We start from the raw sequence: 144,179 nt of genomic DNA on the forward strand, positions 1-144,179 counted from the left end.
GGTGGCACTGGTAGGTGGCACTGAATGAGTCCCTTATTTCGTTTAATGTCTCAGATCTTGTAGATAGCAGCTGAATTGCAGTAGCAGTGCTGATCCTCGCCATATCTCACAATGTGGGGACGGTGTAAAAGAAACCCCTGAACTTCCCCTCTAGTTGGAGAAAAGAGCTTTTTCTGACCTCCTTCTCACTACACCGGGAGCCTTACAATGCTGTCCAGGTGGTACCACCCATGGTAATCCAGGCAGCAGGTTAGAAAAGCTTACCATCTTCTGTAAAGTAAGAGAAGTTTGTTTTATAATATGGTACTTCTATAATAGTGCCTCGACGTCATACTCGCATGTTTATAGCCACCAAACAAAACACAATTGTATTCAGCTGTATAGATAACATCAAGCTGGCATCTATAGCACAGTCACAAAAGAAAGAAGACATCTCAATTTGCTGTTGCTTTTGATCAAAAATTGCCTAGGTCTTTTATTCCATTGCTTTTTCTAATGACACCCTGGAACTCAGATACACCTCAAATACTTCAGTGGAAGCTTCTCCATCAAGTGAGTTTCTTCATTGCTTTGTTGTGTGCTTGGCTTTCCCCGTGAAGTGTTCATCCTATAATCGCTTATGTCAGTCTGAATAGCTCAACCTATAGGCCTGAAGTGTTTTCTTCTGCAATTCGTTGTGCTGCGAATCTTTTGTGAAACATCAATGGCAGTGCTTCATTGTTCTCCCCTGCTCTTTATCTAATTCCAATCACCCTTTCCTGTCTCTCGAAATACTTTCCGAGTTCCATACTGCTCGAGAAAGTCATGACTTTCTAGTAATATCAAGTGCATTCGTCACAAAAGCGCAAGCCCCCTACAACTTGTGCGTTTCGAACAGGAAACATGAAAGTTCAATACATCTGCATCACTACCCTTCGGAAAATTATTGTGAAGCTATTATGAAATATAATAGGTCATCAGACATCGTGTCAGTGAGATTCTGTTAAATTCTATCGATTAGTAACAATTTAGAGTCTAATGCAATATCTGTTCATCTGCTTTGTTTATTTACCTGTTTCCAAACTTACATAGACGTTTTTAACAGGGCATATGTTGTTTCACTTTCTTAAACGAAAAGGTTCACCATTATTATGCTCCTATTATAAGATACTAATCAGTGTTCTGATAATTATGTCAAGTAGACAGTGGGATGAAACCCTCATACATAAAAGTAGGCCTATGTCCTCATTCAAAGTGCTCAACAAATTTACATTTGGGAGAATCCTAATTGTAAGTGGGCCTGGGCAAAATTGTAATTGCGCTGGCGTAATTTTGGCAATTTTTGCGTAATGAAACTGCTGGGTAATTACAAAGATTATGCCTTTGCTCCGGATCATGGTGAAATCGTAACCCATGTTCCACTGATACAACGCAATCAGACAAACACGAACTGCATCTTCCCAGTGGCAGCGACGCGTTCTTTGACGCAGGCAGCCAATTTAAGGTCGATTTTTTACCTGGGTAGACCGTAATTTTTGAGTGCGAAACTACAAATCAGAACATACGAGTCAGTTCTAATGCAAGAGACTGAAAAATCAACTCAAAATTACATTTTCAAGTTGAATTTTTATCTGAATGGACAGCACTGAGTATAAAACACATTTTTTTTTATTAGCAGGAAGAAATACTATAGAGACTGGGAGGCTACTATACATACAGTAGCATCACCCTCTTCCTGAAGACTCCCCCCTCTGCTTTGTTCAGCCCTTGGGTATTTTGGATTTGGCTTGGGGGGGGGGGGGGGACTTCACCCGCTTTTTCTCAGCAATCTCTGCTGCTTCCACACTCTTAGAATTTTTACTTCTGGGGAAAAATCAGGTAAGTTCAATGCAGTACTTTACAAAATGTTTGTTGTTTGAGGCTAGGCAAGCACCACTAATTTCATATTTTTTTTATTTTTTCTTCTTTTTGTTTGTTGTAGGAGGATCTGGAGTTAAGAGTAAGGCGCCCTTGTGGAATTATATTATTTAAGGAAAAATGTGTGCACATTTTTGGGATGGTAGAAGCCTGGGGTTATTCAATGCAATTTCTTCATTTAATTGTAGTTTTTGTGTGAATGTTGTACAGTTTTGTTAAACATTTCATTGTGTTGTTGATTTACTATTTGGGACAGGCAACCCTGTAATATTACTTGGGTGTGTTTTCAATGTATTTTTCACATTCTCACTGCTGCTGTGATATATTTTTTTAAATCAATATAGGGGCCTGTGTATGGCCTTGTGTTAAATGCTAAATGTACGTTATTTTTTGTCTGCGTGTGCTTGTTGGTGGCTAGGGTCAGGGAGGCTCCAGGAGTCCAGACCAAGTAGCCAGACATGTTCCTTACCTTCTTCCAATGCTCATCATGTTGTATGTGTGACATGATTGATATTATGTTTTACTTTTGTCTGAAACTTTTGAACCTATGCACAATGCTATTTCAGATGTCATCAGTGATGTTATCTATGATGTCATAAAACAAATCATATATGATGCCTTAAATGACATTTTCAACTAACTAATATGTAACTATAACCTTTGTTTTTTCAGTGATTTTTTAAAATGTAAGTAGGATGTGCATCACCATGTGCCCAACTCTCGCCGCAAATGGCCCGAAGCTCCTGCCGGCTCTCCAGCCAGCACCCATTGTGATGCCGGCAGGAGATGCCCATTGCATTTTTCCCTGGGTGCCCAGAGCCAACCTGGGGCACCCACACATGTTTTTTAAGTTAGGGCTGTGGGAGGAGGCCCAATGCCTCTACAGCCCCTGCCGGCCCCCAAGCTAGCAACTGTAGAGGCTGCCAGTGGGAGCCAGCAATTTTTTTAAGCTGGTGCCCCGTGCCCATCCAGAGCACCCAATATAGCCCAAATCGTTGGGGGACTCAGCGGGAGCCTCAATGCCCCCATGGCCCGAGCCAGGTCCCCACCCAGTAGCCAGAGTGGGTGCCAGCGTGAGTCGACTCTGTTTCTATGCCCCATCCCAGGCAGGGAAAAAGGTTTGTTTCTTGCCTGGGAGAGTGCACACAGAAAATAACGTTTATTTTCCCTTCCTGCACTCTCACAGTCATGGAACGCAACAGTGTCCCAGGGGATGGGGTGCCCAGGAAACAGCACTTATCGGAATCTCGGTAATGGGGTACTCTGCGCTGATCTAAGTCCTAGGTGATGGGGTTCTGGGACCTCTATGAAGCTAAGGGAGAGGGCTGGAAGCCCCCCTCCCCTAAAAAAAAGCAATCAGCCATGGAGGATGGGGATCCCAGGGCCTAAATAAGGCTCAGGGAGGGCCTTATGCTGTACTTCACGCATAGCTACTATTAATTCCCTCAAAAATAATAATAAGTGAATGTGATACTAAACAATGGTTAAAAACAGATATGAGGATGCTGCCTAACTTTTCTTGTTTCATTAAGGTACCCTCCCATGCTTACAAATGTGTAATCAAGTCTTAGAAACATCCCCAAGAAGCATTACAAAAAAATAATTTCGGCAGAATTCCCATTGGGGTCGCGAATCCCACCGAAATGATTAAAAAAAATGAAGCGCGGGCTTCTGCGCTTCATTTAAATGGGGCCCCTGGGTGGGCCAAGTCCAGGGGGCATTGCCCAATTAATAATAGCGGGGGTCCATGGGGCCCCCCGCAGCCCCAGGGACCGCCACCTCCCGGGGCTATGCTGATTGTTTACGGGGCACACGGACCCCGCAGCCAATTACAAATGGTTTCCATATTCAATATGTTAGGTATTTGGACAGCATCGCGCTTAACACATAAATGGTGGCTCTTTGTGCAGATGGTACTAAGTGTGGCAAGAACAGAAGGGACGCAGCTCCGTATTACAGATGAGGACACGCGGAAAAGGGATGTTGTCACAGTAGCACACATGACCCCCTTACAAAGATTGGAAACTAATGAAGCCATCTGCCCCCCGCATCCCGGCACGTAAGAGCGTGTCTGAAGATCCCAGGAAGGGTGGGGGGTAGGGGGCATCCAGGGGCGGCCTTAGGCATGTGCAAGCTGTGCTCCTGCACAGGGCCACCAAACCCCAGGGGCTACCATGCCAAAATATATCCTTAATATAATAATCCACTGAGGATGGGTACATATTTGCGTGGCGGCCCCTGGCAGGGATTTGGTGGCCCCCGGGTCGGTTCCACTTCCAAACACCCTGGACCCCCTCTTCACTGGCCTCGGTGCTCCGCCCCGCCCAGACCCCCTCTTCCGGGGCCCCCTACCTACGCTCCCTGCCCAGGGCCACCATGAGCCTAGAGCCACCCCTGGGGCATTTGAGAGTGCCCAACCACTTCAGAGCCTTCAAACCTCCTATAAATCACAGGCTATCCTGTGCTGCGTGCCCACCCTGATGGGGCGGAGTAAACTCACTGGTCTGTGACAATGGACACATATTCGCAGTATACTTTTTCACAACAAGGCTCAAGATGGCATTTTGTGTATGGCATATAAACAACAAAAAAGTGAAGCTAGAAAGTCAAGGGCTTTCAGCAGGAGTCACTCATGTTTTTATAAAAAGAGCTCTCACTCACCAACCTAGTTGGTGACATGCTTCATCATTGTGCCCCCACCAGAGAGACTGAGTGCCTCTCCGGTGTGCACCAACGCCTAATTACAGCGGAGCAGGGTTTTTTCGGTGGCAAGTGCAGGTGCTGGTGCATGAAGTTAAGATAAAATGGGGCATACTACTTCCTAACTACATTTTATTAGGTGGAGAGTAATGCCAGGTTGAAAATATGTGATGGATTTTATGGCTGAGTAGATTAATCAGTCACATCCAAGGTTAAAATGCCGGGTCGACAGGTTTCAGCCTCTCATTGCTATTTGCAAGGCATTCGTCAGGACCAGGGACCATGGCGGTATGCACATGCTAAGGTGCACCCAAACCTATGGTCTCAGAAAGGGACTGGATTACTCATGGTTCCAAGTCTTATAGCTTCAGGATTACTGAACGCATAGTATGAATATTCATGTATCCATGCTCCTGCACATGAATCCAGTTGAAACCATTTCCAACTGGTCAACTGGAATTTCTACCAGAGGAAAACACTGGGATTACCTCTACATTCCCTGTGAGGGAGGTGGTGTGTTTTTTTAAGGTAGATGGGCGATATGTTGCCTCCAGACTCTTAGATGTTTTTTGTGTGCCGGGGCGGTGTCACTCTCAGACGTTATTGAACAGTAGTTGCATTTGTAGGCGGGCTCTTTTAGGATTAGTGAAGAAGGTGCACTGCCAAGGGGTTTTGTTCTAGATTGTCTAGGTAAGGATGTAGGGTCAATGTAAAGCATGTGCTTCTCGCGTGCCAGCAGGTACCGGTGCTGGAAGTGGATTATTCTCTGATTTGTGGAAGGGTGGGTGTGCACATGCATGCTGAGCCTAAGGTGGGACATTCCCTGCATTTCTGACTCAGAGACAAATCCCATCCCTGCAGTCCCTGATAGTGGCACTCTGCTCACCTGTTTGTGTGGGCGGGGTTTACTGAACATTCTAATACAATGCCATGATTCGGAGTTGTGGGTTCAGGCCAGCGCATGGCATCGCTTACTTCCACTCATTTTTCTGTTCTGGATGTGGAAATTTGTGACGTGCGGGGCTCCAGGGGGATATTATTGGGAATGCACTGATGTTTTCCCATCCCATTATTCCATGTAGCTCCTGGGCCATGGAGGCCACTGGTCGCAGACCAGCTGGGTATTGCAGTATGTCCACACTGTGCATTGTGCACCGCAAGATGTCAGACATTGTCGGGTGAGCCAACACACACGGCGGCGTGTCACGGAAGCAGACCTGTCGGGCTAGGATAGGATGCCACACCACGTGCCCATTCATAAAAATCCCAATCTGAGTCATACCTTTCACAGTGCAGGGATCCCATATAATGGTGTGACGTCTTTCGCGGGGAACGAGGCCTGATGGGTCCTTCTCTGATGTATCCTGTGGTCTGGCGCACTTCCCGCGCGCGGCCCTGAGATCTGGGCCTGGTAAACAAGAAGGCAGGTGACAATGGTCCAGACTAAGGCAATGAGCACTCGTTGTTTGCCCAGCCTTTTCGAGAGATTGCGGCCCCTGCTCCGTGCTGTCAATGCAGTCAACTTCCCGGCGCTAATGATGAGATTCCTAGCACCTAAAGGGAGCTGTCCTCACTAATTAGGGGCTCAACGGAGGGGGAACTGCAGTGCCGACCATGTGGGGCTAGTGGGGCTACCCGCTGGAGTCTGTACCCAAAGACAGATTACTCCGCTGGTCCTTTACCCTACATTCCTTAAATAACCCCCTCTGTTTATTTTTACATTTTATGCATTTATGCTTTCTTCATGCTTCTATTCCTGCTTCAAAGCGCTAGATTTCAATCATGTCACTCCGTTTGCTATTTCCCCTTGGTTCAGGTTTCCAGCCTTCGTTCTCGTGCAGGCTCTTCCTTTGTGGTGTTTAATCGTAGTTGGCGGTCCTGGTGAGTTCTAAAGTAGGTTGGACCTTTCAGAAATCTTGCATCTCGACCCCAAGGATGTCTTCCTATCCTAACCAGCACAACAGGGGCAGTGTCAAGAAAAAGCATTGGCAACGCAGCAGAGGCAGGTGGAGCCCCCCTGCACAGAGGCACCTCTTGTGATTGGCCTCTGCCCTGTCTTTTTTAACAGGTCCGGCAAGGGCATGTGGATGCTTTGCCTGTGGCTGGTGGTGGGCAGGCCTGTGCTCATGTTGTGGGTGACCTTGCAGGACCCCAGGAAGGCATCTACAAAGAGTTCCTCAGAATCGGGGGTCATTTCTGAGGCCATCCAGATGCTGCATGAGGTGTTCTCCATAGGAAACGTGCCCCCCAACACCATACCTCATCAGAAGCCCCTTCAGTGTATGTTGGATCTCTTCAACACGATGTCGGACCTAGACGGCATCACCAAAGGCCACGGACTGCAGCAGGGCAACATGGTGAAGCGCTTCGAGGATAAAGGTAAAGGCCGGGCCCTGGTGTAAGGTACGAATGGGCGGGTGTCACCTGCCGGCCTCATTTCTCAGTCCGCAATCAAGGGAGCCTCAGGTTATTGTTATTATGTTGCACATGTGTGTGTATATGTATGTGTGTTTGCATATGTATATTCACTGAAACAGGTTTCAGGGAGGTTATAGTTAGAAAATAGCATTTAAAGAACCTTGAAAATTCACAGGTTTCAGGGACGTTATAGTTAGTTGGACATTTCACTCACACAAAACCGAGGAATTCTGCAGTTAAAGTTAGTTCAGCTAACTATAACTTGCGCCCCCAATGCACTGCTGATGATGTCACATATTACATCATTCATGATATGGTCAGTGACATCACTGATGACATCTCAGATGACATCGCTGATGACATCACTGATAACATCATCCAGTGACTGTGTGTTTCTGTAAAGTTTAAATGTTTTATATATATATATATATATATATATATATATATATATATATATATATATGTTATATGTTATAGTTAGCTACACATTTCACTCGTATAGAACCATTGAAATTCCCCCGATATAGTTAGTTGTACTAACTATAACTCGCACACCCACAATCCACTGCTAATGATGTCACATATTGCATCATTCATGACTTGGTCAGTGACATCACTGATGACATCTCAAATGACGTCACTGATGACACCACTGATGACATCATCCAGTGAAAGTGGTTTAGTTCATTATTTAAATATGTATTATATATATATATATATAGCAATCTGACTTGAAGACTGAGTGGATGTATACGTGTGTGAATGGAGCATTTAGTACCAATGTGATTGACTGTCTAAGTGAGGAATTTTAAGTGTCTCACTAAATTTATGGGATAGTCATTAAACTGAAAGAATACCTGTATCACTCTATCTCTTGTTGTGTAAACTACTACATAGGTTGGCTACTACCTATGTGAAAGTCTACATTAGTTAGTAATTATTTAAATTAGTATTTGTATGGAATAGTGTATGAATGTGTGTGTGGTTGGGTGGGACGTGTGTGACTGTGGAAAGATGTGTAAATAGTTGATTTAGTAAGTGTATGAGGTTAAGACTATGCGGAACCAGTTGTTTGGGTGAGTGAAGCTCTTTATTTGTGTGATGAGTAATGATATTTCTCAATGATATATGTCCAACAAACTAAAAATATAAAAGGCAGTGTGTGTGACAGTTATTGTATATAAATAAGTATACATAATACTCAGTGATTGTATGATTGATGTATGGGTAACTGTATACTTGTAATACTGATTTTATAACACGCTAAGTATGAGTTACTATCTATATGAATAAAGAAAGTGGTGTTTGTGTAAGTGAGTAGTTTAGTAAATATAAGTATGATCAATTGTTTGAATAAGTGAGTAGGGTGTCTGCATAAAGGAAAAGGATATGTAGGTATATAAGTATATTTAATAGTGTTCTATTGATCTTTGTTAGCATGTATGAGTGAATCTATAGGTAAGTGTTTAGATGTGTGTGTAGATGTAGGAATCACTGAGTGGGTTTTTAGAAACTTGTACTGGTGTGTCAATGGTTTCAAATATGGTACTTCTTATTTTATAATGAGTGTTAAAAGAATATGCTACTGTATGATCAGGTGTATCGGCTTGTCACATGAATGATATCAACAGTGATGTCATCAGTGATGTCATTTAAGATGTCATCAGTGATGTCATGAGTGATGTCACTGACCATGTCATGAATGATGTAATATGTGAAATCATCAGCAGTGGATTGAGGGTGCGAGAGTTATAGTTAGTACAACTAACTATAAAGGGGGAATTTCAATGGTTTTCTACAAGTGAAATGTGTAGCTAACTATAACACCCATAAAAACCTATGTTTTTTTCAGTGAATTTCTAAGGTTTTTTAAATGCTAATTCCTAACTATAACTTATATGAAACCTATGGTTTTTTCAGTGAATTTCAAAGGTTTTTGAAATGCAAATTTCTAAGTATAACATGTCTGAAACCTATAGTTTTTTTCAGAGAATTTGAAAGGTTTTTTAATTGCTAATTCCAACTATAACATGTCTGAAACCTATGGGTTTTTCAGTGAATTTCAAAGATTTTTTTACATACATTTTTTTTCATTATTTTATATTGTTCATAATATATTTAAATTATTTTTATTATTTTGTTCTTTTTTTTGCAGTTGCGTACCTTACGAACACCCGCCTCATTTACTGCGTGAAACGTGTCTGCCATTTTAGGGTCGCTGTCTAGGATCCGCGAAGGGTGTGCAATGGGTACAACTTTTCCCACATGGTTGCTATGCGACTTGTGCGCGACGCTTTACGCATATGCGAGATGTACATATAACGCAACGTGACGGACGCACGGTAGCGCGTGACGTTATATACATATCAGCCGTGGTGTGTGCGCGACTTCCACGATTTTTTCAATGTTGAAAAACTTATTTTGATATATTTAATGTAAATATGAATACAAGACATTATCTGAGGTTATTATTTTAATAATTTTCTTTAATTTTCTTAAAAAGTACATCACTGTTATCCTATGGAAATTCACTTAGCAGGTAAATAGTATTATCGTTACCTTTTCTTACTCAGTGGAGGATCCTGGATCCAGGACTGCTGCATCTCCTCTAAACAGTTAAAAGAATGCAAATTGCCAGAGACGCACCGAAGCCCACGTGTTTTTTTTTAAAATATCGCTAGAATGCGCGGATCATATGCGCAACTCGCAATTTTTCCCCAAAAAAGACAAGAAAATAGGGGCCCTGGAAGACCTTGTGGGAACCCCTGAGGAGACCTAGAGGATCAGGGTGTGTCTTCCCTCCCCCTTTTCACGTCTTAAACACACATTTCACATGCTTATTCAGCCTCCCTTGTACCAACACATAAAATAGCTGCCGGCAGTTTCTAGTTTTGAATGTTGACAACCACTTGACAACCAATTAGCCTTCAGTGCATGATCGGAAGGGTGCGCTTATGGTACGATGACAATAAGCGGAGTATACGTATTCCATTTTTTTCTGGGAAGTGTGCCGTGTGGCCCCCCTCCCGTTCCCAATTCCGGGCATCGGGGTCCCCAGCCCCCGGTGCATGGCTAATTATATATTATTATTTTATGGAGGAGGGCTGCAAAGTCCCCCTCCTTAAGCCTCTTCAAGACCACGTATTTCATTTTATTTGCTCATGCTCAATTACAACGTGCCCAATCACAGCTCTCACACCCAGTGACATCATGCAGAAACAATTATCCTTCTGCAAAGCATTTATAAGCTGCCAACCTTCTTGAACTTTTCCTATTCCGCAGTCACAGCCATTGAGAGTGTTCGTATCCACTTCTTTGTAGGTGAGCACTTTTTTTAAGAGTAATTAAATTAATTAATCTGAACAATCTTTAAATACTGCGTAATGCAATTTATGTTCGATTTGACAATGTTGTTTTTAAGCACGCTTTCCTACTTTTTTATATCGTTAAAGATGGCTTCGTAACTTTTGTTTCTGGGCAAATCACTTAATCCTGGTGCATTTGTTTAATTTGCCAAGCACCACATGGCCGCTCCTACAGCAGTGTGCTACGTGCTGTTCAAGTGAATGCGATGTCGTTTTTCTCGTGTAAATTGTGCGTCATTTTATAAGTAATGTTTTCGGCAATAATGTATTTTAGCACGATTTCCAGCTCTTATACCTCAAATATTTTGCCTTAGTAGGCGATGTTTCTGGGCAAATCACTTAATTCTGCCGCCTTTCATTATTTAAGTAGTGCGCCACGTGCTGCTTCCTCCCCATACTCTGCAAATATAATCGATTGGTCAAAGTTGTATTTTAGCACGATCTCCATATTTTTTTAATAAGGTTAAACTTGATTTGCTATCCTTTGTTCTGTGCAAATCACTTAATCCTGCTGCGTTTGTTTAATTTACCAAGTGCCACGTGTCCGCTCCCGCAGCAGTGTGCCACGTGCTGTTCAAGTTAATGCGATGTAGTTTTTCTCGTGTAAGTAGTGCGTCACATGCCCGATGCATTGCAAAGTAATGTTTTTGGCAAAAGTGTATTTTAGCGCGGTTTCCAGCTCTTATAACTTAAATATTTTGCCTTGGTAAGCGATGTTTCTGGGCAAATCACTTAATCCTGCTGCATATAATTTTTTAAATAGTGCGTCACGTGCTGCTTCCTTCCCATGCACTGCACATGTAATCGATTGGTCAATGTTGTATTTTAGCACACTCTCCATGTTTTTTAATAACCTTAAACTTAATTTGCCCCCTGTTCTATCTCATTATACAGATATCTCAATCATGAGACGTGCTGGTCGCCACAAGCTGTCCTGCCCATACACTATACCACGTGGAGGTGAACAACTCAGCACACCAGATCCACTGACTGCTCTCCATATGTTATCAGCTAAAAATTGCAATGGACCTAATGGAGTTATCAGGTTTGTCTTCAACATTTCATGATCGAAAACCCTTCTGAGATAAGCATTTGTGTATTTCATGTGTTTGCAGACATATAACTGTGTTATTGTCATGTTTTACTAGAATTCTTAGGCATTCTGAAATCAACCAAACGTACAAAAAGCATGTCCTCCCGATTTTATTGCCCAAATATGTGATTTAAAATTGAACAATGTATAAGTTATAATTTTTTCTTGCTTCTATAAATATTTTTATAAAATATTATCTGCATTGTGATAGTCTTATAGACGTTTCTTTCTGAAACCCATTTCTCATTTAAATGCTCATTACACGTTTTCAGCCTGTACTTCAGATGCAAAGTAACAATTAAAAAAAAAAAAAAAAAATTAAACTTGTCTTTTAATTTAAGTCCAAAAAGGGTTCTATTAGATCAAGCCCAAGAGTTTAGCGCGGTTTCCAGCTCTTATAACTTAAATATTTTGCCTCGGTAGGCGATGTTTCTGGGCAAATTACTTAATCCTGCCGCATATAATTTTTTAAATAGTGCGTCACGTGCTGCTTCCTCCCCATGCACTGCACATGTAATCGATTGGTCAAGGTTGTATTTTAGCACACTCTCCATGTTTTTTAATAACCTTAAACTTTATTTGCCCCCTGTTCTATCTCATTATACAGATATCTCAATCATGAGACGTACTGGTCGCCACAAGCTGTCCTGCCCATACACTATACCACGTGGTGGTGAACAACTCAGCACACCAGATCCACTGACTGCTCTCCATATGTTATCAGCTAAAAATTACAATGGACCTAATGGAGTTATCAGGTTTGTCTTCAACATTTCATGATCGAAAACCCTTCTGAGATAAGCATTTGTATATTTCATGTGTTTGCAGACGTATAACTGTGTTATTGTCATGTTTTACTAGAATTCGTAGGCATTCTGAAATCAACCAAACGTACAAAAAGCATGTCCTCCCGATTTTATTGCCCAAATATGTGATTTAAAATTGAACAATGTATAAGTTATAATTTTTTCTTGCTTCTATAAATATTTTTATAAAATATTATCTGCATTGTGATAGTCTTATAGACGTTTCTTTCTGAAACCCATTTCTCATTTAAATGCTCATTACACGTTTTCAGCCTGTACTTCAGATGCAAAGTAACAATTAAAAATAAAAAAAAAATTTAAACTTGTCTTTTAATTTTCCTTGCTATCTATTTCTGAATTTTTAGATCATGGAAGTCCAAAAAGGGTTCTATTAGATCAAGCCCAGGAGTTTAGCGCGGTTTCCAGCTCTTATAACTTAAATATTTTGCCTTGGTAGGCGATGTTTCTGGGCAAATCACTTAATCCTGCCGCATATCATTTTTTAAATAGTGCGTCACGTGCTGCTTCCTCCCCATGCACTGCACATGTAATCGATTGGTCAAGGTTGTATTTTAGCACACTCTCCATGTTTTTTAATAACCTTAAACTTCATTTGCCCCCTGTTCTATCTCATTATACAGATATCTCAATCATGAGACGTACTGGTCGCCACAAGCTGTCCTGCCCATACACTATACCACGTGGTGGTGAACAACTCAGCACACCAGATCCACTGACTGCTCTCCATATGTTATCAGCTAAAAATTGCAATGGACCTAATGGAGTTATCAGGTTTGTCTTCAACATTTCATGATCGAAAACCCTTCTGAGATAAGCATTTGTATATTTCATGTGTTTGCAGACGTATAACTGTGTTATTGTCATGTTTTACTAGAATTCGTAGGCATTCTGAAATCAACCAAACGTACAAAAAGCATGTCCTCCCGATTTTATTGCCCAAATATGTGATTTAAAATTGAACAATGTATAAGTTATAATTTTTTCTTGCTTCTATAAATATTTTTATAAAATATTATCTGCATTGTGATAGTCTTATAGACGTTTCTTTCTGAAACCCATTTCTCATTTAAATGCTCATTACACGTTTTCAGCCTGTACTTCAGATGCAAAGTAACAATAAAAATAAAAAAATGTAAACTTGTCTTTTAATTTTCCTTGCTATTTATTTCTGAATTTTTAGATCATGGAAGTCCAAAAAGGGTTCTATTAGATCAAGCCCAGGAGTTTGTGAATGGAGTGAGTGACCAATCTCGGCCTAACATTTGTTTAATGCAATACTATTTCCTATTTTGCTGTCCAAATATAACCTCTGATGATTACTTTTCATCCCCAATCCTATTGAGAACAATTGTTTTTATGAACATTAAAATTAAGCTTGGACATATGTACAACATATACATTTTTAACTCTTTTTTCAGTTACCACAATGTTACATAAGTCAGCAGCAAGTTACCAACATTGAAGAAAGTATATTCTCCTGTTCCAGTTTATTTCACCAATGTTTCAAATATGGCATGAACTAGTTGTATGAAGCCAGAGAGATTCACAAATTTTTAACGGACAACTTTAAGGTAATATCACAATACGAATACTAGACGAAGTTAAAAAATAACGGATATAAGTACTTGAGGGGTTTTCGGTGGCAGATAATCTCAATTTCACACTTGTACGGATGGGTCTGTTACATAGTAGATCTCTGTATAAGTAAAGGATGATTAGGTATTAGGATGGCATACAGAGCTCCCAACCTTCTTACTTTTTTTCTTAAAGGGTTCCAAATTGGGGACGAATATTAGGCAGTGCAGTAGAGGTTGACGGTGTTACTCCACTGGTACTTGGGCCTCCTCATGAAGCAGGAGGAGCCTCTCTCAATCTCCTTAACTCTTCCCTTGCAAAGTTGACCAGATTCTTAGTCTGCAAGTGCTTCCACATACTTGAAGTTCTACACCAGTCCTCTTTATTGGGGTCTCCTCTTGAAAGCAGTCTTGCATATGCGGCAAGTAACTATTCTTGCATTCACCTTTTTTAAGACTTGTGAAAATTAATTTCAAAACATTCAATAAATACGGGGTCAATATGCATTGTGTCAAATGCTTTATTAAAAATATGCAGAAAATATTCCCTTTAATTGTTGTTAAGGTCTTTACAAGACAAGTTGAAAGGAGAAAGTAGGAGATGAATAACAGAGGTAGGACGTTATATCTAAAACTGCAAAAAATTGATAAAAAGGGTGAACCAAAGTCTGCATGTAAAATGCCAGTGGAAGCGTTTCAGGGACACTGCAAACATTTAAAAAAATATAAATATCGTCAAGTGTTACTTTGACTTGTAATGTTTGACCTCATTTAGTCACATCAATCTAATTTTAAACACTAATTTTCTTTTTTGTTTTGCAGATTAACTACAGCACTTCTTTTGGAGTCCATATTATATGTTGTTTATTATATTGTTTTGTTAGTTATAGTTCTAGTTACTTATTGTATTGTTATCTTTTAGTTATAGTTCCAGTTATTGTTTTTTAATAAACATTAATTTAAAAAGTACATACGTCTGTTTTTTTGTGGGGCTAGCAGTCATCAACAGAAATGATATTTATAATTTGAAGTATAATTCTGAGGCTAACTCATTAGCAACATAGTGTGGTGAACTTTTAACCTCTGTGCTCACGTAAGTGTTCCATGAACTGTTACTATTGTAACAGGCAGAAAGCTGTTTAGGGGTAGGGTTAAAAGTTACGGGCTGTACAAAAACCTTTATATTGACCCAGTATCTTCTACATCACAGAAAGGAAAGCAAAGTGAAACAAAACACTGTGTACCATATATACAACCCCCTTGCGCCACTTTCGGGTCCAAACCACCCCCCAACCTTACAAGTATGCGGGCATCAACGACCCCCCTCAAGTCCCGAGAACCACCCCCCCCCCTGAAATTTGTGTATTACGGGAGACAAACTGCCTATGTTTATATTTATTCACATGCTACCTTGCGTGATGCACCAGTAGGATGCAGGAGGCCTTCAGCCCCAGCAGCCCCAGCGTCAACCTGACCGAGACCTGGGATAAAAGCTGCAAGATCAGAATCAGAGCCTAAATATCCCGAACCTGCTGTTTGGAGTGAAACACCCGAAACTGCACCGAGTCCAGAACCGTTCCGATGAAGAGGAGCTTCTGAGAGGGGCACAGGTGTGACTTCAGCACGTTGATAGACAACCCCAGCAGCTGCAAGAGGTCGACCGTAGTCTGGAAGTGGGAGACGACTGTCTGGGGCGAGCACGCCTTCAACAACCAGTCGTCGAGATAGGGGAGACTGGAACATCAGATCTGCGCACATAAGTGAATAAACATGTGAATAAATCTTTCTACTTTTCTATGAGACTATAGAATATTGTCCATATACCACAACAATCTGCTTTTCAATATGCATGGCATCTATTAAAGAGATAGTGTACATATTACAGATGAAGGAAACAGAGTCTTCCTCATGAACTTTAGACTCTGCATCAGTACTTACTTATAATTACTAAAATCTCTCAATAAACAGAAGGGCTCTTTGTAGAACCACCCAACATCTATAAACATAAGCTTGATATATATCTAAAAAATAGTTGCCCGCTATCTGCCTCAATCAAAATGTCAATCCATCAGGGTGAGAGGCATGCCGGCACCATTGCCTTTGATGCGTGACATCCTTTAAGGGCAACCTTGTGGAACGATGTTATGCAGCAGGTCCGGCCGCGTGGATGTCCTGATGCTGGCAAAGCATTCCCTGGCGTTTGTACTTCAAGCGCCGTCGGGGACCGAGGGGGCCTTGGACTTCAGAAAGACTGGGTAGCACTGACAAGGGTGCCAGCATGCCTCTCACCCTGATGGATTGACATTTTAATTGAGGCAGATAGCGGGCAGCCACTTGGCGAAAGAACTATTGAAGTCTTTTTCCGGCAATATTGGGACCACAGTAACCATCATGCCTGTGATGACGCCCATTAGGGCGGGACTTTACAATCTATTAAAACCATGTTCTGCTAAGCCCGCATCCTGCCTCATTTCTTGCCAGTGATCAAGAGCTGTAAGAGCTCGAAATGCGTATGGCTTTGTGATTGCGTATGGCATGCTGTTGGTGTTGCCGTCTGAGGTACAGTGTGTGGATACCCTTTGGTGCATGACATCCTTTAAGGGCAACCTTGTGGAACGATGTTATGCGGCTGGTCCGGCCGCGTCGATGTCCTGACGCTGGCAAGGCATTCCCTGGCGTTCGTACTTCAAGCGCCGTCGGGACCGAGGGGGCCCTGGACTTCAGAAAGATTGGGCAGCACTGACAAGGGTTCCGGCATGCCTCTCACCCTGATGGATTGACATTTTAATTGAGGCAGATAGCGGGCAGCCACTTGGCGAGAGAACTATGAAGTCTTTTTCCGGCAATATTGGGACAACAGTAACCATCATGCCTGTGATGACGCCCATTAGGGCGGGACTTTACAATCTATTAAAACCATGTTCTGCTAAGACCGCATCCTGCCTCATTTCCTGCCAGTGCTCAAGAGCTGTAAGAGCTCGAAACGCGTATGGCTTTGTGATTGCGTATGGCATGCTGTTGGTGTTGCCGTCTGAGGTACAGTGTGCGTATACCCTTTGGTGCTTGACATCCTTTAAGGGCAACCTTGTGGAACGATGTTATGCGGTTGGTCCGGCCGCGTGGATGTCCTGGCGCTGGCAAGGCGTTCCCTGGCGTTTGTACTTCAAGCGCCGTCGGGGACCTAGGGGGTCAGTGACATCACTCATGACATCACTGATGACAACTCCTTGCACCAAACAATCAGTCCTCCCATCTTCATCACAATGGTGCGAGGAGCTGTCCTCCTTTTTTATGGAAAAAATACAGACTATTCAAGACAGCCTGGGGACGGGTTCCTGGGAGCCAAGGGATTTTTCTTCTCTGCTCCCCTTAGTCCCCACCCCTTCAGTATCTCCCCTTGCAAAGTTTATGCCCATAGCTGGGTCTGATGCTTTGGCCATTCTTTGATCTCTCAAGTCGGGATCCCCAACTGATCCTTGCCCAGCTAGAGTTTTGGCTGGGGTGGCTGAGGTGGTCTTTCCAGAGGTTACTACGATTATTAATCTATCTCTACAGACTGCCACTGTACCCCTGACTTGGAAACAGGCTAAGCTTTTGCCACTTTTAAAGAACCCTCCTTGGATCCGCTTAAACCTATCAGTTATCGCCCCATCTCCCTCCTCCCGGCACTGTCTAAGGTTTGCGAAAAGGTGGTTTTTCGACAGCTTGAGGCATATGTGGAAGCATCCAGTGTTTTACACCCGGCGCAATCTGGCTTTAGGGCATCATATAGTACGGAGACTGATCTGGTGGAAATGGCTGAGGCGATAAGGGAATGTCTGGACGCAGGCGGCAGAGCAGCTTTAATGCTACTCGATCTCTCTGCCGCCTTCGATACGGTGCCCCACTGACTAATTCTCACTTGGCTCTCAGACATTGGCATCATGGGCCCTGCCTGGGATTGGCTGAAATCCTTTCTGGAAGAACGCACCCAGCAGGTCGGAATGCCACCTTTTTCATTGGTTGCCAGGAAAGTATCTATGGGAGTTCCACAGGGTTCCACTTTGAGCCCTTTGCTCTTTAATATTTACCTGACTCCGTTGATTTTTCTGGCGGAGGAGCTGGGAGCAAAACTAATAGCTTATGCTGATGATACCCAGCTGCTTTTTACCTGGAAAGACTCTGACCTGTCGACCAAAGGGGCCCAGAAATGTCTTGCATCGGTGTTTCAGTGGTTTCCACTTGCTCAATTGAAGTGCAATGAGGACAAGTCAGAGGTCCTTTTGTATGGTCAGTTCCCTCCTGCCTTTAGAGAATCTTTGTGGCCTCTGGACTTCCCCCAACCAAATTCTGTGGGCACTCCAGCCAAGAATTTGGGGGTATGATTTGGAGAAGACCTTTGTTTCTCGACGCAAATTAAGAAACTTACCGGAGTGTGCTTTGGCACTCTTAAATCCCTAAGACGATTCTTCCCTCTGCTTCCCAGGCCAGCTAAGGAAATGGTAGCTCTGGCTCTTATCCTTTCTCGCATTGACTACGCCAATGCTCTGTACATCGGCATTCCAGGCTATCTGTTAAAAAAACTGCAGACCATACAGAATGCCGTGGCTAGACTTCTGTTTAACATCTCCAGAAGATCAAGCATAAGACAGCACTTGCGAGATCGACTCTGGCTTCCTGTGGCACATAGAGTGCAATTCAAAGCTCTCACTCTGGCTCACGTGTACGTTTCCCCAGTTAGGCGTCTTATGATTCAGCTGATTTGCCTAAGGTTGACGTTCACCAGGACCACCACGTTACATTCACAGCCTTGGCTCAAAATCCCGCGGTCCAATGGCACTCTCTCCACCGGTGCTGGGACTACAAAGCAGAGCCCCGCTTTTTCATATTCCACAGATCCATCAATTGACAGAAGAAGTCCGCACTCACAAAAGAGTTACTTTCCCAAGTCTCATATTTTATTTGTCAGAAATCCAGCATTTAAAGTTACAACACCAACGCGTGGGCACATTCATATTGTGCATACATATAAATATATGTTTCTTTGATTGTTTCCTTTAGGGAAGCTATGGATGAGATCATATGTATGCACAATATGAATGTGCCCACCAGAGGGCTTCAATCTCGGGGAACCTAATCATGAGATCACATATATGCATAATATGAATGTGCCCACCAGAGGGCTTCAATTTTGTTTTTCGAATGATCTGAGGGTCGCGTACCATTTAGAAACAATGAGGCGAATGATACATAATCTGTAAAAAAATGTATAATATTTACCACTGAATTTACGAAATATATGAATTAATATATTTGTCTATGACCGTATAATTATTTGTAAAAGTCGCTGTTCTTCAAACAGTGTAACACATGAAAAATGACTAAAAACTACAATTCCCATCTAACTTCCTGTCTATGTGCAGGAAGTGAGATCAGCAAGGAAAAGTTTGTGGCGGGTTTTGTGAAAATATAGGCAGAGTTTGCGAACTTCTGTTTACCGTGAACAAGCAACTGTGGGTTGCGAAACGCGTTGGTGTTGTAACTTTAAATGCTGGATTTCTGCCAAATAAAATCTGAGACTTGGGAAAGTAACTCTTTTGTGAGTGCGGACTTCTTCCGTCAATTGATGGATCTGTGGAATATGAAAAAGCGGGGCTCTGCTTTGTAGTCCCAGCACCAGTGGAGAGAGCGCCATTGGACCGCGGGATTTTGAGCCAAGGCAGTGAATATATATATATTACCTACTGGCGATAGCCAGTAGGTATATATAGTTCGGATTTTTTTCCTATGGGACTTTTGAAAATTCTATGTCTAATAACTTTGGCGTTTGTGGACGGAATCGGCTGAAATTTTCAGGAAAATGGCACATTTTGTTTCTGAGCAGCCCTTGAGAATTTGGGGGGGTTTCGTCAAGGGGGGGCCGAGAAAAAAGGGGGGTCCCAAAACACGTTTTTCCCATGTTAATTTTCATAGGGCGTTTGGCCTCACTTTTAGCTTGAACGGCTGAATGGATTTGCACGAAACTTGGCAAAATTGTAGGGACTGTTAGCCCGATGTGCCTTTGCTGGGTCTCAATATATGTGCTCCAGTGGATTTTGAGAAATTAACGTTTTAAAAAATTTATATATCTGTGACAGCGTCCTGGATAGCGCACCAGTTCGCGTACTTTTCGCGTAACGGAGCTTTGCGAAGCGAAGCTGATTGGCTCTCCGGTGTCTGTCAACATTCTAAACAGTCCGTAGCGGCCGCCATTTTGTCTCTCGGTAGGATCGAGAGACAAGAGGAGGCCAAAACGAAGGGGGAAATGAAGGAAAGGGGGCAAGGTAGACCCCTTCTGACCCCCTAGGATTGATGAGGGGGATATTAAAGTGCCCCGCTGGGCAAAAAAAAAAAAAAAAAAAATTGCGATTTTTCGCCGTAGAGGCGCGTCCCGGTACGCGAACCGGGCAGCTAACTGGGCAGCTAACCGGCAGCGTAACGGGAGTCTGAGGAGAAGCTGATTGGCTGTCAACATTGTAAACAGTCCAGAGCGGCCGCCATCTTGTCTCTCGGTAGGATCGAGAGACAAGAGGAGGCCAAAACGAAGGGGGAAATGAAGGAAAGGGGGCAAGGTAGACCCCTTCTGACCCCCTAGGATTGATGAGGGGGATATTAAAGTGCCCCGCGGGGCAAAAAAAAAAAATTTGCGATTTTTCGCCGTAGAGGCGCATCCCGGTACGCGAACCGGGCAGCTAACTGGGCAGCTAACCGGCAGCGTAACGGGAGTCTGAGGAGAAGCTGATTGGCTGTCAACATTGTAAACAGTCCGGAGCGGCCGCCATCTTGTCTCTCGGTAGGATCGAGAGACAAGAGGTGGTGAAAAACGAAGGGGGAAATGAAGGAAAGGGAGCAAGGTAGACCCCTCCTGACCCCCTAGGATTGATGAGGGGGATATTAAAGTGCCCCGCGGGGCAAAAGAAAAAAAAATTGCGATTTTTCGCCGTAGAGGCGCATCCCGGTACGCGAACCGGGCAGCTAACTGGGCAGCTAACCGGCAGCGTAACGGGAGTCTGAGGAGAAGCTGATTGGCTGTCAACATTGTAAACAGTCCGGAGCGGCCGCCATCTTGTCTCTCGGTAGGATCGAGAGACAAGAGGTGGTGAAAAACGAAGGGGGAAATGAAGGAAAGGGAGCAAGGTAGACCCCTCCTGACCCCCTAGGATTGATGAGGGGGATATTAAAGTGCCCCGCGGGGCAAAAGAAAAAAAAATTGCAATTTTTCGCGGTAGAGGCGCTTCCCGGTACGCCAACCGGGCAGCTAACCGGCAGCGTAACGGGAGTCCGACATCTTGTGTTTTTGGAGCGTCCGGTTTGCGTACCGGGTAGCGTTCCAGTAAGCGTAACAAGGGGAAAACCAAGAGAAACAGTAAAATAAAATTTAAAGGAATAGATTTCCACCAAACTTGGCAAAATTGTAGGGACTGTTTGTTTGATGTGCCTTTGCAAGGCCTCAAGATATGTGCACGTGTGGATTTTGTCTAATTAAGGTTAAAAAAATATATATATATCTGTAAGCGTGCTCTGGCGCGCTTATGTTACGGGTTTTGTTTGCACTGCAGAGACGATACGTCACGTTTATGCGACGTGTCATGAGGCGTCTCACGTGGCTACGTGATACGTCACGTAATAAAGAATATATTTTACAGCTATAGATATTAGCTTTTAAAAAACCAATGAAATTCACTGAAAAAACCATAGGTTATAGACCATATATAGTTAGGAATTAGCATTTACAAAACCTTGAAAATTCACTGAAAAAACCATAGGTTATAGACCATATATAGTTAGGGATTAGCATTTACAAAACCTTATTTTACTCGCATAAAACCATTGAAATTCGCATATATAGTTAGTTGCGCTAACTATATATCGCGCACCCGCAATCCACTGCTGATGATGTCACATATTACATCATTCATGACATGGTCAGTGACATCACTGATGACATCACTGATGACATCTCAAATGACATCACTGATGACATCACTGATGACAACATCCAGTGACTGTATGTTTCTGTAAAGTTAAAATATGTGTTACATATTGAAGAATGAGTGGATGTATAAGTGTCTGGATGAAGGATTTAGTAGGTGCATTACTGACTGTATGAGAGAGTGATTAGATGTGTCTCACTGAGTGCATGGGTTAGTGACTAAACTGCCTTAATTTGTGCATCATTATGTCTGTTGTTCTGTAAACTGCTGCATGTGTTGATCAGTAGCTATATGAGTAACTATATGGGTTATTGATTGGTTGCCCAAGTATTTGTATGGGAGACTGAGTGTGTGTGTGGGTGGCTGGGAGGTGTATGACTTTGTGCATAGATGTGTGAGCAGTTGATTCACTAGATGTATGGGTTCAAAAGTGCATGTGGAAACAGCTGTATGGGCGGTTAACTGTGTGCATGAGTGTATTGGTGAGTGAATGGATATCTCAGTGCTACCATGTCAAAGTAAGTACATATGTAAAACACAGTACATGTGAGAGTTGACATATATAAATAACTGTGCATAAGAGCCAGTGAATGTGTGAGTGGCTGTGTGGATCATTGTGAACTTGTATCAGGGATTGTATAAGAGAGTAAATATGTGTTAGTATATGTATGAATAAGTAAGGTGTGTATAACTGTATAGTTGAGGAAATGGAGGTGTGATTGATTCTTTGCATGACTGACTAGGTGTGTGAGTAACTCCATGGATGAGTGACAGTCTGTGAGTGTCTGTTTACACTGAGTGTATCTAAGGTTATATCAGAGTCTGAAGAGGTTCATCGTATACTCACATGAATGATGTCATCAGTGATGTGATCAGTAATGTCAAATGAGATGTCATCAGTGATGTCATCAGTGATGTCATGTAAGATGTCATCATTGATGTCATCAGTGATGTAATTTCAGATGTCAACAGTGATGTCATCAGTGATGTCATTTGAGATGTCATCAGTGATGTCATCAGTGATGTCACTGACCATGTCATGAATGATGTAATATGTGACATCATCAGCAGTGGATTGCGGGTGCGCGATATATAGTTAGCGCAACTAACTATATATGCGAATTTCAATGGTTTTATGCGAGTAAAATAAGGTTTTGTAAATGCTAATCCCTAACTATATATGGTCTATAACCTATGGTTTTTTCAGTGAATTTTCAAGGTTTTGTAAATGCTAATTCCTAACTATATATGGTCTATAACCTATGGTTTTTTCAGTGAATATATATATATATATATATATATATATATAACGGTGGCCAGTAGGTAGTTATAGTTAGGATTGTTTACCATAGGAAATCCGCAACATTCTATTGGGAATAACTTTGGCGCCGGTTGAGGAATCTGCCTGTATTTTTCCTTAAATTTGCCTCGCTGCGCTCCGCTCCTTCCCTGAAAGTTTGGGGGGGGTTGGTCAAGCGGGGGCCGAGATAAAAGGGGGGTCCCAAAACGTGTTTTCCCCATGTTAATTTCCATAGGGCGGTTGGACTTACTTTTAGCCGAACGGCTGAATGGATTTCCACAAAACTTGGCAAAATTGTAGGGACTGGTAGCCCGATGTGCCTTCGCTATGTCTCAAGATATGTGCTCCAGTGGATTTTGAGTAATTTAGGTTCCAAAAAATATATATATCTATAAGTGCGCCCCGGTACGCCCACCAGGGCGCGCTCCAGCACGCTACGCGAGTTCGCGAGCGAAAAGCTGATTGGATCTTGGGTGTCTGTCAACATTCCAAACAGTCCGGAGCAGCCACCATCTTGTGTCTCGGTAGGATCGAGACACAAGAGGTGGCAAAAACAAAGGGGGAAATGACCAAAAGGGGGCAGGGTAGACCCCCCTGACCCCCTAGGTTTGATGTGGGGGCCATAAAAGGGCCCCGCTGGGCAAAAAATAATTTTTTTTTTATTTGCGTGGGGGGAGCGCCCAGTACGCGCACCGCGGAGCGTACCCGGGAGCGTACCATGGGGAAAAAAGAATGACAGAGTTTTTAAAAAATGTAGCATTTTTTTATAAATTGGAGGTAGTTCTAAAAAGAACTGTTTTTTTATTCTTTTTGTTTTATTCTTTTTTATTGTTTTTTAGAACATTTTTTACTTTTTTTGGCTTTTATGAACAATTTTATATTTTTTTTATAATTTTTATGGGGAAAAACAAACGTAAACGGCTCAACTGGAGCAAAAAAAACAGGAAAAAATTAAGGTTTGTTTTTGCACTTGTGGTTGTCTCCAGCACGGTTAATCAGTTTAATACTTTGCTCTCCATAGCAAATTGTAGTCCCGCAAAATTTACAAACTATTTTAAAATCTCCAAACTGGGGTTGGATATTTGGGACCATCTCCCTTGTCTCTGGAACCGATGGAGTGGGTTGTTTACTTTGGGAGGTGCTGGGAGAAGATTGGGGAGGGTTTCTGGTCAGTTCTCTGACCTCTGCCGCAGCATAGTTGTTTGGGTGCCGCCGTTGCATGTGGCGAATCATAGTATTGTTGCAAAAAAGAATACTTTTTGGCAGGGTTCCCCCTGGAAAGTACAGTGCCACAGATCAGACATGTAACTTTTGGAGCATTAACTTTCTTTAGGCCCCTTGGGATTTTAAAAAACTCCCGGACAATGTGCTCCTTTGCCTATACTGAGCACTTTCTGGATAGTCAAATGCATGTTGGAAATCAACCAGACAGGAGTGGGAACCCGGTGCTGCAGAGGATCTTATCCATCTGAACAACTTTCCATGGAAAACCCTCTCCATCCAGAAACCCAATACTCAGTAGGGCGCCAAGACCGTAATATGCACAGTCTTTGTCCTGAACTGAATCCTTCATGGAAAGACGACCTCTTGTGGCAATCAACCATACATAGGTGCGAAAGTATCTATTGCAAACAGCATTTGCCCTATGCAGAACCACTTCATGGAGAGCTGTAGGAAAGTGTCTCTTTTGACATTGTTAGCCCCAAATGTTTGCCAGGAGTATGATGTGATTTTGAATTGAAAGTACACTGGGTCCCTGCCAACCAGGTTTCCAGTGCCAGATCTATTTCCTAAGACTGTAACCCGATTGGCACAACTTCAGCCACTCTTGTAAGCCCCTGGTAAATGTTACCCCTGGTACCTAGGGCACTGGTACTGAAGAGGGTCCTCTGGTTCTGCAGCACCAATTGTACAACCCCAGAGACCCCTCACCAAGACCATGCAACTTGCCATTGCAGGCTACGTGTCTTGGTGCAGAGATAACCAAAGCCCTGTGTGCATTGCCACCATACACTGCATGAGGTATAGGTAAGTAACCCCTGCTGCAGGCTTTACAGTTCTAAGACAGGGCATACTATATCTAATATGTGGATATATCTGCATGAGCAGATGTGACCCTGCAATATTAAGTCCATTCTTGGATTTTTTAAGTGAACAGGGAAGCAATACAGAGTGCATGGATGGATACTTGTCATTATAAGCCTAAAAGCTCCATGATGGCTTCACCGTACCCTAAGATGTTTGGTAGAAAACGTCTCATCTTAATAAATCCTTACTGATGCCAGTGTTAGATTTATCAGTAAAGAAACAGAGGAGACCCTTAACAGGGTCTCCTGAAAGCCAACCCAGTACTGGTGTGGTCTCTGACTAATCTCAGCCAGTCTGCCACCACCCGACAGGTTTCGGACCTCATGGAGTGAGAGCCAGTGCTCTCAGAGGCTAGGAATAAACCCTGCTCTGGGCAGAGGTGCTTTACATCACCCCCAGGCTAAGATGGTCTTCCAAGGCGGGAAGCTTAAAAGGCGTTGCCTTCTTTGAAATGCAACTCAAGCAGCTCCAAATAGTGGATTTTGCCAACCCCCCTTTCCTGCTCCACATTTGGCGGGAGGATAGATAGGGAAATTTGATTAATTAGGAGGTGGGTGGGGACCCCAAAGGTCCCCACCCACCTACCCCTAAAGTGGGTCAGGGTAGTGCCCCTTCCCACAGGAAGTGGACACTTAGAAGGTATAGACACACTGAAGGTAGGTAGCCCATTGGCTAAGATCTGTCACCCCCTTTACCGCAACTAGATTTAGTATTTAGGTGGCACCCCTGCACCCTGACCTTAGATTTGATCTTAGGACTGAAGTCCTGCTTCAGAAAATTGGTGCCAAACCCCACCTGTTGCCACAAGGACTCAACAGTTGTGGTCTGCTGTCTAGTCCTGCAACTTTGAGGCCTCCAAGAGCCCCAGAGCTCCTCCAGCCTTCTACAAATCACCAAAGAACCCACTTGTAGTGAAGGTACCACACCCCTGTAGTCCCCAGGCACCAATCCGGTTTTACCTTCTTGCTGCTCCCCGCGACGTCAATGCAGCACTCAAACAAAAGTGGCACTCCAGCGGACAGATCAGTCTACCCATCCATATTGGAGACACTAGGGCCTACTGGAGCCGTGCCACACCAATACCCAGGGCACTGGAGCCTCTGCAACATTCACTGAGATGAAGAGTCCAATCTAGACTCCAACTACCAAGGAAGCAAGCATCCAGCCCACCCAGCCAGTGCTCCGACAAACCAGTAGTGCTCCCATGTTTTGAGGCCCTTGCAACCTGCTCCCTCAAGTGGGATCCTTCAGACTTGCCTTTAAGTCACTTGTGCAATGTGTTTTCAAGTGGCCCCCTTCTTTGTAGCCCACCAGATACCAATGGCCTCAGCACCCTGATCTCAGCCAAATCCAGAAGGTTCCCGATAATCTGCTGGTGGAACATTAGGCCTGGTCTTGCTAATTACCTAAATCCTGAAGTTGAACCTTGAGATCTAACTGGTGGATATATGCATTTTCTTATTTTTTCTCATTGATATCAATGGTGCATAACTGAGCAAAAACTTTAAACATTCATATCCTAAATGTACTTACTGTAGAATGAAGTTCTTGATCTGAAAAATTACGTAAAAAGTGGTGTTGTTTATATAAATTGGTCTCTGATTTATTCTTGAGTGTGTGTCTCATTTATTGCCTCTGCAAGTACAACACATGCTTAGGACGACCCTCTCATAAGCCTAACTGCGCGCCAACACTACCACAAATAGAGTGCTAGTATTATCTACTTTTACTTCTGTGTACCAATCTGTGTCTCACTGGACTCTGCACAGTGCACTTCATTTTAGTACACTAGATAGAGAGCCAGCTTCCTACATTGGTGGCAGAGGTGGGATCTACAACTTTGCCTTTGCTGATGCCAATCTGTTAATAAGTGACCATACAAATACATCCAAAAATTGTCTTTAGCCAGTTGTATTTTTTAATTGGTCCACCTTTCAAAAATGTTAAACTAACTGTTAGGGCCATGGTTTGTGGTATTATTACTAGCTGATGGTGAATACCCCCACCCTATCCCCACCTGCTAATAATCCCCTTTTCTACAGTCACCTATAATACGGTTCAAAGGAGACAGTGCAGTCATGGCTTGCTTTGTCCTCAGTGCATAGTTTCAATGTGGCAAAGTTATTCTGGTCAGATTCAATAAAAACCTTGTTTCCTATGAGTTTGTGGTGGTAGCCACAGAAAATTATTTCAAGGGATTTTTCATGTTCTAATCAATACTGGTGTTCTTTGGCAGGAGGAATACAGCTAAAGGTTGGAGCTGTTTGATCTTCCATTATGTATCTATACAAACCTGAAGAGCAAGGATCTAGAAAAATAAAATAGTCAGGGCATACATTTCATCTTCACACACTTTATTCTCCCAATGCAATACATTTCAAAATTGACCGATCTATACCAGTCTTTAAATAGTCTTTCTTGCAGGGGCAGGACACTGCTGTTGAACATTTCTTGTATGGTGGTAGGAAGTACTACATCTAGATCATCTACTCCTGTTGAGGCCCATTCAAATCCATTGAGCTTATCTGCTTCTGTCTATATCTCTTCCCAACCACATTCCTTTTGATTTTGATCATTTGAACCCTGACACAGCTTCAATTTGTTTTATTACATCTAGTAACGGTGGGAGTGAAGAGTCTGGATATGTCAGAAAACATAGTACATCATCTACAAATAGTGGCATTTTAATATATCATATTTTGAGGGTAATCACTGAACATTTTGTTTTTCCATTACTTCCAGGACAAATGGCCCAATGGTTGCAGCGAACATTGTGGGTAACAGGAAACCTCATTCTCGCATTTCTAATGACAAAGTAACAGCATTGTACAGACGTGATCTGACTTTCAATTTGGTCCATGGCTGATGGAATTTAGTTACAATAAATGAATGATGACAGTCTAGTGCAAAGGTCCGTTTTGGCCAGAGTTTTCTTCAGGTAGTCTTGGTTGACCTTATCAAACACTTTCTTTGCTTTTAGCAAGAAAATAAATACCTTGAAGTTTTCTTTAGTGGCTTTATCTATAACACGGAACAACTAAAGAATGTCCCACATCTAAAGCTTTGCTCGTGGAATATAAACGGCCTAGGATCAAAAACTACGAACGCAGACATATAAATCTACTTGCAGGAGTTCGACTTAATCTTACTCCAGGAAACATGGCTAGCAGAGCCTTTCCATTTACAGGGGTATAAGTTGTACCATCTTCCAGCCAGCAGAAGCTCGAAGTTCGGTCACCTGAAAGGAGGACTCACTATTTATGCATCAATAAAATCGGTTACCACAGCGAAATAACTATTAAAGAATAACTCTTCTAACAAAGGAATTAATGTAATACAGATGGAGATAGCTGGGCCCAGACAAAACAAACAGCAGCTAATTCTGGTTAACACCTATCTACATCCGAGTGGAAAAAAAGTCAGGTGCAAAATTTCTAGTGTCGGAACTAACGATGCTCATTACTGAAGAGGAGACAGGGAAATACCTGGACAAACTTGTGGATTGAGCAGCAGCATCAGCAGCACAGGGGGCCACGATTTGGTGGTGAACCACGACTCCCCCATTCCTCAGTGCACCATGGCATTGCTTCTTGCGTTTCCTGCTTTGCAGGAAACGCTCGCAGCTGGGGGCTTTCGACACCAGTGTGGAGAGAGAACTACAGCACCCACAAGCCATCTGGGCATAGAAACACCCTCCTGCCACGCCCACCACAGGTGAACAAAATCTGCCGCCTCATCCCGCATCGCGGGACGAGCCGGGCGAAGCCCGGGACAAGGGGTGGACCGTCTGTGGCCGTCAGGGGCCAGACGAGGCCGGGGCGGGGCCCCCCTCTTGGATTTGGAATTTGAACACTGGACATGAAGTAAGACTCCTTTTGTATATCCAGTTTGTGTCATTGGTGAAAAAGTCCTTTATCTTTTTCCCTGCAAGGACTGTTTTGCTAGCTGGGCAGGTTACGTGACACAGACTCACAGAAAAGATGACTACACGGACAATTAAAGCCAGGAACTCGTTGGGGGAGGGTCAAACAGAGGGACGCTGGATCACTTCTTAACCAAGGCGGCTTCAAAAATAGAACGGGAGATAGCGATCACCGAACGCCGTCTGTCTCTAGAACTTGCGAATAGAAATTCATCTTTGGGTTGCCTTATCACAGTAATCTCCCCCCCGCACAAATCACAGAAGCAAATCCTATAAGCGATTCCAGCATTCCATTACTCTTGCAGGATCATACAGCATCCCCGAAATCACACAGGGGGGCACAAGTTAACAGCGACACTTTGGATACCTCTCTGGAATTATCTTTGGAAGAGCCCCTAAGGACCCCAGAGAATAATTCAAAACCCAGGAATAGAAATCAGAAGACACGACACAAAGGGCAGAATGTTACGCTAAAGAGAAAATGGGGGGGGGGGGGGGCTGCAATCAGGGCAGATGTGCAAAAACAGCCAAAATCCACATCAGCTCCACAAAGGCTAAAGGTACGTCAATAAAAAAGCCATCGCATACAGATACCAATGATTTAATGGAAAGCATTCAACATCTAGTAAAATCCTTACTCTTACCCCTTACGGAAAGAGTAGAGAGGATGTCTGAACAACTGGGCAGTATTGCGGAAGCAACCGCCTACAATGGTAAATTGTTAAAAGAACTGACAACACATAAACAAGTTACCGTCCTTTGTGGGAGGAAACCGGCGGTTGCATACAAAACAATGGATACCTTACCTTTGCTGAAAGAGTCTAAACCAGTCCCCATTGGGAAAGATAGTGTTCCTACGATTAATAGAGAAGTAAATAAGGCAGGACTAGTAAAAGGCTCAGAAGGCTTAAATGTTATTACAGTTAGGGAAATCCTACCGTATAAGAATACTAAAATAAAGGGCCTGCATATAGACCTGCCACCAGAGGAAGCCCCTTATGTTATAGTTCTTACTGGCGTCCCAGAACTGGCAGTAGGGAAAAAGGAAGGCTATTTAGAATTAAAGAATAAAGAGGTCCATTGGTTAAGGAACAACAGACCACTGCCACTTAACATAAACGGTGAAATTATATTTGTAAGAAGATTAGCATGGGTGGGGCACAAGCCAAAGGATATAGAGGGTGACTTTTTGATCATCAATTTTAGGGACCGAAGAGTAGTCACCCACATTGTGGATTGGTATGTGGAGAGAGGAGGTGGCGGAATATCAACTCGCGACCTGAGCTACTTTTATCCCCAATCCAAGTAACACTTGGTACATCTAGATCCTTCTGTGAGACTGGGCAGAATTTTAGTCGCATCCCACTAGTTCAAACTCCTCTGACTGACAGTTGGCAGGGGGCCTTCCACCTATTACCATCTCATGCAGATAGACCTCGCTTATATCAAAATGGGAAAACACAGAGACCTGTTTACACCCAGCTTTGTCCGATCCTCCTAGATAATCGATACAAGGCACTAACAGGCCTGGACGATCTTGATTGACACATGAGGAAAAACAGGGCGCAGAAAATAATAGTGAACGTCCCTCCACCATTATTGGACGTAATCAATCACACAACGGAGAGTATCCCCAGGCAGGGAGTTGCTTGAAAACAGGAAGGAAGAAAATAGGGATGAAGGGACCACACATTGTTTGGATGTGCATAAAGCTTACAATCCCCCTAAGGACCACAGGGATAAACTGGTATATGATACAGAGACAGTCTCTCTCTTACGAAGGGCTAATACCATCAGTAACATCGTCGATGGTACCCCCCTTCAGACGCCAAGACCCACTTACAATATTGTATCCTGGAATGTTGCAGGTCTAGCTAACAAAATCTCTCATCAACCTTGGCTAGATACAGTCCAACATTATAACATAATCTGCCTTCAAGAAACTTGGGCTGCGGACGAATTGCACATAATTGGCTTTCAGACTCTGCCTACACCTGCAAGTATAACCACCCAAGGAAGAAATAAAGGGGGATTGTGCATATATGTTTCCACGGCAGCGGGAATTAAAATCCTAAAGTTTATCAGGTTCTGAATATTAGGTGGGGCCATGTTAAGAGCATGACCATAGTAAATTTTTACAATAACGTGCCAAAAAACAACATGGAAAATGTAATTAATAAATTAAAGAGTAGCTTATCTACTATACAGGATCAGCAACAAGGGGAGATGGTTCTGATCTGGGTGGGTGATTTTAACTGCACTATCTGTCCGCATGGTTTGACTGGCATGTGCGGCCTAGCCGAACAGAGAGGACACCCCCACTCACTTCATTCATTCCAAACTCGGTAATATCCTGAATACCATGATATTTTATTTTAATTTGTCTTTTATAAATGAATTATGCACCCCAATCATCCCGTTCCAGCCGACTTTCAACGGCAGGGGATGTAATTCAACGATTGATTTTACATTTCTATCAACCTTTCATGCGGGTTTGGTATCCTCGTGGCAAACCCTACCGCTTGCTTTTAGTGACCACTATCCAATTTCTTTTAACTTAAAAATCAGAGGGCATAAACAGACTTTAGATGAGAAATCTCTATACAAACCGGAAATCAAATTGGCAACCAGAAACGGATATACTATTAAATGGGATAAGATGGAGCCAGTGGGTTTCTTAAAAAATTTAGAATCGGTCTTCCGCGAAGACCTATTTATTTGTCTATCTTATAAAGAGGAGCCATCAAAAGTAGTGACCTCATTCATAAAAATACAAAACGAGATGAAGAAGCTATTAACTAAGGAATACCGATCAAACTCTAATAAATCGCATGGCTGGTTTGACAAAAGCTGCACCAAATCACACATAATCCTGAAAAGGGCATTGCATGCATCACCTAGATCCCCACTGGAGATCTGGCAAGCCAGAAAGCATTATCAAGCGGCCATTAAGATTAGGAAAAACCTATTGAAGAAAGAGGCCTGGTCTGCCTTGTGCGATGCTTCCAATCGAAGCGCAAACACCGCATTTTGGAAAGCTGTAAATACCCCGTATTTACAGAATAGAGAGAGAGACATCATAGACCAAGCCGTTGACGGGGAATCATGGGTGTATCACTTTACGCACCTCTATGATAAAGTGAACCCCCCAGATCATGTAAATTTTGGGACGGAGATGTTGGACACTTATTCTGATACTGTTCCATCTAGTGTATTCCCGATAGGCATAATTTTCAACTGTGAGGAGATCATAAAGGCCATCAGCGAAAGTCCCTCAGGTAAAGCTCCGGGCCCCGATGGAGTCCCAATAGACGTTTATAAAAACAAAATTGACCTGTGGGCTCCACTGCTAACAAATGTCTTAAATAAAGTAAACCAACAGGGGTTCATACCATCTTGGACGGAAGCTATAGTGGTCCCAATTTTTTAAAAAAATAATAGAAATTATCCCACCTGCTACCAGCCAATTTCACTGCTTGATGCATTAATGAAGATAGCAGGTGGGATAGTTTTAAACAGGATTCAATCATGGGCAGAGGAGAATGACATTATATCAAATTTACAATACGGATTCAGAACGGGGAAAGGAACAATAGAGCAGGGATTAAACCTTGCTTTAGTAATATCAAAATATACTCAGGCCAAGAAGGGAAACCTGTTTATCACCTTTGTTGACCTGAGTTCCGCCTTCGATTGTGTTAACCATGAGTTACTATGGGCAACACTAAGAGACATGGGTCTGGACAGCCATATTCTCCAGTTTAATAAAGAACTCTACAGGGGAGCAGGCACCAGTGTACGTTATGGTAGACAGGGTGAGTGCTCAGATAAGTTCCCTATTAAGAGGGGTGTGAGACAGGGGTGCAACTTAGTACCCCTTCTCTTCACCCTATACATTAATTCCATCGGTCAACATCTCAGGGAGTCCCAGCACGATCATCCAACTATAATGGGAACATCAGTGCCAATACTTTTACATGCTGACGACGCCCCCTATCATGTCCCGAACCAGGGTTGGGCTGTTCTGAAATTTGCTAATTACATGACAGATAGAGGCCTAAAAGTCAATATCTCAAAAACATATACCATGTCATGTGGCCCGGGGTCTAAGAGGACACCTTGTCCCATCTTTCTCGATGGCAGGAGAATCGAGTCTACAGAAAGATTCTCTTACCTGGGCATAAACTTTGACAGGAAAGGCAGCTGGCAGCCTGCAGTGACTGCTAGACAGCTAGACTTTTCTAGGATCATAGGCGCCCTGAACAATTTCGAGGCAAAAATTAGAGGGTAGACCAGTGAGAGAGCTGATCCACATCTACAATGCAAAATGCGTTTCTACAGCTGTATATGGCTCAGGTATCTGGGGGACGGAAAACGCACAAGCGATCCAAGACTAAGCGAATCAGTTTATTCTTCACCGACTGGCCGTACCAAAATCAACACCTACTTATGCTGCACATATTGAATTGGGTCTGCCTTATATCTCTGATATCATAAAAACTGCGCCCATACTATTATGGCACAAAGTTTGGGTTACCCCTGAGACCTCAGTAAATAGAGACTTAATCAACGATTGTCTTAAACTTGACAGGGTAGGTAACATTAAATGGTTAACCTACGTGAAGAATATGATGACTGAGATCGGGCACTTGGAATTTTATACAAGCCATTGAGTATGGAATTGGTGTCCAGAAAATTAATAAAAAAGATGGTCTTGGACCACCTAAGTAACAAGAGGTGGGACTTGGAAAAAAACCAAGTCCACAGTTATCAGGTATCAACAAATCACGACTTGTGAAGGGCTCCAATGGTACCTTATGTCTGATCCATGTTGTTATGCCCGAATGTTACTTTACCGTTTCAGGTTTGGCACCTTTTTTCGTTTGATTACTTTCCCACACTGTATTAATTGGTCAATGGAAAATTTAACATGTCCATGTGACGACATATCCCTTTAGTTAAACATCCATTGTGCGTTCTTTTGTAAATTTTATCAGACACCATGGAGGGCCTTCCTGAAACCTATCTTAAAGCAGTGGGGTATTCGCACTTGTAAATTAGCATTTATTAGACTGCAACAGCTAGAAAGTGATTCTGTAATTCCTGAAGTATCTAGCTTTTTAAAACTTGCCATAAGATTTCGGACCTCAATGAAATAACCATGATGATAAATTCTATTATAGATTGTTCTTAACTGAAACATTATGTTTATTTGAGCAGATAATTAGACCAGTATAACAATAACTGTTTTTATCTTTGTGAATCTTAAAATGTGTACAATCAATTCAAAGTTTATGACACTCTATAATGTAATGCATGCTTTTATGATTTTCTTTTCAAAAATCAAATAAAGCTTTATTGAACTGAACTGACATCAAATTATATTGTCTCAGGAGACTTTAATATGCCACTCTCGGGGACAGCATGGAACTACATGCAGACCGAAGATAATTCTCTCGATTTGGGGATTCCAGCCCAAGATGGGTGTAAATGGGGTAAACAAACCAAGGCATCTAAAGATCTATTGGCAGAGCAAACTAGTGTAGGCCTGATAGCATCAAACAGCAGATTCCCTGGAGATCGACCACAATCAGTCACTTATCACAACTCAAGGGCAAGTACAGACAAAAGATTACACCTTCTTATCATGTTCACTTTTCAAGTTAGTTATCAATTTTAAGATCGGGACGCGAGAGTGCAGTGATCATATGCCATAGGAGCTTACACTTAAGGCTCATGGAACTGCACTAACATCCCCAACTGAATCTCAAAGCGTAATAGTAACATCAATTTTCAAGAGGATCAAATGCAAAACAGCAGACCTCGAAAAACTCCTAGAAGAAGCAAAAATCTGCTGGGAAGCTCATAAACATCAGAAAGGAGACGGAATTAATAACTGAGAGAACTTTTTAAAAAATCTATGCTTAGCTAGCTCAAATTCAAGACCAACACAAGCAAAGCCAATCAACAAAAATGGAGAACACAAATCATGTAGGCACACAAATGATCAAAGATTAAATCTTTCAATAAACCAAAGCTACAAATTAATGAAAATGAAAAAGGAAATTAATAGAAAGATCCGCAAATTGCATCAGTCGGGCCCGTACGTCGGCATACAGACAGAGCTGTGGGAGCTAAAGTGCCGAAAAAATAAGTACATCTGGCAAATTAAACAGGAATCCGCAGAGAAGACATGGGCCAAACTTTTATATGATGTAAAATCCAAAAATAGTGCCAGATTTTGGCACACAGTTAAAAACTTAGATAATCCATGGGCTCATAAAGTTAACTCGTATATAACAGAAGAATCCTGGGTAAACTACTTGCAGCCTCATTGCAACAAAGAAACAGGTGGAATCACTCAAGATACCAAAATATCAACTATAGACCACAAGCCGAAAAATATGAGGATGTGGGAGCCTTTCTTTCGTGCACAACCAAACAAATAAAGAATTGAATCATGAAAGGCAGGAAAGAGGGGGCCCCTGGGCCCAACGGAGTACCTCCAATTTTATATAAACAGGACCCAAATTACTGGTCAGTACAACTAAGTATCCTTTTTACGAACATCTTAAAAGTAGGAAAGATCCCAGACTCCTGGAAGGGATCAATCATTTCCCCTATCTATAAAAAAGGCCGCCAAAATCACGCAAAGAACTACAGGCTTATAGCATTAATTGATATGGATGCCAAATATTTTGCAGGTCTTCTGCTGGAGGAACTAACTGAATGGGCATCAAAGAAAGGCGTAATTCCTATTAATCAGTCTTGCTTTCAAAAAAACTCAGGGACAATGACTAATATTCTTGCTCTTTCACTGTTATTAGACACCACAATAAAAATTAGACAGCCACTATTTGTTTGTTTTATCGACTATTCGTCAGCCTTTGACAGCATAGATAGGGGAAAATTATGGGCCAAACTATCTGGCTGGGATATCGATCCGAAACTTCTGAACCAACTGATCGCACTTCATTCAGAGACATGGTTGCAAATAAAATTAGGATCAGGCAACTGTTTATCAAGGAAAATAAGGACCACAAAGGGGGTGAAGCAGGGATGCGTTCTTGCCCCTACTTTGTTCAACCTCTTTCTCTCCAACCTTTCGTCAGAGCTTAACACCTGTAAGCATCATGCCCCAAACCTGGGAGGTTTATCTCTACCAAACCTATTGTATGCGGACGACCTAATACTGATAAGCAGAACCTCAGTTGGGTTGCAACATCTTATAAGCACTATGTGCAGTTTCTCAGACAAGAAGGCTTAACAATTCAAATCAAAAGTGATGATACTCAATGGGAAGGACAATAAACACTATCCTAAATGGGAACTGCAAGGTCAACAGTTGGAGGTGATCAAAGAGTATAAATATCTGGGAATAATGTTCGATAGAAGGGGATCGTTCGGACAACAAAAAGCACTGATTAAAACAAGAGGAATCGCAATAGCATTAAAAAATCTCAAGCAAACACTAGCAGGACCGAGTCTAACACCTTTACTAGAAGTGCTCCGAGCAAAACTGCTACCAACCTTCACTTATGGCAGCGAAAGTATGAGAGGGAGAGATGAGTTGATCTTGGACCAAGTGAGGTCAAAAACAATCCGAATAATATTTAACCTTCCCCAGCACACTTCGCCAGCACAATTAAGGCTGGAGTTTTGCCCCCAAAAACAGCAATTAGCTCAAAAAGGAGCATATACCAAATGCTGGCACAAGATAAAAGGAGCAGAGGAAGGCTCTCTGAACTCATTCTTATGGAAGGAGCTAGAAAGAAAAAAAGACAGTCCTGCAAAGAACTACCTCCAAACAGCAATAAGAACTCTTGCTTTACAAGATCTCTGGGAACTCAATGGGCCTCACAAAATCTTTAAGAAGTTAGTAAATAAAACAGTTAAGTTACAATCTGTGGAGGAAGATAAGGTCACACAGAAAAAGAGGGCCCACGGGTGGTGTGTTATTCAAAGTTATACAAAGTCTCTGCCACAAGCTTATTTAAGAACAGGGTTCTCAAGAAAAACGAAGGAGCCTTATTTGAAATTGAGGATGGGCATTCTGCCCATGAACCAGCACCTGCCAACTTGAGAACCTTCAGAAGCAAACATAAAAGGCCGAACCTGTGGAGATTTTGAAGAGGACATTCTGCATTAAAGAATGAGCGAAGACTTCTACTAAAACCACTGTGGAACCAAAGAGGAATATGAACACGCAGGCAAGCACTAATAGCCAGCTTTGATGGAAATTACACTCAGCTAGCATGTAGGCTATTTCGATTTATGAATACTGCAAAATCTAGGTTAAATTTAACTACGAATTGACAATCCGATCGGTTAGGCTATTATTTGAAGTTCGATTAAGCTGCATAATCGAGAATTCTGAAACTATGACTTAAAACTTGTAAGCAGACTATTGTATTGATAGAGCAAACCATCTGTATGCTTCAAGGTAGGGCGAGCGGATTTCGACAGCAGCTAATCTGGAATGACTGGTTTGTTTACTGTATTTTTAACTTTGCCCAGAAATGGAATGTCATATATATTTTTAGCGATTGTATAACCTGTCTAATTGTATTCATGATTAATTTTAATATAGACTAACTTGAATGAGTTTCCGATTGCAAAGATTTTAACTAATCACGCAATAAAGAATTTTTGTACCTTTTTCTACTAGTTGTGGCATGCTTTGTCCTCAGTGCATAGTTTCCATGTGTCAAAGTTATTTTGACACAGAGCATATGTTGTCCCCCATCCATCTGTCTTCTATAAAACTGGTTTGAAGTGGTAAAGTCAAGGTCAGATGTTTTTGATCCTAGTTGTGAGAATTTTCATAAAAATGCTCACACTGCTATTCAGGAGGGATATTGGCAAATAGGATCTACAATACTCTGGATCTTTATTTGGTTTTATTAGCAGGGCGAGGTTGGACTTCACCATAGTTGGGAATTTTCATAACTGAGGTAAACACTTTAATTAGTGGGGGGCTACTAAGCCAATTAAAACTTAGTAGAATGAGCTGAGAAAACCATCTGGGCCTGGGGTTTAGTCATTAGGTAGTGTTTTAATAGCTTGTCTTCTCGCCTCTTCAGAGGTTGGTTCTTCTAAATCACTTAGAACTTCTTGGAGGATGATAGGAAATTGGGTATGATTGAAATATACATCTTGTGATGTATGATGGATTGGTTCTGCACCATAGACGTTGATGTAAAATGGAAACAAACTGCATGATCTCTTGATCTGTCATAAGAACTGTCCAATCAATTCTTCTGATTGTTCCAATTTTTGGCTAGTGTCATTGTATACACCAATAATCTGTCACCTTTGCCACATTTCTCATAGTAGGTTTATCTCACATCTATCTATCATTTCTGAGCCACATATTTGGTCAAAAGGATTTCCAGCTCTCCACTAGCCTTCTTAGCTCTCTATACGATGGTCTTGAACAATTGTTCTAGCTCGAGCCAGGGAATATTTGTTTCTAAGTGTTGTTCATGTGTCTCAGCGAGAGTTATTTGAAAGCAGTGGTTTTGGCCATTAGTTCATTCCTTGTCTATGCTGCATCCCAGATTGTGGACCATGGATTCCTTCAGTCTTGTTTTATTCTAAATAGTTATGTAGGGCTTTATGGTAAGAGATATAAGGACTGGGTCTTGAAATGCTATTTGGTTAATTTTCCTTATATATCTATGGTAGATCTCTGATGTAGTGATGCTGACTCCAAACTACCAGAACATGGTCTGAATAAATCTGACAGTCTATTTCTGTTTCTACAACAGAATTGTGTAGCAGGATGAGATCAAGACGTAATCTATTAACAAATGGAATTAATAAACATTTGAAGAAAAAGGTATAGTCTCTCTCTTCTGGATTTGTTGTGTGACATATGTCTACTAAATTTACATCTTTTACACCAGCTAACAGAGGTAGAGGTGCATTTGTGTGGTGCCATAATGAGGAGGATCTGGTTTGGGGTGGATTGAATGCTATGTTAAAGTCTCATTCTGTTATGAGGACATCATTATTAAAGATAGTCATTAGAGGAAAGTTGCCAGAAGAACGCATCATTATTATTGTTGGGGCAGTAAACAGCATTTATTGTGTATATTTAATCATATTTTGTGCTTCCACTCTCTATCTTTGTGGTTAGAGTGTATTCTAAAATTGTTACTTCTACTTCTTTGGCTTGTGCAGTTCAGCGGTATTGTATAGACTAAAATCTGGATTGTAGCAAAAGTGCCCTTTTTGTATAGTCACCCCTCCGCACTTTTTGCTCCAATGCTTATACGTAAGTCTCTGAAAGTACACTGGAGATTGCTGTGCTGACCCCCATGCCAGTGCTCTTTCCCTAAAACTGATACGTGTGAATTGGTGATACCAAGTGGCAAGAATCTTAACCCCTTTATAAGTGCCAGTGATACCCAGGGCATGGGTATTAAAGAGGACAGCAGGGCCTGAAGCACTGTTTGTGCCACCCAGAGTGGTGCAAATAAACTACTGACAGCAGGCTAATCATTGCAGACTGCAGGAGCAGCACAAACTGCTCAAACTCGACTTAGCCCTCACTATTTGTGGCAAGGTAAAAACATTATATTTAATATGTGTCAGTGACCCTTAAGGTAGGGCTCCTCAGCCCAGGGGGCATTATAATAAGGGTGAGGACATATAAGTGTAAGCGTATGTGTCCCTATGGTAGCCTTTACCATTAAAGGGTACTATATGTGATAGAAGGTCAATAGGATAACATGCGCTGGCACCCGGGCAAAACTGATGTTGGTAGCTTCATTATTGTACCGCCTAAATATGACGGGCCCTATTCACAAAGGAAAACTGAGATGAAAGTCTAACCTTACGACTTTCCGTATCCACAAAGGGCATTTGTGAGTAGTAAAGTTAGACTTTGTCTTAGTTAAACTTAAGATTTGTTCTTAAGTTTAACTGATATTGTAAGTTCAGTTAAACCTCGTGTTCTCAGTTAAACTTAAGACCAAAACTTAAGTTTAACTGAGACAAAAGTCTAGCTTTACTCCAACTGAATGCTCTTTGTGAATACCAAAAGTCAAAAAATTAGACTTTCATCTCAGTTATTTTTTTGTGAATCAGGCCCGTCATGTTTGATATAAAAAAAATGCCTTCTCCCCCCTGACACGAATCTTGTGTTGCGGACAGTGTGGCATGCACCCAGGTGACTTCCTTAGAGTTTGCCCACCTGGTTGGCCCAGCCTTTCTGTGCTCTGGCTGCCAGCACACACTTGCTGCAGCCAAGACAGGATCCCGACCCCCTGCCAGGAGGTGTTAACTCTCACAGGAGTCAGAAACAAAGGCCTGTATGGGAAGTAGCTCACACGTCTATCCCTGTCAGGATGGCTAGTGAAGTGGCACATCAAGGCGGAGAGCTTCAAAACTTTCATCATCTCTGATATGCCTCTAAGCTGCCTCCCAAAGGAAGAAACAGCTGTCCCCCTTCCGAAAGGAACATTTGCACCCAGGCAGACAGGAACATTATGTAATCACACATAGAGAAGTAGGAGTAGACTAAAACTTGCTTATAGAGACTTATGGAAAAGTTAATATGTTTGAAAAACTGCCCTCACCCACAAAATTGTACTTCTCTTTGTGTGATTGGATAGTTTTAGAGGAGGTCGAAGTAGAAGTTCTCCCTCCTCCCCCCTTGTTTTGTGTGGTACAGGAAAGCTATGTAGTCAAGAGATGTACACCCTTAAAAGGCTAGCCACACCTCTAGGCTGGACTACCTGTCCTGTATTGCTGGGGAAAACATCTGCCAATTTTAAAAGTGGTAGAACAGAGGGTTCTGGGTAGAAAAAGTGACCTAAACCCCGGATGTGGTAACTTGAGTAGCAGATTAGCGGCTGGGGATAGTAGCCCATTGGCCACCTCCATGTCCACCAACACCCCTAAATCCCCATAATCTAGGATGGCACCAGAACCTCAGTTCTGATCTGCAACAACAGTATCTGTATCAATCTGTATCAGTATCTAGGTCATGCCTGGGCGGACCAACTCTGCCTCCAGAGCGCCGATCCTGACTCAACACACCTAACTGCTGCAAGTAACCCTGAATATGATTCAGGTCACATGACATTTTATACGATTAATGCAATCTAAATGGAGGCGATGTGTCCCTCAGGTAGGTCCAGCTCTCTTACTTGCTTCCTGACCTTGCTCCCCACTTTTCCTCACTTTACTCACTATATGCGGCCATCTCAGGTTTCTGCTTAGGTTTCCACTCATTTCCTCTCTCTAATATGGCCCTTATGCTGTGGCCATCTGTTTTTTCCCTCTACTACTTATTCTCCCCTTGTGGCGGCCATTTTAGAGCTACCTGTCTCACTTTACACTGCTCATACTCATGCTCATTACTTTTCTCTCATTTCCTCTCTCTAATATGGCCCTTATGCTGTGGCCATCTTAGTTTTTCCCTCAGCCCCTCACACTGCTCGTACTATATGGCCATCCTAGAGGTTTGCTCAGATCTCTACTCCTTACTTTCCTCACATTGCTGTCTCATCTTATAGCCATCCTAGAATCTTCCTCAGCTCCTCACTGCACACACTGCAGCCTACTCTCAAATTGCAATATTCTTCCTGGCCTAATAAAGCTCAACGCTACTGTCCATGAGAGCCTGCTTCTCTCCTAAATCACCATGAAGTTCCATCATCTAAACATACCTCCTCAACCTCCTTCTGGTGTCCCACACCCACAACTTGGGTTCCTCACACAGCATAGCAATAATCATTGCTGCTGCCTTCTCAAATCCCCCTATCAATCTGGGAAACTGGTTCCTTCATAAGCCTCCTTTCACCTGTATATCCATTAATTAGACACTGCCAATGTCCACATATGCCACCAAGGACACACGCTTGACTCCCTCACCCTCTGCTATCCTGCTCCCAAGTCTCCTCAGCACAGACTTTACAACATCCTAATAAACCCTGGCCTCCTATGCACTTTGCAGTCCGGTCTCAAGTCATGAGAGGCTAGGTCAGAATAGTTACATAATCAACTACCCACTCAACCTTTTCCAAAAATGCAGCCAAAACCTTTAAACACAGACTTTTAAAATCTAACCCAGAAACCCTAATTTCTGATCCATATTTCTGCAAAAAAAGGAGCTGTCACAAACGATCTGATCTTTCACACTAAGAGAAGGGCACAGCAGAGAAATGCATTCCAATCATTACTCAACATCTCCTCCTCTGAGAAAGTCCGACATGGCCTAAGACTCTCTGTAGTCACCTCACCTGTATTCAAAGTGACGGCTACCATATCCAATTATAATAATGGGACTATCCTTATACAAACCCCAAATCTTAACCTTGAAATCTTTAACACATGTTTCTCCATCATTAAGAACTCAACAGTGACCCTCTCAAAACCCCAGGGGGCTCTAATCCCTCACCCATTCCTCGGGACCACCTTGAAGTCTACATTCTTAACCCCAAGCACCATACTACTCCACCTGAGACTTTGAACAACACTATCATGCCCATTTCCGGCATAAACAATTCCCCCACTAATAATGTCCCTCTCATATCTCCATGGGACTCTAGTCCTTCGCTGACTCCTCAGGCCCCTCAAGGAATCCCCCTACATCACCTAATGATGACTTCTCCTACTACCATGAACAGCTCACACCCCCCAAACCTAACCCCTCTGCCACCCAAGCTTCCTAACCACCCCAGAAAATCTGCCCCCCGTACCCACCTGGCCAACACCGACGGACCTCCCCCTGCAAGATCCACCATTCTCCTTACCGTCCTCTCTTGTTTTCCTCTTATACTACAACACCTGGGACTGGCCCCTCTCCCTCACCCTCCATGATCACTGATACTCAGCCCTGTGCAGCTTCTAGACTAAAAGAAATCAACTGGGAGCTTCAAAAACTCAAAATTGACATACAAAAGCTCATAATCATCACCTCAGAGCTGGCCTCGGACTTATCATTCAACATGGCTCCGCAGTTGATCCTGCAAATGCCCAACCATTTCCCTAAGACACCCACTCCTTCCTCTGTGAAGAGGAGGGTTCCTAAGCAGACATCCACCTGCTAGTCGTGAAATACTACTCCCTACCCATACGCCCCATCCAGACCCATTAGATCTAAGAACTACCTTTCTGACCCTGACATTCTCTCCTTTCTTCTAACTTACAACTCCACTCAACTCGACATCCCTGACACAGTTAGACCTTTTCAAACTACACAGCTATACCCTTGTAGAGATCCTAGACTTAAGACAGTCATTCCGGAGCCCATTCACACAATTACATTAAACCCGCATAGAACCCCCACACTTAACTCTAATGCACTAAACACTGCAAACCTCATGCAAGTTCACATTGCACAGCCTATACCCACTGACTCCAAAACCCACCTAAAATGCATCTTTCTCAACTGCAGATCCGCTGTAAAACATGTCACGTACATCGGTGGCCTCATCCTTGACCAGGAACTCGAACTAATGATTCTCACCTAAACTTGGCTTAATGTCTCCTCTGGTCCTGTCCTGGACATCCTAGTACCTCCTAGTCACAATATTATCAGACTTGACAGAACTAAGAGTACAGGTGGAGGTGTCGCCTGTATTTACGATGACAATCTCTCAGCGAAACAGTCTTCCTCCGCATCTCTCTCATCCTGTGAATACCTGAGCATCAACATTTTCAGCAAACAAAGACCCCTATGCAACCTACACATCTTCTACCATGCACGAGGAGACAACCTCATTCTGATTGAACAAACCATGGAAACCATCTCATCCAATCTAGGTCTCCATTGCCCCCAGATCTTCCTGGGAGACTTCTATCTACATTGGAATGACCCGAATGACCTGGCCATGAACAGTCTTAAAAAATTCCTACTTGACCTCAACCTGACTGAATTCTGCAACAGCCCAACACATAACTTGGGCTCAACCCTCGATCTAATCATCTCCAACCCCAACACCATACATATTGAATTGATTGCCCCTTGTGGCTGGTCAGATCAGCACTTCATCACCTTCCTCATCCTTGAACGATGGAACACCCAAAGACTTCAACCCAAGAAACTGAAACATTGGAAAAGAGTGCTGCAAAATGCAAACATGAACAACCTCATATCACGCAGCAATCTGTCTTTTTCTCCGCCCATGCTCATGGTTGATGTCCATGAACTCACGGAGCATTACAACAACCCCATTCTAAAAGTTCTGGATGCCATTGCCCTTCTTCAACTAAAAAGAAAATACAACAAAGACTCCAAAACTTGTTTCAATGAATGCTTAAACTCAGACATGCGCAACTTGAGACTAGCGGAATGAGCATGGAGGTCTTCTCCATCTACGGAACTTCTTAAACTTTTGAGATTTAGAAGGAATATGCACAATAAACACCTCAGAACTGCAAAAGCGAACTTCTTCAGAAGCCAACTGGACAAAGCCAGATACCAGTCCAAAATGTTGTTTGAGCTGATCAAGCGGCAATCCAACAACACACCCACTCAATCGCCTATCATCACTAGTCCACAACCTAATTGTGAGGACTGTGCTGCCTTCTTCCTTGAAAAATCCAACAAGGTCTGCCTTGCTCGCGTTATCATCCTTACCAATGTCCCATCTAACTCCCCAGCCCCTTATTCCTACCTACCACACCCCTAAAAACAATGCTCATTGGAGTCAATTCTCAAACCTTCAATGACACATCCATTCTCAACATTCTCAACTACTCTGCACCAAGATTGTTAATGCTTCCCTACTTCAAGGTGAGATCCCTGACTGCCTAAAGTCCGGGCTAGTTCTCCCCATTCTCAAAAAACCTACGACTGACCCTGAGGATTTGAATAACTTAAGATCAATCAATAACACCCCTACTCTGGCAAAGCTCATTGAGAAATGTGTACAGGTACAACTATGTAACCACATCAAGGAATTCCAGTCACTAGATTAATTCCAATCGGGCTTTCGTCAAGGTCACAGCACTGAAACAGCCTTCACTCATATTATTGATGACGCTCTTACACTGCACGACCACAACTAATCCTGCTCGACCTCTCATCAAGCTTCGATACGGTCAAAGATGACAATCTCCTGAACCTTCTAGAACAAAGGATGGGGCTCAGTACTAAAATGGTTTGCCTCCTTTATCCATAACAGACACAGAATTAAATCCAATCACTCCCTCTCCCATCCCAGTTCTTGCACCTTGGGGGTGCCCCAAGGCTCCTCGCTTTCACCCACACTTTTTAACCTATTCATTGAACTCTTTACTGAAATCCTCAAAGCATCTAACATCCAATAACACATGTATGCAGACGACACCCAATTGTACATGAAAATCTCCTCGCCTGATCATATGAAGACACTCAACTGAACCTTACTCAAAACCCTTAATTGGCTAACTTTCAACCATCTCAAACTGAACGCCCTCAATTATTTCCCCGCCCAAACAAGCCCACATCATTGAGGAATATATGAAAAATATTTCCGCTCTTAACTGTACACCACATATCATAGACTCTACGAACTCCCTGGGAATAGTGTTGGATAGGAACTTGAACATGCAGGATCACATCAGCGCATCTACCAAAGGAGCGGACTTCAAACTGAGCATTCTAAGGAAACTAAAACCTTTCCTTCCCCCTGATGACTTCAAGCCCACAGTACAAGCATTAGTCATCTCACGGCTGGAATATGACAGTGCAACTCTCTGCGGTCTTCCAAGGTACAGACTGCCCCCCTCAGAATCTCACTGAATGCGACCGCCAGGTTCATCAAAGGTTCCAAGAAGAGCAATCACATCTCCCCGGACTTGAAATCTCTCAATTGGTTACCATTCGAAGCCAGGATACACTAAACTTGCCTGCATGACCCACAGAGCCCTTTTCTTCAACACTCCTTTCTACCTCGCAAAAAACTTGAGCTATCGGGTGTTGCCCATACCTTCAGAAGCTCGAGCACCCTGTTACTTAAACTGAAAAAATTCATGATTCCGTCAACAGTGTCCATCAAAAAGGAAGTCAAAGCACTACTGATGAATACTTGCCTGTTCTTCAACAGGATACGGATGGGTCTTTCCTAGCCCATCGATCGACTGCTCCTCATCTACTATTATGATGACTCTTTCGCCTTATTCCACTGCCTAATTCTTTTGCCCACTTTTGTGTTGTTACATAACTATTGTTATTTTTGTCTGTTGCTATGTTTTGCCACAATTACCTCACCAATAGGTTGTCGCATCTCTCTGTAAAGCGCTCGGATGACCTCTTGGGTCATGTTCACGCTATACAAACTTTTAAAATACATCTGCACAAAGCAAAGGCTAGATATTCTGTACCTGTGGCAACCCTCCTGAAATTGCACGACTGTGACTCCTCCTAGACCAAAGCTTGATTCCTCAGACTGCATCAGACCAGGTTGAGAGTCAAAGGCATCACCAGTCTCCCCTGGACTATTGACACTAATCCCCTGCAACTACAGGCAAAAACAGCCCACAGACCAAAGAAATGCTATCCATCTAGCCCTCCGAGTGATCGCCCAGAAGTAGATGGTCCAATGCATTGTGGGAAACATAGTCCTGCCCTCCATGAAGTTTCAGGTGCCTGCAGTGTTCCCCTGAACCAAAGGCTGTCAAATACCTTTCTGCTGTGCTTACTGCAGCCAAGGCTTAGTGGTCGCTAGTCCAGCAAACTTGGCAAAACCTTCATACAACCTCAGCAGCAGCTTTGTTGTCAACATTTTGCACTCTGTTCCCGGCCAGCACTGTTAGCAGCAAAACCAGTTGCATGCGGCTCCGGCTCAGCCTTTCAGACAGCCACAACAGCTCTACATCCAGGCTTCTCAAGTCGTATAAAATCAGACTGACTTTGTGACCTTGTCCTGGGACCCACATTACAATAATCCTCCTTGGGTACCACTCAAATCGACCTGCAAGTGACCGATTGTCACTAGTGGTATTTTCCATTGACAACAATAATACAATTTTGCATTGCTATTTTGCACTGGTTTTAATTTGCTTCTAACATCTATAATGCTGGTTATATGTATTTATACTCATTTGTTTTGGTGTCTAAATTAAGATAAAAATCTGCTTTATTTTTATAAATTGGTGTTGGATTTCTTTTGAGGTGTTTCAATTACTTATCATCTATTTTGGTACTCTGAAATGGGTAACACATGTTCCTCTATTAAAGCCTGACTGCTCTTTGCCACACTTCCAGGACTGAGCTAAGGACTTATTATTGTGAATTCAAGGACCGTCTTTGAGGTTTGTGAAAGTATTGCATAGTAAAGCCTAACGAGTATCACTACATAATACTGTAATCCTGCATGGATTTCAAGCTATTTTTGTCAGTTGTTAACAGATGAGTTTTTTATAACAGGACTATATTTGTTCCTTTGTATATAGCCTTTTTGTGATCACTTGTCATTTTATTTGTGAGTTTAGGCATTGCACATTGAGTGTCAAAAAAGGTGATGTTATATAATTTGGGTTCATCACTGATGTCCTTTTCTTTCTTGATACTTCCTCCTCTTCTAGCGCGGCCCTCTCAGCTTCTCAGTTCAGGAGGGTATCCCCCCTCCACCATACCCTGCCTTGCGAATCCTACCTCTATAACTATTTGCCATCACTGACTCAGTTCCAACCGTCTCAACAATACACTTTGAACAATAAAAAGGTATATAAACTTCTAAAAGCACTTCTAGAGAGTATCGATGATCTAGCTTTATAACCTTCAAGTGTGAAGACTACGTTTAGATTAATCTTTTCACCTATTGTTGGTAGGACAACTACATGACTTCTATGGTTGTTAGGCTTATTCAGTTATAAAACTAAACAAACCCTCGGCTTCTTCAATATTCTATTGGTGAACTCTTAAGGTTATTAAATCCCTATTTCCAGTCTTAATATTCATTATTTGTTAGTTTCGGTTGTCCTCCATTTTTGTAAACAAAGGCAAATGGAAAGTGAGTTTTCCATTATCTACATATTTTAAGTCCATTACAGTCTTTGTTCACATCATTATTCCTCATTGTGGGGACTTGGGGATTATCTTTCTCTTTGGAGGTTTCTCTGTTTGGCTAATTGGTTACTGGGGTTGGTCCTGAAGTAAGTAAGGATGTTCCAGTTCTGTACTTTTTTTTTAGCACAATGAGAAATTGGGTTGTTGGTTGAAGGGGGGACCCCTATTCATGTGAAAGCCACAATCCCTGTTAGAGGAACCAAAAAAGTCCTAAATTAACATGTGCCTGGCGAGAATATCTCCTACTATGAGGAGGCAGAATCACAGCAAATGAGGTAAGAACTTACCTATTTACTGTTTTCTACTTCAGTTTCCATCTTGATCTCCTTCGTCCAGGTCCCTTCTTTACAGCTCCGACTCCACTATGATGCCAAATGACTCCGCTGTCACTGGGTTCTAAGGTAAACTACATTTACAATTGGGTTACTATGAATCGTGTGTTGACAATTGCTGTAGCCTAATGTATTTTTGCTTTGCTCTTACATACAATGGGGCTTAAAAAATGAAATTGTTATTGTGGTGCTTGGGGGTTTTGTGCTTGTGGCACTTCTAAAAATTTCACACATACATTTAAAAAACATCTACACTTATACAAAAAAGATTAGATCACAACTTTTAACATACATAGTAAAACACAGAACACTAATATAAATATCGATATTATTAACAATGATATTTTGACAAATGATATTACTGACTTCAATATAACAGAAAACGATATTTCTTATCTTCAAGTCGATATTCTGGTCACCAATATTCTTGAAGTCGATATTCTGGCATTTTGATATTTCCAACTTGATATTCTGTCACTTCAATATTCCAGACTCGATATTCTGTCGGTGCACCGTGTAGAGGCAGGTCATTCTACCCTTTTGGACCCAATTAGTAGAAGTCCATTCTCCTTGCTGTGGTGCTGCCTATGCATTGAATGTGTACGAGTCACACTGAGCAAAGGTGTCTGGAAGGTTTCTGAAATCTGAGGCGGTATTGCGGTATGCTGCACCAGTGCTGTGTAAGGCCTTGAATAAGTGTTTCAGGAGTTTGAAAAGAACAGTGGATGGGAAGTCAGTGAAGCTGTTTGAGTTGCAGGGTGTGTTTGTGTTGGTATGTTGAGGGAGGAGACTGCCTGCTGCATTCTGCATGGTTTGTAGTCACTTCCTTAGTTGAGTGAGGAAATAATTCAATATCGGGTTGAGTGTGGCACCAATGGGTTTGAAGCCGTAGGTGAAGATTAAGTGATGGCATGTGTATCTATACTACTTTGACTATCTGCCTCCTACCTATGCAATATCTTTGTGAAAGCACACCTAGCCTAATCTTTTCCTACCTGTACATGTCTCCGTCCCCATAAAAGTCCTGACTTATCCCGTCTACTTGCCAAGTTAACCCATATTAACGCCTTTGGTTGCTAACTACTTGAAGCTCATGAAAACGTGTTCTACTTCTACTTTTGATTTGAAAGACAAAAGCACACCTTTGCATTGTGTCATGCCACCACATGATCTGCAATCATGTTGGTGGCATGACGCAAAACATATTTGAGCTTTTCCCAAGTAATCCATTTACCTCTCCAGGACCATCTAGGGAACTAAGAGGTTCATTTTGCATTGTTGAGTTTGTCTAGGAGTACTCCTGTATGTGTGACCACCTTCGCTACAAAATACAAAGGTGTACATCTCTCTTGAATAATTTGTTTACCCTAACAGAACCTTCTGACTAACTATGCAGCCTGATATACATTGTAAACTTTGTCTTATAGTCCTCATCATAGAAACTTTATTTTGGTCGTATGACTATAAAAGTGCATGGTAGTCAAAACAATGAGAGAGAAAGGGCTAAAACAAGATCGCTCTTGAGCCCCAAAGATAAACTGCATCAAACAACTAAATAGCGACGGGTACATCTATGCCAAAAAATAAAACAACCTTATAACTCACAATCAATTATTTAATGATGGGGAAACCAGGACAAGGAAAACAAAAGACAGTAGTGTGAAGAACTGTGAAATGGAAAAATGAGAAATGAGAAATGAACCCTCATACACCAGACAAGTAGGTGACCAGTTACATTATTGGGTTCTTTTTCTCAAAGGTCATATCCAGTCAAGCCCGAAAGTGATAGTGTGATTAAAAGAAGACACAGCAGTTCCCTAGGCTAATTTTAATAGAGAGATAGCCATTCTTCATTAAAATATTAGTGCAAAAGCGGCCACCCTGAGGATAAGTCAATTTGAACCCTGGTGTCCTTAATAAAAAAAAGTGGTCAACATGTTTCTGCTATCATGAGCACTTTTCACTCAGCATTCTTCAGGACCAAAGCTATCCCACACAGGTGTACGCACCCTAAAGCGTACCCATACTATGGCGATAGACAAAATGTTCACAAACTCACTAAACTCCTGTCTAGAGTCTCCTTAGGTTGTGCTAAGGTTCTCGTATCTGAAACACAGATAATCATTGTGGCACAAGTATGGCATTTAAAAGACATAAATAATAATTCATTAGATGCTCGCACTTATTCCAGTGTTTTCAACAGTGTTAATAATCATCTAAGACAATTGCTTCATATGCTCATACAATCATTCTTCCAAAATGTAAATATATACACACTGTTCTCCATATAACATAACCATTACTGACCAAAAAACTCACCACACTATATTCAATGAGGTTTTTTTCTTACAAAAAACCTTGCAAAGCTAAGTTGACCCGAAATGATGAGCCTAAAAAGGCATGCAGCGTTAAATCAACTATGTTTGGCTTAAGTTTGGCGTTAGCTCCGAAATATGTTAAGTCTACATACTTCTCAATGCTCTATGCATTAAATTTATTAAGAGCACACCCAAATTATTATTTGGAAATCAAATCGTCCACCCGTTGCGTGAGCGGTAATTTGAAAATTTAAAAACCACTATAGGTACCGTACAACAACCGCACTCCGTGAAAGATCAATAAAGTTTGAATGAAAGAATGCCCACTTACGTTTGCTCAAAATTATGGTAAGCAACATGGGCTCATGGCAGGGGCAACCTTCACGCCCAGTGTTTACTGAAAACAAAAGTGAACACTTAATTAAAGTAAGGCATAAATCAGGTTCTTTGAGAGTAGCTTGTAACATTATCTCTCATTGTGGCAAATATCGACGATGTCCAAAAGTTAGATGCCGTCGAGAAAATCCTGCGCTACAGAGTTATAATAAGCACTTACTTCTACCGGGCGACTCCCCGCTTGTAACCTAAGCGTTCACATCCATGGCCCGAATGGTACTGGGGGGGAGTGACGCCGAGTGTTAACAAGCGTGTTGACGTTCGTCACGTCAGTGGAGAAGTGTGGCTCAGGGGTTAGAGGCGGCAGACCCGGAATCTGAGATCGGTCCTGGACCAGGGTTCAATTCCCCGCCCCGGCGGGTCTTGGGCTAAAAATTCCACGGACTCGATAATTCTCGTCCCGGTGTCTCCTCGACTCACGGGTTCACACTCTACGACTCTGGGCAATAGCTTGCTTAATCTCCACAACGGCCCCTCGCGGCGGGATGCCTGGCTTTCACCCTGTGGACACCCTGTCGGGGCTTCTCACAGGGGAATACCAGGACGGGTTCCCTAGGCAAGCGCCAGGATGCCCTTTGTGGTGACAGGTTGCGCTATATAAGTATACCTACATTTACATTTTACATTTACGTGACCCACGTCTGGGCATACCTGGCGCACTTAGGGTGAGAAAGCAAAAGACACACAATAGATGGAAGGAATGCTGAAAAAATCAAAACATTCACCCCCAGTCAAGAGGTCTGGGTTAAATCCATCATTCTTGAATGTATGACATTGTTCTGCATTCTGTCCATCAACTGTTGTTTTTGCATTATTCAAAATGAACAGCATGGTCTGCTATCCTGACTGCGATCTGAGGGTGCACTACACTCAAGACCGTTAAGTGCTATCGATAAAATATGATCAAGCAATCAGGTTAAAAAACGGGTTAAAGCCAGTGAACTTGTTTTTGCATTTGTCACTCAATGGGACGGGTATGCTGAGATGTGAGTCCTGTGCTCTCCTTGACACTGGAATTAAGCTATCCTGGCTGATGAGGGCTGAAAGCCCGAAACCTGTCCTAGGATGCTTGTTTCCAGTCCAGGGAGGACCTGGCTTGGCAGTTCGGGTTGGACTGTTCCCATGGGGGACAGGGTCAAAACTGATTTGCATATGACTGGGTTCAAACTGGAATGACAGGGTGAGCAAAAAAACGATGGATTTAGGCCCAGATCTCTGTAATGTATGACATTGTTCTGCATTCTGTCCATCAACTGGTGTTTTTGCATTATTCAAAATGAACAGCATGGTCTGCTATCCTGACTGCGATCTGAGGGTGCACTACACTCAAGACCGTTAAGTGCTATCGATAAAATATGATCAAGCAATCAGGTTAAAAACGGGTTAAAGCCAGTGAACTTTATCTTGAAGTATTTTTGCACATATTGCTTCTAGGATGCCTTGTACTATGTTGTATACATATTAGTTCACTGTCTGAGTCTTGCGTTGTGTTCACTCATTTTAATACATACTGAAATGTATATTGTACTGATACTAAAAATGTGAAAACAATCATCATGCAAGAAAGTTTGTTCTGTATAATTTTTAAATAACATTGATTATGATACAAGTTACTAATTGAGTTTACACACTTTCAAAGCAAGGGACACCTTCCTGCACATGACCAATCTTTCCCCCAACACTGGCACCCTTCCAGTATGGTGCAAGAGTGCCTGCATTGGCACTAGGGAACTTAATTTAGCACCAGCGCTAGTATATCTTTATAAATATGGTGCATCCCTGCGTTTTCAGAGTGGCAGAGCATGGCGTTAGCAATTTATGCTGGACGCCACACTCTGTCATTCTGTTGTACATATGCCCCGTAATTTTGTTTTTTTTCTGCCCCAAAGCGGTGATGGCCCTTTCACCATGGTGACCGACACGCCAACACTGTTTCATTGTTTTAATATTTCTTTTTACCTGCTCCCTGGGGCCTGATCACACCCCTCAGGGGAGAAAATACTTTTTAAATTAGTTTTGGCCCCCAAGGGGGATCGTATACTCATCACAAGTGCTGCCTCCCAGCCGCCAACCCACAAGGGTTAAGTAACCAGAACAGATTTACTTTAACATTTGTCCTTATTGCCAATTTCTTTGTGGCAGAATTTAAAATAACAAAAATAAGTTTAGTCTGGCTAAAGATGTTCTGTTTTATTGCTGGGGAATTCAATTTGTTGTAGCCTGGTAATGTTGTTCCTGTGGCCCAGGTCTCCTGTAGACATAGGAAAACTCTTGTGTGAAGGCAGTCAAGAGCTAAGACAGAGGCCTGTGAAAGACTAAAGATTCACACCATCCTACTACGAATAGCAAAAAGATCCACTATGCAGCATAAGTGTAAATTAAATATACAAAGCCAATAACTGCAGTGAGAGTGGTGTGATGAGCATAGAAACTGAACGAGAAGAAGCTTTAAAAAGACTTTCAAAACTACTTGTGAGTTATGCACACTTTAAATTTAGTTTGCACCCTTGTAGCATCATTTCACGTCTGCAGGTACAAGTCCACATTGGGTGTGAGAAGCCAATGGCAACATTTGTGAATGTCTACAAACATATGACTATGTAGGTGTTCAAAACATTCCCGATTGATACGCTATTGCTCCTGCCCCAGGCACACCTACTTTCACATCCAATGGTCTAAATGAGAATGAAAAATCCAACCCACCAGTATGTTTTCTACAGTTTTAGTATTCAAGAACAGAAACTCCTCTCTGAATCCCAGTGATTCAAGATTTCAGAATTCTGACCATAAAGCCGACGTGTTCTGATTGTAAATGTAACTTATTATTCCCTAATATTTTATGAGCCATTGTCTAGACTCTCTAGTTAGGACATTATTTGCTCTGTCATAGTGTCTCATTAAGCAACTAGATTTTCTAACTTGGTTGCAAAAACTATGTTTTTGTAATACAGGTCTCTTTCTATTATTTACCATTTGTATCCCAGCATCATGCATATGTAAAAGGAAAATAAATATCAAACTGTTCAATTTATTTCATAGTTGTACGATTTTATTGGAAGATAACTAAACGTGTTCAAGCCACAATGTTAATAAAAACTATTTGTTTCAGGCACAGTGGGAGCATTATTTGAAAACCTCAGAAAATTTGCAGACGTTGTCTACAAATAAAGTTCAATTGATATTTCTACTGTGGTTGAAGCACCAGTCAACACTCAAAGCAATAAAAGAAATTTGAACCTCTATTAAATCTGCCTCCATAAATCTGCCTTGGTCGTCATCTTAATTTGAAGTAGTGGGAACGCAGAGGGAGGAGGCTTGCTTCTGGCAAGTGAGAAGCGAGGAAGAGAACAGCCACGGCCGGCAGTGGGAGTACCTGCAGGGCGGTGACGTGGGGAGGGGGGTAGTAATGTTTGGATTGCGGAGTTTTACAGGTAAGCGAACATTTAAATAAATAAAATGAATTTTGTTGCGCACACTGCATCGCATTTGGGGATGCAGTGCACTCAACGAAATTCGTTTTTAATATTTAAATGTTTACTTACCCCAGAAGCACCATAATCCATACATTACTATCCCCTACCCTGCCCCTCCCCCTCCCCACGTCACCGCCCTGCATTTACTCTCACTGCCGGCCGTGGCTGGAAGAGAATGGCAGTTAAATAAACAGTTATTTTCTGCATTGCAGATTCGGGCAATAACAGAAAAAGAACTATACAATTAAATTCCAGATTGCATATACATATAATTGATTTAGTTGCTTTGGCAAAGAAGACAAACGTCTTGCTGCTAAGCAACTTTGCACTAAGGTCTTCCACCCTTCCAGTGGCGTAACAACACTTGAGGGGGGCCCCATGCAAAGTACATGGAGAGGGCCCCCCCATTATCCGTGTCAGTCAAGAGCTCTCAGGCCAGCGACCAACCATACTGCAGGGGCTCACCCCAGCCATAAAAAAGGATTCTGGTTCCTCCATTGGTCACTTCTGCCCTTTCATCGGGCGATTTACATACATCAGTAAATACTGCCGCTGCGCCCTCCAGCAAAGTTACATAACACTGCTTCCAGCGGCCCTCCAAACACATCCTCCTACTTGATGACCCACCTTCAAGCGAAGCCGGCTCAGTTATCCACCTCCAAACACAGACCACTGCCTTCATGCCTGCTACTAATGCATCCATTAACTCTACTCTCACCCCTACCAAACCAGCAGTTATGCTTTTCTGCCCGCTTTAAACCAACCATTGGATGTCACTGTGAACCCATTACTGCCACCCACTGCTCCCCTGTCTACCACCAACAGAAAGACTGATGGCCCCATCTAACCACTGCCTACCAGTAAAGGCAGAGCCTTTCAGCTGCTGCCCTCCCCAATGCAACTGTAGTAGTTTAAAACATGTTAAACAATCACGTCAACTGACCACCCCAAAACAGTTCTTCCTGCTAGCCTCTACGGCATCAAAGCCGTCCCTGTTACTTTTCATCCTCTGCATAATGCACACAATAATATTAAATGTACAAAGGGTCCGATTTTTTTTGCTCACACTCACATTAATGTACACAATGTACTACAAACACAAGAGAGAATGCGTGATTCATGCAATTAAACCTACAGCGACAACGTAGCAATTCCTCACCCACTGTCATCCCAGCAAAGTGTGGAACTGCATAGTAGCCATCAATACCGGCAACATCTAAAGCGCATTTCCACTTCCTTTCAATGGCAGCTACTGATACATATACCTATGACTTCTGGGCAGCATCTACCACAGACCACAGCATTCTTTGTCTCCCTAAGACTAACCGAATGCTGTCGGTAAACGCTTCTCTTCCCCCTTTCTTACTAACAACTAATTTGAGGATAACAAAAAAATATAGTATTTTCTTTTGCAAATAGCGTATCAAGCACTTGCTGCCCACAGTCCTCAACAGATCCACACGTATCAATATTCTGCTATCGCACCATCCTGTCAACCCTATTATCTGGAGAAGTTTTGTATCCGTTCCCTGAACTGGGAAAAGCAATACCTTGCACTAAAACAAGTCCCTCTAAAACCTTTGCTACTTATACAGGCTCGCAAACCACTTACTTGTTTTACTAACTGTCGTTTTAGAGCAAACAGGTAACTCATTCTAGGATTGGAATTATGGCTTAGAAGTGTGGAAGATAATACTGAGATGTAGGATGATTTTTTGCATGTCTGCCAGACACTCGATCTTCCCTGCATGCGCACACAATGCAACAATACAATTTAGCTTAACAAATTGTTCAGAAATGTACCGGAATGTAAATAAAAGCCCATAATATTTTTACAAAGTAAAATAGACAAACGTCCACTTTATACCCCATGACACAAAAGTCTTAGCGTGCACAGCTTGTCCAAATCCACACCACCTAATTCAGCACTGCCAAATACCTCGTATCTGACGTTAGACTAACGTATTTCAGTGTGGTGATCCGCATCACCGTAATGAAATGCAAAATCACGCATAACAGGCATCGCGCCTCCTTGGGTACCAGTGCTGCTAATCAATGCTGGTGTAGTATTATTTCCATGTGGCGGCCTCTGTTTTCTGGTGCTTCCCCTGCCTCCTAAACGTGATGCTGCAAATTTTGTTATGCAGTACGGCTACCTGTGTGGTAGTCCTGTAATGAATGTCCCTTTTCTATGCCCACATGTTGCTGTATTTCTGAAGTGTGGCCATAAAGTTAGATCTTGCGAGGATTTATTTCAGGCCGCGCGAGCCATGCACTGGCAGCCCCATGATGGCAGCCGCTTCGAGTGCGACATCTGCAAGGACTTGTTACTGATGGGAACTAGGGTTTTGAGAAGGGCACCGGAGCTCTGGAGTGGGTGATGTTGTGACCCGGGATAACCTCCGCCTCCCTGAGGGGAGAGATGTGCAGAAACGTCCGCTCTGCATGGAGGCGCCTGGAGCTAAGATTCCAACACAATGACACCATAGCGCTGAAGTGCCCAATTTAATTGTTGTTTTGATGTTGGGGGAACGGAAATAATGATGAGTAAGTATTAAAGGAATAAGATGCAGGAGTCTGTTTCCACGCTGATTCCTACTTGTTTTCTTCGAAACTTTCACATGGCGGTAAAAGCTACTTTCAGCAGCAGACATGAAAACCAAAAACGTTAATTTGTATAGGTCCCATGACTCCTGTGACCTAGATATATTGGCAACTCTTACCTGTGTCAGAGCATTGATTTCTTCAGATGCAAGATAGATACATAGCTGCACTGATTAGGGGTGTCACATTGAGTAATTGCCAAATGTGTGACAATGGTTTCCGAAAGCGTTACTGTAACCAGGTGACATTGTATTGATACCGCGCAATACACTCTCGGAGTGCATAGACATAACCTACCTTCCCCTAATGCCATGAATTATTGCTCCTCAGAGGGTTAGCGCCTCCAGTCATCTGTTACTGTGGTCAGTCACCTCGCAGCCTTCCAACGCCTGTTGGCCCGCCCGCGGTCCTCAATGCTCCTCTTTTGACTAGAGTTCATCGAGAGGCATGCTCTAACAGTGGACTATATTGCCTCATCAAGCCTCTCAAGTTCAGGCCTCTGCCTGCTGGTCGCAGGCCTGTGAGGCACAATTTACACACACACAGAAGAGGCCTGAGGTACCCCTCCGTCCAGCCGGTGTTTTATTAATGCACCTACAGATCTTGCTCCGCAGAAGAGCTGATTGCTCAGAGGGTCTTGGTGCCTACTGTGGCGCAGGGAACTGTGACCTAACTCTAGTCTGGGAGCATCAGAGGCACCACTGCACACACTGCTTCAGGCTCAGACCTCCTCTCCTCTCACACTCCTGGCTAAATGGATGAAACAGTTCGGGCCAGGGCAGTCTAGACCACATAGTCCTAAAACATGTTAGATCCCCACCTCAGACAGAAGATCACTGAGGAGGCACTGGAAGGTAGGTCCCTGGGTCTTACTGTGATTTTAGCATCCCAGAAACTGACTGATTACTCATAGATGAAAGCAGCTCTTTTTGGAAGGTTTAATCTGACCACAGATTAGTATTTTAAAAAAACTTTGCAGCAATTCCACGCAGAGTAACCAGACATTATGGGAGGCCTGATTGGACCTTGAATGAACTGCCACTTTTAAAGTGCTGGAGTAAGTGTAACATGGCGCAGGCAAACCTCTTATTTCTGCAGCGAACATTGTATGTATTTATTTTCCAGAGTTACATTAACATGTAGCTGATGGAAAACTGCTTGGTGCTTGCAAGTTGCAAAGACACCTGGCAGGCTTGTCACCTTGAGGGTGCAGAGTAATACACCTCAATTAGATCACATTTTCACACTGATTCACTCATAGATGCCAAGGTTTCAGATTGGTAAGTGTGACGCTTTTATAATGTAACTGTAATAATGGGTGACATCCACGCAGTCTGGCTCTGCTCAGATTTCAGTAGCCTCCTGTTATCGCACTTTAGTTCAGGGAAATTTTTAGAGTTTCTAGTTGCTCAAATGGGTGTATTTTCTGATATTTATATGTTTCCCTCCTCTTCATTGCATGATTTTGCTCATGAGAAAGTGTCACTTATAGTTGTTGAAATGTCACTCATAATTACACAGACATTATGAAAATGTCACACATAGCAATCTGAAACCTTGGCAGCTATGCTAATTCTACCACACACAGCACATTTGAATATCTCATAATTCCATGCCACACAATTCAACTATAAATAATTTAACCCTACAACATTCAACACCACATAATTACAATCCTAAAAATTAAAAACACATATTTCCACTTCACTCCATACCACATAATTCCGGATCACATAATAACATTCCAAACAACTTAATACCTCTCCAAACCACATAATTACACTCCACACAACACATTTCAACTACACATAATTCCACTTCAACCTATATAATTATACTTCACACAACATATTTACACTCAACTCCAAAACACATAATTACCCTCCACAAAATACAACTCTGCAACATGCTGCATAATTCCACTCTGCGCAATTATACACCATGCCACATAATTCCACATGTCACACAATTACACAATTCATCTCCACACAATTCATCACACAACATATTTACACTCCACATAATACCACTCAGCACCACATAATTTAACGCCACATAATTATTCTCTACTCCATATTGCATAAATACACTCCACATAAATCAAGTCTATACCACGTAGCAACATTCCACATAACTACACTTCACACCATGCCTCATAATACCACTCAACACAATTTTCACTCAACAGCGCACACTTCCAAGTCACACAAATTCAACTCTACACATTTCCACTCCACACCACATAATTCAACAACAAACTACATAATTCAAACCAACAACACAATTACACAACACACAAAATACTTCCAATTTACATGACAAAATTCCACATCATTCTACAATATTTAACAGCTCACCTCATAAGTAAACTCCACTACATACCACTCCACAACACAAAATACCATTCCAGATAATCTCACTCCCAGACACACAATCCCACTCCATGACACACCATCCCACTCCACATAATTCCAGTACACGCAATACCACACAATTACTATTCACATAATTACACTCCACAATATGCCACATTATTTCACTACACCTTAGAGCAAACCTCTCACAGCTCTCTACCAATGATCTGAGGTGGCCCCCATTCATGTACTGAAGACTGGGGGCCCCCACGCATTGCAGGGCTGCAGGGGTGTTTGTTACACCCCTGCACCCTTCTCTTAGTGCAAGTATTAAGTGGAAGGGCACAATCTCTACGAATATTTCTAATACTTGGCATGTGACAGATTAGAGACAGAAAACTTGTAAACAGTCAACCGGTAATTTCAAAAGAAAAAAAAAGTATTCTGTGTTTTGTGACACATCTTAAAAAGTTCTGAAAGAGCCAATCAGTCTAGCGTTTTACTAGGGACGATTTTTCTTAATTGCTGAGTGTGTGGATGGTGAGTCAGTGAACGCAGAGTTGAGTTTGTGTGTGTGAACGTGGGTGATGGGGTAGTGAATATGATGACTGGGTGAATGTAAATGGCAATGTGTACTACTGTTCAGTGAATGTGAGTGGGGAGGTGGGTGGAGATCAGTGACTTAAGGTGAGAGTGTGGGTTCTTATGATGGTGAGTGACCAACCCCCTCTCCCCATTGTCAGCCAGACACTGACCCTATTCAATTGGCAGCTGAAAGGAGTTTTATCAGTTTTATAAATCATTTAACCTGGGTTACCTTATAGGCCAGGAAAGGGGTGGTGGGGGTTTCTTTCCTCTTAAATGTAATGCCATTTTAATTTAAATACACATAGTAGTGTGCTATGATACTACTAGTGATAGTTACATTGTAATTATGTTGACCAGCACATTGTATTCTTCTGAAGATAAAATATTATTACTTGCAAAGATTGAAAGTTTGGTCTTTTTTTGTAATAAAAGACTGAGCATTTTGACCCTCTACAGACAGCAATGGTCTCCAGGAAACGTTACTAGAGAACATAACGGTTTTTCATTGCCTGTCTGAATCTGCAGGTTCTGCATGGAAAAAAAGCATTCACTAGGCAAATAGATCTGGAATAAAACTGAAAGTTTTGTTTAGGCACACAATAACTCATCATACAGACAAGGGTAGGAAATGAGGGAGGTTCAGCGGGCTCTGGAATTTGGCAGCTATTTTCGTGCCGGAGCTGGGATCTGGAATGGATATAGTGAAATATGTTGAATTTGTCCTGGTGTAGTTTGCCAACGCTGGTCACATTCAGCAGTGCCAGAGTGTTGTCTTCTATACGTTCAGAACAGCATCATACAAGCAGTGAGGGAGCTTTCTTACAGCTGGGCACAAAACAAAAGCCTGAATCAAAGGGCCACCAACCTCCTTTTCATTGAGTACCACCCTGGCTGGCATCTATCTGGAACCTACACCTAGATGCCGATGCAATAGAGGAAAACCAAAGCACACAGCTTGGTATCACTCACAGCACTTCAAAGAAACTACAATTTTGAGGCAGGTTTTAGAATGCGTCCAACCCCTCTGTGTAAGAGAAATGCATGCACTGTTAGAATCATAGATGTATGACTGTATGAGTAATTACATACATAATTATTTAAATAGCACCTACTAATTTATTTCTTTATTGAACTCTTTTCTAGCACTACTCAATATAGGGTTTCATAGCTTGTTACCTCACATACAACATTATACAGAGACCAAAAAAATCATACAAGAGTGGAAATAAATGTACAGGAAATCGTACATAAGACAATGAGGACTACAGAGTGTTGGAGTGACAGAGTGCCCATTCTGGTAGCCATTATGTATTAAGAGTACATGGTCAGGAGAAACATCAAGACCTGAAGTTAGACATGTCTCCCTATTTCTTCTCCTTTATAGACATCTCACTAGATGGGTATCAAAGTACAACACAACAATCTGTGGGTTCTAGGAAATATGGAGGATCACTGACCAAATAACACTAAAGGCAATTCTTCATGACACATCTAGAAGCCTTCAGCTTCTCCCAACCTGTCCGTCCATCACGCTGTGTATTCCTTGGGTGCACTTTACATTTCATTAGGGCGCATTACAATAGCAGAGAATGTCCACATAATCTGGAGTGGCCCACACCTCATCTCCTGCCCTGTGAATGTCCCCACCAGAAAACCTAACACAGAAATAGTGACAAATAATTCATTTGGACCTATCACAATCCCAACACACAAATAACAGATATTAAACAGTATTACATTTGGTTAATCAACAAATGTGACTGACTAAGACCCTAGGGGGCAGATGTATCAAGCCTTTTGCGATTCGGCCTTTGCGAATCGCAAAAGGCTTATTAGCATTTTTTGACATGCATCAAAAAATCGCAAAGTAAGGAATCACAAAAATTTGCGATTCCTTATTTTGCTTAAGCATTTAAGGAATCACAAATTTTGCGATTCCTTAAATGCGATAAATGTAGGTTTTCGAAATTGCGAATTTGGGTTAAGAAATCACAAACTACCACCAACTTGTAGTTGGTGGTAATTTGCAAATTCTTTAAAAAATGCCCTATTTGGCATTTTTTAAGGTGGCATGTGACGCACATACATGCCCATAGGGCATGTGTGTGCGCCATATGCACACACATGTAGATTTCAGGGGGGCACCCCTGCACCCTTGAAATTATTCTCAATTTGCGATTAGCAAATTGCGAATCGCAAATTGAGAATATTTTCACAATCATTCCTATGGGCCTCCTGGCCCATAGGAATGCATGGGAAATTATTCCTTAATTGCGATTTCGCAAAATGCGAATTCGCAAATAAGGAAGACTAAGAAATCGCAAAAAAATAGCGATTTTCTACATACATTCCGTTTTGCGATTTCTAAATAGTGATTCCTTAAAAATCACTATTTAGAAATCAGAAAATGGAATCTTGATACATTTTCACATTTCCTAAGCACAGAAAGAGGACCTCTTATAACAATGAACTGATGAAGATAAAGACAGAGTGTGGTGCTTTATAACAATAATAAATGAAATCAAACAACACATCTAATACACCTCCAGTGCCACAACAGGATATACCATTATCCATTAAGAATTCAAATTAAATCAATTACTTTTTATGGATCATTCAAATTAAATGAATCACTTTTAATAGATCAACAATGTAAAATGCTCTAACAGGGAACCATACTGAAACCTCTCAGAATACTGAAGTTCACAGTGCACCCTCACCAAAATACCAAACTACTTCTCTGTCATCATTACAAACAAATTTGTCTCAAAACTAGGATGTTGGAACACTACCTGAAGAGTAACCCAGCCAGCATCCAGTCTGATAAATCCATGACCAACAAGACAGTTGGAACTGACAGATAACAGTTTCTGTGCTCCTTTAATACCACACAGGCACTAAATTCAAGAAATATGTCAATGTAGTGAGGCTAGTTGGTTCTCTGTCAGACCCCTGCCTAGCATTAAACTTTCAAAGCCCTCTTAATGGTGACGTCTGCTCTATCCATAACACAATGCATACACAGCAGCTCCTTAACCTCAGAAACCTTCTTCTCTTCCCTCAGACATCTCATCTAGAAGCCGAACATTGATCCTTCAGATCCAGCCAGCTGTTTACCAATCTCTAATGGCCCATTCATAAGAAAACTAATTAAAATATCTACCCTTATAAAGATATATGACTTCACAAAAGGGATACATTTACTCTGGCCACCAAACAGGCTTTTCGTCAATGCAGAGACACTGAATCAGCCCTACTATTCATCTGAAATAATCTGAAAATAATTTTGGACAGTACTACTACTGCTGGAACTTGATACTGTCCGCAACCAGACTCTACTACTGAATCTAGAGGAACTTAGCTTCTGGTGAAGCACCCTAAAACTATATCTCCTTAAACATTTAAGGTAGGTAGAGATTTATCTCACTGATCTCCTTAACATCAACTTTTTTTTTACCACAGATGTGGCGTAACCCAAAGTTTCAGCAGCTCAGAGCTCCCATTCACCCTCTACCTCACACTCCTACTGGATCTCATTAGTTCTTTCAACTTAACCTTTAGCATTTATGCTTCCAACTCACGAACTAAAACCTAATGAACTAAAGTCAGACAACCACCTTCTCTCTGTCATCAGTGAATGAATGCTCTCCTACTACCTAAAACTGATAGATTCCAAAACTGAGTTCCTAATCTGTATGTTATGTTATTTCAATTTGTAGAGTGCACTAATCACCCGTGATGGTATCCAGCAGCTTGAGCTGGTATGTCGGCATGTGGTCCCTGCAGAGTTATTCAGAGAACCAGTTCTTCAGTTTCTTGCGGAACTGAAGATGTGAGGTTGAGGCTGTGGTGTGTTTTGGGAGCTCAATCCATGTTTTGGGTGTGATGTAAAAGAACGAGCTGCCGCCTGCTCTCCTTTTGTGAATACAGGGATTGTGCGCAAGTGAGAGTGAGACTGCGCAAAGGTGTCTGGTGAAAGTGTATGTGGCTGTTCAGGTATTCTGATCCAGTGTTGTGCAGGGCTTTGTAGGTGTGCATAAGGAGTTTGTATGGGCTGTATTTGTATATGGGGAGCCAGTAGAGTTCTCTGAGGTGAGGCGAGATATGGGTGCGGAATGGAAGGTGGAGTATGAGTCTTGAGGTAGCGTTCTGAATGGTCTGATGTCTGTGCAGTAGCTGCTTGGAGATTCTGTAGTACAGTGCATTGCCTCAGTCGAATCTGCTTGTGTTCAATGGCTTCTGTGTTGGTTTGCCAGGTGTTCTGTGGCAGCCACTTGAAGATTTTTTGCAGCATTGGTAGAATGTGGAAGCAGGTGGAGCTTGCTGGGAACTTGTTGCCCAGGATGATCTTTAGGTTTCTAGTTTGGTAGGTGGGTATCAGTTTTGGTCCTAGTTCTGACAGCCACCTGGTGATGTCCCAAGGGAAGATCTTTTTTCCGAAGATCAGTACTTTCTTTCTTGTCACAGTTGAGCATCAAGCAGTTGGTTCTCAACCATTCTGCTACCATGGTCATGCAGTTGGTGAAAATGGTTTTGGTGTTGGTTGTCTTGCCTATCAGGTAGATGATGGATTGGGTGCCCTTAACGTAGGAGATGATGGTGATGTCTTGAGATCACCAAGTGGTGTCATGTAGCTATTGAACAGGGTCTGGTTGAGGGACGAATCCTGGGGGACTCTGCAGATCAGGTTTTTGGTATCTGATGTGAAAGGCGGCAGTCTGACTCTTTGGATTCTTCCCATGAGGAAGGAGCAGATCCAGTTGAGTGTGGGTCCTTGGATGCCGATCTCGTTGAGTCTTCTTATGAGCGTGTTGTGGGAGGCCTCAGTGAATGCCTCATAGGTCAAGCAAGATAAGGGCTACTGTTTCTCCTAAGTCCAGGATGGTTCTGATGTTGTCGGTGGTTGGGATGAGTACTGTGTTGGTACTGTGTCTTTTCTGAATCCTGATTAAGTGTTGTCCAGTAGGTGATGTAGCTCGAGGTGGCTGTGAGTTGTTTGTTGATAGCCTTGTCTATCACTTTGGTGGGGTAGGGAAGCAGAGAGATGGGACAGAAGTTTCTCAGTTGGTTTGGGTCGGCCGATGGAATCTTGAGGAGGTCGTAAACCAATGTGTGAGTTCAGTCTTCCATGAAGGTAGATGATGTGATGAAGGAGTTGATGATATGTGCGAGGTAAGGGTTGATTGGTGATAGACAGTGGTTGTGGACATGGTATGGGCATGGATCTAATGGGGTCCCTAAGTGAATGGTCTGAATGATAGTCATTGTTTCTTCTCTGGTTAGAGTTTTACATCCGGTGAGATGGTTGTCTTGCTCAGTGAACGGCAGTTTGGCAAAGAGATTGCTAGGGTCTAGTTGGTCAGCAAAGTTGCTTTAGATGTTTGTTATTTTGCTATGTAAGAAGCTGGATAGGTCAGCGCAGAGTTCTTGGGAGCGGGGGATGCTGTTGAGGGAGACCATGGAAGTGGTGAAATCCTTGATGATTGATACGATTTCGTTGCAGCTGTTAGAGCTCTCTTCAATGCATTCAGCTAGAGCTCTTTTTCCGGTGTCTCTCAGCTGCTGGTGGTAGCATCTGAGTTCTGCTTTGCAGTTGGTTAGACAATAGAGACACCACTAAATTACATTCTTCAGACCTGAGGAACCAGAGACTCTCATCTTCGCAAACAAGGTAGTAAGAAACCTCAGGGTAGCTATGTACTGCAAAATGGCCTTTATCTCTTAAGTAAATCAAGTTTTAAGATGTTCCTTCTACACAATGAGTACACTCTGACACATATCCAAACACCTGGCTATACACATAGACTATCGGTGGTCACTATCACGCTCATCATGTTGCAAGTAGATTATGGAAATTATCTGCAACTAGGGGGCCAGCTGTTCCGACTTTAAAAGCTGAATCAGCAAAGCAGTTTCTACACCTTCACCAATAGGAGTATGATAACTACGCCAAAGGCATTTCATTAGTTCCATTTAACCTTTAGGATTTGGCCTAATGGTCAGAGCTGCTGACGTTGGAGCTGGGTAACTAGGTTAGAATGTCGGCATCGGCTCAACATCCTGTGATTCTGGGCAAATCACTTAATCTCCCTGTGCCTACCAAAAATGAATGTGTCTTTGTGTAATGTAACTGGTGCTTATGTAAAGTGCTCCAAAATCAGCAGGTCGAGTTCTCACTATATAAAAGTGCAAAAAAAACGTTCTGCTTTCAAGGTTTCTGCAAAAACTACAGACCCATCAAAGACAAATGGCAATTTTTAAATAACCTAATTTCCAAAGACATTCACTAAGGAGCTCACTCTATTGTAGAGCCACGAAACTCCTTCTTTGTACAACCTGCAAAATTATGCACTATCTTCCCACCAGACACAAGAAATATCCAAAACCACTTTAAATTCTGAAGCAAAGAAAAGACCAGACCCTTCACTAAAACTGATGCAGAATCACAAGGAACACTCTTTTTTCTAAAATGGCTTCAAACATTTGAAACTTCCTCCAGCATAGATAAGAAACATCCAACGGTAACTCCAATATTAGCGAAAGATGTTAAAGACAATGCAGTCCCCTTAAAATTAAACAGAATCATAAAACCAATTAACAAATGTTTTCACCCATACAAATATGAAAATCAGATGATTTGGGATGATAGACAACTCAGAGGCTGCATGTACTTATGTCATAGCTCTCGGCTGCTCCTCTGTCATTCCTAGGGTGACTATACAAAGCATATACCATAGCAGACTCTTCAGGGCCTTTACCATAGGACACTGAATGTGGGTTTCTGAATCCAGAGGATTCCTGTGTGTTGGTCCATTGTCAGTCCTGGGCAGAAGCTAAAGGATGAAGCCATTCAGAATGGCTCACGGTGACTGGTGCTTGCCTGTGCGCTACTGCTCTGTCACCCTTGCTTGGATTTTATATGTGTGGATTAAAGAGCAGGGCCTCCTATATATGTGACTTGGCACACTTGTTTGTTTCTTTCCATCACAGGTTATCCACTCCTGTGATCCTGACCATAGAGTCAGGTTTCCTGCAACTATAGCATGGCTCTGAGTTGCTGCTTGTGACTCCAAGTTAGTCCCTAATGAGCAGTAGTTAAGGTTACCTTTTCTTTCCTGCACATTCCTGGGGATTATCAGCAATTGCACTATTTAAATCATTCACCTTAGTTGCCAGTATCCACTGCATGCCAGTGGATTTTTCACCTCTTGATTCTGGATAGGATATATAGATCATCTGCCATGGCTGCCGATATACTGAACAAGTCCAGGGATTTCTCTTTTGAGACTCCTCAATACATTTTCCAGATCATTTACCATGGCTGCTTATGTGCAATGCATATCAGGGTGTTCCCCTCAGTGTTTTCTGTTTGGGCTCAAAATAGCTTTTTCCAATGCTAAATTTGTCCTGTGTATGCCTGTAAAGAAGTTTTCCATCACCCCTTGCTGAAATATATAGATAACTTACAATAGCGTTGTTAGCAGGAGTGATGCATATACCACAGGACCACAGGAATATCTTTATAATGTGCTTAATGTTTCATTTAATGATACACAAGATAAAACATATTTGCAAGGACATGTATTGCTAGTCTGTTTTTTACTATGTATATTAGGCATTGATCCACTGGGTCAAACGAGATTAGTGTTTTACCTAAGTATCCTAAAACGTTAGGGAAAGTCTCTGCAAAAGCAGGGGCACCAGTGGACAGAAAGAATGAAGCACCCAAAAAAGGTGAAAGTGTGGCCCCCACTGATTGAAGCAGTGCTAGCGACCAGCCAGAGAGGTTTGCAAGGTTAATGATCTGTGATGATAGCAGGATCCTCCAACATGTCAGTGGTCGCAATCTCTATCTACCAAGACATGGACATTCAATATGTGAAATCTCCTCTCAAAAGTAAGAAAAGGACCTGGAAGAGGATTTCCTGGCTGAACATGTTGCTCCAAAGAGTTCAGAAAGGAACTTGCAGAGGAAACTAGTCATGATTTTACAACTCAATGAGACATTTTTCGAACAGACAGAGTTTCATAACAAGCTTTGAACACTTTGGAGTTCTGGCATTCAGGAGCTGCAGAGAGTGACTTCAGGGCCTTAACAAGGATGTAGAGTAATAGAGGAGATAAGAACAACCATAGTATTGTTAATTCTAGTCAGAAGATAGTATTGCAATTCCAGATTACATTGTATCTGCTGCTCTCCACTAAAAATGTCAACCTTTAGCAGTAAAATCCACCCCTGCTATGGCTAAATACACAAATAAGTCATGGAATAAGCAACTAACAAATAATGAGCTAAGAGAGATGGAGGGAAGAATAACATGGCGACCGGTTAGAGGTGAGTCGCGGAGGCTCCTGGATTCAGGAGTTTTAACTTTATTGCCATGGGATGAAAAACGCAGATCTTTTGTAACTACTTACAGCGGACGGGAGGGAAGCGGTTTTAACTGTGGGGATCTTCACCCCCCCATTGCATATCGGCGCAATTACGATGGGCACTGAATGACCTGGCCGTGACTCACGGTGAGTGAGAGCAGCGCTTAAGGTCAATATGGGCCGGAGGGCAGTAGCGCAGATCCCCCTCCGGGGTAGAAGAGGTAAAGGAAGCACAAGTGTAGGAGGTTCCAAAACGCTTGATGAGGCTGGTGCTGGGCAGGAACCAGCAAAAAAAGTAATTCAATGGGTCCCAGACAACAGAACTAAAGGAGGAGGAGGAGGAGGAGATATTAAGCCCTCCACTGATTAATACAGGCAAAACAAGGGGGAAGGAGTGAAGCCATCCTGGTGAGGGGAGGGAAAATTCTGGCATCGGGCACTGGGTGGTAGACAATTGAAATTTATAAAACACAGAGTGGATATAATCTTAGAAGCATAGTGACAGGGGGAACTTCACAGGCCCATTGTAGATCTCAGCACAAATTGTCACAAGATACTACAACAAATTTAGCTAGGGAATCTCTAGGAGACCAGACGGACCGAGCAGATCAGGTAGTAAGTGACCAACCAGTAAGAGAGGAATGGGCAAGCCACTATGTTATGTTATGTTATGTTACGAACTTTTGTATTGCGCACAGCTGCCCCAGCTAAGGGGCGTCCTGGCGCATGGCAAGAAATAAGCAACACCTACAGGGAACATAACAGAAGAGGAGACAAAAGCAAATTATTCGAACAAAAAAGTTTTTAAAGCTTTACGGAAAGCTAAAAGATCAGCAATCAACCGCATCTCAACAGGAAGAGAATTCCAGAGCTCGGCCGCTCTGACCCGGAAAGAGCGGCCACGGACCCGACACAGCCTGTATCGGGGGATCACCGTGAGAGCTTGACCCAAAGATCTCAGGGACCGGATAGGCACATACCATGACAAAACGTCCGCAAGAATTTGAGGGCTCCCACCCCTCAAAATCTTGAACGCCAAGCACAGCACTTTAAACTGTATTCTTGCCCTGATAGGCAACCAATGCAGTGATCTCAATGTGCCAGAGACGGAACATGTTCGGGGTAAGCCAACAATGGCTCTCGCCGCGGCATTCTGAACGCGTTGGAGGCGGGTAACCTCCGCCACATTGGCCCCTACCAGAAGCGAGCTGGCATAGTCCAGGCGAGATAACACTGTAGCCTGGACTATCAGCTGCCTGGTGCGATGGTCAAAGAACTTCAAGACGGGACGCAGCGACCGTAGTATACCAAAGCAACAGGCCGCGGTTCTCTTCGTATGGCCCGCAAAACTGAGGGAGGGATCCATCCATACTCCTAGGTTCTTTAATTCTGTGACCGGAATGGGGGCCGGCCCTAGCTCCGCAGGCCACCACCTGTCCCCCCATAGTTCCGACCTCCTACCGAAGATCATGATCTCCGTTTTCTTTGCGTTGAGCTGGAGACAGTTGTTCTTCATCCAGCTCGCCACCGCCCTAAGTCCACTCTGAAACCTGGGGGCATCCCGGTCCGCATCCCGCTGATCGTAACCGCTAGCTGAGTGTCATCGGCATATGAGACCATGGTCATGCCCCATTGCTTGACGACCTCAGCCAGCGGTCTCACGTAAAGATTAAACAACGTGGGACTCAGCGAGGAGCCTTGCGGCACCCCCTGTTTCAGAGGATGGGATTGGGACTGGAACGGTGGGATGGCAACGCTAAAGAAACGATCGTCTAGGAAAGACCGGAACCACTGTAGGGTCGAACCACTCAGCCCGATCTCCTCCAGGCGATGCAACAGGATGGGATGCGAGACAGTATCAAACGCGGCGCTCAGATCTAATAAAACGAGCGCCGCTGTCTGCCCCGCATCCATCACCATGCAAAGATGTTCAGCCATGGAGAGAAGGGCAGTCTCCGTGCTGTGCCCAGCACGGAACCCGTTCTGGGTGGGATCCAAGATGTTAGCATGGATGAGGTGGGCCGAGAGAACCTTGTTGACATGGGCCTCCAACACTTTGGTCGGCCACGGGAGCAAGGAGATAGGCCGATAGTTTTCAGGTTTCTCAGGATCCAGGGAAGGTTTCTTTAAGATGGGAGAGACCACCGCCCGCTTCCAGCTAGCGGGTACCGTGCCTGACTCCAACAATATTAATCAAGGAGTGTACCATGGCCCGGCCCACGAACGACTGATCTCTAAAAAGAGTCGGTCTGAGCGGATCAGCGGGGGACCCCGATTTAACCTGCTGAGCCAAGAGGTCAAACCCCTCAGATGTCAATGGGGGCAGCACGTGCAAAGAGGTGTCTCCGTAGATGTTAATCGGAGACTCAGCTGGAGGCCCTGTGTAAGGGAACGTCTTATAGATGTTTTGGACCTTTTCCAAAAAAAACAGAGCAAGAGCCTCGCAGTGAGCGGTAGAGCCAGTCGTCGGGGCACAGGCTCGCTTTGCTAGAAGATCCTTCATCACTTTGAAGATGGTTTTGGAGGGGTTAGAGCTGTTAATGAATTCAGCAGCATAGTAAGCTGCCCGCGCTCGGCAAACAGCCCGATGGTAAGTTTTGACGGAGGCGAGATAAATAGCTTTTTTCCCGTTATCGTACGCCTTCCGCCAAGCCCTCTCCGCTCGCCTACAACTACCCTTGAGTGTACGTAAGGCGCCATCGTACCACGGACTTGAGTCCCTGGAGCTGATCTTACGGGCGGTGATAGGAATAAGGGCGTCAAGCGCCTTGGAGATCCAGGAGCAGAACCTATCGTAGCCTGCGTCAACAGCTACCATAGATTCTAAAGGCTCCGTAGCGAAGGGTAAATTTAGGAAGCAAAGGGCAGAATCTCAACTGTACAAACCAAAAATCGCCCCCTCAGTGTAGCCCTATTTTAAAGTAATGCCTAAGACCCTGACACTGACACTGAAAAATAGAGTACCCTACTCCCTTGGCTGCAACAAGGGGTTTCTCTCTCCTTTTTACATATACTGACACTGAAAAACCCAGAGATTCCTTTATCTACCAATAATTTGGTGTCTTTAGAGGAAGAGGTCATCTTAGGTCCTAACAGATTCCAGGCTCTGGCTGACGGTGTACAAAATTTAGAGGAGGTTGCAGCCCACACACGGAGGATGGAACAGGAAGGTTTAGACCCCGGGACAATCATGGGGGCCCAACTCTATCAGTGGGAGGTGCAGGGAGATGTGCAGGCAGTACAGGGTGATACTAATAAACTGTCCAAGCAGGCAGTGGCAGTCTCAAGCCAACCATCACCTCAATCAGTCACTGACATGATTCAGTTGTTAACAACTGAAATCAGGAGCAGATTCGAAACTTTGAAAATAAATCAAAAGGAGATAAGCTCTGCTTGTGACAAGCTGCAGAAAAAAATGTGATGATCAAACTGCTAGGACCATGACGTTGGAAACAACAATGAAGGAATTAGCTCTCCAAACTGAGGTAAATAAGGAAGGTATTAGATTTCTGAAGGATAGTGGAGCAGGTATGCAGGAGAAACTGGGATTCTTGGAAGAAAATCAAAAAGAAACAATCTGCGCTTGCTAAGGGTACCAGAAGGGGTAGAGGAAGACAACATAAAAAACTTCGTAGAAAGGTTAATTAAAGTCGGGACCCAAGCTGACTGCTCAGAGCAGGATCTTATCAATGACATTCAGAGGATACATAGAGACCCATACCAACTAACACCTAACAGAACGGAGCCCAGGAAAATTCTAGTCCACTTTCAAACATGTAGAATAAAAGAAAAATCCTTACCAAGGCACTAAAACTGAAGACGCTCAAGGCGGATGGAGTAAGTTTTGAAATAAGATCAGATGTATTGCATATTACGTCTAATAAACAATGGGAGCTAGGAATATTGCATGAGCCATTGAGAGAATTAGGCGCTATGGTGCAGTTGAAATACCCTGCTACATTGTGAGTGATGCATAATAATAGAATGCAGAATTTTTGTTGAGAGGAGGAAGTGGAAGAAAATTTAAAACCATCTCCGAAGTGGGGATTAGTTAGAACAAGATGAGGGTTGGAGAGATTACTAGATATGTAGGACTTGCGAGTTAGCTTTAGGCTTCAAAGACGGCTTCCCCCCTATTTCCCCATTTCATCCTGCCATATTTCTACCCTTTTTTTAATCTCATCTATTATATTTCTTCTTTTTTCCTAATACACGTTATTGTTTGTCCTCTTTTCTTTTCCTCTTAGACAGTGCACTCTTTGGTCCCAGTGTATTCTGGGGGTTTAGAAGGTATAAGAGAGCAAAGTAGCACTAGTGGCACTGTTACGTTTAGTGTTATCTCTTAAAATTCTCCCAAATGCGGGGCCCCCATAGGCTTAGGCAATGAAGACAGAAGAAGAAGGAGGGTTCTCGGGGGTGGGTGAAATTAGGGGTAAAAGGAGTGATAGAGGTCACGGGGTAGGGGCAGTGGGAGAAAATACAAAAACAATATATGTCCTCTTCGACAGATTGTTATCCTTGACCCCCAGCATAGCTAGACCAAGAAATAAATGATGAAAGATGGCCAGAGTGTTCAGATTGAGATTCTGCATTGGGATGCAAATGGTCTAAGAGGGAACCCCAGGAGGGAAAAGATCTTACAATATTTGAAAGATGTTCCTGTCCAAATTATTATCCTACAGGAAACACACCTGACTGACAGTGATATGGGGGTACTTTCTAAGTCTAGAGGTTGGGTTCAAAAGGTCATTTATACCAGTCAACAGGTGACTATAAAGGGGGTAGCTATCCTGATGGGTCATTGCTAAAATAACATGCTATTACCAAAAATGTACTATGGTTGTGCTTTACGGCCCAAACATACATGACCCTAGTCCATTTAGAAGATTGCTGAGAGAGTTGCTGAACTTTCCAGATCCCATCATCTTACCCAAGGATTTTAATGTGATTTTAGACCGCAGAATAAATTACTCAGTTAACAGTAGAGCAGGGGTAAACAGTAGGGTGCTGTCTTTAATAAAACTTCTATTAAAAAGATAGGTTAGAATGCTATATGGAGGGAGAAGATGGGATCCAGGAAGGGGTTACATATAATAACAAACAAAATGGGCATCAATCAAGAATAGATGTATTTTTAATTGATCAAGGGATTAAGGAATGTGTGCAGGATATTAAGCATGTTGAAGCCCATCTATCAGATCATTCTGCAGTAACTTGAGTCCTATCCCTATCCACCAGTTTTATACAGAGGAGATGATCGATGGACCATGCCGTACTATTAGATGAGGCAGCCATGGACATGCTTAGATTGGAGACTGAGGAGTTCTACTCTATAAACGTGGACAGAGCCCCTTTGGGGGTTGTATGGAATGCATACAAGGCCTTTCTGAGGGGGAAATTAACTTCCATTCAAGCAGTTAAAAAGAAGAAGTTTAGAGCAGAGATAGGGGAGCTGGAAAGTAATATCCAGAGTCTAGAACAGCAGCTATTAGCGTGAGACAGAAGATTTACAAACCTTTGTCCAAACCTTAAGGATGAAACCTCCAGGAGTAGTGGAACAGGGTCTAAGGAAAAGGTGGCAAGTGAGCAATCTAGCGAACTTCGAATATGGAGAGGGTTGTGGAAAACTCCTAGCCTGGAAAGCCATGGATGAACAAGTCAGAGGGTTTATAAAAGGAATTAGGTGTGAGAACTTGGGTAGACTCTTCACGACAAGGACAGAAATACAGGAGGCATTTCAAAAGCACTTTGGGTAGCTATACCAAGAGGGAATTATAGTTACGGAAGAGGATGTAAAGGTCTGGCTGGACCAAGATGTTCCCTGCAGTTTTAGCAAAGGCAATGATAAAACATTATTAGCTCCATTATCCTTATGGAGACCAGGAATGCAATCAGGGCTGGGAAGTCAGGTAAAGCAGCAGGTCCGAATGGACTGCCTGTAGAAATCTATAAAATATTGGGAGAGGTTTTATTGCCAGTTATGGTGAAGTTATTTAAAGATATTTTTGAGAAGGGGGCAAAAATTCCAGCATCTTGGAACAAGGCTATAGTAACGTTAAATCTCAACCCAGGAAAACCTGTAAACTCATCTGATTCCTATAGGCCCATTTTGCAATTAAATTGCAATTATAAGGGGGCATGGTTTGGATGCCGGAGAAGATGGCCGCTTAAGCCTTTCTCCTGAAATCACTATTGATGCATTCCTGCAAATTCCGACGACTCCAATGGATGCGTTGAGGTGTCAGAGCATATCAGAAACCTGACGGTGGTCCCCGAGCATCAGGATTGCTGTGTAAAGGCTGTACGCTGTTCGACTTTTGTGGCCGCATGGTCTCCATTACGGGACTCTGCCCGCACCGCTGATCCACCAGAACACTGCTCAAAACTGACAATGTGACCGCTGGAAGCCCGTGACCCTTGAGGCTGAACCGAGCACTAAACTACGCTCGAGGTGTAATTTGAGCGGAAGATTGGTCGCGTTGGAACTCCCTGATAAATACAGGTACCACGCTCAATTGCTGACAAAATGGTGGCCGCCCAGCGCTACATCGGCCTGATCCCGTAAGCAGATAAAGGACAAGCTCTTGAACACTGCGGGCAGACTATATCGTGAGGTGAAATAAAGCGGGGAAAAGTACATAGGTGGAACAACACCATAGATCTGGGCAAACACTTCGGCCAGGGTGCATGCTGCTCTTTTTGGTGCACCCGACTCGCCGTAACGCAATTGCGGGACTTTAGCATGCTAATTAGGCTTACTTAACGTCCCTGGGGGTCCGCCTAAGATCGAGCATGTTTTCTGTCGCTAGCTGCATTTAACAATACTAACCTAAGTGTCTGTGGAGCCAAATGCCTGTGATCTGCTGGAAAAGAGAAAAGTGACCACCTTTTACCTTGCCTGACTCCAAGATGGCCGACACTTGGGACATTTCTTCTTGCTAATGCACGATGAGGGTGCAAATGCTGTATTTTGATCCATCTCTTCACTGAAAGGGCAATGGTCATTCATCCAAGGGCGAGGTACATTAATCTATAATCTGAAAATGCATAAGATTGCTGCCTGAATGCAGTATTGTGTCATTGGCTGTGGCGACATTGGCGAAGATACAGTACCTAAAGGATGATCACGATTCGCAAGGTCACTGTGGAGCAAGCATAATCACTGTCTCAACCCAGGCGGGCAACATATAGTCTACCACTAACCTACGCTTGCGGATAACGTATTTGCGCTCAACAAGTAAGGCACGCAAAATCTCGTTTCGGCACTACTGACATCTGACGCAACTGCTGAGTGTCCGGAGCAGATCAAGCACTAACCATGGGAGAAAAGGAAGCTAAAAACCTTAAAAGGCTGAAGGCTGAACCACTGAATCCAATCTTGCCAACCAAAGGGGCACGTGACATAAACGCGATGCTGGACACGATACTCCTCAAACTAGCTGAAGTCCACAAAATTACGAAATCTACCAGGGAGGAAATTGCGGCAGTAAGACAAGACATTAAAGACACTAATGTAAGGCTGTCTGAAACTGAATGCAGGATCAGCCAACTTGAGTACTCGGAGGTGAAGGTGAACAAATCTCTTGAAGACCTTTCTATATCTACATCATCCATGTCACGGCGCATCTCGGAATTGGAAGACAGAACCCGAAGAGGGAACCTCCGTATATTTGGGATTCCGGAAGGAGCAGAGGATAAAGATGGATCGTTCATATCATTCTTCGAATCCTGGTTTCCCCAAGCCACGAATCTCTCTTTCAACACCCCGCTTGAGTTCGATCATGCCCACAGGGTTCCTTGTCGTATCACGCACCAACAAAGAGATCCTAGACCGATTGTCTGCAAGCCTTTAAGATATCAACACGTGGAGAAAATCCTGGCATTCATGCGCAAACATAATCACATCCTCTGGAAGACCAACAAAGTGTACATCTCCCAAGAATATTGCAAAGAGACGGTCAATCTGAGAAAAAACTTCCCTGCCCTCAGACCACGGCTCTGTTCACTCGAATATCAATATGGCTTTGTTGGCCCTGCACGCTTTCGAGTAATGATTCAAGGAGTACCACAAATTTTCACGGATCCATTACACCTAAAGAAATTTCTCGATGGCCCTGAGGACTCAAAAATGGATACTGCCACGGCGGCGAACACCCGGTCAGACGGCACCTAGCCCTTGTGTTCAGCGATGTCCTGAATGGTGCTCACATGAATCCGCTAAAGCCAGTCTGTCGTTTCCTATATCTGGAATCCTGGAATCCAGGAGAAGGCACTGGAATGGATCATCTCCTTCCTCGACGGAAGAACACAGAGAGTCCGTCTACCACCGTACAAGTCAGAGGCCACCGAAGTCATCTGCGGCGTCCCTCAAGGATCCTCTCTGAGCCCCACCCTCTTCAACGTCTACATGAGCCCCCTCGCGGCCATCGCACGCCAACACAACCTCAACATCATCTCCTACGCTGACGACACCCAGCTGATCCTCTCCCTGACCAACGACCCTGCCGCTGCCAGAGCCAACCTTCACGAAGGGATGAAAGACGTAGCCGAGTGGATGACGACCAGCCGCCTGAAACTGAACTCAGACAAGACGGAAGTCCTCATCCTGGGCTCCTCGCCCTCCGCCTGGGACGACTCCTGGTGGCCCCCCGCCCTGGGCACCGCACCAAAACCGACAGACCACGCACGCAACCTGGGCTCCATCCTGGACTCCTCCCTCTCCATGACCAGACAAGTCAACGCCGTCTCCTCGTCGTGCTTCAACATCCTGCGCATGCTACGGAAGATCTTCCGGTGGATCCCCATCGAGACCAGGAAGACGGTCACCCAGGCCCTCGTCAGCAGCTGATTGGACTACGGCAACGCCCTCTACGCCGGAACCACCGCCAAGCTCCAGAAGAGACTCCAGCGGATCCAGAACACCTCAGCCAGACTCATCCTCGACATCCCACGACACAGCCACATTTTCGGACATCTGAGAGACCTGCATTGGCTCCTCGTCAACAAAAGAAACACCTTCCGGCTCCTCACCCACGCACACAAAGCCCTACACGATCAAGGCCCGAGCTACCTCAACAACCGCATCAACTTCTACGCTCCCAAACGCCATCTCCGATCAGCCAGTCACGCCCTCGCCGCCGTCCCCCGCATCCGAAGAACGACAACAGGAGGAAGGTCCTTCTCCTACCTGGCCGCCAAGACCTGGAACTCCCTCCCGACCGACCTGCGCCTGACCCAAGACCATCTCTCCTTCAGGAAGAAGCTCAAGACCTGGCTGTTCGAGCAGTAGCAGCACCCCCCTCCCCCAAGCGCCTTGAGACCCTCCGGGTAAGTAGTGCGCTCTATAAATGTCCTTGATTGATTGATTGATCTGTTAGTTGATCATAAGAAGACAGCGGACCATGGTGTGGTCCCAGGATGGGTTTTTAGTACGCTGTCTAGCTCACACTCCAAGAGCGTGCTCATCTTCAGTAACTTCATTGTCTTATGTTGCAGCCATGGCTAGCGAAGTGGTAGGACATACTTTTCCTTACTTACTTATTAAAGTCCCTGCGTGCCTAAGATAAGATAAGATAAAGCTCTGCAATGCTCGCAATGGGTGAAATGGTTATGGTCACAATAGGTGCTCATAAGTAATGGTTATGGTCACAATAGTTGCTAACACGAAAGTTGGTTGCAAGTCCAGTTAAAACCTGTTATCAGAGTTGTCCTACTATCATATACATAAGCGCTATGTCTCTATTAAGACACTAGTCTTAAATTCTATAAAAATAACGCCATGTTCCATCTTATAATGGTGCTGTTAGGATCTGAAGAGATTGTTTTGTACGCCTGGTGTAGGTCCTGATACTGTTAAAATACGAACTGCTAGCTATGTAAGCTACCTTGAGGTGATGTTCCTATTATCTGGTTACGTTCGAATTGTATCTTTTTGATTATGTAAGCAGGTTAATATGGTTGATCGCCACAGAGGAGAGAAACTGGTTGGGTTACTTATCCCTGGTCGCCATGTCCTTAATGTCCTTTTTGGGTGGGGAGGTAGGGTTTGGGTTGTGGGTGGGTTGGATGGGGTTCTTGGTTACATTAGTATTTATATTTTTTCCCTTGTCTTCAGCTTTATTTTTGCTTCCACTCCCCCCTCTGTCTCTGTATCCCGGCAGCAAAGTTCAACAACTCAGTAGTGAAGACGGTGCTCATAGCGGGTACATGCACACTCATATACTCATATTGTGGTGCCTTGACCCTACCTTTGTTAGGAATATAACACCCAGCATCTGTCACATTATATGTAACATGAGTTACGACATATCATTCCCACTCTTCTCCCATGGCAACAAATAGACAGGCTATCAAGATTGTATCCCTTGACGTTAAGGGAATCAACCATCCAATCAAAAAGAGGAAAATCTTAGACTACCTTCACAAGCAGAAGGGCGACATCATACTATTACAAGAATCTAAAATCGATTTGTCACAATTTAACTCAATGAAAAATAAATGGTATAGTGAGGCAATTGGGTCTGATGCCTTGGGAAAAAAGAACGGAGTTCTTACACTCATTGCTAAAAGAGCTAACATTGATGTCCTGCTAAGCATTGCCAACACCAAAGGTAGATTGATCTCAACTGTACTGTCAAAGGATGGTAGAGAATTTTATGTTACCAATGTTTATGCATCCAATAAAGACAATCAAGGTTTCTGGAAGGAATTTGCACCCACATCGACACGATACCAGACACCGTGACGAAAATTTTAGGTCGTGACTTGAACCTCCCTATGAACCCTATCCTTGACAGGGACTCACGCTGTCCCTTTCGTTCACCCAACTCACATAAAGCACTCCTCAACCTCTGTAAGCGCTTCAAACTGGTAGACTCATGGAGATTGTTATGTTATGTTATGTTATGTTATGTTATTATGACTTCTATAACGCACAGCTGCCCCAGCAAAGGGGCGTCCCGGTGCTTAGGACAGGCAGAAGAAACACAACACTGCTAGAGCAACAGAAAAACCAGAGAACGAGAAAGCAAAATACTAAAGTGCAGGAGGGAACAGGTAAGTTTTAATAGCCCTCCTGAAATCAAGCAAATCATCCAGTGCACGGATAAGAGAAGGAAGTGAATTCCAGAGTTTAGTAGCTAAAACACGGAAAGATCGCCCACCTGCTCTACAGGGCTTAACCAGTGGGACAACAGCCAGGTTTTGACCAAAAGACCTGAGAACGAGGAGGAACGTAGGGGGCAAGGAGATTTTCAAGAATCTGAGGGGAAGACAATTTGAGAATCTTAAAGGAAAGACGTAGAGTCTTGAAGTTAATCCTTTGCGCCACCGGCAGCCAATGGAGTGTCCGGATAGTTTCTTTCACAGAGCAGAACCTAGGTAGACCTACCAGGGCCCTAGCTGCAGCATTCTGCACATGCTGCATCCGGGTAATTTCCGCCTGATTGGCCCCCAGCAGGAGCGAACTGGCGTAATCAAGCTGTGATAGAATAGTTGCCTGAATGATCAACTGCCTAGTAGGGGCATCAAAATGTTTTAAAATAGGCCTAAGTCCGCGCAAAATCCCGAAACATGTGTCTGCCACTTTTTTTGTGTGGCCACAGAAACTGAGGGCGGGGTCTAGCCAGACACCTACATTTTTGACCTCAGATACCGGGATAGGATGTCAGGATATAAACTTAATAAGGATAAGACTGAGGTAAAACTGCTTAACAACATAGGTGATAAAAGCATCCTGGGGGACTCCGGACTGTACTGGCAATCAAAGAGCTTTAAATACCTTGGCATTAATTTTGAGAGAGATTTAATCAGTACTCTTAAAATTAACGAACTTGCCTTATATAAAAAGATCTCCTCACTATTAAATAGATGTTCCCCAACATTCTTGTACTGGTGGGGCAGAGTGGAAACTTTAAAAATGATTATCACGCCACTCGTAAATTATTTAATAAGCATGTTACCCATGTTATTGTCTGAGGACTTCCTCTCAAAAATACATGGTATTTTTAATGTATTTCTGTGGCAAAATAAGAAACCAAGAATCTCCTTATGTAAACTCCAAGTGCCAAAAGATAGAGGAGGCGTGGGCTTACCAAACTTTAGATGCTACCAGACGGCCTATTTATGCAAGCAGGGAGCAAATTGGTTTCACGACTATCAGGAATACACTCCTGCATGGATCCAAGTTGAAAAATCTATCATTAACAACCTAGCGCTTCCTGCCATAATGATTATGGACGCCACAGCCTTCCCCCATTCTAAGTATATATTCCTTAATGCTAAAAGGGCTCTCCTCAACCGAGAGAGACACTGTAAGGCAAAAATAAAGTTTTCCAAATCCAATTTAACATCGTTTTGGTTTAATCCGGCTTTAAAAGATGAAGGCCAACTCCTCTTTTGAGAAAAATGGTCCAAGAACGGAGTGAATTCACTGCAAGACATTTATGAAGGACCAACACCTTTAACCTTTGCCACCTTACAAACACGACTTGGTCTCCAGCCACTTGACTTTTACAAATTCCTACGCCTCAAAGACCCCCTAGAAGTGACAATTGCTGCACTGCTATCTACGACGTGACCGCACTACAATCAAGTGCCACGGCTTATGTAAATGCAATTAATCAGGCAAAGCTTTTTATTGTAGTCCTGAAGATGATCCCAACTTAAATTTTGGAGACAGGGATCGAAACGTTCGTCGACTGTTTGTACAGTACTGCTCCGTTTGCAATTTGTAATTTGTGTTGCAGTTACTGTGGGTTAGAGCTTACTTAAGATTTTATTGTATTGTACGCCACCTCTTTCTCCAACTTGTTTGCCTGTTATTATTTTCTCCCTCTTATTGTTTCTTCTCCTATGTACTGTCTTTCCTTGACTTGGTACAGGCTTGTGCCCAGTGATTAATGTGTGACTTGTTTCACTTTATAAAATGTATCTTTCTATCAAATCCTCTAAATAAATACTTCTCTGTCCGGCTGTACACTGAAATAAACGCACACTCTTTATTCTAAGCCTGTGTTTATCATTTTCTTAAAGTAATCTTAAGCCTAGGACCTTTGTTAACCTTAAAAATAAAACTCCGTACTGTTGTGTCACACTATGTGTCATTTTAAATTAGAACTGTTCAGCAAGACCTTCATTGTCATCACGGGTACAGCCTGGAGAGAAGGTGTAAAATACAGTAAATCAATTCAGTGGGGGCTTGAAGGTAGTTGAAATTACATCAAAGGCTCTTCGAATCCCTGCAATGTTGTCACAGGAAGTGTCAAAACACTGCCTTTTAATACTAAGCGCACAACAGGAAACTATTTTGAAAGGTAGAGAAAAGCATTTTCAGCCTTCCGTTGCGGATTTGGTAGATAGGCCGGAAGTCCTTTCTAGCGAAAGACGAGGTTTAAATTAAAACAACTAAAGTACAAAAAGATGTGTCACTTGAAGGTATTTCGTTTTTTCCCTTTGTAGCACATATCCACATTTTTGTTTGCTCTTTTGCATCTCAGAGTCAGAGCACTAAAGTTAAATAGCATCCAAAACATATTTTAATGTGAGTAATAAATACATGAAAGCCGAGATGGCGTTTGGGGCAGGGTAATCAGTGACTACACTTCGCGTGTCGATGCAATTTACATTTTAATTGGGAATAGAAAAATATGATTAAAACATAGAGAAATAAATACGTGCTGTACAAATTAATAACAAAAAGATGATACCTCGAGAGTTCATCTCAATAAGGATACATACGTCTATCTACATATATTCATATATTTATATATAAACAATGAATAATCCAGTACGTGCCAGCTTAGTGGTTACTTACAAAGAGTGTTCTGCAGCTGGATAATTTTTACTAAAAAGTCCACTTATCATGCAATATATCTCACGTTGTAGTTTAGTTGCTCTCACATAAACAGACGTAAAATGTTTGAGCTAAGAGATGTCCATGGTAAAAAAAACCTACTCCCTACCTTCTAAAATGTCTTCTTGGCCTGTGCCTCATACAGTATGCCAATCTGTTGCTGATAATTCAGGGGGAAAGATTCGTAAATTCCACTACTCCTGAAATGAAGACCCTCATTTTGCCGCCGATGGAGGCATCACCTGTTCCCTGGCTTAAACTTCGCCACAGTCCTGTCGATCTCCCAGCCATGCTCGAGAGCAGTAGCTGCCCCTGAGTACAGGTGTAGCTGGGTTGTGGCTGGTGGATGCTGGAGCATCACCCTGGTGGTACAGTAACACCATGCTGGTTTTCTTGTTCCCCCTTAAAAAAGCAATAAAGTGGTTGGTGGGATGACAATGGTAATTACTCAGCCACGTTCCACTCTGTCATTTTTTTTGCCCACTATGACCTTCTAGATGGGGACCAGCCCGAATGCAAATTCACTTCGACCGTCCTCCAATAGGATCCGTCCATGCAGGCTAGTTCCTCTCTAAACAGGAACACACTCAACACCAGACTGCTTGGCATAGTTTGGCCTCAAGGGTGAGGTGTAGCGTTAGTCCATTAACAGTGTGCATGAGGCCCAAGACTGGGTATATTTATCGGACGTAGGGTATCTCATATAGAGAAACAAATAAGAGACAATCTAGTGTTTGTTTTATCTCACCCATTGGAAATTACTCAGCCTACATTCAGCTTCATCATTCCTGGCCATTATGTTACTCCAGATGGAGATCAGTGATATGCAAATCATACTTTGCCCTGCTCAAATAGGAACAGTCCGTCACAAACTGCCAGGCAATCCACCTTTAAACAAGAACATCAGCTTCAGAATAAGGGCACAATGAGCACAGGACCCATTTCTGGAATATATGTCACATTTAGGACATATCACTTCGAAAAGCAAAAAAGCGATTGGTGGAATGCTGAAAACATGTCAGCTAGTATAATTACTTGCATGCCTCTTGCATCCCTGACTCTCTTTCATATTGTCCCTAGTGCATACTTCATTACTTTCTGATCGGTCTTCACCAGAAGTTTCTGGAGAGTACACTTTTCTTTCCATCAGCAGAAACATTGGCCACTCCAGATTCAGGTGATGATGTGCCCTACACATATACTTTTATGGTCGCTGATATGACTGTATGTCTATAGTTCCATTTTTGTAGGGGATCCACAATCTGAGGTTACCTAGGTGACAGTGACACAGATAGAGACATCTTTCGAGTCCATCATCCTTTTGCTTGCCACTTCTGATGATTCAAATGGTGATTCTGTTCCAAAGTCCTTTCTTAATCCCCTTTTAATTCACCACCTGAAGGTCCCTACACATCACTCCCTCCGCTGATGGGCCGTGACTCAGAAACTTCTCCCCAGTGATACCACACTAGCAGGTATTTGACCCTAGAGCCCTCTAACTCGGTGTGCCCATCTTATTTAGACTCATCTACAAGGACGCTTCAATGTGCAGCCTTCCATCAGGCATGTATTAGTCAACATGGCCACTGGTAGTCCTGAAATGTCATCCTTGTGCTCTTGTAAACATTGTTTGTATCTGTTCTGGTAATTCTAATTCCTATATAAAATGCATAAATAATAGATATTTAGGAAATGTACAAAAAATCGTACATCAAGTGTACCTGATTTAAGGATTTTCGTAACGTGATAAATGTATCAGACACATATGATCATAAATATTCACACCCATGCTAATTGGAGAGTTTGTGACAACATCTTGTTATTTTCAAACACAGTGTAAGCACATTTCATCATGGTTTTCTATTATGAAAAGCAACATAATATACCTTTTGGTGTTTATTGTTTAATCTAGGATACTTTCAACCAGCTATACTGTATTTATTGTTTGAACTAAAGGCTTTTCAACAAGATCTCTGATGAGATCCTTTCTCTGATTAGATCCTTTACAAACCCACATGATTAGGCTACATGATAGTGAGGAGGTCTAAAGCATGGTTATCGCAGACGAGGGCATGACAGCCAGTTTACAGCACCCACTTTATTCAAAGGTGACCTTAACCTGCTCCTGTTTGTATTTTTCAGTACTGCACAACTGCATAAGGAAATAGTAAGTGTTAGACCTGACATCATTGGCATGAGTCTCCCTTCCGTTTTTGACGGATAGCCTCCTCTGTTTTGATATATTTTTGCTGGTTATATGTTTTGGGCACTGTGCCACTGCTAATCAGTGCCACAGTGCAAGTGCTCCCAATGTAAATTGATGTACTGATTGGTTATTCCATAATTGGGTTAGTTGATTTACTGTCAGCCCCTAGTACAGTGCACCATGTGTGCCCAGGGCTTGTAAGTCAAATGCTGCTGGTGGTCTTGCAGCAGTGGTTGTGTCACCCACAGAAGCAGCTTGTAAAGTGTGTCTCAGGCCTGCCATTGCAAAGCCTATGTGCAGTCTAGCACTGCCATGTCGAGTTGGCCAAGTGCACCCACTTGCCAGTCCCTAATCCTTCTCTTTGCTTTATATGAGACACGCCTATGGTAGGCCCAAGGGCTGGGTGCATTGTAAGTATAAGGTAGGACATGCCCTGATGTGTGTGGTATCTCCTAATAGTGAATTACAGCCATTTTCGTGTTTCACTATTGAAGGCTACCTGTTCCCCATAGGACATAATAGGCAGTTAGTTTATTACATTCTTATAATCCTAACTGACTCAGGGAACACAGTAGAAATTCGTATTTATTATGCCTGAACTCAGAATAATAAAATACATATTTTAGTAAAGTTGGTTTTAATATTCTGTGTTTGAAAATGCCACTTTTAGAAAGTAGGTATTTTCTTGCCTAACTGTCCAGGCCTGCCTCTGCTGGGTTGTGTATTCCTTGTCTGGGTTTGTGAGTGACAGGGCTGGGGGATTCCAGGAGACAGGCTGGGGCAGCCCAGTGGTGAGTAGAGAGATCTGCATCTAGATGGGCGGGAAGAGTTGAACCTAGGACCTGAATAGGGCCGGACCTTCCCTCTACAATGCTAGCTGCACCCCCTTTGGCTTGTCTGATGTCTCTGCCCTGCACTGTGAAGGCTTACATTAAGGAGGAAATCTCCAAGATGTTTGCTTTATGGGTCATTGGGGCATATTATCAAGGGGGTTTATCGCCGCTTTTTTGGCTTTAAAAGCCAAGAAAGCGGAGATAAAATTATCTCTCTATTACCAAGCTGTCGCTAACACCAGTTAGCGACAGCTAGTAGGAGATAGGGACCATCTTGGGCCCCACTTTGCATGTCAGTGATATTTATCACTAATGAGATGCAAAGTGGGCGTGCCAAGATGTTAGCGACTGGGAACAGTCGCTAACATCGCTATCTCCTATTACCAACTTTTGGAGATATTCGCGCTAAGCGGGAATATCTCCAAAAGCTAACACCTGCCCTGAGCAGTTCTTAGCCATGTTATCCAATGGGAGGTGGATAACATGGCTAAGAGCATTTGCTCGATAATGCATGAATATCGCTGACTTTTCAGCGATATTCATGCATTTCGGCCGTTTTTTATCGCATTTGCGATAAACCTTGTTAATGGCAAGGTTTATCTGCGATAAAAATCGCCGATGTGCGGCGATAATTTTTGTCTCTAAACAAGTTAGAGACAAAAATTATCGCTAGTTGTTGGTAATATGCCCCATTGTGTCCTCCAATAGTCCTTGGTCCAGCCCAGTGGTCTTGGTCCCAAAGGCTGCCTCGCTGGGCGCCACACCTGAACTCCGGTTCTGTGTGGACTACAGAGGGCTCAATTCAGTCACCAGGACTGATGCACACCCCATCCCCAGAGCTGATGAACTCATTGATCGGTTAGGGGCTGCACGGTACCTCAGCACGTTTGATTTGACGTCTGGGAACTGGCAGATTGCCTTGACTAATGGGGCTAAGGAGAGATCAGCATTCTCCACACCAGATGGGTAATACCAATTCCGGGTTATGCCCTTTGCGATGAAGAATGCCCCTGCAACCTTTCAGAGGTTGGTAAAGCAGGTATTGGCTAGGCTGGAGGATGTCAGTGCCGCCTACCTGGATGACATAGCAGTGTTCAGCGCCAGTTGAAAAGAACATTTGCAGCACCTCTGGGAAGTGTTGATGGCAACAACGCAAGGCAGGCCTCATGATCAAGGCGAGTAAGTGCCAGATCGGGCAGGGTTCCATGGTGTACTTGGGTCACCAGGTAGGAAGCGGCCAGGTGGCGCCCCTACAACCCAAGACTCAGGTGAGAGCCTTTTTAGGACTCACGGGGTACTACAGGAGGTTTGTCAAGGGGTATGGCAACATTGTTGCACCCTTGACTGAGCTGACTTCCAGGAATCAGCCCAAGAAAGTGAACTGGACTGACACCTGTCAGAAGGCTTTTGACGCCCTGAAGACTGCCATGTGCACAGCACCCGTGCTTCAGGCGCCCAACTTCTCAAAATAATTGATTGTACAGACAGACGCTTTAGAGCATGGTGTGGGGGCTGTTCTATTACAGATTAATGAAGAGGGCCTAGACCAACCTGTAGCCTTCATCAGTAGGAGGTTGCTTCCACGGGAACAGAGGTGGAGTGCAATTGAGCGTGAGGCATTTGCTGTGGTCTGGGCACTGAAGAAGCTGAGACCATACTTGTTTGGGACTCACTTCCGGGTTCAGACCGACACAGGCCCCTCAGATGGCTGATGCATATGAGGGGTGAGAACCCAAAGTTGTTGAGGTGGTCTATTTCCCTACAGGGCATGGACTTTACTGTGGGGCATCATGCCACTGCTAATCAGTGCCACAGTGCAAGTGCTCCCTATGTAAATTGATGTACTGATTGGTTATTCCATGATTGGGTTATTTGATTTACTGTCAGACCATAGTACAGTGCACCATGTGTGCCCAGGGCTTGTAAGTCAAATGCTGCTGGTGGGCTTGCAGCACTGGTTGTGCCACCCACAGAAGCAGCTTGTAAAGTGTGTCTCAGGTCTGCCATTGCAAGGCCTATGTGCAGTCTAGCACTTCCATGTCGACTTGGCCAAATTCACCCACTTGCCAGTCCCTAAACCTTCCCTTTACTTCATATGAGACACCCCTATGGTAGGCCCAAGGGCAGGTTGCAATGTAAGTATAAAGTAGGACATGCCCTGATGTGTGTAGCATGTCCCAATAGTGAATTACAGCCATTTTCGTTTTTCACTATTGAAGGCTACCTGTTCCCCATAGGCCAGAATGGTCAGTTAGATTATTACATTCTTATAATCCTAACTGACTCAGGGAACACAGTAGACATTCGTATTTAGTATGCCTGAAGACAGAATAGTAAGATACATCATTTAGTAAAGTTGGTTTTAATATTCTGTGTTTGAAAATACCACTTTAAGAAAGTAGGTATTTTCTTGCCTAACTGTCCAGGCCTGCCTCTGCTGGGTTGTGTATTCCTTGTCTGGGTTTGTGAGTGATAGGGCTGGGGGATTCCAGGAGAATGGCTGGGGGAGCCAAGTGGTGAATAGAGAGATCTGCATCGAGATGGGAGGGAGGAGTTGCACCTGGGACCTGAGTAGGGCTGGGCCTTCCCTCTACAATGATGGCTCCACCCCCTGTGGCTTGTCTGATATCTCTTCCCTGAACTGTGAAAGGAGAGAAGGAATCTTGTCAAGAAAGTGCTCCAGAGCTGTATCTTGCCTCCCCTGTGCTGGCTCCCCCTCCTTTCGGGCGGCTGATGTCTCTGCCCTGCACAGTGAAAGGAAGAAGAGAGGCATGTAAACAAAGTGCTCAGCAACTGGTTTGGACTAGGCAGAGGCCTCTCTGCCTTCAGAGAACAAAGGATTTTGGGGTATAAATATTGGGTCCCTGATCCCAAGAAATTAGATCACTTCTGGAACAAGAAACATTTCTGCCAAGCTGAAGAACCAAGGAAGCTGCAGGAGTTTGGACTTCCCCTCTGCGAGTGTGCTGTTTGCTGGATTTGCTTGCAGTGGTGGCTTCATTGCCAAGGGAAAGGAGAAGGAACTTTGTAAAGGACTTTCATCTACAGAATATTCTCCACGGGCTTGAACTGTGCTTACCTCCTGCTGAAGTCTCAGGGACAAAAGACTTCACCTCCAGCTCCCCCCTGAATTTACTTGCTGGGAATTCTGACTCCAGACACTTGCATGCCGCTGGGAGCTGGAAGGGCGACACATCGAGAAGAAGCGTGTCACTGCCGCAGCTGAAATTGTCGCATCGCCGGAAAAGCGAGCCTTCGCCGCATCTCCCTGGAAGCTTGTGTTCGTCGAAGCTGCCTGCTGTCGCATCACCAGAAAAGCGTGACGCCATCATGAGAGTCGCCATCGCATTACGGGAGAAGCGTGTCTCAGGGCCTGTCGCGGCTCCAAAGTACAGAGTCGTCGCAAGGCTGCTAGGGCGTCATCGCATCGTCATAGCATCGCCGCATCAAGGGCGCCATCTTCTCGCATCGCAACCGGATCATCGCATCACATCAAGGAGCCATCTTGCGCACCACAACGGGCCGACAGGCCGAGAATCTACGCATCACCTCCACACCGGTAAGGCTCACGACGAGTCCCCTACTCTGCGCAAGCATTGAGGAAGGAGGCAACCATTCCCCCCGAGTCACAGAACCGACGCATCTCCCCTTCTGCGAGCCTTTTGTTTACTTTGCGTAAAATCTTGTATTCCTCTTAAATTTTTATTGGAACTCATGTAAAATAGCACAGGGAGTCTTATATCTGGATTTCTTTGGTATCCTGGGGATCTTTAAAGAGGGAGCAATACCCTATACTTCACCATAAGTTGTAAGTAAAAAATGACTTCTTGTGAACTCACTTATAAGGATTTAAAAAGCCAATCAAGTAGAGATGCCTGAAAATACCTTTTTATATTTGGCAGAACTAAACCCCCCTTTTCGGGATCTGACTGTAGGGCTTTGATATTCAGTCAAGGCTTTTCCCCTGCCATAAGAATTCTCTAATTTCCATGTTAGCTGATTCAAAAAATAGTCTGAGGAACTTCAAAAAGAATATTCAAAAAAATGCATAAAAATAAAGGGAGCATACACATTTTAATAAGAGCCACACAGCCCATAGTAGACAAAGGAAGATTATGCTATTGATTTAGGAACTTACGCACTTTATGCAATGTTGCTTTAAAAGTGAAGGTAAAGAATCTTTTAAAAAATAACTCACAAAAGTACCTAAATAACTTATTGGTGTGGTGAAAGCATAATGCTCCTGGATGGATACTGGTAATACCTCTGGGGAGCAATTAAAAAGCAAAGCTTCTGTTTTTGAGTCATTGATCTTATATCCTCCAATTTCAGTTTATTCACTAAGTTTAGCAAAAGTGTGCATGATATTGGCTTTGTCTGCCGCCAAATACAGAGCATGTCATCCGTAAAAAGTTTCAACTGTGCTGCTTCCACTACGGGGTCTCGAATGGTCTGGTCTTGTCTGAGAGCACAGGACAGGGGTTCTATGAATAATTAGAATAGAATTGGAGACATGGGGCATCCCTGACCAGGCAGACGGCTGATAGATATTACCCCTGCTAACTCTCCATTAACTACTATGGACGCCTTGGAATTAACATATACATTTTTGATTGCCTGTATAAACTTAGTAGGGAAGGCAAATGTGCTTGGCACACAGAAAAGAACGTTCCACTGAACCATGTTGAATGCGTTATCTGCATCTAACATTATTATTTCTGCTTTGATCTTATTCACTGTAAAGTAGTCAATTGCCTGAGTTAAGTATTGTGTGTTTATAGATATACTCCTCCCTTGAAGTAATCCATTCTGATCCTTGTGTGACGCTAAGTACTACTTGTGTGAGTCTATTTGCCATAATTTTCATTAAAATGTTATAATCGAAATTGAGTAAGCTCATAGAACGATATGAGTTCACATCATCCTCTGGCTTAGGAGAACTAACCACTGCTGATTGAATAAATGAGTCAGGAATTTCACTCCTTTCCAGAATATTATTGTATAGATCAGTTGGGGTGCAAAGAGCTTATACATTTCTGAGGGAATCTCATCAGTCCCACAGGCTTTTGCTGTTGGAGATCCCTTCAACGCCTGAGTGTCTTCTGCTACAGTAATTGGAGCGATCAATCTGTCGCCCTGCTCTGCTGTTATTGTGCAAATCTTTAACCCTTTTAGCTAACTTTCAACCGTCTCGCTCGGTGTATTTTGAAAGTATGAGTAAAGCCTTGTATAGTTATTGAAAAAATACATACACTATTTCTTATGGATGAGATACCATTTTGGTTGAGGTGGAGTAAAAAATCTGCTTAACAGAATTTGCCTATAGGTTCATTCTCCCCGTCTCATTTCTGAAGGACTGAGTTATGGTTTAATATCTCTTTGGAAGTAAAGTGATCCTGCATATTGTATTTAGCTTTGGGCAGATCGAGCTTGGCCTCTCTTGTAGGGGAGATTAGATAACTTGATGTTGTCTGATTAAATGCTGATGGTAATTGTTGCCTTTGTTTTTTTGTCCAACTGCCTCACATTAGTCCGAAAGGCTATCACTAAAGATGGCTTTAAGCACACCCCAAACTGTAAAACTAGAGGCCGTATCTAAATTAGGCCCTAAAAATTCTTCTAAAGTCTGACTCATTTGACATATTCATTGTTCATCAGTGATTAAAGATCTATCAAAAGTCCATCTTGTTTGATTGTGTTGCTGATCAGAAGTAACAGACTTGCTGTAATGATAGCATCGTCTGAGGAAGGAGTTGCAATTAATGACAATTGAACTCTTAAAAGAGCATGTGCAAGCGGAAAAAAATTAATTTGAGAGAATGAATGAAATCTTTTTAAAAGACAGGTATATATCCTGTACACAAAGGGAGTCATTGTTCCTTTTAGTGGAAGAAAAAGAAAGAAACATTTGTTGTGTGGTACTCTATCTGTGGGGGACAGTGTGTCATCATCATAATGCCCTCACACACCCCAAAGGATATCATGCTTCACCATTTGGGCTTTGCTCCTCATTGAGCCGACGCTGCAATGCCCTACAGGTCCCACAAAGGGTCTCTTTATCGGAAATATTGTGTTGATGAGAAGCTGTTTGGGTGCGTGGGTTGAGTGGCAGTGAAGTCTAAAGTAGCCCTCTGAGGTAGCCACTCACAAGGGAGCACACGCTTCCCTCCACGCTCGCCTACTTCCCCCACCTGAACACCAACTGCTCAACTCGAGGTGCAGAGTTTCAGTGCTCTCCTTTATCGCGCCTTGCCCTGCAGCCAGACCGCCAAGCCTCACTGCCTGACTGTAGCAGTTCCTCAAGCTCTCTGCCTCTCAGGCACCGTTGGATGCCATCCTCTGCAATGCAAGGCAGACAAAGGAACTCAACTCCTTGGTTAAATATTGCAAATGCACCCCCTTGTGTCCCTGATATTCAGAGGAATTGATTTATCCTAAATTTAAGGGTGCTAGTTGTCTAATTTATCATTTTGTATGACAACTTTGTATTTCATCTTGTGTATATATTGATTGTTCTTTGTGACATTTCATTTGTTTGTATTGATGTTTGATTATTATGAGTTTATTTGTAATTGTATGTCAAAACACATTTCCACGTTGTTCATTTTCACTGTGTAAGTACTAATGTGGTATTTCGTTTAGTTGACTATGTGCTCTTTTTGTGATCAAAGATATTAATAATAAAAAAAAGGCATGAATTACTGCTAAGGTAAACGTATTAGTTTGCGTTCATCTTACTTCATATGAATAAGTGTTGTGAAGTTACTAGAGGCATAGGTAATTTTTTTCATATGTAGTATAACTGGCCCTACCTACCCTCTAATCCTATGGGCCAAACCCCTCCTTTTTTGACATTCCTCTGCAATTCAGCAGTTTCCTGGAAGAAGCTCCTTAGACAAAGAGCATGACAGGAGCACACGCAACCTTCACTCTCAAAAACTCATTACAGTTAAGACTGGACATCCATTGGGATATTAGTTACTTCCTTCATATTAAATAGGTGCTCTCTATTTATTGTAGGTGTGTCAAGCTAAGCTCATTCAATGATTTCTGAAGTTTTGGATCTCATGTTTTGTGATTTCGTTTGGTAAATGGCACAACTAGCTCCTATTGTGATAGGAATAAATTGCAGGGCATCGGTTACTAATCATCTCTTTAATAGAGGTAGCCCTGACATGTGGAGTTGTAACATTAGTGGTGGATGTGCATACTGCATATACCTTTGAAAGCTTTTACTCATGTGTGGAGTTTGAGGCTATAGATCCGAATATCTGGAATTTTCCTACATATACTCCTGTCCTTGTGCCACAAACGTAATAGGCTTATCATGGCGTGAAAGTCCCCCCGACTTACCAAGGAAGTCAGGACTGGTTTTCAGGGTCATTTACCGCATGTACTACAGCATTATGGGCATCTCTAACACAAATTGATCTCTTTGTGCCATAAAAGAGAAGGTAACTTTTTAGTGAGACTAAACTGGTGCCTGTATCTGACACACACTCCATCATGGTAGGTCAACTTGTGGCTCTCCCTAAGTCTAGTGCAACCAGATAAATAGTAGTAGGGCTTTGTGCTTTTTGGCGCTATTTTTACCTAAAGCTTTAAATGTATATCTCCGGTTCGCTGATTGGATTTTTGTCATTGTGGTACCCTTTTTTTAATTAAAAATAGCACTATTTTCTCTAAGTGTTTTTTTTTTGCGTGATGGTTTCACTCCAGTACTGTTTTTGTGCTGCATAAATGCTTTACATATTGCCTTCAAGTTAAGCCTGACTGCTTTTGTGCAAAGCTACCAGGCGAATATGCGCTGGTTAATTTAATAACTTTTTGTTGCTCCCACTGAAAAGGCACTAAAACAAATTTAATCCAATCAGTAGAACCGGAGTTATTCCTTTTTAAAGTTTTGAGTGTGATATGGTACATGAAAGATTAGAGCAGCAACTGCATATCTGGTCGCGCAAGACCAGGCAATGTCAAAAGTGAAAGGTTATGGCTTTCCAAATTAAGTGCGGTTCAATTACATGAGGTGGATCTGGCCCAATCTTGGCTTGCCTTCGGAGGGCAGCCAATGGTGGTAGCATTGTCGTCTGGGAGCTGCTGGATGAAGTCACGGTGAGGATTTCTATAATTGGACTTTTTGCATTCTTTTGGAAGTCAAAAGTTTCCAGCAGGACAAGGCTGCTGGCTGTAGGGGATGCCGGCTTCACAAGGTCAGATACTGTTGCTTGGAGGTACTGCTGGAGAGGATTTGCTGCTGTGGAGAAGATCGTAGCAGGAGCTACCATGAAGTTAAGTCGACAGGCAAAGCACCTTGGGCAAATCGGCGAGCAGGTAGGTCCCATTCTCCTGTCGGTTCTCAGGCCATTTGTGGTCAAAATTTGTAGGCCTTAGTTTCAGATTTGGCTGGGGCAGTACCTCTAGCACCACCTGCAAGGATCCAGGACTGGTTGAGTACCACTTGTGGGGTCTGGAATCACTTCAGGCAGAGACCAGGTGAAGTGTTCAGTGTTTCTTCAGTGTTTTACGTCCCTGTAGCAGGAGGCCAGCTAGATAGCCCTTGAAGTCACACTGATAGTCCTGGGATCAAGCAGCAAGGCAGGCCTTAAGCAGTAGGGCAGTCTTCTGGTAGCGCCAAGGCAGTCTTCTGAAGTACAGGGCAGTCCTTCTGGGGGTCCTCTGCCGGTGCAGGATCGTTCTAAAGGATTGGTCTCATGGTTCAATATTTATACCTGGTACTATCCTTTGAAGTGGGAGAAACTTTTAGGCAATCCCCCATGTGGTTATGGAAATTTCCTTCATTCCCTTGCCCAGGCTCCAAGTGGTCTAGGGTGGCAAAAGGCTGATGTAAAAGTTCCTTTGTGATTGTGATGTAAGCAGCCCTTTGAAATTTAAGTGGGGCAGGAAACAGCCTTTCACTGCCCATTTTGGCAGGGTGGCCCTTCCTGAAAAACAGCTAGTCCCCCTTTGTCTTGGAGGAATACAAAAATAGCAACTGCCAATTGTTCATGTCATGTGACCCAGGACACAGGCTTCAGGCACCAAATAGTTATGAGAAGAAAATACCAAATTTCTAAAAGTGGCATTTTGAGAATGAATTGCATCTTAAAATCCAACTTTACTGTTAAAGAGGTGTTAGAAATGGGATTTCTGGTTGGCTAAGGCTTGCGCCAAAGCCAGGCAGAAACCACCATTCTAGTCAGGGCAAGGGAGTTACACGCCAAAGATAACCCCTGCTCACCCCCTTAGTAGCTTGGCACGAGCAGGCAGGCTTATCCCGGAGGCCATGTGTAAAGCTTTTTCGCACGCACACAGCAACAACATACCTGGCACACCACTAAAGGAACTCCATACAAGGTTAAATCAAAAATAGCCTTTGTATTCTCATAACACATTAGAACAGTACTCACATAATATTCATTATGCCACCAGGCACTAGGTCAAATCTACAAGGGATTATTTACATCTGGCAGGGCAACTTGGACCACTGTCAGAACCATCACTTAGAACACAATAAGTGTAGAACATATAATACGTAGAACACAACCAGTACTCACTGGCCATCACTGTACCCAGTATACTGTAACATAAACCACATTATGCACAGTCACATTAGGCGCAAATTACATTATGCGCCAACCTCTTCAGTCTAACATATTAGACCCTAACCTCCTAAGCATCACTCACATTAGGGGTAAAACTCGCAGTAGGAAATAACCTCACCAGCATAAACATATTATGCACATAATCTCATCCCCAAATGCATTAAGAGGCATGAATCACAGTAGAGAATCACATTTCCTAATATCACATAAGTCACTGACCCCTTTGGCCAACTGGCCTTCTCTAGGGCTCAAATGCCATCTGTCCAAAATGTCAGGGTGCCAGGCTGCCACCTGCAGCTAAAACAAAAAGTGCGCAATGCACGGGCACCAATGTGCCTCCCGGGTCCCCTCTTGGGACTCCTCCATGCACCTTAGCCTAAACATAGCAGCTGGCCACTAATTGCTGGGCAGCTGTGGAAAACTGTAGGCAGGGGCACTCCTGTGCCCTGAGTTCTCCATTGGGACTCTAAAACTCAACGGTGCCCAAACGTTGCAGCTGCCTGCGTGCTCGCAAGGCAGCTGGGCAAACAACCTCAGCATTGGCACCACTGTGCCTCATGAGCCCCCCTCTGGGGCTCTCCTAGACAAAACTTGCCCCAAAGAAGTAGCACTGCACCCACTGTACCGTGGAAGCCCTACTCCAGGAATCCCAAAGCAACTTCTGCCAATGTTGCAGCTGCCCTCTGTCTAGTGGGGCAGCGGTGAGGGAAGCGGGCACCGACAAGGTGCCCCAAAGCGGGCACCAACAATGTGCATGTGAGCCCCACAGGGCTCTTTAACCAAAAGCAGGCTCCTGCTCAACCCTACTCTCCGGGACAGGCTTGGGGGACTCCGTCTCCTGCTGCACTGGCACTTGGCTCTTCACCCGGTCCCCTCCTTGGGATCGGGATTTCACCAAGAGAGCATGCGGGGCTGCGTCTTCGTCACAAGAGCCCCGCCGGGAATCCTGCTCCGGTCTCTCTCTTTGCCCGGTCCCGCCCCCCCCGATCGGGTCTTCATGTGGAGTCTGCGAGCCTCCTGGAAGTTTCTTGCAGAGGCGGGGTGGGCTCCCGTCCTCCGTCCTTCACCACTCTCCTTTTCCGGATGCCCTCCATGGCATCCAGGAAGGCGGGGTGGGCTCCCGTCAGACTTCCTGCTTCCGGGTCGCTTGTTCCTTCAGCCGTGCTGCCATTGGCGGCCCCGGCAGCCTCCTCCTCACTGCCCCGCCCAGCGTCAGGCACCTCGCCTGGCTTCCTGGTCGCTGGGGCTTGCTCGGGCTGCTGCGGTGAAACGTGGGGTGGGCTCCCGCATCAAATAAAGAGAATGGCGGGGTGGGCACCCGCTCTCCTCAAAACAGGCAATTAAAAATCCAAACACAGGGTGGGCAACCGCAATGATGCCTGTATCATGGGCGAATCCCTACGATGGGGATTCCCTCTCGAAGGGCTGCAGCACCGCGCTGCGCAGCCCACATTCTCCTTGCTCCTTTTCCTTGGGATACGTTGAAATAAAGCGCTCGCAAGGCGTTAGGAGCTCAAGCAACAAATTCATCTAAAGATCAAGGGGCCATGCAGGGCCCAGGGAGGCAAGTCCTCCTGGCAACCCCGCCTGGGCCCCAGCAACAGCACACCCCAGCAGGGTCAGCACACCAAAACTGAACAAAATCATGGGGTCACAGCCCCTTCTTTTAGACACCCTTACTCTTTGTCTAAAGTGCAGGGCATGGGGGAACCAGATGCAACTGGTTCAGGGAGGATTTGGAGCACTTTGTTTTGCAAGCTCCTCTTCCCCTTTGTCAGGTGGGGGCTTGTCATCAGACACACCACAGGGGGAAGAGACAGCATTCACTAGGGAAAACACCATCCTATTCAGAGTCAGGGGATTACCCCTCCCACTACCCTTAGCCCAGGTGTCCCGTTCAGCCTAGCGCTGACTCACCCTGCCCCTCCTGGAGCCACCCACACCTCTCAGCCTCTGTCACTCACAAGCCTGACATGCAATTCACATCAGGCAGGCAGACACATAGCACACAGAAAGCCCAACTTCTAAAAGTGGTATTTCTCAACCAGTCATCATAAATCTGGGCACTTCATTGTGCAGCATTTATTCTCGTGAGTTCATATATACTAAACTCGACCCTGCGCTCCTCTCATACCAGGAATTACCATGGACACACTTATCCCCAATGTATTCATATGGGAGAGCAGGCCAACTTCACCAAATGTGCACAGAGAGCGCAAGCACTTTACACTGGACCACAGTGCTAAATTGCCCAGAGGCCTAAAACCACCTACACCAGGTCACAGAAAAGGCAAAAAGTTCAGGGGTGAACCTGCCAAAAAGGGCCAAGTTCAACAAGAGGATTTTAAATTACAATTATTTTGAAACTAAACATGGAATTTCTATTCCCAGTCAAAAGTTAGCACCTATGAAATGTAATAAGGTAACCCAATGTTATACCATGAGAGAGGTAGGCCTCAGAGCAGTGCAAAAATAATATGGGACTTTTTCACTAACAGGACATCTAAAACCTAAACACACATGCCCTACCCTTTAAATGCAGTGCACCCTGCCTTAAGGGCTGCTTAGTCCTACCTTAAGGGTGGTTTTGTGTATTAACTCCTTCGCTGCTCATGACGAGCTCAGCTCGTCATGCAGTACACCGGTAGTGTGCTCATGACGAGCTGAGCTCGTCATGAACAATGGGATTCTGCATTCTTCAGCACACAGCGGGAAAGGTGCACCGAATACATGAGGTTAAGAAGCAAACTTTAGGTCTGGCAAAAGGTTTACTTGGTTAGGTCAGATTGACAGTTTAAAACTGCACACAGGCCGCAATTGCAGACATGTTTTAAATGGTTTAAGTGGATTGCACATTAAGTGCTACAGGACCACCAGTAGCCTTTAATTTACAGGCCATGGGTACATGTAGTACCACTTGACTTGGGAATTATTAGTAATTTAAATGTGCCAATTAGTTGTAAGCCAAACTTACCTCATTTAAAGGAAAGAACACAAGCACTTTAGCACTGGTTAGCAGTAGTAAAATGCACAGAGTGCTAATGCCAACAAAGATGAAAATAAGAAATCAGGAAAAGGCAAAAGGTGGGGGCAGTCCACCCCAAAGGCTGTCAGGTCTAAAAGTGATCCACTAAATGACTCTAAATCTACATGTTTCATTTTATACCATTATCTACCATCTTATAATGTGTCTTCCTCTCTATTACTGTTCGACATACCTTTCTTGTTCATATTGATATCTGCTCTTCTTCACTTTCAAGAGACATTAGCCACTGGCAATGTTTGAGGTTCATCCAGGATCCAGCCACTATTATTTTTATTTTTTATTTTAATACCATTTCAAAAGTACTATTTTCACCCAAAGGTATATTGGCACTAAACCTAATAGGTATCTTGGCACTAAACCTAACATGTATAGGAACAGACCATGAGAACTAAACATCAATTAAGTATACTACTTAAACATTCATGGAAAACAGCCAAGTTTTGAAGTAGTTGCAGAATTTTAATAAGGAGGGTTCAGTATATAAAAATAAGCACCACCTAAGCCTTTTCCCATCTTAAAATATGTTGAGTTAGTAGAAAAGGAAATCTATGTATTAGATGGCTTGTCTGAACATCAGTAATTCTGGTTCTTTACTTAACTTGAAGGCAGAGTAATGGGACCCTTGTTTGTAAAACTAAAGCTAGTATCACAGCTGAAATTTGCACCAATTGCAGTTTTTGTAATAACTTAATGTTCAGGACCACATAAATAGTATTAGTATAGTCTAGCCTAAAAAGAGATAAACGCGTTGATAATCTGTATTCTGAGTCATTGTCAACAAATGGATAATGCTGCTCAGCATTCATAGCTGAAAATACACAATTCGTTCAGAGTCAGATGACAATCAAAATGTATCCCAAGGTTTTTCTTGCATCTTCAGGGAGTAGTTTATCACCGGAAACAGGGGCCAAAAAAGACAGATACTAAATTAGAGAATCTCTGAAAGGTGACAGGATCTCAGTTTTGTCACCATTAAGTTAAACATAGATTTTTTTTGTCATCCACAAATTGGTTCTTTGTGAATAGCTGAACAGATTGTCAGCATTCGTGTGCAAATCTTCATCGATTTAAAAAAAATAATTTGTGTATTGTCGACATACATAAATATGTCCAAACCAAATGGCTGAATTAAATGGGCCAGCTGAACCATATACAGATTAAATGGTCAAACCAAATCAACACAGTCCGCCCAATATCAAACTCCTTCAGATGGCATATTAGCATCCAGTGGGCCAATGTAGAATAACTCCGAGAGATCAAAAAGCATAAATGCAGTTGGTACATCTCTGTCCACATGACCATGCAAATCATCCAACAGAGCTGTCAGTACTGATTCAGTAGGCTATTAGTACTAACAAAGTGGATCAATTGGTTGAATTCTGACTGCTCCAGTAGTTTAGCTAGATAGAGCAGCTGTGACCCCAGCCTATAATTAATAATACATTCATGATTCAACGTGGCTATTTTTAATAAAGGCCAAAAATATGATTTTTCAGTTTAATTGGAACTTTTCAAAGACCCAAAGGAGCGTTTATTAGTCACTTTACTTGTGCATGCGAATTTAGCAGTGTCATTTGATGTGATCGCGCTGGAATCATATCCGGAAGATTTACCAATTTTATATTAACGTTTATACCACGTCATCAACTAAAAGTTGGAATTGAAAACAGTTATGTTTAGTCTTTTTCACCAAAACATCCACCGGGCAATCAATTGCATCTTCATCTCCTAATCAGATTTTATGCAAATTCAAGTGTGATATAATTTTATTTATATTTGTCTCGAAATGATTTGCGAATTTAATACACTAAGACTATTAGCTTGCAACATACAGCAGAATTCTGGTTTCTTTCAGTTCCTTGATTACTGCAAATATAGCTTTGATGCATGGGGCAGTAACAATATCTTTTGTGAGAAGGAAATAGCCTTCTTCTACATAATACTAAAGGCTGCCCATTCAATCTCTTGCTTAGAGACAATCATCCTTCCTCCAACGTCTTTTCCAAAGATCTAAACTTAAGTTTCATGTTTCCTAATATTTTATTAAAATGAAGAATTCTCATTTCTACTTCCTTTTGACTTCTTTGCAAGCCAAAGGCCCAAATAATTAACAATCGAAGACAGTTGGTCACAAAAAGAATCCAGCCAGGCATCCAGATTTGTTCTGTCTGGCAAAGCTACTTCTGCTGCTGGTGCTGCTTAATCCAGCCTTTTGCAATCCATCAACAATGTTATCATACCTTTATTATAATCTTCAATCCGCTGCTGACCCCAATACTATGTAATTGAAATCACTAGGTGGTCAGTCCATGGTGCTAACTAGGCCATTGTGATTTGCTGTTCTCTATCACTACAGACAATAGTCAACAAATAGCCACCATTATGTGTGGGAGTAGTATCTACTTAAATAAGGTATCACTAGGGTAATCAAAATGAACATTATAATCTTCCATTAATAACTTTCTTATTCTTATCTGATGACATATTACTCTAACTCATTACCTGTTGTTCCAGGACTTCAGTAGCACATCGACTGAGTGGGTGGGGGTGTGAGGGGTGGGAAGGGGCTGTGTTGGAAAAAGACCCTCTCTGAACAGTGACACCAAACTTTTGGACTTTCTCCTCCTCTTTTTGCTGAATTATTTGTGTTCTCTTTAGGACTCTAAACATATTATAATTGGTTTACACATGTTTGGCATATTTAATGTACTTGTAAGTCCCTCGTAAAGTGCTATACCATATAGGGTTGCAAATTAAATGCTACTAGTAGGCCTACGCAAAAAGAACACTTGATGGACAGAATGCAGAACAATATCATACATTCACCCCAGTACAGAGATCTGGGCCTAAATCCATGGTTGTTTTGCTCCCCATGCCATTCCAGTTTGAACTCAGCCATATGCAAATCAGTCTTGACCCTGCATCCAATGGGAACAGACCACTCCGAACTGCCAGGCCAGGTCGTCCCTGGACTGAAAACAAGCATCCAAGGACCGGTTTTGGGGTTTCACACCTCATCAGCAAGGATAGCTTGACTCCAGTAGCAAACCCGGCACACTTAGGGCGAGAAAGCAAAAGAGACGCAATTGATGGACGGAATGCGGAACAAATCAAAACATTCACCGCCAGTCAAGAGATCTGGGTTAATTCCATCATTCTTTTGGTCACCATGCCACCCCAGTTTAGACCTGGCTATATGCAAATCCCTCATGGGAATATTCCTGGCGGAACTACCAAGCCAGGTCCTTTCTGGTCCGGAAACAAGCATCCTAGGACCGGTTTCGGGTTTTCACACCCCATCATGGAATGACATGGGGAGTAAAAAAGCAATGGATTTAGGCCCAGATCTCTGTACTGAGGGGAATGTATGACATTGTTCTGCATTCTGTCCATCAATTGTTCGTTTTACAACGCCCTTCTTTGGTACTTCTCGCCACCGAAGCTTTCCTCAATTGTGCAGTTCGACGACAACACCTCGCCTACGAATCCTTTGGATCGACAATGACGCTTTACCTCCCTGCCCCTGGCATGTCATTCTCAACATAGGTCCTCCAAAGCCTCTATTTTCAGCAGGCTAAAGATGCTCCCTGGATCCGACAGGCACTTCATCATGGTAGGCCTGAACGTTGGCGCTTTATGACTCTAAGCACTATATTTTGATTTAATCTTCAAAATTTCATAACTACTGTTCTACAGTTTTGGTATTGTTTTACTCATAAAATCCTAATCTACTTTTCTAACCCTGTGTGGAGTTCTTTTGTAATGTTTTCATTGTTTTAATGTGTGTATTGCACAAATACTTTAAATATTGACTCTTTAGATAAGCCTGACTGATCTGTGCCAATCTATCAGAGGGTGAGCAAAGGTTATCTTTTAGTGTGTCTCTAGTTCACCCTGACTAGAGATTCCTGCTTGGACAGAGTGCATACCTTTGCCAACACGAAACCCCATTTCTAAAATTAGTGATCAACTGTGAGGATAGGATTTGTGTTTGTGCAATACTATATAGTAACGCATTGTTCACTACAACTCTATACAAAGAGCAATTCAAACCTTTTTCAATTCTTTCTTAATGGTCTCTTGATTTTTATGCAAAATTAAGGCTTACTATGGAGAAGCAGCATCTGTACCTGCAGGAATTGATTTTGAGCTGGCCAGGTTACAGTCCTACACGGTGACCCAGCTAAGAGATTTTTGCAAGGATTTTCAAGATTCTACTACAGTCTTCACCCAGAAGGTGGAGCTGCAGAAAGTTTTGAGGGTCTGGGCAGAGACCCAGGCTGCTGGGGATGACAATCCAGAGGAGGAACAGGACATTTCTGTGGAGTAGGATAGCATGATTCTGGGTTTGATGTGTCTCTGGAACTGTCTATTGAGGGGGGCAACAACTTGCTGGAAGCAGTGGTGGTTCCGCGACAAGGTAGCAGTGTCTCCTCCAAGAACCTGTCCCCAGAGGAGCTGACAGACAAGAGGGAGGAGAGGAAGCTCAAGTTGGAGCTTACAAAATTGAAACTTGCTCTTGAGTAGTATAAATTGGCCCATGAGCTTAGTTTGAAGAAGCTGGACATAAGAGCCTTGGAAGTAGGGTCCAGCATGAATGGTGGCAGCATACCTGCAGTGTTCTCAAGTGAGTCCAGAGTCTGGATACCCAATGATTTGTTGCCCATTTATATGGTGGTGGATGACATAGATAAATGGCTGCAGCCTATGGAGTGGCTCTAAGAGTGCCCAAGGTCCCAGAGGAGTCCATGGGTGGTAGTTTGTGGAAGAACATGCTCGCAGTGGGGAGGGGTACACTATTTGAGGTAGGGGGCTAGACACACTCCACTGCTATGAAGACCATACTAGTCAACAAGTTTGTCTGACACCTGAGAAACACCAACATAGGTACAGGGCCAGTCACAAGATTGCATTCCAAAGCTGGATGGACTGCTTAGACTATGCTTGTAAGGCACTGAAGGCCTGGGTGAGGGGGAGCAAACTAAATGATTATTCAGGGCTGTACAACTTAATTTTGAAGGAGCACATGCTTGAACTTTGTTTTTCAGAGTTGCACCAACACCTGGTAGACCGTAAGGTTTCTGAATCCGGGAAGCTTGCTGAGGAGTTGAACAAGTAGGTCAGCACCAGAGTGTCCAGAAAGATACCTGGAGTGACCTTAATAAGTTCATGTTCCTCCCAACAGAGAGGGGGGAGGACCAGAGAGACCCAGGCAAGTCTCAGGGTAAGGGGGCAGGAAAAGGTTCCCATGTCTCTTCTGAGGAGAGGTAGGGAGGTTCTGGTGGGTCCCAGAGCCCCCAATTTGCAGCCCCGCTGCTTTGATTGTTCTCAACTAGGACACAAGCAGAGGGACTCTATCTGTCCAAAGAAACCACCCACTGGTGGAAACCCTACAGGGGTTGCCAATGTGGCCTGGGGGGAAGTGTTCCTGACTTGATAACTTGGTAATCAATCTTCCTCCACCCTCTTGTATGCTTTCTCTCCTTCCTGTTTAGCCCCTCATTACTGGATTTCATTGTGCATCATCACTTTTACTATCCAAGCAATCTATCTACAAACTGAGATTACCGAATTTGGTTCACATGACCATTCTTGCCTCCCCACTGGAAAGAATGTTTGCTTTCTCTGTTCTTTCTAATTGTCAAGGGTTGGGTGTAACACTCTGAACTCTTCTCTATCTGTTCATGTTCTTCTCACACTGTCTTTGCAATCCTATACTTTGCTGAGGCATCATTGTGTTATTGTGGCTCTGGCCAATTTCTCTCCTATCATGTCTAGGTTCTATCTCTACACTGTTTTGTATTGAACCCTGTCTGAATCAGTGTGCTACTGCTGTTGATCCTCTTTCTTACTCGCTGCTCCTTCAGTTTCTTGCTACCTCCAAAGCTAAGCACTTGCAGAAATATAATGGCACCCTCTGTGTGTACGAAGTCAGTTCTCTAGAAACTAAACCTTATTTTCTCCTTTACCATCCCACGGATTGTAAAATGAGGCCCAGCATTGGTCCCCTCCGTGAAGGACTATAGACTTAAACCACCAATAGAGATCTTAAACAAATTGACAACTAGATTCAGATTCATTTGTACTTCTTAATGAAATTGAAAAAGTCAAAAATTATATCAAGTACGTAAGGTTTTTTCATGGTCTTATGAATATAAGCCTATTCACACTTTATATGCCCTAATCAGTCTAAGTAACTCATGGTCTACGCACTTGTCTTTTTAACTAAATATTTTCCTTTTGATTGTATGTAGCATGTAGCTTGTAATTGTATTATTGAAATAAAAATAGTAGTCTATTTCACTAACTTAAATAGCTAGTAATAAAGAGACTTCAAAATTATATTGTAATTTATTTTCCGAGAGACTGTAAGTCTTTTTCTGTGTCTATGAATTAGCTTATTGTCATTTCATGTTTTTGATCGCACTTTAATTGACTGTATAGCAATTCCAAATGAACTCAAACGTGGCCTAACTTAAAGAACTAAAAACAAAAACCACAGAGAAAGAGGAAATTCCATAATGCATATAGAAATCAGACATGGAAGCATAAGACACTTCAAAGCCAAATATCACAGGAGTTAAGACATAGTGAAAAAGACTTACGCTATCTGTTATCAAGTCAGAATACACCACAGGTCAAAAGAAACAATAAACTGCAGTAGAGGAGGAGTGCTGTTTTTAGGCTTTGCTTGCGTGCTTGTGAAATCGCTTGTATTTAATATATCTTAAAAGGGGGCTTCATCAGTTCCCATAGTCGAGTTACTGTGTTCATTCGCTTTTGGGTGGAACTTTTCTTTTTAACTTTCCCTAGCTGCATGTATTTACATTACTTCTACTAAAGTTGTTCACACTGTTTAAGCCCCATCCACTGTCAAAATAAGATCTCTTCCCACAGAAAAGGCAGAAAGATTCAAACAGTATACTGGAATGCTTGCTTTTTATTACTTAGTTGTGTAAAGCATGTCTCTGTACCTTTCTTTACACTTTGTAGGCATTGTCAGATTGATATTTTCAATGTCATCTATTTGATCATTATTATCAAATTCTAAATATTGTAATAAACATTGCATGTTGAAAATAAAGTTAATACACAAGAGCTATGCTATATTTTACTACTAAACAGGCTGCAACAAGTGCGGTTACCTTAGAGATCAGGGTCATGATTTGAATGGTGCAGCAGGTGCAGAAGCACCAGCCCATAAGTTCTCAGAACTCCTCTAAACACATAATATTGCTATACAAGGATTTTCCAATATCAGTGGTGGTTGGACATCACAAACAAACAAGAAAGTTCAGATTCTTATGTTCTTTATTCAAAATCCATGAGAGTAAGCACCCCCAACAACCTTGCTACTCATCACTTGGACATTTACATATAGCTAAAAGACCATGATTCCTTCGTTCTGATTGAGCATATTTGGCTACTACATCCGTCGGGGAGAGCCCTGCGCTTGGTACTTGCAGGTGCTTCCGTTCTTACTACTATCGCCCCTGGTGTTTCATTATAAACCCAGACCAGGATGCTTTGATTCCACATCCTTTAACATCCGGACATTTTCTTTATCTTTCCGGATTTTCTTTTGTATATGGTTCCATATTTTAAATCTACATGCCTGGACAAGCCCTTATGTGACAGACGACGTTATTTCACGTCCTGCCTAGCCTTGAAAAATTCTTTAGTACTTACCTTTAGTACTGACGAAAAACGTGTCGGCTGTTTTTTGTCAAGCTTACTCTCATGGATTTTGAATAAAGAACATAAGAATCTGAACTTTCTTGTTTGCTTGTGATGTCCAACCACCACTGATATTGGAAAATCCTTGTTTATTGAGAAACAACCAGGAGATCCATTTTGTCCCTGTAAACACTTGTTTGTTAGGAATGTGCCAGATTTGACCCTCTTGCTTTATTGGTATCTGTCAATCTACGATTGTCATTGAATCTCTCTTGGTAGTGGGGGATAGCGGTCTGTAGAGCACTCCGTCTTCGCAACTGAAGATTTATTACATTTCCAGCATTTATCATATACCTAATTGTCACTAGTGAATGTGCGGTCCTTTACTTTTGGATACACCACTACTGTCTCTTCCTTTCTAACATAATATTGCTATATTTGACTACTAAGCAGGTAGACACAAGTTCAGTTACCGTGCAGTTAAAAGGGACTTGATTTCAATAGTGCCGCAGGTGCCGTGTCACGGGGACCAAAAGCTCTAGGGACTCCGCTAAACCCAGATTATTGCTAACATTTTAAACTAAACAGACAGTTACAAGTGCAGTTACCTTGCAGACAACAGGGACTTGATTTGAATGGTGCAGCAGGTGCAGTGGCACTGAGGCCAAAAGTTGCCATAACTCCACTAAACACCAAATATTTAGATATTTTCCTACTAAACAGGCAGTCACATGTGCAGTTATCTTTCAGGCACTAGGGTCATGATTTGAATGGTCAATAAGTGCAGTGGTATCGGGAAAAAAAGTTGCAACAACTCCTCTAAACACCTCATATTGCTATATTTTACTACTAAATAGGCAGTCACAATTGCAGTTACCTTGCAATTGAAAGGGACTTGATTTGAATGGTGCAGAAGGTGCAGTGGTACTGAGGTCAAAAGTTGGCATAGCTCCTCTAAACACCTAATATTGCTATATTTTGCAACTAAACAGGCAAGCACAACTGCAGTTACCTTGCAATTTAAAGGTGCTTGATTTAAATGGTGCCACAGGTGCAGTGGCACCTGGGTCAAAAGTTGTCATAACTCCACTAAACACCAAATATTGTCATATTTTACTACTAAATAGGCAGTCATGAGTGCATTGTACTTGCAGGCACAAGGGGCATGATGTCAATGGTGCAGCTGGTGCAGTGACACAGAGGCGCAAAGCTCTAGGAATCCCTCTAAATGCCAAATATTGCAATATTTTACTACTAAACAGGCAGTCACAAGTCAGTTCCCTTTAGTTAGTTAGTTAGTTAGTTAGTTAGTTAACAAATTCTTGATAGAGCGCACTGCGACCAAGCGGCTTCCTGGCGCTGGAGTCTAGACTAGGGAATCACAGAAGTCTGCCAGGGAGGAATCAGCTGGAGGACGCTTGGGAAAACAGGAACGTCTTGAGTGCCTTGCGGAAGTGAGAATAGACAGGAATAGATCTAATCGACAGCGGGAGACTGTTCCAGAAGCGGGGTGCCAGTACGGAGAACCTAGTACCACCAGTTTGGGATTTGCGGAATCGAGGGACATTAAGAAGAGCCTGATTAGTGGTGCAGCAGGTGCAGTGGCACGGGCCAACATGTTCTTTATTCGCGAGGAGGATATGGAACCTCATTTGAACGTTCAATGTCGTGGGTTGCTTAGCAACATGATCTCTCGTCATAGATTTTTATCGGCATGAATCGGGTACTTCTTACATTAACATGACACCCCAGTAAAATTAACTTAAAGATTTTTTCCTTTATGCGGTCCAAGAGCACTTAATATAGCAAATGAGATATGCGTTTTATTTACGCACAGTTTAGTTAAGAAACAAGCCGTTTTTTAACAACGTCCTCCCAAACTGAGATGGCGCCCACACCAGAAGTCATCTGGCAGTAGTCCGTTTTTGATCATTATTATCCTTCCACCACGCGGAGTTCGCGTAGTTTAAATGAAGTACACCCATTCCCTGGGTGTAACAGCAATCACAGGGCTGCGGTTTTTCGTTAATGAGCGGATTTTCGGCATAACAGGTACGGGAACTCTTGAATTATAACGCGATTCAATAGTTTGGGAAAATAAACGTAATACTTATCGAGTGATTTCTTCAACTTTCAGGAGATCAGGAAGTTGGAAGATAAGGTAGGGTTCTTAGAAGGATGGTTCTAAGCCACCGTTTTTCTTTCATTTTAAGCAGTATGAGTAGAGTTTTTATAGGTTTTTGCTCATTATTTTTTCAGGTAGCACAAAGAACATAAATCAGGTATGTTTACTTCGGCAAGAAAGGCATACAGCCAGATACTAAGCAATTATATATAAGGCGCTATTGGATTTTGATTATATTCTTTGTTATTCATGCAGTGTATTCAGACAGAGGCGAGCATACATCTTAAGTGGTAGATAACAGGTATGACATTGACTCATTTCAGTTTACACCCCCATGCACCACCAAATAAGAGACACTTACACAATGTATATTTCTTTTATTTTCAGAGTCGCCCCTGATGAAGGCACCACAGAGGTGCCGAAATGCATTGGGCTTTGTTATGAACATTTGTACAGGATATATAAATGTTATGCCAAAACAAGTGAAAATGTAATAATGTTACTTTATGTATAACTTAGAAGGTGAAAAACATGTTATTATAAACATAAGATAACAGGTGAAACTGTGATGCAATAACAGAAACAAAAAGAATAAAAACAAGGTTGACAAATCACAACAGAGTTTGTTAAACGTATGTTTAATAATTAAGGTGCGGAGCACCAGGTGAACAGTGCACGATTAGGTGGGTAAGAACCCAACATAACCTTATCACAGATCCCAGGAGTGACTATCCTGATTAATCGTGGCACCATTCTGAAAATTGGTAAAACTTGAAAATCGCGGCGTGCTCCCCGCTAACCCTATTTACACGGGCCAACATGTGTCATAGCTCCTCAAAACAGCAAATATTGCTATATTTTACAACTAAACAGGCAGTCACAAATGCAATGATCTTGTAGGCAGTAGGGGCATTATTTGAATGTAGTACCACTTGACTAGGGAATTATTAGTAATTTAAATGTGCCAATAGGGTGTAAACTAATTTTACTATATTTTAAGGAGAGACCACAAGCTTTTTAGCACTGGTTAGCAGTAGTACAAACCATGGAGTGCTAATACCAACAAAGATGAAAATCATAAAACAGGAATGGAAAAGGCAAAAAGTTTGGGGAAGTCCACTGCAAAGGATATCAGGTCTAACAGTGATCCACTAAATGTCTCTAAATCTAGATTTTTCATTTTATACAATAATCTACCATCTTTGAATGTGTCTTCCTCTCTATTCCTCTCGCACATACCTTTCATACCTTTCTTGTTCATGTTTATATCTGTCTTTGTTCACTTTCTAGTGCAGTGTACTTGCAGGCACTAGGGCATGATTTCAATGGTGCAGCAGGTGCAGTGACACCGGGGCCCAAAGCCCTAGGAGCCCCTCTAAACACCAAATATTGCAATATTTTACTACTAAACAGGCAGTCACAAAAGCAGTTGCCTTATAGGTTATAGGGTCATGGTTTGAATGGTGCAGCAGGTGCAGTGGCATTGGGGCCAACATTTGTCATAACTTCTCTAAACACCAAATATTGCTATATTTTATTACTAAACAGGCAGTCACAAATGCAGTTATCTTGCAGGCTGTAGGGGCATGATTTGAATGGTGCAGCAGGTGTAGTGGCACCGGGCCCAAAAGAACTCCTCTAAACACATAATATTGCTATTATAATAATTAACTCTATTATTTCCCTCTTTCATTTAATTTTTCAAAATATTACTATTACTTGTCCCCACGATAACACTAGTAACAGCATAATTTATTGCCTTTCTTAACATAAACAAGTCATAACTCTTTAACAGACTCTCTATAACTTATATTGTCCAACTACTCAGCAAGCTAAAACTTACAACAAAAAACAGCTTATTATTAATCAAATATGCGAAACCTAATGCATTTACCAATGCTTGTTCAGAGTTGTGGTGTAGTGGATACAATATTAAAGGGTGGGTAGATTATGAGTTAACAAGCTGCAGGGAAACTCATGTTCTATTGGCTCAATCAAGGTTTCAGGGGTGGAACCTGTATCTGTAGATTCCAGTCCATGCACCAAAAAAGCATTCATATTTTTGTAACAATCAAATCTCTTCCTGCAAAAATGAATACGTTATTTCCAAACCTCATTTGTGCAACTGCAACTGCTTTTCACAACCGAAGTGTTTCGGGCTTTGAAAGGGACAGAAGTATAATTTAGATTTGCCAATTTCATGTTTTTGCTAAATGTGTCTTGACCCCTATTTGTCATAAAGTAACAGGAAAGGGCAGCCACACTGCTCCTTGATTTACATTTAGTCATACATATATCCATATCCTTACAACCTAGCCTGATGTTCTCCTTTTTTCCTTCTCTCTCTTCACTCTTACTCTCCATCTTTCTCACTATGTAGGTTTTTCAACATTTTATATAGTGACATAAACTCTTAACCATGTACACAGAGTTGGCAACTCAGTATTACTATTCCCACTGAAGCACTGGAAGCTGCCAAGGCGCTTCTATACTATACTCTCTTCTGGGCTCATCTTCAGAGGCGTAACTTTGGGGGAGGGGGGTTTGCGGTGTTACAATTTGTACATGCACGCACAAACAAAAACATACCCACACACACACTGTCTCTCTTCTATGTTTTTAAGTTCTTAAAAAATGTTGGGTATTTTACAAAATAATATGATTAAAGTACCCCTATCAATCTGTACTGCACGCCCTTCCCACTGCCCCTTAAGCTACCACATGCCCTGCTTTACATTTATGTATTTTGCGATGATATACGGAAGTGACTGCTGGAAAATCTGAAGATCACCCCCCCCCCCCCCTCCCTCCCCCCAGTCCTACTGACCAAGCTACTCCCCTCCTCATCTTTAGCAATCCTCGAGGTTAATGCCCAGCAAACTGCTGCTTGTGTTAGGGGCATCATAAAACTGCTTCACTCTGCCTCTACGCTGCCTGGCGACACACCCTCTCCACCACAATTTAAATCCCAGTTTTCCTTCCAAAAACACTCGATTACTATTACATTTTAATTAACGTTCCGTTTTATAGACTCATTATTTTTAAAATAAGGTTAATACACATCTTCGTATGGTCAATAAACATGTTAAAAATGAAACAGACTGGATAACTTAAAACAGAATCTAAAAACATTTGGTGCCTCTAGAAACCAATAAAATGAATGGATCACTGATACCATTTTCAAAATCCACTGCGTTCAGCTGATCTAAAATCATTCAAATTAACTAATTTAGCAGTAAACAGTTGTCTGCTAAAGTACAATGGATAGCCAAATATTCACGAATATATTGATTGGTGTGTAAGTATATATAGGGCATCTGCGAGAAAATGCTCATTGTTACACATATAATTATGTTGCTAATTACATTTACTTGCTTAATGCTTATACGATTACAGCGTTCACTTCAGATGTTCACTGGAGTTGGAACTTAATTATAATTAACACTTCCTAGGCAAACTTTAAGCATTCATTTACATTCTTAATAGGGCACTGAGATTGTAAACCGTGATTGAAATGTAAAGTTCTGAGCAGCACATCAGAAAATAATGAAACTTTCTCTTGCTCGCCCTCTGTGATGCATAGCAGATGCATCAACATAAGCCTAATGTACTGGAACTTTCACAGTACAGCTGCCTATTTCTTCTAAATTAATTATGTATCTTCCAATTGTTTTTAGTCGTGATGTTCTGATTGGAGGTTCCTTAAATTACTTCTGCTTCCAGTGATGGCGTCACTGTAACCATTCTATTAAATGCCGGTTTTATAAATTTCACCTAGTGTGTGAATATAGCTTTTTTTCTATACTCATGATCAGGAATGGACTAATTATGCACGTTGCCCAACAAAAGGTCTATTTGCTTTCAGCTTTAAAACTTGTAAAACGTCAAATCTTTAGTTCAAAAACGAGAATTTTGATAAATGAATTATGCCCGGCAGGCATTAAAACAAACATTTGCAATGCAGTAGGTCTCGCATTTACGAGAGTTTAAGCTAATTGACATTGTAAATACCAATGCCTGTTATTTATCTGTTTAAAAACAACACTTAAATAAACGCCATTGTCATTTACAACGCCAATAGCTCAACTACTCGCAAATGCGAGACCTATTGCAATGTAAATGCTTGTTCTTCCTCCACATTCTTGGGTTGTCCTGCCCATGGACAAGTCGGTCTCACATTGATTTGATTGGATTAGTTGTATGCTTCCACTGCATAGTTGAGGGCACTTATTAAATGTTCTATTCAGCACTAGGGGTGGGCGGAATTTGCATAATCGCGTTACGCAAATCACCGCGAAACGGTAAAAAATCTCTGCGAACACGCAGAAATTCTGCAAGCATGCGGAATTGCTTGTTTGCAATGCTTTTTTACTGTTCGCAATCACTGTTTGCGTGCTCAGGGAGAAATATCTCGCGAACATGCATTTTGAGAACGCAAACAAGCAAATAATTTTGCGGAACGCAGAATTTTGGGCAATTTTGCGTTCTCCGCGGAACGTGAAATTACCCAAATTCCGCGAACAGAATGGAATTTACCGCCCAGGCCTATTCAGCACTCACAGCAAGCTTATGTGTTTGTTTGCTCTCTCCCAGTTCTTCCTCTTCATCCCACCCATACACTCTTTTTACTACTTTACTCCCATGTAATTACATATGTACGAACATAGCACTTTTTTTACAGTCTGAACCTAGCCGAAAGGCCTCTAGAGGTGCTCTGTACTTGGACAAAGACAAACATATAGTCAAGCAGTAAGATGAGAGGAAGCTGGGTTTTGTGGATGGTTAATGCACTTTGATGTTGTGTTGTTTAAAGAGGTGAGTCTTCTACTCTTTTCTAAATTGGAGCACCATTGAGGTGGCCTGATGGATGCAGGCATCTGGTTCCAAATCAAGTCTGAATAGATGGACAATGCTTGCTGTTCTCTGTGCTCTGTTTATTCTTTTTTTCATGCATTTATTTACTTATTTTACGAGGGCTGGGAAACTGATAAGTGTTTCTGGGTTCTCCACCACCTTTCTGGCCCTACACATGATTAATTTTTATCTGTTCAATGCATGCTTTAACATAGAGTTCCACTATTTTAGAAAGGTAAAGTTAAAAAATGGCAACTGTGGATTCTTAATTGGGTTTTCTTTCTTAAAAGACCTTGGCAAGATTGCTGACCATGTGTGCGCATGCATCCTAATGGAAAGTCAATAACATGACCTTTCAGAACTGAGACCTATTGGCTTTGCCAATGCCTGTTTGTGTTTACAATGCTAATGTTTGGCTGCTATGAACACGTAACTCTCGGCTCATAATGAGCTACAGTTTTTGAGGATCCTGCCTAAGCAAAATAAATGACATTATCTGCTGTCACGACTACCATATTTGGAAAATACAGCACTGATACAACAACCATTTAAGCCATAATAATTATGCACATGCTAGTCTTTAGAGCAACATTGATTGTGCACTCCTGCTAAAACCCTAATCTGCCGCAGGATGCTGGAGAATCTAGAGAAGGCTGTCATTGAGGCATGGTCGTGATATGAGAAGAATCAGAAATCCGTGGAGAAAATCTGTCATGAATTGCATTCTATGAACAGCGACAACCATCCAGACACTACAGAAGGCAGTTCACTCCTCGCTAAGCACGCATGCACACACACCAACACAGAGCCATCTAGCGGCACAGACACACACACACAGTTTGGCAGGAATATATATGAAGACGGAAACATACGCACCAACACATGCACGAAGACATTTGCGCTCAGATACAAAATAAACACAAAATAGCGTGCCATCAGTTTCTGGAATTAGGAAATCAGTAAAATGCACCCATTGCTCTTGTCCACACAGCACAGCAGCCACCACGTCGTGCAGTTAATTTCAATTGCGAGTATGCAAACCCTGATCTCCCCTCCCATTCTTCCTTCACTGCACAAGGCATGACATGTTGATGAAAATAAATAGCCAGTAAAGCAATTATGTGCATGAAAAAGAGATTGCACGAGACTGGGTCAGCTCCATTTTTCATATATAATTACACTGTGCATAAACTCGCGTTTCCAGGAACAAATATAAAGGAGAAAGGTTCAGGCATGCAAAAAATGAAAAAAACGAAACAAATGGCTATCCTAATGCCCTGCAATTTATTTCAAAAGCTAAATTCGAAACCATTATCTGTTCTGTGTTGCTTCTCACGCTTTTACACGCACATTTAATTTGTAAATATTGCGTTTAATATTTTGTCAATTGTTTCAATCGAAATCAAATAGCAATCAGGTTCTCTGTCCAGCATGACATCATCCCTTAGCAACATCAGGGTCTTTCTGGACAGAGAACCTGAGTGCTATTTGATTTCAATATGCTCAGTGTAATTACATATGAAAAATGGAAGCCTGGACACTGTGTAAGATAATTCATTGTGGCTGCGTAGGAATGCAAAGTTAGCTCTCAAGGAGAGAAAATAGCTATTTTAATAATGCAAAGAGAATATGAGCGTAAGTCAGCTATTGGTAAACAGTCAGAATATTGAGTTTTTAAAGTCAACTTGCCCTAATATCGAATGCAAAATATTGTGATACAAAAAGGTCGACTGTCAGAATATCAATATTGTGGTCAAGAATATCGATTTTAAGGTAAGTAATGTCGTTTATAACAATATCAAAATCATTAATATCGTTTTAAAAATATCGGTCATTAATATCTGCAAAAATGTAGTTGTTAAAAATATAATTTTTTTAGTTAGTGTTATGTATTTTGAATGTATTTGTTCTATTTTTTGTCTAAGTATTGCATTTGTTTTTTTAATATATGTGTTACATTTTTAGAAGTTATTCATTTTATTTTTAGCAGCCACGGCCGGTAGTAGGTGTAACTGCAGGGCGGTGACGTAGGGAGGGGGAGGGGCAGGGTGGGGGGTTGTAATGTATGGATTACGGACTATAACAGGTAAGTAAACTTATAAATAAATAAAACAAATTTCGTTGTGTGCACTGCATCACCAAATGCGATGCAGTGCACACAACGAAATTCGTTGAGTTGTTACCCCCAAATGTTCCCATCGCCTTGAAATATCATCATTAGCTTGTCTTGGCAGCAAGGATAAGTTCCATAGCGGTGTGTACCTGTTAAATTTTGAGCTATCAAGTTGCCTCAAGGTTTTCGTCCAGATTCTCCAAGCACTATTTATAATCTTGAACTTAACCTTTTTATAATATGAGGGTTCTACTTGTTTTAACAACAGGTCTTTTGCCTTGTTTTCTAAGGCTAGTTCATATATCGATGGTATAGCACTTTCTTCTGCTGTAGAGCTTGCTGTATTTATATTGAACAGGGGTGACATTTGTTGAAGCAGAGTGGCCCATAGGTAGAACAAACAGCAGCAAAGGTGCACCACAAAACATAAAACAGTAAGTGCTACGACGTTTGAGCAGAAATAAGGAGATATTCCTCCGAGATGTTGGAGTTCTTCTTTGAATCTTTATTTTCAAAAAGCAATAAAACACACACAGCCGACGCGTTTCGTCCCAAACTGGGACTTCTTCAGGGCTTTAAGTCAGTTGAATGTCGCATATGGGGAAGAACATGTGGGGAAGCGGGGTTCCAGGGGTCACCTTCCCGGCTGATGTAATCCAGTTCTATAGTTGTTCTTTCAGAGGTTGGTTTACAAGAAGAGATCCTGATATGCGTATGTTAGCGATTAGGAAGAAGTGTCATTGGCATTCTTGGGTGGTATGGAGATTCATGTCACCTTGCTCATAAAAATTGCTCAGTCCGTATGCTGAGTCAAAATGGAACTGGTGTTGGACTGAAGGTCCTGTTAGTCCAATGGAAGAGGGAGTGGGCACTGTATCCCAGTAGGCCGTTCCTGATAAAACGGCCGGCACCCATCCACAGCCCTCGACCTGATAGCACTCCCGTAATATGAGGGTTCTACTTGTTTTAACAACAGGTCTTTTGCCTTGTTTTCTAAGGCTAGTTCATATATCGATGGTATAGCACTTTCTTCTGCTGTAGAGCTTGCTGTATTTATATTGAACAGGGGTGACATTTGTTGAAGCAGAGTGGCCCATAGGTAGAGCATTATATTGGGGATTGCTAACCCACCTCTGTGTACTGGGAGGGATAAGTAATTTAGGGCCCTCCTAATTTTCCCATAGTTCCAAATAAACTTGCTCATTTGAACTTCTATTGCTTTAATAGCTTTATCTTCCACTGCAAGGGTAATAGCGCGAAACAAGTACAACAACCTAGGGAGGATGTTCAGTTTCAGAAAATTTCCTCAACCGATAATTGAAAGATGGAGACTGTCAACCCTCTTTAGGTCTTTCTTGATGATTTTCAGTAGAGGTTCATAATTTAAGTCATTAATGGTATCTACATTATGTGCTATAAATATTCCTAAATACACAGCATTATCTACCTTCTTTGGGTCATCAAACTGAATATTGTCAGTGCAAATAATCATTGTTTTATTTCGATTGAGAGAATATCCTGAGATCTGACCGAAAGCTTGTGTAATAGCCTCGATTTCGACTACAGCCTCGGACGGGTAGGGTGTTCTTACTGCGACGTCATAAGCATAGGCAAGAACCTTAGTGTCGTTAGAGCCTACCGTAACAGGTATAATTACGCCACTTGCTATTAATTTAAGGATCAATGGGTTGATGTACATAGCGAACAAGATCAGAGAACATGGACAGCCCTGCCTTGTTCCTCTTAATATTTCAAATGGCCTAGATTCCTGTCCCATCACTAGGACCCTGGCCATTGGTTCGTGGTACATTGCCCTAATTGATTTAGAGAGGCAGGGCCCGAAGTTGTTTTTCTAGAGCACCGCCTATAAGAATCCCCAGGAAACACGATTGAACGCCTTTTCGGTATCTGGTAGGATCATCAGCATTCGGCCCCCCGTCGCATTCATGATATCGAATAGTGATATAGCCCTACGAGTGTGATCCGTGGTAGATTTACCAGGAATAAAGCCATGTTGCCACGGCGAGACAAGGTTTTCGATGACCCTACTCAGCCGATTCGTCAAGATCTTTGAATATAGCTTTGCATCCGAATTTATTAAGGAGATTGGACGGTACGATGAGGGCAAGTTTGGGGGCATTCCCTTTTTAGGGAAGATAACTATATTTGTTACCTTCCATGAGTCCGGAGGGATGCCACTTCCTTGAATCCTTACAAATAGATCTAATAGATAAGGTGTTATACATTCTCCAAGAATTTTGTAGAGTTCTAATGGGAGTTATTCAGGGCCCGCAGCTTTCCCCGCGGCTAGCTCTGACAAGGCCAGCAGTACCTCTGTATGTGTAATATTCTTTTCGAAATTTTCCCTAGTATTATCATCATAATCTTATTTGATCCAATCTCGGTTAGCCATGTGCTAAGGGTATCTCTGATTGCTTCTTGGTCAGCCTTGTCCTCATTCTGATATAGTTTTTGATAATATTGTCTGAAAATGTCTAATATGTCTTCCGGTGTTGTATAATCCTTTCCCTCTACTTCGATACTAGTGATTGTATTATGAGACTGCTTCTGGTGGGTGCGTAGAGCAAGCTGCTTCCCAACTCTCTCCCCAACTTTCATAGATTTTATTACAATTTGCCTGGAAGATCTCAGCTGCCTTCTGTGTAAGCCTACTATTTAGCGTGGTTTTTAGAATCAACATTTTCCCTAGAGTAGGTCCCCCATCCTCTCCACTCGCTATTAAATTGGTATGCTCCTCCTCGATATTAGCTAACTCTTGCATCTGTAGCTTGTTGTCATTGTCAGCATCTTTTCTGTGCTTAGCTACAAAGCTAATTGTCTCTCCCCTTAGGTCAGCTTTGAAGCAATCCCAAACTGTGCACCTGGACGCGCTATATCAGTTACAATAAAAAAAGCCAGAGTCCATGTTTTATATATTCGACATATTTTTTGTATACCACTAGTTTTCTATCAAATGTCCAACTTGAACGTGGCCTATTGAGATTGGCAGTATCAAGTGTAAGGGCCAACGGATTGTGATCTGAGATCATTTTAGGGAGTTTGGTTATTTGTACCCTGTCTGAGCAGTCTCTGGTTGACCAAAAGTAATCGATCCGGACATATTTGTTATGCAGGTGTGAGAAGTAGGTGTATCTGGGGTCAGCTTGTAGTTTTAAATCCCAGATATCAATTAGGTCTAAACTCTCCTTAAGTTGGGAGATGGCTTTAAACATTTTTGGTTTTCGTCTGACATATGTATAAGAGTCTTGTTTTGTCGTAATACGTTATGCCCCAAAGAGATATTAAAATCCCCACAGAATGTTAATGTTCCGGGCCAAGAGCTAGTTCCATTTCCAGTTCCTCAAATATAAAGGGGTTTTCCTGGTTAGAGGCGTATATTGTACAGATCGTAATACCTATTTTTAACTCTATGATAGCCCACCTTCCTAAGGAATCAACTGACTTACGTATTGCCTGTCCCAAAAAAGGTCTGGCTAAAATAGCAACACCCCGGATTCTAGATATCTGAGTTGTAGTTGCCATTATATAGTATCTAGGGATCTTTAATGAGTCTCTTTCACCCCATGGAATATGGGTCTCCTGAAGACACAGTACATCAAATGAATTTTAATTAATTATCCCAGACAGCCGGGCCCTTTTGTTCCTATTGTTGAGTCCCACCACATTCCAAGGTCATATTTTCAGTTTACCCATAATTTATTTTTTCCATTTTGGTTTCGATGAGAACATGCTGTTATGTATTTTTTCCCCCTGGTTTTTACCTTCTTTGAACCTATGCCTAACATAGAGATATTTTATTTTATTTTTTGTACCAATTTGGTTGCTTATTTTATTGTTTTTTCCCACCCCTTGCATCCCCCCACACCCCCTCGCCCTCTCACCCCCTCCACCTCCCTCCCCAAAAGTGAGGCGTGTAGACTCCATTAGAGTCCGGTTGATGATGTTGCCTGGTTCAGACGGAACCAGGTTGTGGGCGCCCGTGTAATCAGTAGCTCCAAGCAGCTACTAGCCCTGACCCCTGTGCCTGCCTGAGGAAGTGAAGCTATTTTAATTCAAGGTGTGTAAGGTTGTGAAAGAATTGTCTCATCTAAATACCTAAGAGTAACAGCCCCTCTCACTTCACTTCCTTGCTTTACTAGAATTAGATAGCCAGTTGCATATTGTCTCATTAAGACATTTTACTTATAATTGTTATGATTGTTACTAAGTGAATGAACTACTTTTTAGCTCTGGTTTTGTCTGTGATTTCGTTTAGGGACGCTTCTGCTTGTATTTTGCTAGTAAAGCTTCTTGTAGTGCCGTTAACTCTTTCGATGCTCATGACGGAACAGTTCCGTCATAAGCATCGGTTGAGCTGTGCTCAAGACGGAACCGTTCCATCATGACCACGCCCGTTTCCATTAGGGCTCAGCACCCGGCGGTAAATCGTACCGCACGGATGTGGTTAATGATGATCTTTAATCGTGCCGGATTCTGCAAGTATACGGTGGCACCAATTTTTTCGAAAGGTGTAAATAAATGTCTCATCCTCCACCTTCTTTCCACTGTTGCATGGGCGTAGTCTGGTCTGCAGAAGAACAAATAGCCTTTATATTCTTTTTTATTTGTGTGCAGAGTAAGGTCAAAAATCGCTTCACGCAATAGAAAATTGCCAAAATTTACGAGCATTGCTCATGGATACTGCACATTTGTCTGTGGTCTTTTTGAGAGGGTCAGGGGAAGCGATGGGCCTGTTGTATTTCTTTGGCAAAATCCCAGGTATGTAGCTCTGGGAATGTTTCTTTCAGCAATCAGATTATGTAGCCCCTTGGATCATTCCCCTCTGCACTCTCAGGAATCCCCAGGAAACGTAGGTTATTGTGTCTTGCTCGATTTTCTTGGTCTTCGACCTTCATCATTAAACCTTTGACTATACCCTCCTGCTCTTTCCCAAGTGTTTGTAGAACGGAGACATCTTTCTCAAGGTTTTCCGTGCGTATTTAAACTGAGGCCATTCTTTCCGAGATGTCAAGACAAGTCACCCCGACTTTTTGTACCGCCCCTTGAAGTTTCTGGATGGCGATGTAGTTTTTCATATTATCGTGTTTAATGTCTTCTTGAAAGCTCTTGATTGATTTAAGCACATCGCTCAAAGAGGGTTCTGTTTGGATTTTCCTACCATCACAGGTATCTGACTGCGGAGTCTTAGATGCTTTAGATACTCCTACAATACATAGTTTAGAATTTGATTTGGTGATATCATGTGATGGAGCGTTCCTTGGTCTATGACCTGCCTGATCCGTGTTACTCCCTTGATCAGTAGTGTCTTCATTTATAAGTTTATTCAACGCCACATTCAATTTCTTTAACTCTGATTCTGATGCTTCGAAATCTGATAATTCGAGATCTGAAGGTTCAGGAGATCCAACATTCGTCTGTCACGGCCTCTGTAGCTCGCTTGAGGTTGAGGCACCAGTTTCATAGATTTCAGAACCTGAACCAGAGCCAGAACCAGAACCAGACTCAGCTGAATAATCATCGCCTTGAGCAAGACATTGAGAGCGGTTGCATGAAGATGGCGTTTGTTCTGTAATGACATCTTCCCCAGTGCCACTATCTACAGTTAGCTCATAGAATTGTTGCGTCTGTTGCACCTGTTGTATATTGCCTGCGTCGTGGTCCAGCCTTTTTCCGTTTTTTTCAATGAAGGGGCCTAAACCGGAATCTATCTTTGTGATCATTTTGTGGCCGACTATCCCATCTTTTCCGGGCGCCGTGGCTGCCTCCTTCACTTTCTTCACCTCCCCTACTGGCGCAGATATTTGTGCAGGTATTGGCGCTGGGTTTAAGCTGGCCTCTACTTTTGATGTATTTAGTTAATTTGTGTTGATTAATGGTGCTTCTTTGCCCTTATCCTTCTCGTTAGATTGCCTTCCTGTTTTGGCGGGGGGGTTGCTTCCATGGGCTCCTGGAATTTTTGTTTTATTGCTTGGTGCTGGAGGAGTTACTTTCCAAAAAGAGTTATTGGTAAGGATGGTCCATATCTAGCTGTAAGCTTGGCTGAAGAGCCAGGTCTTCATCATCTTCCTAAAATGAAAGATATCTGACTCAAGTTTCAATGGGGGTGGGAGAGCGTTCCAGAGTTTGGATCCTAACATTGAGAAGCATGAGCCTCCTGTTCTTTTGCGTCTAAAAACTGGGACCTCTAAGTAGTTCTTGTGCATAGATCTTAAAGTACGGTGGGGATGTACTTATGGATTTTTGATGAAATGTACTTAGGGCCAGTCCCATGCAAGGCTTTAAAAAGGATACAGCCGGCTTTAAACTTGGAGCGTTGCTCAACTGGAAGCCAGTGCAACTCTTTTTGCAGCAGCTTGATGTGACATCGTCTACCTTGTTGGAATATAATTCTGGCTGCTTGATTTTGTATAAGTTGCAGACGATGTATCTGATTGGACTGACGACCTAGGTATATAGAGTTACATGACCAATTCCTGACTGAAACAAAGAGATGACAATTTGGATACATGCCTCCCTGCTGAAAAATCTTTTGATTTTCCTCAGTTTCTGATGTTGGAGGAAGCAAGCAGTGGTGACTGTTCCAATCTACGTGTTCATGTTTAGGTCTGAGTCAATGTGTATGCCTAGGCTTTTTATCAAGTATTTTAGTGCTGGAGGCGGGTTTAACTCGGAAGGCCAGTGGGTGGGAGTCCAATGCTGGAGTTTATTGTTGTGGATAATAATTTCTGTTTTTTTCAGCATTGAGTTTTAGTTACATTTTGCTATAAGTTTCATGATGAACAGCATGGATGTAAAAAAAAATTCCTGAGACTCTGTAGATTCATTGATGGGGAAGACTAGTTGCATATCGTCAGCGTAGTTGTATATTTACACTCCCATCTGCCGTAAAGCAACGATAAGAGGGCGTATATATATATATATATATATATATATATATATATATATATATATATATATATATATATATATATATATATATATATATATATATATATATATATATATATATATAAAAGATGCAGGGATAGGGATGAGCCCTGTGGTATTCCACATTTCAAGTTAACTATGCCTGATTTGTACAGAGAGAGCCAACATGACTGTTTTCTATCCGCAAGAAATTATTCAAACCATTTCAGGGCCATGCCACTGAGACCTGCTGCAGCCACACAGTCCACCAAAATGTTGTGGTTGACAGTGTCAAAGGCTGCAGACAGGTCCAGGAGAATCAATTCTTGAGTGCTGTCTACATCTGCCTTACACTGTAGACCATCCATTACAGATAGAATAATTTGACTCCGTGGAGTGGGCTGCGCGGAAACCGGACTGATGTGGGTCTAGAAAGTTTGTTTTTTCAATAAAGGAGAGTCTTTGCTATGTGTGTTCCCAACACCTTAGCAAGAAGGGGAGGGGGATATTAGCCTATAATTATCCAGCCTCTGGGGATCAACTCCCTGTTTTTTCTGGAGTGGAATAATCACTGCTTCTTTGAAAGCCTGTGGAACTGTCCCTTGAGTTAAGGATAGGTTCAGAAGAGAAAGGGTGATCTTTGGAAATGCTTTGAAGATGGATTTTTGTACTTCAGGTGGACAGACATCGTTTGGGGAGCCCGATTTTATTATGTTTAGGTACTCTAAGAGTTGATCTTGGCCTATGCATGGGAAGGTAGTCAGGATGTCAGTGTTGGTATTTACAAACCAATTTTCCACCTCCTGATGTTTGGTATCTATGGATTCCTGAATTTTCTCTATTTTATTGATGAAGAAATTAGGACATTGCAAAGTTTCTGAGTAACGGGGATTGGTGGGGTGACATGATCGGGTTTAGATAATTCCCTTACTGTGTTAAAGATATCTTTGGTTTTATTAGTTGAGTTCAACACCTTGTTGGAGAAGAATAGTTTTTTTACCTCCATTATGGCGTGTTTGTATTTCCTGAGATTAATTTGATAGTTTTCTTTGGATTCAGGTGAGTAGAAGTTACGCCACTTCCGCTCTGCCTGACGAGTTTGGAGTTTGGCTAATCTTTACTCTTCCGTAAACCATTTACATGCTTCATGTTCCCTAACTTGTGAGGTTTGAGTTTTTAGGGGAGCATGAGAGTTGATAGCCTTCCTTTGCCAGTCTGCAATTTCTCGCTCCAGATTGTCTACATTACCCTTACTTTTAGGAGGCTTCTGTTTTAAGGTGTCACATAATGCTTCAAAGTTAATGAGGTACCAGTTTCTTGATAGGATCTTTTGAGAAGGTTTTGTTCTGGACATGTAGATATTGCCTATTGCAAACCTGATTATATAATGGTCGGACCATATACATGGTTGTATTTCAAGATTTTCGAGGGTCAGATTGATCGACCATGCTTGGTCAAGAGTGTGACCTTTATTGTGTGTTGGCGCTTGAATGTGTTGTGAAAGATTCAGGCTTTATAAGACGTTGGTCAATTCCCTGGCATTCTTTCCCTCTGACTCTTCATTTGCCCAATAATTAATGTCATCAATGACCAGGTCTTTGGAGAAGTCAATTGTCAGTGATGTGATACAACCCCTCTGCTACCCAACACTTTCCCAACTGTTGCACTCCCTGGAGTGGGAATAGTAATGGTATCCCCTACGCTATCCAACACTTTCCCTACTGTTGCACTTATTGGAGTGGGATTAGTAAATTATTCCCCTCTGCTTTCCAACACTTTCCCTACTGTTGCACTCGCTGGAGTGGAAATAGTATTTTTATCCATCCGCTATCCAACATTTTCTCTACTGTTGCACTTGCTGGAGTGGGAATAGTAATTTATTCCCTATCGCTATCCAACACTTTCCCTACTGTTGCACTCGCTGGAGTGGGAATAATAATTTTTACCCCTCTGCTATCCAACACTTCACAACTGTTGCACTCCCTGGAGTGGGAATAGTAATGTTACCCGGTACACTATCCAACACTGTCCCTACTGTTGCACTTATTGGAGTGGGAATATTAAATTATTCCCCTCCGCTTTCCAACACTTTCCCTACTGTTGCACTCGCTGGAGTGGGAATAGTAATTTTTATCCCTCCGCTATCCAACATTTTTTCTACTGTTGCACTTGCTGGAGTGGGAATAGAAATTTATTCCCCTCCGCTATCCAACACATTACCTACTGTTGCACTCACTGGAGTGGGAATAATCATTTTTACCCCTCTGCTATCCAACACTTTCCCAACTGTTGCACTCCCAGGAGCGGGAATAGTAATGTTATCCCCTACGCTATCCAACCCTTTCCCTACTTTTGCACTTACTGGAGTGGGAATAGTGAATTATTCCCCTCTGCTATCCAACACTTTCCCTACTTTTGCACTTGCTGGAGTGGGAATAGTCATTTTTATCCCGCCGCTATCCAACATTTTCTCTACTGTTGCACTTGCTGGAGGGGGAATAGTAAATTATTCCCTCCACTATCCAACACTTTCCCTACTGCTGCACTTCCTGAAGTGGGAATAATAATTTTTACCCCTACACTATCCAACACTTTCCCTACTGTTGCACTAAATGGAGTGGAAATAGTAATTTTGATGTCTCGGCTATCCAATACTTCCCCTACTGTGCACTTGCTTGAGTGGAAATATTATTTTTTTCCCCTCGCTATCTAACACTTTCCCTAGTTTTGCACTCATTGGAGTGGGAATAGTAAATTTTTCCCCGCCGCTATCCAACACTTTCCCTACTGTTGCATTCATTGGAGTATGAATAGTAAATTATTCCTCTGCGCCATCCAACACTTTCCCTACTGTTGCACTCGCTGGAGTGGGAAAAGTAATTTATTCACCTCCGCTATCCAACACTTTCCCCACTGTTGCACTTAATGTAGCGTAAAATGTAGTTTTATAGAAATTAGTAAATATTGCAATATTTCAATGTATATTATGTATTATTTTAATGGTTATGTTACAGGTGTATGTGTATATATATATATATATATATATATATATATATATATATATATATAGTTTTTTATTATATTTCTAACATTGAATAATATATTTAAATAATTGTTTAATTATTATTAAGTAAACATATATAACATTTTATATAAGTATGTTTATATTTTTTATATTACATTTATTACTTATAATTGTTAACATTTTCTATTAATTCAAAATATTTTATTCTAAGTTATATGTATTATTTAATGTATTGTACATAATTTTTTATACATTTAAAAAAAACGATATTTTATACTTCGATATTTTTTAATGATTTAGTATTTACCATTATGAAGATAGGATGTTGATATTTTTGACATCGATATTTATGTCCGGATATTTTGGGAACATGAAATTTTGTCACTCGATATTTTGTCAATGATCCTTTAGCTACAATATCTCCTTGACCCGCTCTTTGATGATACCTGCTATTTTCTTCTGAAGCCTGGTAATAGTTTGAAAAAAAATATTGATCGCAAAATGTATTAGGAGTCGAGTTTTCAAAAGCATTTTGCTCGCTAGCGCAGGAAGTGAAAAACAGGTTAGAGTCAAAATTAAACTAGCCAAGGAATGAAAGCCGAAAACAAGGGGGTGGGGCCATCCAATGCTGTACAGTGTGATGGCCAAAAAGAACATTTTGGGATTAAAATCGCCAGGGACTACACTAAGCACGCAAAGGAGGGGCACTTACACAAGTGCACCAGTAACCAGCCAGCATTTCCGAATGCCACAGATAGTAAGCAATGGAAAATGGTGGGTTTGCCAAATGCCCATAGAAGAGATACAACAGGTCAACGCTCAATCTAAACAGGATGAAGATGGGGAAACACAATATCATTATTAAGCTCACCTCTTTAACTTTTAGTGCCATCCTCTGGCATACCCAGTTACAGTATTTTCAGTCAAACTGAGCTGGTAGCTCTACCCTGCTTGGTAGTTCATAAATCATAAAGAAGCTGTGTTGAAAATAATATATTGTCATAAGTAATGTTTTTAGACATGATTTGACAAGGTATGTTACAACCCCCAGAGCAAATTTGCGTGTAGAAACATTACAATTGGGCGTGTTGCTTCTGAGCCCAACTCTTGACTGCCTCCGTATTTTTTGTGCCAAATTCATTTTTGGGATAGCCGACCTTCAGCAATGCCCGTTTCAGCATGCTTTTGTACTGCTACTTTGACAGGGGCACACTATCCTGTTGTCAGCCTGGTTTTTAAGACAATTACAGTTGCCCCTCTTGACAAACCTTGACAATGTGAGCTCCTCCAAGGTGCAACCAATGACCCGCTCACTTGGATGCACTTTCCACTCGAGGCTCCTAAACCCCATTTCGATCTCTTCAAACGTATTATCTCCCATTGCAGCCTGCCTTCACTGTGCCGTTTACACAACGCCTTAGCACTTTTTTTTTAATTTACTTAATATGTTGGATTTGAAGAAAATACAAAAACGTTCCAACAGAATCGGAGGCACAAGCTTCTCCGGACACTCCTGTAGGTCTTGAAAAATATCACCATTCCCAGCTCACCAGCCTCATCTTCACATTTCTACCGCATACTACACTGATGCTGCTTTACAGAAACCATCCAAGGCTCTTTGCTATGTGAACTTTAGCCTCAGAAACAAATTTGACACAATTTTATAGCCCAAAAAACATTTTCACGCTTTGCAAATGTCTATTACAAAATAATATGTACACAATACGTGCATTAAACACAACCTAATAATTGAATACATTCAGTCATTTATTCTATATGACTGTTAAGATATACTTTTAATACATAAGGTACAATTTAGTCAATGATACATAAATTAGAAGAATATCCATTTAGAAATGTTTTCAAATGCTTTTTCCCTTGTAAACGTTCAATACTTTATTTTTTTTCGAAAAGTCTTGTGGAATAATATCTCCGCTCATGACAAATGTGAACAGGAGTAGTTCTATAACACTGTAATCCACATTTTGTTTAAGCATACACTTCTCTGCCAGGAGAACTATAAAATCCGTTCTGTATCAAATGCAAATCAAATAAAAATGTTCCTCTCAAAAGTTAGTTTCTCACTTGCAGACTGGTAAGGTTACATGTATAGATTACCAGCCAGCATCCTTACTGATCATTTAAACTGATAGTCAATTTGAATCGAACACGCATAGATGCATCTTCTATTCTAATTTACACTTCAGACATCAAAAGTGGCCAAGAGTGATCTTGTTAATTTGGGGTAATCTAGCTAAATCTTGTACACAAAAAGCATTGTTGATAATGTTGACACAGCTCCAAGACCTTTGCCTCCTAGAACGTGTGGTGTAGCTAAATCTAAAATGTAAGCAACTATGTTTACACCAGCACTCTCGAAGAGCATGACTCACACTGACAGTTACTAAAATTGTGCCTTGGAGCCCACTTCTAATGATGGCAATGTTTATATATTTGTGAGAACACTCGTTTTTCCTGTCTCTTCCCAGACCCAGTTTTTTCAAAATATGGTATATGATCTTGGAAGTAAATGATGGTTTCTAAATGGGCCCTAGCTCTGGGTGCCATGCCCAAAATTTGAAAAATATTTTAAAAGGTTGCCATATTTGATACTTTCGTAAGTGGATTTTAATTCTGTGTAATAATTGTGTGCAGTTGCAATACATTCAAACATGGGAGGCAACAGTGAAGTATATAATTTCAAACTTGTATCTAAAAAAGGAATATCCTTAGAAAGACATTTTCTGTAGAAGGTTCAAAAAGGAAGGTTTTTAAAAAGTGAACACAGACAACAATTATCCATTGCTAACTCTTATTGGTTGCAAGTAGGCTCTGCGCTGCATGAAACGGGTAGGGAAAACAGCTGGAAATTGGCATAGGCCTCCCTATTAGGACCTGCACCCCCCAAATCAAAAATGATAGGGCAGAGGCGAAATTCACAGATTAAGCACTTCTCCTAGCAAAGCACCTAATAACTAAACTATGGAAGTCTGCAATTTACCCAAATGTAACAGCATGGAAGGAACACGTATTATATTAGGGTAGGGCAGAGGGAGGCACACTTCAGAGAGAAGAGTATAGGAGCTTAAGGAAAATACCAATTGCAATGGATTGGGACACCCTCCTCGAGACCTTTAGAACTCTGAACACCCCAGACACATCTACACCAAACACATGAATCCCAGTATGGGAAAGCCCCGGGAGCTCGACAGAGCGATCTCTGAAAACACTCTACCATCCGCATAGAATGGGCCTAATACTGAGTACACACCCTAGCATACTTAAGTACACCCTCGACATTCCATCACGTAATAATATATTGCATTTACTGTGTACACAGGCCTGTAGCTGGTGAATTATCCATGAACTGATTGTCCTCCAGATTTCAGCACTGTATGTTTATACCTTCCTGCAATGGGAGAGGGGAGGAGAATGTTAAGCGATTTAGTCTGTTTTCTGAGACACTAATGCCACTACGGCACAGCCTACCTTGCCATGAATACCTTACTGTGAAATGCTTAAATGCCTGGATATTATCCACTTGTATACTTGTCATAATTAAGAGAACTGTATACATTTTACAAACTCCAATAAAGTGAGTGGAAAAAAATTGCTAACTCTTAGGAAAATGCCACTAAGTGGCCGAATACGATGAGGCCTGGAAAGTCTCTGACCATCGGTGGGAGCCTTTCCGGGGTGCATCTCGGTTTAATTTAAGACTGCTACATTACAATGCTGGCGGTCGGACACCAAACTGGCCGGTCATTACGGCTGGCTTCCAACGGGCTCAAGGAGTCCGTCGGCCAGACGGAGGCCGGCCCATAATCCCAAAAGGTGGCCTCTCTGCCCTTGAGAGTACCATACTCAGTCTCCGGCAGGCTTTCCATGCCGGCATTCTGACATGGATAGCCTGTTAGAGAGTGAGTATGGGGGCCCCTAGAATGGCCCCCTTTCCTTGGGGCCTCCGGTTGGTGGGCGAGGGGGCACCTATGGTGCCCCCCTGTCAATCACTGCATCCTGTGGAAGGCACCTTGTGATGCCTGCCACAGGGTGCAGGGATTAACACCACCTCACATTTCCCTATGGGAGCATGTACAATGGCCCGTTTACAGCTGTAAAACATGCTCCCATATGGAATTGTCGAAATGCGACTGAACACTGTTTAGTAACATCCTAATCAGGTGGTTGGAACCGTCAATCGGATGTCCGTCGGTCCCGTTTCCGAGATGGTGTTGGGCGAATGCAAGTACGCTGGACATCCTAATAGGCTCCATAGCATATAGATAAGAATGACACATCTTTTTATTAGCTATACCACTTATCTGTATTTTAAAGCTTGGCATATTGTCTGCCTAAGGACCTAAAACTTGTATTTAGCAAGAGATTATACCATTACATTGTCCGGTTATTGGTGCTTCCCATTTCATTTTGTCTTTCATATCTTTAAGTACCCTGGAGGAACTGTCATCATTGACCTGGCTTCAAAGCCCAGTCCAAACAAGGATACCAGAATAAAGGTAAAATATCTGGTCGCACACATCAATATCCCCTAAAAAAGGTATCTCAAGAGTACCTGTCCTGGCTTGGAAACACTATCTTCACACACGTTGACACCATCACATGAGGTGTAGAACACATAGAAATAAAAGAGCTGGAGTTTCCCTGATCCCTTGTATGACAAACTGGATAGCACTGACATGAATATGAAGTGTGCAAGATGGAGGTGAGTAGATGCTCTGTCTCTTCATCATAAGGTCATGAGAAAGTAGGATACATTTGATCACAAAGCAAATATCTAAAGCTAGAACAAAATCGCCTTGCCAAATATATTGGGTCTGAGAACTTTAGATTGACTTGCTCAGGCATTTTTTACCAATCAACAATGTGCTCCATCTGTTAAAAATGGTGTGCACCCTAAATATCAAAATCAAAATATCAATGGTACTAAATATCAAAGACAGAATATTAAGAGTACACTTATATCGACATAAGCAATATTTTTTGTAAACATATCATTTTTTACTTAGCATATTAATATCGAAGTTTAAATTATCATTGTTTAAAATATTGTTGGTGTTACTATAGCTTTTTTATGGGTCTCTTATAGCTGTGATGTTTAAACAGCGCCCGCCAGCACGGCGGCGGCAGCCAATCGAAAGTCTCCGCCACGCCCGATGACGTCCGGCCCGTCCGACACATTAGGATGGGCTAAACAAGCAGACGCACCGCAGCGGGGACACCGCAGAGCTGAAGCAGGCGGAAAGTCGACAGCGGAGCACAGACGCCGAGCCCCGACATGAACCCCATGGACCCAGCCCTCCACATGCATCCGGTCATGTACCTGCTGCAACACTATCGCCAGATGGGCCAACGCGGACGCCGCCGCAGGTACGCCACTACACATATGCACCGCACAACACACATGCCGACACAGTGCCCCAGCACCACACTTGTAAATAAGACAGGAGTATAACCCATAGACCAAGTCAGGACTGGGTAGGAAGGTATACTTGTCACACAATGTCCTGTAAGGTAAAAGTTAGTAGACAGTTATGAGTAGCATGCACATAGCATTGCTGCAATGGACAAGAAGGAGATCACTCATTTTTGAATCAAAAAATAGTTATTCATTTTTTGTTATAGCATTCATTTCATGGTTGGGAGTACACAGTTAAGAACAGCACTGCATAAAATGTATTGACAACCACATTAAACTTGGTGCAACAAACGTGAATAAATAGTGCAAGTGGCGACGCAAGTGAGAAAAGTGAAAACAGCGTAGTCGGCGCACTGTGTATAGGGAGCAAATTATCTACAGTGAGTGGCTAAGGACGGCGCATGTGACAGAGTGATATCACAGTGGGCACAATTAATTAGATAGATTTAAAGCCACTACGAAGAAGTGTGCCTATCAATTAGGCTGTTGAGTCAACGGCGTTTCGATCCGGACCATTTCGGATCATCATCAGGACTGGTTGTCTGAGTTGGATAGTGCTGTGAAAAAAGGGACGGAGTGTTAGGGCGGGGAATCCGGTAACCGTGAAGGATCAAGGGACAATTAGAAAGGACTGCGGTTACCTTAAGTAATCCTTTTGAGTTGGAGTACTTGTATAGGTGTAACTTGAAAAGCCAGGGGATCACCGGGGGATCTCTTCGCTGGAGTGAGCCAGTTTTGGCTGGGAAGAGAGGAGGAAGAAGGGTAACTAACCGGGCAATGTACACATGAGACATTCCCTATCGTTAAAAGAACAGTCGCGCCATGCTTGGGAAGGGAGGAAAAGGCTTTGGGGTTGGGGATTGTATATCTCGCTATTGGTTTCCCCACGTTTCTAAGTAGCAATGTAAACAAGAAACCTTCCACATCGTTTGAACAAGTAGCGCCAAGCTAGAGCGGGATGGGAGTGAGAGGAGGGGGGGGTTGGGAAGGGGGTGAGGAGGAAACGAGTGGGGGGGGTAAGGGGGGAGTGAAGGCGGAGGGTTAGGAGTACGCACCTCACTGGGGGTTCCAAAATGTATGGAACGTGCCTGTGGTTCAGCCAAGTTGGAGAAAGTAGTATGGAGGCACCTCAGTGTGTCAGCCAGCCGCGTTAGTCAGCCATGTCTGTAGCGCTGGGGAAAAGCAAGGGAGGTTTTAGGAATATGCCCATGTGCGTTAATGCACGGTATGTGGCCAGTAGAAAGAACAGTATTACCTGCATAACTTGCTGCATCCGTCTAAATGTCGGAATGAATGATGTTGTGGACGCCGTGCATAAGATCGGCGGTATTACATTTCCGCATTGGGGCGGGGATGGAGGCATGGGCGGGCGTGGTACGGGCGTCAGGGGAGGTGTGTTGCTATCCCGAGAGGGGATAGGGTAACCTAATTGGGAGGTGGGACCGGGAAGTTTGCCATGGTTGGGCGTCTTAAGGGGCAAGGTACGCGGTGATAAATTGCTTGAATATACCACCAGTGTAGTGAGGAGGACGGGAATGTATAAGTGACATGGCAAGTGTTGGAGGGATGGAGTGAGGGGGGCGGGGGAAGGGAGGAATGGAGAGAGGTGGGGGCGCGGTTATGTGGCGAGCGGAGAGTTGAGAATGTTGGTTTTTCTTGGCGAGAGTTTCAGAATAATTCCAATCCCAAATTATTAGACCAATTGTACAATTAAATAAGGAAATGTAGTTAAAAACAAAGTAGTACCGTATCAGATATTACAATACAGATCCAAGTATCACAACCTAAATAAACCCAGTATGTCTAATTTTGTAGAAGGACACGATTCTAAGACAGGTTGTGGCTCTGGAAATAGAAACAAATAGGCAAGGAATTGACAGTCACAGCTCAGCAGAAGTTTCAGGGGGGAATTGTGTTGTAGTGGGAGTGGAGTCAAGTGGTGACAGTGCTATTCCACTCATCAATGGTATTGAGGCCCTTGTTGATGGAATCACAGATTGTCATCCATTTGCATTCTGCCTTATTAAGGAGGGTTTTAATGTCTCCTCCTCTGGTAGGTAGTGTTGGTTTTTCAATCACTTGCCATTGTATGTCAGTATCAAGATGGTCGTTCTGTAAGTAATGTGAAACCAGTGGGGCTGACATAGTTTTGCAATTGATGCGGCTCTTGTGCTGGATGATGCGCTGTTTGATCATTTGCGTTGTCTGACCGATATAGATCAAATCACAGGGGCATCTGATGGCGTAGATTACGTTTTGAGATCTACAGTTCGTATGTTTTTTCAGTTTGTAGGTGCGGCCATTGGCAGTGAATTCTTTGGTATTGCTGGTGAGACAGCAAACGCTACAGGTCTGACATTTGTAATGTCCTATTACCGGGTCAAGGCCCCAAGCGGCTGTGATGGTATTTCTGTCCTGTTGGATTTGTGGCCAAGTTATGGCATGTACTAAATGGTTGGCTAAATTGTTACCTCGTTGATATGAGAATAGAGGTTCCTCCTTGATCTGTTCATGGGAGCGTAACAGGGACCAATTTCTTCTGATCATTTTGTTTATTTTGTTGCTGTGTGGATTGAATTTTGAAACAAAGGGGATCCTTGACATTGGTTTTTTGGGTTGAGTGGTTAGAAGGTGCTCCCTGTGGCAAAACCATGCTCTTTTCTTCGCTCATGATACCAACCGTCTGGGGTAGCCCCGATGTATTAGTTTTTTGGTCAGAATATCCGCTTCCCTGAAGTAATCTTTTTTCCATTTACAGTTGCGGCGGATTCGGAGGAATTGTCCGTATGGTAGGCCATCGCGCAATCCGCGTGGGTGGTAGCTTGAATATGGCAACAACGTGTTCTTTTCAGTGGGCTTTCGATATAGGGTGGTTCCCAAATGCCCATCTTCAGCATGGATAGTCACATCCAGAAACGGCAAGTCATTTTGCTTACATTCGCTGGTGAAGGTAAGATGTTCTTGAGAACGGTTGAGCCATTCTACAAAGGGTCGCAATGTGTCAGCTGTGCCAGTCCAGAGTAATAGAACGTCGTCTATATACCTGCGCCACAGGTTGATGTTATTAAAGAAAGGATTCATTGGTGTCAAGATCAATGTCTTCTCCAGGTGGTGCACAAACAAGATGGCAAAGTTTGGGGCAAAACATGCGCCCATGGAGACTCCTTTGGTTTGTAGAAAGAATGTACCATGGTAGAGAAAGTAATTGTTTTTCAAGGCTATTCGTAGAAGGTCCATGATGAATTCTGTGGGGATGCATGTAGGCTGTGGTCTGGTGGTTAGTAAATCGTGGATAATCTGTAAGCCTTCATCATGGGGGATGTTGGTATAAAGGGACTCGATGTCCAAACCTGCCATCACGTGTAAATTGGTATCAAAGGGTAAATCCTCGATGGTATTAATGAGGTCCATCGTGTCTCTGATATAGGTGTCAGTTTCAGGTACAAAGGGCTTGATGATAGAGTCTATGTATTTTCCAAGTGGCTGCAGGATTGATCCGCACCCGGAAACAATAGGTCTGCCTGGGGGATTCAAGATGTCTTTATGTACTTTGGGCAGAATGTAAAGTACCGGGGTGCGGGGGTTGGCGTTGTTAAGGAACTCAAATTCCTTCTTGGTAATGATATCTTTTTCCTTTGCTTCCATGGTAACTGAAAATATTTTCTTTCGGATATCCTCAAGAGGATCTTTGGGAAGAGGTCGATAATGTTCTTGGTTAGCCAATTGTCTTTTGATTTCAAGGTCGTATTTGATTGTACTCATAATCACAATGCCTCCGCCCTTATCGGCCGGTTTTATGATGATGTCATTGTTTTCTTTGAGTTTTTTCAGGGCCAATTTTTCAGTGAGCGGAAGGTTATATGGAGTAAAATATGGTTGATTCTTGAGGTCCATCACATCTTTAAGGACCAAGTGCTCAAAAGCCAAGATTTCAGGTGGCATGGCATGTGAGGGAGGGTTAAAGGTGGATGGCGGTCTGAAAGGTGATGGATTCAAGGGTACAGTTTCTGCTTTGTCCGCAAAGTAGTGTCTTAGTCAAATCCGTCTAAAGAATTTCAGAAGGCTAGCTTGGAAATCCAGGAAGTCCGTGCATTCAGTTGGCACGAATGTAAGCCCCCGAGATAAAAGATTGATCTCTTCACTACTGAACACATGATCCGATAAATTGAAAATGGGTATTTGTAGATCGGTGGTTGCTGGTGGATTTCCATCTACTGTTGTGGATGTTGTCCCCATTGGTGAAACCGGTTGCGGGTTTGGCGTTCTCCCGGAAGTTGCGGCTGGTATTGCCGGTTTCTGTTGGGGCGATTTTGAGGGGGTTGATGTCCGCGGCCGCGGCCTCTCCCTAAAAAAACCACCGGGATCAGAGGAGGAGGTCTGGCAGTGGAGGTGGAGGTACCTGGGCGGTTATCTGAATCTGAATCTTCCACTGAGGTGTTTGATGAGTCAGAAAAGGTAATGCGCTGGTTGTTTCTGAAGCGGCCCCAGTTACGAGTTCTTGGTGGAATATATTGAGTATTGTAGAAAGCTTCGTCCAGGTATGGATAGGTGTTTCCCACTTTATAGTTGTTGATATCTTTTTGGATTTTGTTAGTTTTCTTGTTTAGTTCAAAGGTATTGAAGGTGTCAATGGTGGAATTGATTTTCTCTAAAAGGCTCTTTGCATCAGTCAGTGATGGATCTTCTAAGATTTGTTTCTCCAAGTCAGCTATTTCCAGGAGTTCCAGGCGGCTATGTTCGATGGCTGTATCTATACCCAAGACCATCCAATGTCTGGAACAAGTCGTGGCCAGGTGACTAAATTTGTTCCGGAACTGGGGGTCGGTTGTGAAAATGGCAGGAGTGTTGCGTATTTGTAAGCCCACAGGGATGGTACCTGATCTAAGATAGTCAGTGAGCATGCGTGCATGGAGATCTGCACGGATTTGTTTCTTTTTCAACTTCTCCAATTTTTCTAAGAGAGTTTTGGAAGTGGTGGAAGGAGTGTTGGACGTGGTGGACGGGGGGCATGGGTAAGGAGAGATGGACCAACCGTGAGAGAGTTAATATAGTCCTCCGTGTAGGAGAGAAACTCCTTCGACATCGTATGTGTCCTATATATTGACACCACGATAAGACCGTATTGAATATGGTCAAGGAATGTAAGTACCCAAGGGTACAGACTCTCGCAGCCCAGCGGCTGCTCACAATCTTGTAAATAAGACAGGAGTATAACCCATAGACCAAGTCAGGACTGGGTAGGAAGGTATACTTGTCACACAATGTCCTGTAAGGTAAAAGTTAGTAGACTTTTCTCACTTGCGTCGCCACTTGCACTATTTATTCACGTTTGTTGCACCAAGTTTAATGTGGTTGTCAATACATTTTATGCAGTGCTGTTCTTAACTGTGTACTCCCAACCATGAAATGAATGCTATAACAAAAAATTAATAACTATTTTTTGATTAAAAAATGAGTGATCTCCTTCTTGTCCATTGCAGCAATGCTATGTGCATCCTACTCATAACTGTCTACTAACTTTTACCTTACAGGACATTGTGTGACAAGTATACCAGCACCACACTGGCATCCTGCTAGGGGACACAACACATCCAAATGGACACCCACACATCACCTACCTCACTACAAGGCATTCCACACCATCCGGAACACAGAACGTCCGCCAACCTGCAGGAACGCCCCGGTCACGGTCACGTCACCGCCGCGGTCGACACATGCGCACAATGTCGAAGGCAGGGACCCAGCAAGGCATGGGCAGGTCACCTACATCACACAAACACGCCACCCCAGACCACACTGCACACCAGCCGAGATAGCCACAGGCCAGGTACTAATCCTGTACACCCCGATGCACACCAAGAAGCACAGCAACAAGAACCACAATACACAAACACTGCAACACGCAACCAGGGACACAGGCACTGCAGAAGTGGCTGCCAATGAACACACAACACCAGTGCACTCCCCATAGCCCACACAATTGCTAAAATGCATCCATACAGGCCAAGACAAAACCAAAAACAGCCCTACAACTCCTGGTACACACATGTGTGCCTCACACCATACAGGGGTACACATACATACACCACAAACCAAGACCCTTCACACTGCAGACCTCTTCCACACGCAACACCACACATGCCATGTAAGCCATGCCACCTGGACTAAGGGCCAACACAAGATGACCATACACATACACGCCTCGGCACACAGAAAGGAAAACACACACAGACCCCATGACATCACACACAGCTACAAAACCACTGAACAGCTGCACACCCTGTGCTGCCAGTGTCCTCCCAAGGTGACCTGTGAACAGTGTATGCAGCAACAGCAAATCCCCAACAGGAATGTAGCAGTGTCTGTGACATAGCCAGTACAGAGTACAACATCAGCTGGGCCAGAATGGACTGAATAGGCCGTCACCCCTGTATGAAAATAAGATGGCCACAAAGAGGCTAGCAAAGTATAACTGTGCAACAGAGCATGGTAAACTGTCAAGCAAATGCAAACAAGGAAAGGAATTCAATCAGCAACGAGACTGAGAAAGCACACACCAGAAGTTTCAATATTTATTCATATACTGCACAGATGTAGCAAAACAACATTAGTAGACAACAGCAAGCCACACAACCATGTACTAATGGCAGAGACTATGCAGAGGTCATACATTAACAGGAACGGCAGAGTCCATGGCAGGAGAGACAGCAAGTACATGAGAGGCTGCACAGGGGAGAGCACAGCACATCAGAGCAACAGGCCCAGAGTCCTTGGCAGGGGAGACAGCAAGTACATGAGAGGCTGCACAGGGGACAGCACAGCACATCAGAGCAACAGGCCCAGAGTCCTTGGCAGAGGAGAGCACAGCACATCAGAGCAACAGGCCCAGAGTCCTTGGCAGGGGAGAGCACAGCACATCAGAGCAACAGGCCCAGAGTCCTTGGCAGGGGAGAGCACAGCACATCAGAGCAACAGGCCCAGAGTCCTTGGCAGGGGAGACAGCAAGTACATGAGAGGCTGCACAGGGGAGAGCACAGCACATCAGAGCAACAGGCCCAGAGTCCTTGGCAGGGGAGACAGCAAGTACATGAGAGGCTGCACAGGGGCAGCACAGCACATCAGAGCAACAGGCCCAGAGTCCTTGGCAGAGGAGAGCACAGCACATCAGAGCAACAGGCCCAGAGTCCTTGGCAGGGGAGAGCACAGCACATCAGAGCAACAGGCCCAGAGTCTTCGGCAGGGGAGAGCACAGCACATCAGAGCAACAGGCCCAGAGTCCTTGGCAGGGGAGACAGCAAGTACATGAGAGGCTGCACAGGGGACAGCACAGCACATCAGAGCAACAGGCCCAGAGTCCTTGGCAGGGGAGACAGCAAGTACATGAGAGCAACAGACCCAGAGTCCTTGGCAGGGGAGACAGCAAGTAGATGAGAGGCTGCACAGGGGACAGCACAGCACATCAGAGCAACAGGCCCATAGTCCTTGGCAGGGGAGAGCACAGCACATCAGAGCAACAGGCCCAGAGTCCTTGGCAGGGGAGACAGCAAGTACATGAGAGGCTGCACAGGGGACAGCACAGCACATCAGAGCAACAGGCCCAGAGTCCTTGGCAGGGGAGACAGCAAGTACATGAGAGCAACAGGCCCAGAGTCCTTGGCAGGGGAGAGCACAGCACATCAGAGCAACAGGCCCAGAGTCCTTGGCAGGGGAGAGCACAGCACATCAGAGCAACAGGTCCAGAGTCCTTGGCAGGGGAGACAGCAAGTACATGAGAGCAACAGGCCCAGAGTCCTTGGCAGGGGAGACAGCAAGTACATGAGAGGCTGCACATGGGACAGCACAGCACATCAGAGCAACAGGCCCAGAGTCCTTGGCAGGGGAGACAGCAAGTACATGAGAGCAACAGGCCCAGAGTCCTTGGCAGGGGAGACAGCAAGTACATGAGAGGCTGCACAGGGGACAGCACAGCACATCAGAGCAACAGGCCCAGAGTCCTTGGCAGGTGAGAGCACAGCACATCAAAGCAACAGGCCCAGAGTCCTTGGCAGGGGAGACAGCAAGTACATGAGAGGCTGCACAGGGGACAGCACAGCACATCAGAGCAACAGGCCCAGAGTCCTTGGCAGGGGAGACAGCAAGTACATGAGAGCAACAGGCCCAGAGTCCTTGGCAGGGGAGAGCACAGCACATGAGAGCAACAGGCCCAGAGTCCTTGGCAGGGGAGAGCACAGCACATCAGAGCAACAGGCCCAGAGTCCTTGGCAGGGGAGACAGCAAGTACATGAGAGCAACAGGCCCAGAGTCCTTGGCAGGGGAGAGCACAGCACATCAGAGCAACAGGGTTAGCAATACACCCAGGCTGCAAGCAATGGTCCTGAGGAGCACACCTGTGTGTGGCACAAGCATATGAGGGTGTTGTCAACTCACTTTAGGCTGTCATGCGGACTGTGACCTGGCTGTGTGTCATGGACAGTAGGACTATTCGACTGGTGTTCCAGAGGGCCATGTGATGTGGCAATTACAGAGGGCCTGCAAGGTGGAGGGCTGTGTGGACCAGGTGGCACCGTGGCACATGGAGGTGGAGTCATGCACACCCTTGACACAGTGTGGGTGGGAGAGGTTGGAGGGGTGCCCTTCCACTTTTTTGGTACATGAAATGGCTTGCCTGTCTTGGGGTTGATGGGAAGTGGAGATGGCAGAATAGGCACACACACCAACTGTGGCACATCAGGGGCACACACTGGCACTTCCTCGGGTGATGTGCTTGATCCTGCATCACGCTTTGGCTGGCTACGCCTCCGGACCACCCTACCCTCTCTGGAAGGTGTACCCCTGACAGTGACCACCTTACCACTACCCCCAGGGGTGTTGTCCGCAGTGCCCTCCTGTCCCTCCTTGCCAGGGCTGGTCACAACACTGGGATTCCCTGCCTTTACCATTGGGCTGGTCACAACAGGCTCTCCTCTGCCCCAATGATTGGGCTTGTCCCAACAGGGCCCTCCTCCACCTGCCTCGAGGTACTTTTCTTTGGTGTCGATGTGGTGGGTGGGTGTGTCCCTGTGCTCTCCCCAGGTGTAGCCATGACATGCCACACATCCTCTGTGGCCATCGCTGAGTCATGATCTTGCGATGGCTCTGCAGCACGTGAGGTAGATGATTTTGACAATGATCTAGTGGCCTTACTTTTCTGTGACTTCGCCTTGTCCGTGCATAATGGGGGGGCACTGCTCTTCTTCTGGGATGGAGTCTGTGGACGGGATTGTTTGCTTTGTGTTTGACCTGTGCTCCTAGTGTTGTACCGTTTAGTAGACGTAGGTCCCAAGTGGACAATGTCTTCTGATGTGTCCCCTGAATGTGTGGACATCACTGGCACCTGAGCTGCAATGGAACCATGTGGCTGTTGTAGGCCTGTTGTGACTGTGGCTGACAATGACTGCACTGTGCGGTGAAGCCCACCCACGTCAGAGTGTATGCCCTTCATGAAAGCTAGAACCTGGCCTAATTTGTTATCGTGGGCGCTGAAGGCATTGAGCAGGGCGGACCGGCCCACGCAAAGTTGGCGCAGGAGCTCTAAGCACTCTGCACTGAGGGCAGTAGGGGGGACAGGTGCAGGGGCAGCGGTGCCATGTCTTAATGTCACACCTCCCCTCTTAGTAACACGGATACGGGCAGCACCAGAGGAAGTGGATGGGAGGCTGGGCACTGGCCGCTGGGTGTCAGATGCTGTGGCACACTCCACATCCCCTGTGTCTGCAGACAGGGATGCATCCCCGCCGGCCTCAGATGAAGTGGTACTTTGTGTCTCAGCTACAGATTCCTCATGCATACTCCTGTCACCCTCAGGAGCGCTGGTGTTCTCAGTGTCACTCGGCTCAGTCCCACTTGCCTCTGCTGCCGCTGTCGTGCTAGTCTCGCCAACACTTGTCTCAGGATCATGTACCGCTGTGTTGTCTTGCGAATCTGCATTTGTGAGACAAACAGGTTTGTGTAAGTGTCATCATCTGTACACAACACAGCTGATCAATACTGCATAGTAGAGGCCTAGAGCTACATCTGAACCAACACACCCTGCAAACACTGTGCATCTACACACGATATACACCACAACAGTGCCTGTCATGCACACAACCTTCCTGGATTGAGACATGTCGATGCCACACAGCACCACACCCTGCCCATGGATGGTATTCCCCCAGCCCACATTGACCATCCCCATGGACATGATGTAGCCACAACACACATCACCAATTACACCCCTACAGGGAATCAGAGGGGACCACAACCACCTGTATTCACCACACATGCCACTGTGCCAAGTAGGCCATAGCAAACACCATGTGGCAATCAGGCTACACAATATCGCTGGATGAGTGGGCCTCAAACATCATGGATGCATGCAAAGTACACAGACATGGTGTGACACTCATCAAATGGACATACCAGTCAGGCACAATATCGACTCCCCACACCATCACAGAGCAGAGAGACCATGCGGACACATAAATTCTGTCAAGGACTGAGAACTGCATGCATGGGCAGTACAGTAAGGCCATGGTGGCGCTATGCCTCATACAGGCACACATCACAGTGGCCACACACATCACATGACACAGCATGGCAACACACGCACATCACATGTGTCACCGCTGGCACCGGCCCTTTACACATGCATCCACTCCCAGACAAACTCTCTCTCCCCAGATACTCACCTTCTCTGTCTTGCTGCTGATGCCCCTTCAGACGTGTATCCAGGTCTGGATTGGTCACTGCCAGTATGCGTGCCATCAGCGGAGTCATAGTGCGACATTCCAAACGTCCTGTGCGTGGTACCATACCCAAGGTCATCTCTGCCACTTGCTTAGCCAGTCTGCTGATGTCGTCCCACCTCTTGTGACAGTGTGTGTGCCGTCTGTTTGATACCCTCAGGGCTCGCACCTTTGCTGCAATGGCCCTCCACACGGCCTTACATTGGTGTACCTTGAGCTGCAGGCATGAGAGTAAAGAAGAGCAAAAGAACATTTACACAATGTAAGATGTCAGCATCTATCATCACAGCAGCCAGACACAGACTCTGGACTAACAGTAACCTCCCTCCCTCCAGAACTGTGCGTAGCCTCTGCATGGCATAAATATTAGTGTATGCATGCACACATTGTGGTCCCTAGTCTCCATGATATGCACACAAAGGCATGATGCATCAACACAAATGCATCGACAGCAGTGTTGAAATAGAAAATGGCACAGGGCTTCGATGGTGTATATCCACTGATGACTGTGAAGCAACTGTGCCATGTAAGTTGCCTGATGTTCAAGGTTTGTCTATGCTGCCACTGAACCCACTCAGTGGCTCACACTGACTCTGACTACAGGGGCACCCTTAAATTTCAGCCCAAGCGTTCACTGTCCTGGCATCGAAAAGGCTAACAACTGTTGGTTCAGCATGTGCGCCAATGTCACACACCCCCACTCACACATACAAGTACAGGCCTAGGGAAGACTCACATTGCAACACACACACTACCTCGAGCAGGAAACAGCCTGTCTGTCACTGTAAGTCATCACCCCACATCCCCAAGCATGTACTGCAGCCACACGACTACACGTCTGACACCACCCTGCCCTGCAGCTCCGTTCATGGCGACTTACCACAACATTGGGACCACCAAACAGTTGTGGGTACTGTGCCAGCACCCCGTCCACAAGGACATCCAGCTCCTCACTCGTGAATGGACTGGCACGGATCTTCTCTGTTCTCGACATCACAGTGTAAATGGCAGACCTGTGGCAGGACTGAGTTGTGAGGGGTCCCATGCAGCAGGCTCTTGGAGCAGCAGGACAGGGTCCCAGGCAGCAGGACAGGGTCCAAGGCAGCAGGACAGGGTCTCAGGCAGCAGGACAGGGTCTCAGGCAGCAGGACAGTGTCCAAGGCAGCAGGACAGTGTCCAAGGCAGCAGGACAGGGTCCAAGGCAGCAGGACAGGGTCCAAGGCAGCAGGACAGGGTCTCAGGCAGCAGGACAGGGTCTCAGGTAGCAGGACAGGGTCCAAGGCAGCAGGACAGGGTCCAAGGCAGCAGGACAGGGTCTCAGGCAGCAAGACAGGGTCCCAGGCAGCAGGAGATAGTCGCAGGCAGCAGGACAGGGTCCAAGGCAGCAGGACAGGGTCCAAGGCAGCAGGACAGTGTCCAAGGCAGAAGGACAGGGTCTCAGGCAGCAGGACAGGGTCCCAGGCAGCAGGACAGGGTCCCAGGCAGCAGGAGATAGTCGCAGGCAACAGGACAGGGTCCAAGGCAGCAGGACAGGGTCTCAGGCAGCAGGACAGGGTCCCAGGCAGCAGGAGATAGTCGCAGGCAGCAGACTCTTGGAGCAGTGGGAATGTAAGGTAACTCCCACAGATTTATAGCCCCCTGTGGTCCTTAGGAGGCTTGAAAGCTGCTTCAATTGGCAGTCCGGGTGTGCCTCATTCAAAAGCATCCAATGACTGCCTCCGCGGTAGCGGAGCACACCTCCGGCGACTTTCAAATCTGCATCATGCCAACGCCATCATCGATGCCATTGGCTGGATGCAAAGCTCCACGGCGGTCACGCTCCGCGGCCGTCCGGAGTGCGCTTCCGCGATGGTGTATCATTCAAAAGCATCCAATGACCGCTCCCGCGGTAGCGGAGCACACCTCCGTCGACTTTCAAATCTGCATCATGCCAGCGCCATCATCGATGCCATTGGCTGGATGCAAAGCTCCACGGCGGTCACGCTCCGCGGTTGTCCGGAGTGCGCTTCCGCGATGGTGCATCATTCAAAAGCATCCAATGACCGCTTCCGCGGTAGCGGAGCACACCTCCGGCTACTTTCAAATCTGCATCATGCCAACGCCATCATCGATGCCATTGGCTGGATGCAAAGCTCCACGGCAGTGATGCAGCGCCGGGGACCGGCGGTAGTTACCGCGAGTCAGGCCGCGGAGCATGCCAGCGCCATGGTGACACGTCCATATGCCAATGGCTGACACACTCCTGAAGGGGGTGGTGCTGGGGTCACTTACCGCGAGTCAGGCTGCGGAGCATGCCAGCGCCATGGTGACACGTCCATATGCCAATGGCTGACACACTCCTGAAGGGGGTGGTGCTGGGGTCACACCGCCGGGGACCGGCGGTAGTTACCGCGAGTCAGGCCGCGGAGCATGCCAGCGCCATGGTGACACATCCATTTGCCAATGGCTGACACACTCCTGAAGGGGGTGGTGCTGGGGTCACACCGCCGGGGACCGGCGGTAGTTACCGCGAGTCAGGCCGCGGAGCATGCCAGCGCCATGGTGACACGTCCATATGCCAATGGCTGACACACTCCTGAAGAGGGTGGTGCTGGGGTCACACCGGCGGTAGTTACCGCGAGTCAGGCCGCGGAGCATGCCAGCGCCATGGTGACATGTCCATATGCCAATGGCTGACACACTCCTGAAGGGGGTGGTGCTGGGGTCACACCGCCGGGGACCGGCGGTAGTCACTGCCATGTTCGTACACATTGCTGTGTATTACAATCAGGCCCACTGTCTGAGCACCCTGCAGCAACATGGTGATGGGCACATCATTGTACACACAATGCCACACAGCCATGTCATCCACAGGTGGACGCACGTTCAGTGTGATACACTTTGGCCTGTTGTTCATCCATATTAGTGTGTAATATGATGGCTGATGATGATTGACAGACTCCAGCTGCTGTGAATGTTGTAGTGACGTGTACTGTGTTGTGGCTCATTTCAGACCTTCACCTGGAAGTTGTCAGTGCATTGTATCGGACAAGACTTCTGCTTTCACAACTGCTCATGCACACAACCAGATGTGTCCCTGCTACTGTGATCATTGTGTCGATGAATATTTTCTGACCTCACATGATGCTTAGAGG

Source organism: Lissotriton vulgaris, chromosome 6, assembly GCF_964263255.1.
Source record: "Lissotriton vulgaris chromosome 6, aLisVul1.2, whole genome shotgun sequence".
Classification (NCBI taxonomy): Eukaryota; Metazoa; Chordata; class Amphibia; order Caudata; family Salamandridae; genus Lissotriton; species Lissotriton vulgaris.